A 144,179-nucleotide genomic window follows, 5' to 3' on the forward strand; every position below is an offset into this window, starting at 1 on the left:
GAAACAAAATAACAAAAGAAGAATCTTAAAATGGCTACCCATCCTCTCGCCCTGCCCTCAGGGGCGAGCAGTTCACTTACCCTCAGTCGCTCCCCGTGCGAGCCACCAGATGCCGCAGTCTGGCTGGGCACAATCAGAAGCCACTTGTCAAAAGAAACTAACTTTATTTTTAGAACACACACACACTGCACCACACAGCTCTTCAGGAAAACCCTCAGAGCCCAACTGCCACCATCGGCTTTTCACAAGCCTCTCTCTCCTCCCACAAGCTTCTCTCCACCTCTCACAATCCTCCTGCTCTTGAGGCCGATTGGCTGGGTCACGTGGGCAGAGCCAAAAAGTCCCCCAATGAGCAGCTCCGTGGTCTGAAAGGGCAGGGAAACAGTCCAATGAGCATCACCGCAGAGGAGCCAATCAGCTAGATGTTGCTGGGGCCCAGGAGCCAATCAGCTAGATGTTGCTGGGGCCGCTGTGAGCCAATCATCAGCCGGCAGCTGGATTGCTGGCAGCTGGAAGTTTGCTGGGGCCCCTTCGGCTGTGGCTCTCAACACCCCATGCTATAATACTGTGATTTCCAGTTTTTCCAGATCACTCTTTATTCACTTTCTTTTTATTCTTTTTTGTTTGTTTTTTATTTAATAAAATTTTATTTACAACTTTCCCTCAAACTACAAGTGCTCTTCAGATTAGCATTAAATTATATTGCACATACATAGTTACAACATTTAGATTTGCTCTGTAACATATAATCACATTAAAAATAAATAACTTGCCATGTAATTCATAGTTTAATTGGCTCTTAAATAGTTTCTCTGGGGGGGGAATAAAATTTTTGTGTTCTTTAAGAAACTGATAAATATAATGAACTGCTATGTATTCATTTAAATTCTAAGGAAACCCAAAGATGAAGATTTCTTGTTTTTTCTAAAAATGTAATACAAGAATGCACTGATCCACAACATATAGTGATAGAATGGAATAGTATAGACAGATGCAATCTTCTAAGTGTACAGTTGTAGGATATTCCAGGTGGGGGGAAAAAAACCTGATACTAGTAATTGTTTAAAGAAAAAAAACTGAAGTCAACAAAAATGTTGAAAAACAAAATTATACACTCTTAAGAAAAAACAACACAAAAAACAAAACCTATAGAACTGAAAAACATTTATTTTACTATCTTAAAAAGCAAACTAGAGAAGCTGATAGGCAGAGGGAACTAAATGGAATTAAATGCCTCTTAAATTGAGGCATCTCTACACAAAAACGGAGACAGTATAATGAACTGACCTCAGAAGGGAAATGAGTAAAACAAAATTTCACAAAAGTCTTAATGATACCTTACTGCACAGAGTATCAAAGTTACAGTCTGTATTTTTCTCGTTAGGTTCATAGTAAATGATCAAGCTTCTGTTTAATGCATGCTTTTTGTATGTCTTCTCTGTAGCAACATATGCTATATAGGCAATATACATACACACGCATTTTACCATGAGAATTACAGTTCTCATAGTGACTTGGTTTTTAACCTATATTTATATACATTTTATTTCCATTACAAAACAATTAACTTTCTAGTGATTCATTTTAATTAACATATTACATAAAACAATTGATTTAAATGATTCGTTTTAGTAATACAACATAATGGGTCAAACAGTTTAAGCATAATAGGGTAGCATGGCACTTTTAAAATTAATTTACCACAGTAGGAAAGTTTTTAATTTTTAAAATGTAAGCAAGATGAGACTACATAGTTATGAACAGTGAAATAAATAATTGAGGTAATTTTTCATCAGTGGCCATTCATTATTTTACTTTTAGGAACCTGGAAGAAATTGTCATCATTGAGTTTTACATATTCTGGTAAATCTAAATGCTTCTTAGCTTCTTCAATATCACCTTGAATTGTTGAAATAAGTGACTCTAAAGAATCAAAGTTCCTTTCTGGTCTGAGGTAGCCAACAATGGCCACATTGAGGACTCCCCCATAGAAGGCCCCTTGGAAGGTATGGATATTATTTCCATGGACTTTTTCATGGTCTTGTAGTATGGGTATCATTCTATTCCCACCACCATCTATCTGTCTTATGGACATCTCCACTTCCAGCACTGCCAACACTGCTTCAACCATTATAAATGCCAGCAGATATCTGTGTCACCTACCCTGGTAGGTATCTTCCAGACACCTGGAAGATTATCTACTACTTATTCCAGAAAATTAGCTGTGGGGAGGCCCAGATGCTTGGAGCCACAGCTGAAACCTCTCACCACCTGGCCCCAGCAGAAGTCTGGCAGGTTTCTCATGAGGTCATCATCTAGGGACACCAGGTGCATCCCAGTGTATGTGTCCCATGGAGCAGCTGTGGATGCTGTGCCTGGAGCCCTGGACCAGCAGATGGACAGGGCAGGAGCTCTGTGGGCTACATGGGCACACCATGCACTGTGGGGGTCCCTCACACAGCTGATCAACAGAAGCTACATGACAACTCAGGAAGTGTGTCTCCCCTTATTCACTTTCTTTTTTGAGTACTTTCTCTCTTTGAGTGTTTCCTCACCATTCGATCTGAACCCTCTACTCTCTCCTTTATAAAAGTCAGGTGGTCTAAAGGCTTCAACTACCACCTCAACATGGATAATCTTTGGATAAGCTCTCTCCTAAATTATTACACCAATTTCCATGTTTCCTTTAATGTGCATAAATTATCATATTATATAATCTATAAAGACTGAAAAATATATGTAATTTTAGTTAGTACCTTTGAGAGAATTCAACTATAGTCCCAAAGGATAACAGTACTCATAGGATCTTTTCAGAATAAATAGCCAAATTGAAAAGCAACTTTGTAGTTTTGGTCCTCTTGACATTTTTGACACTGTTGACCATTCCATCTAAAAATTTTCTTCTCCCTTGGCTCGCTTCAAACTTCTATCTCATGGATCTTTGTTACCTGTCAAGCTCTTTTGCTTCTCATTAAATACTACAGTTTGTCAAGATTTTATCATTGGTCCTCATCTCTACCCACTCTTCCTGGGAAACATTGTGCAATCCATGCTTTCTCTTTGCTAGTAACTTGCAAAACCAGCCATAGTTTCTCTCATGGATTCCAGACCCACACTGCCCATGGAATATCTACATCTGAATGTAGATGCCCCATCCCCAGGCTCCCCTATCCTGAAGTTATTCTTCTCTATAATACCTGTTTCTCCTTTTCATCCATCTATTAGTTAATGGAATTCCTCTAAGACCAAAACTAGAAATGTTTTGTCATCTTAGATTCCCCCACTATCAACCTGCAACCAGCCAACAGTCAAATGCCACCATTTCTATCTTCTATCTTTCTCTTCTTACCACACCACTCTGACATTCTGTTTCTTCCCCAACTCTCAGACACTTGCAAATCCTCCTATCTCATCTCCCTGACTCTAGGTCTCCTAAAATCCAAGTAGTACATGTCAGCAAAGTTAACTTTCTAAAAATTAAGGTCACTTTTATCTCCTATTTAGCAGCCTTCAATGGTCCACTTTATGAGTATAGGACCAAATTCCTTAGAATGGCACTAAAAGACCTTCCCACTGTAGCCCCAACTTATTTTCCAGTCTTATCTCTTGGCATCCATTCACATATGGTTTATGCCAAACCAAACTTCTCCCAGTTTTCAAATATATCATGTATGTTTTCATCTCCTTTATACATGCTGGTCTATCTAGTGTTTTTTCCCATGCAATAAATTCTCACTCATTCTTTAAGATACCATTCAAATGGCATCTCCTTGAGTCATCTAGAAACTAGTTTCTCCTTGCTGGCACTTCATAAGGTCTTTTCCTTATATAAATCTGCATTATCAAATTCTTCCACCTCTCTTATAATTATGTGTCTTGTCCCCTACACTCCACCCCATAAGATATGGCTTCATTAAGGGTAAGAACCATATCTTACTTATCTTTGCATCTATGGAGCACTTTACCAATAAAATGTGTTGCATATAATATGTTCTCAGTAAATGGCTATTGTACAAAAATGGAAAAATCGGAGCCAAGATACTGCCCCCTCCCTTTAGGAAACAATGGGGAAAGACTGGAGAAAACAAAGAGTCCTCTTTTCTTCTGTCTTGCTACAACATACCTTATAGGTTAGCTGTGTTCATCAAAATAGTACAAAATTTTCAGTGCCCCAAATTCCACTTAGATAAGAGGTGCATTTTTAATGTAAATAGCTTCAGTGAATACTTCTCCAGTCCTTCCCATCTTTGTCAGTAAGTCAAACCTTACAGTGAATTAGACTAACCAGATGGCAGTCTTATTACCTGTTCTCACAGCAGGCTAAAATTTTCAATAGGGAAGGAGGAGAAAATAGGGAAATGGAGACTGTCAAGGGAGGACAAACAATGTAGGATGTGGTTCTAGAGTACCAGAGAGCAACTTCAGAGCATAGAACTGCTTAGGGGAGATGGGAAGAGGTGCTGCAGGGAGGAAGAACAGTAAAAGAAATATTCAAATTCAATGATGGAAACTTTGGTAGGTGCCAATTCCTCTACTCCTCCCCAGAGATGGGGGAAACACCTTCTCTCACACTCAGCAGGAGCAGCCCCACCTCTACACATGGGTTGGCCCTTCAGGAGAAGAGCTCATCGTTCATTGTTACTTAACTCCTGTTAACTCATGTAACCTCATTAATTTTCCACCTACTCCTCCCATTATCTTTCTTTTCATCTGATGAGGTGAAGAGAGGGGTGAGCTGGTTTCTGTAGTCCTAAAATGTCAGGCTGCCATAGAGGATCTTATCTATTACCTGATCCCACCTAAGACATTCTCTCTACTCCTACCTTAACTGCAGCCATGAGCAGGCTCTCTGAGAAAAGGACTGTAAGGAAGACACCCAGAAGGTTTCCAAACAAAAATATAACATGCATCCAGGAGTGTTTCCTGCCTTGTGAAACCTGCACCAATTCACCTTAAAGAAACTGAAGCAAAAGGCTATCCCTGAGGAGGCCATACCACCAGCACTTCCAAGAATATAATTCAGCATCTGTACTTCTAAACCACTGTTCCTCCAGACTTTCTTATTCTGTCATGTAACATCCACAGCCCAGTTGTGCTTGAGCAGTGGAGTAGGTTGCTGAGAGACCAAAAAATAAAATACTGAAGATGAGACATAAAAAATAAGATTTATTGAGAAATACTTATGGAGATATCCAATGGCAACGGGCTGGCCAGGTGCTTCACCAGAAAGTCCAGTGACAACAGGATGGACAGGTGCATTTCACATGGTGCTCCCAATGCTTCATCAGAAAGTAGCACCTCCATTCCCCCATGATGCTTTGTCCAGAGGCAGCCACCTATACAGGCACTTCCCTCTCCACAGTGCTCTGATCCAAATGAGTTACCACAGGTAGGAGGGCTTTATAGGTTAGGTTAGAGAAGTAGCATAAGTTAGCTTGCTCTGTCCCATTATATGACGAGAACCAGAAATTTGACATTCATGCAAGAAAGCAAATCTCTAAAGATAACATTAACTTGCCCTAATTCCCAGCATACATAAGAGAAATCCAGTGTCCTTCAAGATAATATTTATCTGAATATTCTCGCCCAGACTTGTTCTCATTGTACTTGGCTAGGTTTGGGAGAATGGAAAGTGGCATTCAGAGACATGGTATTTTATTGTCCTCCTTTCCTTTAAGGACAAAACACCAATAGACCACTACTTCTTAGTTCTTGTGCACCTTAATATTCTATCAATAATTAAATAATAATCATTATTTTTCTTTTTTTCTATGTCTATAATGGTATATCTAGACACTGCAACATTCTCCTAACTAGTTTCCTTGCTCCCAGTCCCTTCCAAACCAGTTAGTACACTTCCATCTGGTAAATCTTCCTAAAGCAAAGCTTTTCTGAGACATGGCCCTACTAAAAAGCAACCAGAAGCTCCACATTGCCTATCAATGGTTCTTAATATATTTACTGACCACAAAGCAGCTCAAGTACACAAAATATTCCCAATGGTAACAATTTACCTGCAGTGATGCTTGGCAGGGCATAAGAACAGATTCTGAATCTCAGGGTGGGAGGGTTTTGTTATGTATAATTTGAGAAACTTCCCCTAGTAAATAAATGCAACATAAATATGAGATTAGCAGAATGACAGAGGCACATGCTGAGCACTGTGAATACAGGGCAAAGGTGATATACTCTCCCAAGCACTTTATCTCTTCCCATGATAGAAATCTCTATATTCTTTCCTGGGAAGGATCGGTCTCTTCTGAGGGTGTTGGTGTATTTCTGGCCTCGATTAGGTTAAAAGGAACTACAATACTTAGTTAAAGATCCACATATTTTATTAACTCCTCCACACCTCAGACACCGCCAACACCACCATAAGGACCACATCGAACAGAAAGAATAACACTACTGCGTTAAGATGTGGCTCTAGGCAAGTCATGTCCACTTTTGTGGTCTTCGTTTACTCCTCTTTAGAATGAGGGAATTGGAGAAAATGATCTCCATGATCCCTTCTAGTAGAGGCCAAGCAGGAAACATCTGGCACACTCAACTTACAGGAAGTCAAGGAGTTTAATAAAAGGACTATTTACAAAGGTCTGGATATGATAATAATCCCACCATGGGCAGCTATCATCACCCTTGTGCCCAAAAGGATAAAGGAAGGTAACTTCAAAAGGGAAAGTCCTATAAAAGGGGCCATTTTAAGACGAGCTATGGCTTTCAGTGAAAGGACACAGCTAAGTTATGCAGAAGGCCAGTGGAATAAAGGATTCAAACTTACTCTTCTCCCTTCTACAAATTTCTTATGGGGTCTCCACAGGGCAAACATAATAAAAGCCAGAGGGCAAAGTTGTCTTTCTGGGGCAGACAGCAGGATGGAGAAAGGTGAAAAAAAGGATCTGGAAGGGCAAACAGCGTTGTAAGGTCAGCACTCAATACACTTTGTTGATAGATTATTACTACATGTATGCAGACAATTTCTAGTTTCTCTTTTCTCGTTTTCTCAAGTTGCAATATTAATGTTTTTGTTGACAGATTTTCCTAATATATGTAAATTTAATTTTCAGTTTTTCTTCTCTATTACAGAAATACATACAGCAACAATAAAAAGACAATGTTCCTGAGTCTAACTTCCAATAATCAGTGCCTTCTCTTGGAGGAGCTAAGTGTAAGCTAAGCACCTCTGTCTTCCCATGCATTCCTTCATCCCCTCATCTTTTGAGGAATTCTTTAACACCATGTACAACTGCCACCTTCTCCATCCTGTGCACCAAAGTGCAAAATGATGGGCCCATTGGGACATTGCAGACTTATACAGAAAAAGCAGAAATTCCCTGGCTGTGGGAATGAGGGGCCGTGGATGCAGAGTTTGTGGCAAAGGATATGGAGCTTCCACTTGCAGGCACTGTGGATTCTCAGGATACTGGGAGAAAGAAAGGAAGGAAGGAAGGAAGGAAGGAAGGAAGGAAGGGAGGGAGGGAGGGAGGGAGGGGAAGGAAGGAAGGAAAGAAAGGAGGGGGAGGGAGGGGGGAAATTCTGAAGAGGAGGCAACTTCCTAAAATGCTGAGGAGACTACAGGAACAGAACTCTGAGCTGTGGATAGTGAAGCAGAAAGTATCTGACTATAGAGTAAAAAGAGGGTAAACGTGAGATACTTGTACCTTTTCTTCAGTGTACTCCACCACATGCATTATAAATAATAATAAAAAACTAAATTACATTTTTGTTTAAGGATGGCTTTTTAAGTGGGCCAAGTGTAATTTCAGCAGATTTATGCCCAAAATAATTTCTCTCCTTTTTCTTACCAAGAACTGAAATTCCTAACATAAGAAACAATCTCTCATTTCACAATTAAATGGAAAACTCAAAATGCAAATACCAAGGTTCTCGAAACAACATACGGTGGTTATGTTTCTATTAGTATGGATGAACAATATCATATATCCTCCCTAGACAGAGAAAAAAAAAGAAGTTAAAGACAAAAAGTCATAGCTCCAGGAAATGCAGACATATTTCAACCTAGAGAAGAGGAAGAAAAAATAGAGTTGGAGACACCAGTGACAAACTAACAGCTTTACCATCTTGTCCAAAAGCAACTCTATCCAGTTTCAAGTCTGCATAGATATCTAGGATCAATGCATGCTCGGATACTGCACCTAAAAGGACCTCTGATCATGAGGCATGCATGACATTTATTAAAACCAGGGCCAGTGAGAGTCCCATAAGATTGAAGGGCACATAAAAATAAGCTAAACAAAGAAAAACATTCTTTAAATTTTTACCTTAAAATTCCATTTAGTTCATTTATACATAGAAAATGTCAGCCTATACTAAAACAGACCTGCTATAATAACAGATTCCACCCATACCACTGTTATTTGCATTTCTGGACGGCCTTTAAAACCACAAATCCAAGTCTAATTAAATATCCATCAGTGAAAGATCATGGTAAAGAATGTAAGATCTAGAGACAGACAATCTGGTGTGAATTCTGGCTTGGCTACTAACTTATTAGTTGTATTACTCTGTGTATACCCTATAACCACTATTAAGTGTTAATTCCCTCCTCTGTATACAAGGGATAGTATCTGGTTTACAGAATAAAGTGGGTTACATGAGAAAATGTACATAAAGCCCTTAACACAATTTTTGGCACAACAAATGTTAAATAAACATTAGTAATGAAAGTTCTTGTTATTCATGCTATTCTTCTGCTTAGAGCACCTTGGTGGTATCAATGTGATAGAATGTAACAATCCATCCCAATATAGACTGTGGGGTCTTCATTCTTGAAAAAATTTTCAATTAACTAGCCAATTAATTAATTTAAAAAGTCTAACATCTTATAACTCTATAAATATTCACTTATTTATCTACGTTTTAAGACCAGAAAATTCTACTTAGCTCCACATTTAACCAAAATGATCAATATGGGAAATATTAATAATATTTGTGAAAGACACAAAAAAGTTTGATAGCTTTTGAATATGGAAGTTGGAGAATTCCAAAGCAATAGAACCTATTGAATTAATTCAGATATATATCATGAGTTCACCATTGTATTCCCTAGGACTTAGAGTAAAAACCTGATGAAAAGGGATTAATCTCCATAATTGGTATTACCAGCACCTGGAAAAGCCAGTTGCATAAAAGGATTAACAGAGCAGTTATGCATGGGGCTAATTGCTGTGATTTATTTTAATGACTATGCTGGGACTAAGGACAATCCTGACAAAGTTAGGAACCTCCAGAAATCCAAGCAAAAGGAACCCTCAGGAAGTTGGGGCAGAGTCTAGGCTGGGTACAGGCAAGACCTACATGCCTAACCACTTCAAGGGCAGGAAATCTAGTCTCATTAGTTCTTTTTCTTTTTATATTAGAGTATTTTTAATCACAAAACAATGATAATAAAGAAAGCTTGTCCACTCTGAAAAGGGAAATAAAATCCCTTATGTACTTAATAATTTTCTAAGTCACAATGCTGGAAAATACAATTTCAGGTTACTTCGAAAGAGTCATTGTACTAAAGCAAAGGCTCAGAAGATATACCTGTGTTCAAATCCCAGTGGAGCCCCTTTATAGAATAATTTGGGGCAAATCACTTACTTTAATAACTGTTTTAAAAAGCTACCTCATAAAGCTGATATCAGGATTTAATGAGAAAAATGCAGGTAAATGCTTAGCACAGGCCCTGGATCATAAAAAAGTCTGAATAGCTCTATAAACTCAATCTTAGAACTAACATTGCAATGTTATCTGCAAATTTGTGTAATCCAAAAAAATTAAATGGTCTTTGGGCATTATCAACCATCAGCCCTGAGGAGCCAAAAAGATTATGATAAATTTCCCCTTTACCATATGTTACATTTAAATAATTATTTAAATCTTTTCCTCTGCAATTCCAACCTCTCCCAAAGTGATTCAAAGAAGGAGTTTCATTTGTTATAAAGCATTTTTTAAAATCTCTAAACAATAAAATTAAGACATTAATTTAACTTCATAAGACTTTTCCCTTAAATGTATATATATATATATATCTCACATATATTCACTTAAAGTCATCAGAGTAGGGGATTATTACTTTCTCTATGAACTTTAACCTCAGTGTGCACCATTTCTAATCTAAAATTTTCTCCATTCTATTTAGATTGGCCCAAACTCCCTAGCTAAAAATAACAAGAAGTTATATCCAAACGTGCCAATGGTCCACACGCAGCCATCTGTGAAATTATTGATTTGGATGAAAAACACAACTGGACCTAAAGGAATTTTTTTTAATTTATGAGGGAGGAGAAATAGCCACTGAATTTTTGACAATGTTTAATTTCAATATTTAACACTGGGGTCCATAGAGTTTGATTGGTTGGTTGGTTTAGTACTTTCAGTTTTTACTATCTTATATGAAAACTAAAAAGAGTATTATATTTCTGCTTTCTATTCTATATCAATAACTTCTCCTAATGCAGGTTATTTGTATTGAGAAATTGTCTTTCACAGAATGAACTTAACCAAAAACAGAAACCTATGACAGGTCAACGAAATTTAAAAGTTAAGTCATGTTATATTTAATCCTTAAATTACATCATACTTATAGGCTAGCTAACCAGAAACCCAACCAGAACTTTCTATTCTCCTAATATATGAAAATCAAATTTTAGATTAGAACCACAGATTTTAATGGTTTACTAGCCTCAAGATCATCTCAGTAACTTCATGGCCAAAAAAATAACCATTAATGAAGAAGAAAAAGTGAAAGTCAAAATGTTTTCTTTATGAAACATTACATATATAAAGTACATTTATTCTAGGTATATATTTTATATTCTTTAAGATATCTCAAAATTCCTATGTAGAATCTTAGATTTCTTAGCATTTTTACACAATATCCTCAATTCTAAAAGCATCATTTCTTTCAAAGCAAAATTAAGTTAGTTGTCTCCAACCAGTCTTTGTTTAAATTTTTGGCAATAGCAAAATATATAGGACAAAAGTTGAGAGAACAAAATAAAGGTGAAGAAAAAAGTGGGAAAAGGCACAAAGTGATATGAAAATATTCAGAAAACACTGAGTACCCAGCAGTACAGGAAGACTATAAGGCACCCTCCCTTCTATGGAAGAAGTTAAGTACCATGTTGCATTAGGAACAATAATGAAGCCAGAGTATTATAACATATTATAAAATAATCAGATGTACAACACAGGAAATGGGAAGAAAGAGATGGCCATGAACTAGACTAATGGTGAGAAATCTCATGAAGGAGATGACATTTAAGCTTGAGTTTGAAGCTCAGGTAGAATGATTTGAATAAGCCAGCGAAAGGGAAAAAAGGCACTCCTCACCAAGAGCAACAAAGGTCCTAAATGGAACAAAGCATAATGTCTTGGTCCAGAGCGAAAAGAAAGGTCTGCTTATAATTAAAGGGTTTTTTTTAAGGAAATGCTAACATTTTCCCTTGGATCACAGATTATAATTATTTATTATCATCATATATATTTTAATATTTAATATTAGTATTATCCATATTTTATGGGACAATAAACTGAGACACAGAAAGGCTGAGTGTCTTGCTCAAGGCCAAGTAATCACCTCCTGAGGAGAATGCAGCACTCCTTCCACTCTGCCACCCTTACCGCAGGGGCATGAGGTTGGACGAGCGAGCAACATTATAGAAAAGACTTAATCCATCCACAGAGGCTTGAGAATGCTGGTGAAGTGATGACAATACTTTTTTAAGAACATTACTAATCATGCCACAGTGAACAGGATAGAACTTAATTGACATAGTGATGAGCCAAAAAAAAAAAAAAATACTTCAGAAGCTGGTGAAGTAATCCTGAGAGAAGTGGTGAAAGCCGGATTAGGGGTTTGCAGTGATATTAGAGAAAGAAAGAAATACATCAGATATGGCCAAAGCAACAAAAAATGGTGACTTGGTGGGTGCAGGAAAAAAAGAATGAAGTCAGAAATTAAAGTATCATCCAGTGAAAAACGGATGGTGTAGTTCATTACATAGCAGTCAGACTCAACAGCTTCCCCTGGCCCTTACTCTCCTGCAAAGCCATGTTTTCCTCCTCACTGGCCATTTTCCAACTTCCAACTCTATCCTTTCATTCATTCATATTTTGCAGGCTGACTGTGGATTGGACAGTGGTCAGACTCTAAGAAACAGAGATTACAGTAAAAGTAATAATGAGAACAAAACCATTTATTAAGCTCTTATTCTATGTATGACAACCACTGTTTTAAATGTTTTATATTAATTAACTCATTTGATCCCCAGTATAACTCTATAGGCTAAGCAAAAGTTATTATTCCTACTTTGGAGAGAAGGAGGACATAGAATCCATCAAGTGTACACCTCCTTTCCCTGCCTGTCTGCTTTCACCAGATTGATGGAATGCCATTCTGCATTCCCTCAGCCCCCTACCCATGCCTCAGATGTAGCCTAGATGACTCTGTATTATTATCCCTGATTCATATGTATGTTTGTTTGCCTCTCCAGGTTGACTATGAACTCCTCAAGGAGCAAGAACTATATCTTAGTCACCTATGTAAACCCAGGTCAAATTGCATGTGCTCAATAAAACCTGTTGAAGGAATGAATACATTAATGAATATGAACAATCTGTTCCAGCCAAACTGGTCCATTTGGAGTCTCTACCAGCTTGGCATATTCACAGTCCCCACTTCCCAGAACAGTTCTCTCAATTATGTTGCACACATTGAAAAACCCCACTTATCCTTCCCAACGCTCAGCTTAAATTCCACCTGCACCATGAAATTTTGTCAGGTGGCCCTATTCTAACATGCCTCCTTTCTCATTAGTCTTAGGGTGCCAGTTCAACATCATAAAAGCTACCATCTTTGTACCTCTACCACCTGATTCAAAACCAGGCTCTAACATAAACTAGCTGAGCTACTCTAGGCAAATTCCTGAAACTTTCTAAAACTTAGCTTTTTCCAGCTATAAAATGAGGTAAAAAAATAGATATCTTAGAGAATCTGGGGGAGGATTTAAGAAATGTAAACCATCTAAACACAGCAAATATTCAGAAAATAACTCCTTCTCTCCACACCTCCAAACCCTGAAGTCTTTTACCATTTACACAGCTCTTAAGTTGACATTATATTTCATTTCTCTTCAATTAGACTGTAATGACTGATAAGATAACCTTAAGATCAGGGGGCTGAATCTCACTAATTTTTCTTTCAAACATCTATCAATGTGATTACCATAGAGAAAAATAAAATTAAGAATTACAAAGTAACAGTTATAGTGGATTATGGGAATCAGTGCAAATTGTGCTAAAACTAGAATCATAAGTTTTCATCCAATTTAGCTGTAGAATTATCACATGGAACTTCAGTAATTTCATTCATGCCAAAGAATTCAACAAGTGACAGTGCAAATAAAGGCAAATAAATTTCTAAAGTATACAAGTTAATGAGTAATTTCTGGTTCATTAAAGGTAGTTTTAAACTAAATGTTACAGTATTAGAAGGCCCACCATACCTGTATTTGTTCACAGGTACTTTTATGAAAAGGTTTCATTTCACATATTCTTAGGCTTAATATGATTATAACCGAAACCCTTCATGCCACTTTTAACTGAAATATTCATTTTTTCCTACTGGGTGGGGAAAATTATATGCTAAACTAGGGCAAAACTGGCAAGAGCCAGAATTTTTAATAATTGCCAGTGAAATAATCAAAATCTATCTTTAACTAAACTTTTTCTTTCCAAATAGCTTTCATTAGTCTCAAGGCTTCATCATCCTCTGAACCTGCTGGAATCTTTTTTATCCCCTATCCTGATTTATCATAGCCTTCCTTTATTGTATATTATCTTGATCAAGAATCAAATTCCCATGGTAAGTTTTCTTTCTTTTTTTTTTTTCTTTTAACTGCTGCCCTAGTTGCATGTACCAACAAGTTGGAGGAGTTGCAATTTGTTGGGTAGTAATCTCCACTCTAACAATCAACTCTTCATTAATGCTCTCAACCACATTCCCTTTCCCTGCAGAAACTATTTCTTTAGATCATAAACTTGAAGATACAGCTATAAATTTAATTTAAAAAGGCAATTCTCAATATAATAATGAGTGCCAAATCCCTAATCTTTCAATATCTTCAAGCTTCTCAAGTTATTCCTGTTTTGTTTCCATGGGGAGAAGTTCATGGTAAGAATTAGAGACATTCAGTTCTATCAGACCAAATACACCACAACTGAGAATACATATACACATTGATATACTAAAAAAGTCAAAGTCAAGGAACCAAACTTATAATCAGTTCAACCATCTATTACATGCCTTTAGGAAAAAAATCATCACCTCTCTCAGCTTTAGCTTCCTGAGATACAAATTACAGATGATAACCACCATCTCTATCCTCAGCAGTTTGTTCCAGAGTATTTTACATTATAGTATCACAAAAAGCATTACAAAATTTCATATCATGCATTAATAAAGTTTCAATTAAATACTTCACTAGACAAACTGTTATACCAGATTCTGTAAACAGTACACCTAAGAAAATGTTTTGTTTATTAAGAAACATACAACTATAGTTCATAACTTTTTAAGCAAGTACTCTTTACCATGGATATATATTTTTGCAAGCAAATATTTACTTGTAAACTACCATATCTAAATTCTCTTTTTCTGGTCAATCAAAACTTATTGTAAGGTACTAGAAATTAGTATTGAGATTAGATTTTTTGGTTCTTGTGCTAAGAATTTCTGTATGCTAGTCTTCATTAAAAAAATTAATTATGAGGAATTTAGAAACAAAATAACCCAGGATTATGTCATATTTCAGATTTTTTTTGGCTATCATACTCGTGGTTATAGTTTATCATAAGGCAAGGACACGGAGGGTTCCAAATGTCTCAGGATATGGTACCTTCTCAGTGTTGATATATATGACTATATAGAGAGAGTATTGCCAACCAAGCAAGTTGACCCAAGTCTCCATGTGCAGAAATTTTATTAGGGCTGCATTAGATAAGCATGACTGATTGATTGCCTACCTAGTAGAAACTCAGCCCCAGGTTGGCAGATACATGATACAAATTTCCCACTCTAAAATCACTTGATTGGCATTTCTGGTGTGACCAGTTTCTACCCTACATATTTCAGATTTTTTAATGTTAAAAACAATGAAATCATTAAATTTTAAATTTCTCAATCAATATTTACTTCCAATTTTTTAGACAAAATATTAATATATGGGCTGGGGTTGTGGCTCAGTGGTAGAGTGCTCGCCTAGCACATGCAAGGCCCTGGGTTTGATTCTCAGCACCACATACAAATAAATAAATAAAGTAAAGGTATTGTATCCATGTACAATTAAAAAAATTTAAAAATATATATATTAATATATTTTCACTCTCCAAATAAAAGATTCCCTAACAAACACACATACATATAATTTCCTAAATTGTGCTTTTTAGGCTTTTACTTCTTATATGCAGCAGCTCTTGGATGCTAATTAAATTATTTCCATATGTTTTTATTTTCTTTTTGGTTGGTTAAAGGTTTTTACAAGATATTCTTACTATAGCATGATTCTGGTAGTCTTCATGCTACTTGTTGTTCCAATTAATTAAAACAGTTTAAAGCATAAATTATTTAAATCTTATTTTAACCATAATTTTGTAGCTAAATTTTTTCCCCAAAACTTTGCAAACATTCTGTGCAAACTTAATTAATGCTGAGGAAAAAGGATTTTAATAGTTGCCCAATGTTCTTCAAAAGACAAAAAGAATAATGAAACATGCTCATCTGAACTCCACCCATTTTTCAATTTCAACATAGTAAATCTCCTGTTTTTTCTTAGGGCATATTCAAAAGCATACATATTGGTATTGGTTATTACTGAAGATAATTTATGCAATCATAAGTCAAAGATGCTAAGTTGACAAAAAGAAAACCATGCAAGTAAGCAAACCCTAACATCTGAGAGGCACACCCTCTCAGTATATAAAGGCTTGCCACTGTCCTTGGTAGCAGGCACTCCCTGAGCTCAACAGCATCAACATGTCTGTTCGATACAGCTCAAGCAAGCAGTACTCTTCCTCCCGCAGTGGAGGAGGAGGAGGTGGAGGAGGATCATCCCTCAGAATTTCAAGCAGCAAAGGCTCCCTTGGTGGAGGATATAGCTCAGGGGGCTTCAGTGGTGGCTCTTTTAGCCGTGGGAGCTCTGGTGGAGGCTGTTTTGGGGGCTCTTCAGGTGGCTTTGGAGGAATAGGAGGAGGTTATGGTGGAGGTAGCTTTGGTGGAGGCTTCGGAAGCAGCAGCTTTGGTGGGGGCTATGGAAGTGGGGGCTATGGAGGAGGCAGCTTTGGAGGTGGCAGTTTCGGTGGGGGCAGCTTTGGTGGAGGTGGCTATGGAGGAGGCTTTGGTGGTGGATTTGGAGGAGATGGTGGCCTTCTCTCTGGAAATGAAAAAGTAACCATGCAGAATCTGAATGACCGGCTGGCTTCCTACCTTGACAAAGTTCGGGCTCTGGAAGAATCAAACTATGAGCTGGAAGGTAAAATCAAGGAGTGGTATGAAAAGCATGGCAACTCAAGCCAGCGGGAGCCTCGGGACTACAGCAAATACTACCAAACCATTGAAGAACTGAAAAATCAGGTAAGGAGCATTTTAAAATCCAACTTTAAATTTAATTCTATCCCTGTAATATGGGTAGATGAATCTTAAATTAAGTATAATATAGCTGTTCACTGTGATTTTCTTGCTTCCAAATAAATCCAGTCTCATCAAGGATAAATTGAGTGAAGGTATGGTCATGGCAATCTTCATCCAGCATGTGTTTTGTCTGTCTTACATGATGCAGATTAACAAGAAATTTTAGATTTTAATGAGCATATAATGAGCCCACAGTTAAATATGCCAGATCATTTAAAAATGTAAGAGCCGAAAAATATTAAATGAATAAGAACAAAATATTATTAAGACTGATAACAAATAAGCCATATTCAATAGCAACATTGCAAAATCCATGAAGTCTCCTTTATGGAATTGGGATATTGCTTAACTCCAGGGAATCTGTGAATTGTACCTACCAGTTCAGAGTATATCTATTTAGAAATATTTATAGCAAATGGAACAAATACAGGGGTGAGCCAGTCAAAAGTTTGTTGAAATACATAAAAATCACTAAGTATAAAAGAGGCTAATACATTAATAGGATTACATATAGTTAGTTTTCAGAAAGGGATGACACAGAAATAGAATAGTGTAGAAACTTCAAGATAGGTTTTTAAATTTAAGTTTGTGGGTAAGCTTAAAATATTTTATATTTAAAAATAATCCACACAAAAAGTTTTTGGAAGAGAACAACATAAAAATGCAGCTTATCTATGCCACTATAAAAGCCATATTTGCATCTGACCTTTTCTTAAATGACTGTACCTATTCCTCCAGATCCTCAACCTAACAACGGACAACGCCAACGTCCTGCTTCAGATTGACAATGCCAGGCTGGCAGCTGATGACTTCAGAATGAAGTAAGCTAATTGAATGTGCAATACTATCAATACAAATACATCAATTGTTTATAATAGTGACTTTAGATGCCATAGTAGCATTTACATTTTCCTGAATTCATTCAAAGTGACAGAACTGGAATTATCTGAGAAAGTTTCAATTTCAGAATTACCTTCCTGGTAAGCTTTAAAGAAAGAAAATGCATTTAAAGTAATTGCTAATCTTCCTATGTGAGTTAGTATATGGTAAACATTACCAGGACATGAAATCAACTCTAAATTTTTTAAAGTCTTTTTCCACATACAACTCCTTCTTAAGAATTGTATCCAATATATGTATCATGCTTGTTGCAGGTATGAGAATGAGGTAACCCTGCGACAAAGCGTGGAGGCCGACATCAACGGCCTGCGCAGGGTGCTGGACGAGCTGACCCTCACCAAGGCTGATCTGGAGATGCAGATCGAGAGCCTGACTGAAGAGCTGCAGTACCTGAAGAAGAACCATGAAGAGGTGATACAAAATTATATTTCCCCCAATTTTTCAAAAGGTTCATTGTGGTCATGGTGCAGTCATTAAATCTTTTTTTGTTCCTCAAACAGGAAATGAGAGACCTTCAGAACGTATCTACTGGTGACGTGAATGTGGAAATGAATGCTGCCCCAGGTGTTGATCTGACTGAACTTCTGAATAACATGAGAAGCCAATATGAGCAACTTGCTGAAAAGAACAGAAAGGATGCTGAAGCCTGGTTCAATGAAAAGGTAAGTCAACCACCCTTCACAGTGAAGCCCATGTAAGTTTTGTTGTCATGTCCGAGTTTTCTCATATTTTCCCATTTTTATAATTCCAGAGCAAGGAACTGACTACAGAAATCGATAACAACATTGAACAAATGTCCAGCCACAAATCCGAAATTACTGAATTGAGACGCACGGTTCAAGGTCTAGAGATTGAACTACAGTCCCAACTGGCCCTGGTATGTTAAGTCTTGAGACATGACTTCCATTTTATCATAGAAACACAGAGCTGAGGATAAGAAAGCAGAAATAAAACTGGAACTCTATGCTAATGGAGGAAAAGAACTATTAGTATCAGTATGAAGTGCTGAGATTGAAATGTTGCCATTACATAAAACACTAATTTTATTCATTTCCCTTTTTCTCCAGTAGTATCTTATTAAATAATTTGATAAGCTTCAGTATGCCAATTGAACAACGAGGTCATTAAGCAACAACAAAATCCTCTTTTCAGAAACAATCCCTGGAAGCCTCCTTGGCAGAAACGGAAGGTCGCTACTGTGTGCAGCTCTCACAGATTCAGGGCCAGATCACCTCCCTGGAGGAACAGCTGCAACAGATTAGAGCTGAAACCGAGTGCCAGAACGCTGAATACCAACAACTCCTGGATATTAAGATCCGACTGGAGAATGAAATTCAAACCTACCGCAGCCTGCTAGAAGGAGAGGGAAGGTAATTGGAAAACTGGGGAAATAAAAAAAAAATCCCAATTGTTTTCATTCAATATTATGAATAGCAAGGCTTATCCAAACTCCCAAGGAAATGCCAGAGGATGGGAAGAAGGGAGGTGTAAGGAGGAGGCAGGGTACCGAAAAAGGAGTGAATGAATCTCAGGGCTGTGTGTAGTTAAGTTTGTTTTAAACAGTGGGTTTTAAAACACGTGCTTGGCAGTACTGTATTCTCTCAAAACCTTGGCTTATCTACTAAAATAACAATCACCGGAGAGGGAGCCACCGTTTTCCAATGTTAGAAGATCACTGCTTACGACCCTCACCCCTCTTAGTTCCGGAGGCGGATCCTACGGCGGCGGACGCGGCGGCGGAAGTTCTGGCGGTGGCTACGGAGGAAGTTCCGGCGGCGGCAGCTACGGGGGCAGTTCCGGCGGCAGTCACGGAGGCAGTTCCGGCGGCGGCCACGGCGGTAGCTTCGGTGGCGGCAGCTCCGGTGGAGGTGGTCACGGCGGCAGTTCCGGCGGCGGCGGCGGCCACGGCGGCAGCTTTGGCGGTGGCAGCTCCGGCGGAGGCCAGAGCGGAAGCGGAGGCTTCAAATCCTCCTCTTCCGGGTCCGCTGGAGAGGCCTCATCTAAGGGACCAAGGTCAGCAGAAAATCTCTGGGGTAATCAGAATTAGTTTTAACTCTATGTGATGGTTTTAGTGCTTCTTAAGCTCTAGGGCTGTTTTTAAAAATGAAAATCTTAGGGTTTTCATTTGCATTTTTTAACAAAACGCACTTTTGACACCAATATTGAAGGAAAAGTGGCATGGTCTAAATGCCACCCACAGGGTAAACATTGGATTATTTTTAATGTGAAAATTTGAATTTTCCTTTCTTAAAAAGTGCAATATCGTTTTTCCTTTTGAATATTTGCATGTTAATTAGCAAGGATACCTACAAATTGCTTAACCTAAATTCTAATTTATTTATTATTATTCACAGATACTAACAAAACCAGAGTAATCAAGACAATTATTGAAGAAGTGACACCTGATGGTAGAGTTCTTTCATCTATGGTTGAATCAGAAACCAAGAAGCACTACTAATAAGTAGCATCAAGACGAAAGAGTCTCCCTTCACACAGGCCATTATATAACAGATGCATGGCAAAATGTTCAACACTTCTGTCTTAATGGTCTGTGGAAACAGGTTCACTCCTTGAAAATAAGGTGTCTAAAAGGTGTTTTGTGATTTCTGTATTTCTTCTTTTCACTTTGCCAGAAAGTGTTTTTTCATGGAAAAAGAAAAAAGAAAAACTTTCTGTTCTCATTTACTAATGAATTTCAATAAACTTTCTTACTGATGCAAACTATCTGAATTTGTCAGAGTTTTTCTTTACTTAATCTTGTGGGTATGCTCAGACCAATTTAAGCAATCTCACTGAATAAAAAGGTTCAGAAATCCCCAGTCTTATACTTTCTTAAAGATATGCAATATGTAGTAAGCTCCCATCTCTCTTGGCTTTAAACTATTTCAGTCCTGGAAGTTTAAAATATTTCAAATAAGACCCAAAAAAATAAAAATGGAAATTCCACATTTTCTGATTGTCTACTCACATTTGCCTGCCCTTATTCCTATATTACTTCATTCCAATTGCTATATTGCTTAAAAGATACTTTCCAAACTTAACCAGCCCAGTAAAATATCAAGGCCGGCAAAATTATTTGGTGTCTATCAGATGATGCCAGTGTGATCAAAGGGGCAACTCTAGGTCTCTGCTTTCCACAATCCTCCCCAGGGATCAGTACTAAAGACCTGGTATTTTCAGGGTTAGCCCAGTGCCATCCCTTAGCCAATAATAACCCAGCCGGCTTTACTTAGTACTCTGCTAGGTAATACTATGAGGGGAAAAAAAGAGGCTAGAGGGCTAGAGTTAATATGTCCCCCTAAAACTACTTGTGTTCCCTGGTGGTCTCCTGGATTACCCATGCCCACCAAATAGCAACCTTCCTCAATACCTTTGAGTTGAGCTCCAGTTTCTCCCAGGATTGGAACCCTGGTTAGCATGACATTTGGGATTCCCTCTACATTATACACTACCCTCAAATCAATTACAAGAGCCATATTTCAATATGAATGGACTTCTTTACAGTCCAGGCTCCATAACCAACTTGATACCAAGTGTTACCACATCTGAGAAGCTCTCCACTTTAGTTCACTACCTCTTTATATGTGGACATTTGTACCAGCTTCTCTTATTAGAAGATAGTCCCCCATTGAAGACCCAACATGCCTCATTGTGAAGCCCTGAAACAGGTATTGCTGGGTGAGGACTGAGTTCCTACTGTGTGTAATAGTGCTGGAGTGGCTGCTGTTCAGAAACACGATCTTTGAAATTATTGTCTAATAAAGTTAACCAAATCCCTGGGATGGATTGCATTGTTCATAATGTGAGATGAGCATTGTCCTTATCCTGCAGAAATAAAAGTTTTCATATCCAATAACATTGATTCAAGACAAGTTATCATGAGACAGTTGTCCTTGGTATTAAGCTTTGTCTCTGTCCATTCTTCCCTCCTTACTCCAGCCAGGATCTTGGCTGGTTAGAATTCTTTATCTAGTTGAGTGGCAATCCAAACCTTCATTCCTGAAAAGCCTCAATACATAGTGATCTTCATACCTTTTCAATCCTCCAATACCTCATTAAACATTTATATTAAATTATCTCAGATACAGTAAGTACCTGATAAAGAATTACTCTCTTGACTGATACTGTGGTACAATGGTTGAATAAATATAATCTGTCAAAAATAATTTTGACAAGAACATTGATATTTGTGAAAAATAAATTTTTTAATTATTAAATAGCACATAACACTATTTTTACCACATAGCTTTGTCTTGTAGCTATTTTTTTAAAGTCCTGTACATATTTTTACAGATACTAAAATTGTTGTAGAATCCTGCTAAGCAGTTCACAGTGAAACTGGCAGAGTCAACTTGTCACCCATGTGAAATTATACTGCATAGTAAAAAGCTTGTTTCTCCCAAATATTCTCTAATGCTGCTAAAGACCTTAACATTTTGCACACTGGCCTTGATATTTATGATGACTTGATATTTTGCTTGATAATGGAGAATATCTTTGTTAGTATCGCCTTTATCAGGGAGGTAGCTTGATTAAGATTAAATAAAGGTACATCCAGTATACCCCATCTGGAGTGCATCTTGACAGTAGAAATTGGGGAAAGTGCCTTCTCATGGTTATAAACACGAATTTTCAAGTCAGTGATCCCTGGGTGTCATATCCTGGCATTACATTTACATATTATGTTAACATAGAGAAGTTACTTCTGAACCTTAGTTTTTTTTTTTTTAATCTGTACAATAAAAACAAAACAATAGCCTCCTCCCCACACTTATCCAAGGGAAGTACATTGCAAGACTTTCAGTGAATGCCTGCTAGTACAGAACTCCATACTGTGTTTTTTTTCTATACACACATACCTATAATAAATTTTCACCTTTACAACTTCTCTTCAGTGTATCCAAATTTCCAGCATCACTAGTATTGCACTTTGGGGCCATTATTAAGTAACATAAGGATTTGAGGAACACAACCCCTGCAATACCACAACAGTCAATTTGATAAGTGAGCTTCTAAGTGACTAATGGATGGGTTGTGTATACAGCAATTCTCACCCCAGAAGGAATAGCACAAGATTTCATCACACTACTCAGAACATTACACAATTTAAAAGTTGTAAATTATTTATTTCTGACATTTACCATTTAATATTTTTGGACCTCACTTCACTGTGGGTAACTGAAACCATGCAAAGCAAAACCACATATGATGAGAAACTACTGTAAACCACAAGCTGAAAATTCAAAAGCATTAAGCTAAGTCAAAGGAGCCAGACTCAAAGGCTAATGTGCTGCATCTCGTTTATATGATATTCTTAAATAAGTCAAGCTGGAAAATTAGGAAACAGACCAGAGGTTGTTCACCACAAAGGGGTACAAGGGAACTTCTCAAAATTATGGAAATGTTCTCCACCTTGTTTCTGGTGGCTACAATACAACTGAATGTGTCGAAGTTAATTGAATTATACATTTGCTATAAAGTTCACAGGGGTTTTAAACCTCAATAACCTTTCCTTTTTAAAAAGTGAAAATAAACAAATTGTGACTGAACATTTCATTTTTCAGTGTGTTAAATGTTGTCGATTTCTACTCTATTTTTAGCTCCAAAAACAAAGCTTATACTCTAACAACTGGAAAGTATGGAATGTCCTTATAACAAGGAATATGGCACAAATAAATAATTTCCATTATAATACATTTTAATGACCATGCTTTGTGAGTCATACTCTTATTAATCTAAAGAGCCTAGGAATTAAGTAAAGCTGAACCATAGACTGTCTATAATCACATCAGCTTATACCTGCAAGGCTGGTATGAGAAAGAAAAGATAAAAGAGTCATAACATACATACAATCTTTAAAATTCTTCCCCCTGCTTCTTCTGGTATCTTGTTATCAAAGTCAGTTTGGGGGTGTGGATGAGTCATATTTGGATAACTAGGTTGTTTCTGTTGGGAAGAGATACAGGGAGCTGGTAGGTAATTGCTACTTGATAGGCAGCCAAGAGAAACAGGCTCACAGCAACGTCTCCTCTCTGATGTATCCTCGCCCTTCCAAGCTCCATGTCACCTCCCTCTTGAGGTCTTTTTTTTCTTCTATAAGAAGTTTATCTTCCAAATTGCCTTTTTAGAAAAGAATGAAATAACGTTCTCCCTGCTGCCCATCACTCATTCCTTTTCACCTCCTTCTCCCCAAACCTGTCCATTGTCTTTCTGCCTTCTTAAAATAACTCCAGTTATTGATCTAAAGGAACCTAATGTCTACCCCAGACTTTAGCTCACAGTGCACACCATTTATTGGTTGGTTGAGCATTCATTTAGCAGCATCAGGCACTGTGCCAGGTAATGGGGATAAAATAGTGACCTCAAAGAGCCCATAAATAGCAGAAATAGCCACTCAGAGGGCAGAACGCACTACACAGAATTAATCCCAGGTTGCTATGGTAGCTTTAAAATGCAATATTTCCTATACAATTGAGATCATCCCTAGCAACCTATGCCCTCTGAAATGTCCACAGGGGGTCTACATTCAGATTCAAACCAAACTTTCAATCTTCTCATTTCTGGTGGGAAGAGATTCAGGGAGCTAGTAGGTAATTGCTCTTTTTTTCTTTTCATCTACTGTCTTAGTAGAACTGATTATCTTCTCCAAAATTGGTGACAAAGACCAAGATGTCCCATCTTGGTAGGGACAACATGCATGACATTTATTTATTTGTGGAAACTATGTTGAGATGGAAGAAATGAAATAATCACAATGGAATTTCTACTTCATTCTAATTAAGGGAAAGGTATTCACATAGCTACAAGACTCTAATGATCATAAATACTGTTTAGAATCATTTATATGTATATAATTATTCTTTATGTGTAGGATACTGTATTATATGGTGAGGACACACCAAAGTAAGGAAGTCTTTGCTTCTGTTATCAAATGATACAGAGAACAATGACACTCTGTATGTACAGGTAGATGTTTACAATTATCAAAGTGTTTATCTCTGTATGTAGAAATCATCTTCAGCACCACCTTGGGACCTATGCAGAGCTCAGAAATACTAAATGACTTGCACAAAGCTTCACACACAGCAAATGGCAGACTTACATCCTGAACCCAGGATCTCTGATTTTTGAGCCTAGAGCTCCTTCTTATAGAGCACAGATTTCTAGACATTTTCTATTACAGACTCCTAGTCAATAAAAATATTCTGATGTGCACAATGAGTATATTACTTACCTTAAACGATACATAAATACATGCCTTCATATATGTGCTGTACTGTAGCTCGATGTACAACATATATTAGTGCAAACACAGTGAAAATTTTGGTCACAGCCATGCAGACAGAATTCCTTGCAATTTGGCATAAACTGGAACTAGTTTCCAGACAGATCATTATAAATAAGATTTTCACTTCAATGAATGTCCCATGGGAGATTCAAAAGTCATGTGGAACACAGGACAATTCCTTGTGTCAGACTGTATCGTGAATTTCTGGATAGCTGGCATTCTTGCCCCCTGCCCAACCACATGCCAGGAATGATCCTATCACTGTGATGACCACACACACACACACACACACACACACACAATGTTCCCTAGAGGACTGTCTCCCTTCACTGAGACTGAGAACTAAGCTTTCATTCCTTGCACATGAAGAGTACCTGTAGGAAAAAAACTTGTCAGCATATGTTCCCCAGGAACTCTTTGGGAAGTCCTTCTATAAACTAGACTGTAATCCCAGTGAAATGGGGACCATGTCTGCCTTATCCATCACTATAAACCCAAGCCCAGCACAGTTATCATCACACAAATAGCAAAGGCGCAATAAATATTGGTTAAGTGAGTAACAAAATGAGTGAGTTAATGCCTACACACCTCCCAAGGCAAATCCAGAAAGGCTGAGTTTAAAAAAGAAAAAGAGCAGCCATGTCATCCAGGGTCTCCCATGTGTTAGGAACTTTTCTAGCTCTCCACACTCACTACTTCTTTTATGGAAAATATCTAAACTCAGTTAATGGTGGTCCCAACCTTCTAGAAGAGTCCTCTCACCTCCAGTAATAGCAGCTCCCTCCCTCCCAGCAGGTGATTTTAGAACCTAAGACACTGGTTCAGAGCCAGTGAGGATACTTCTAAATGTGAATGCAGGCAGAGAGGGTCCCTCCAGTGCTTTCCAATTCATTCACTGTTTCCATGTTTCTCTGGGACTGAGGTAAGAGAAGGCAAGTACTGAAATGGAAGCTCATTAAAAGCTGCCAACACCAATGGTGTTTTGCACCAATGCAAAAAGAACCCTTCCTTCCATGAATAAAGCAGAAGAAAAGTGAAGCAGAAACAGCTGTGCCAGAGAAAGATCAAGCCTTCTGGACAATGTCAAGGGTGTGGTGCACTGTGGAACTCCAGCAGGGAAGCCTTTTCAGAACTCTGCCAGGAAGAGGGAAGGGTTTGGAGCCCCTGAAAGTTTAACCCAATGGATCAAGTTCACTCATTTATTCAGAAAACACAATTGAACACCAAATGTCAGGCCATGTGCTGGGTCCTGCAAATAAAAAGCTAAATGAGTCAAAACTGTCCCCCATGATACATGCCACAATAGAAGTATGTGTCAGGGGCTGGAGATCATGGGCAAGCCAATGTTGGAATACGAATTATAATGGCTTATCAGGGAAGATTCACTAAAAGATGTGGCTCTTGGACTGAACCATGGAGAGCAGCACAAATTGAACGATTAAAAGGTGGAAAGTAAACTCTAAAACAAATATGGGCATAGCTACCAGTACTGCACAGAGGTACCCAGCTTCACAACTGTGATTCATATAAAAAATCTCTATAGGGTACAGAATAGAGGACACAGAAACCAATCCACAAAACTACAACTATCTTATATTTGATAAAGGGGCTAAAAGCATGCAATGGAGGAAGGATAACATCTTCAACAAATGGTGCTGGGAAAACTGGAAATCCATATGCAACAAAATGAAACTGAATCCCTTTCTCTCGCCATGCACAAAAGTTAATTCAAAATGGATCAAGGAGCTTGATATCAAATCAGAGACACGCCGTCTGATAGAAGAAAAAGTTGGCTACGATCTACATACTGTGGGGTCGGGCTCCAAATTCCTCAATAGGACACCCATAGCACAAAAGTTAATAACTAGAATCAACAAATGGGACTTACTCAAACTAAAAATTTTTTTCTCAGCAAAAGAAACAATAAGAGAGGTAAATAGAGAGCCTACATCCTGGGAACAAATCTTTACTCCTCACACTTCAGATAGAGCCCTAATATCCAGAGTATACAAAGAACTCAAAAAATTAGACAATAAGAGAACAAACAACCCAATCAACAAATGGGCCAAGGACCTGAACAGACACTTCTCAGAGGAGGACATACAATCAGTCAACAAGTACATGAAAAAATGCTCACCATCTCTAGCAGTCAGAGAAATGCAAATCAAAACCACCCTAAGATACCATCTCACTCCAGTTAGATTGGCAGCCATTATGAAGTCAAACAACAACAAGTGCTGGCAAGGATGTGGGGAAAAGGGTACACTTGTACATTGCTGGTGGGACTGCAAATTGGTGCAGCCAATTTGGAAAGCAGTATGGAGATTTCTTGGAAAGCTGGGAATGGAGCCACCATTTGACCGAGCTACTCCCCTTCTTGGTCTATTCCCTAAAGACCTAAAAAGAGCATGCTACAGGGACACTGCTACATCGATGTTCATAGCAGCACAATTCACAAAAGCAAGACTGTGGAACCAACCTAGATGCCCTTCAATAGATGAATGGATAAAAAAAATGTGGCATTTATACACAATGGAGTATTACTCTGCATTAAAAAATGACAAAATCATAGAATTTGCAGGGAAATGGATGGCATTAGAGCAGATTATGCTAAGTGAAGCTAGCCAATCCCTAAAAAACAAATGCCAAATGTCTTCTTTGATATAAGGAGAGTAACTAAGAACAGAGTAGGGTCGAAGAGCATGAGAAAAAGATTAACATTAAACAGGGATGAGAGGTGGGAGGGAAAGGGAGAGAGAAGGGAAATTGCATGGAAATGGAAGGAGACCCTCAGGGTTATACAAAAGTACATACAAGAGGAAGTGAGGGGAAAGGGAAAAATAATACAAGGGGGACAAATGAATGTCAGTAGAGGGGGAAGAGAGAGAAGAGGGGAGGGGAGGGGAGGGGAGGGGGGATAGTAGAGGATAGGAAAGGCAGCAGAACACAACAGACACTAGTATGGCAATATATAAATCAATGGATGTGTAACTGATGTGATTCTGCAATCTGTATATGGGGTAAAAATGGGAGCTCATAACCCACTTGAATCAAAGTGTGAAATATGATATATCAAGAACTATGTAATATTTTGAACAACCAACAATAAAAAATTTTTTAAAAAAAACGAAACAAAAACCCAGCTTTCTAATTTTCAGAACTATCAGCTTCCCGGATTCACAATAAGATAATAATGTGAGCCACTGGCACAAATGATAAAGCAGAAGTTTAACTTCCTATCTGTCGAATTTCAACAGAAAAATGGCAAGAATTTACCATATTAACAAATATGAATTAAGAAACACATTGCAAGTGACACCAAAGCTTTGCCTAAGTGCCCTCTGTTGAAATATCTCCAGGTATTAGGAGGATAAGGACAATTAGAAATCACGGGAACTAATGTGCTGATGTGGAAAGATCTCTTGAACATGTTGCATAGAAAACAAGTATGAATCAGTGTTTTTTTCTTTTTTAAACTTCATCAGGGAAAATTATGCATAGAAGAGAAAGCAGAAAGAAAGGCACACACCAATATGTAACAGGGGTCATCTTATGGGTGGTAGGGCATGGACAACGGGTGAAAAAGGATAGAGGTATAGATTTTCACTTTGATCCAATATACTTCTGTTGACTTTTTTTTTTAATGTGAGAATGTATCTATGAATGACATGTTTAAAGAAGCTGTTAAATTATGTTCAGTTTCAACTCTGCAGATACCTTCAACTTTTTTTTTTTTAACTCTGTCCTTATCCCTTAGCAATAACTTTTCTGTTTATACATCTTTACATAGACTTTTTCTTGGCATTTGGGGTTGGAGGATAAGCCTGCTCATCTAGTGGACAAATGCCTAGTGGACATTTCCACTCAACCAGAAGCCTTCGGAGGGCTTTATGTTCCCCACTAAGAAATGGCTAAGACTGAACTCATTTCTCTCCAACTGGCTTTCCTTCCTGGTGTTGTTTTCCACCTGCTACATCACCAGCATTCTCATTTTTTATCCAGGACAAAACTCGTGGAGCCATATTTTATTTTTCTCTTTTCTATACACCTCATCCCCTAACTCTTTTAGTCAATCATTAAAGCATTTGTTATTCTTCTAAAGCTCCCAGGATTTTTTTCCTTTTAACAGACTAAAGTCAAACCTTAAAATGTTTTTAATATCTTACTTTTAAAACCTGGCATTTTTATTTGTTATCAAACAGAATAAATAATTTGATTTTTCTTGTTCTAACTTTTATTTGTCCTTTTTAGTTATGGCAGTAGAATGTATTTTGACATATCATATACACATGGAGTATAACTTCCCATTCTTGTGGTTGTACATGACGTGGAGATACACTAGTTGTGTATTCATATATGAACATAGGAATGTTATATCTGATTCATTCTATTGTTTTTCCCATTCCCATTCCCTCCTCCTTCCCCCACTCCCCCTTGCGCTCCCAGGATTTTCTTTCTACTCCCATCACAACCACTCTGATTAAGCTCCTTCTTGCTTTACTCATAGATTTTGCTAAAGTTTTCTAGGTGGCCCCATTGAATTAAGCTTTCTCTTCTAGATCACTCGAAAAATGGATTATAAAATTATCTTCCTGTTTTAATTATTTTTATCTCTTGCTTGAAAACTTTCAGTGGCTCTTCATTTCTCACTGTGTAACTTTCAAACACCTATAGTTGATATTTAAGATTTTTCATATTACCTTTCATTGATTCTAACCCAATACTTTGTAGGCCTACTAGTCTACCAAATCCTGGTCATTCTTGCAGCCATTCCTTTGTGTAGATATACTTCCTGTTTTTTTCTTTAACAATTATAGCCACTTTCAAGCACCAGGTAACATTTGAGCCTATCTGTACAGCTTTCCCAACATCCATACCTCAGTAATGAAAGATTCTGAAGAATTACAGCACCTGTGGTCTGCATCCTCTTTTAGTACTTAATTATATATCATCTCCATTTTTAGTCTTCTTCCCACCTATCATTTTTGTGTTCTGTAAACAATGTCATATTTCTGTGGCTCCCATAGTACTTAGCCCTCAGTTGGGCACAAAATGGATGTTATATGAAAGCCAAGGCTAAGATGAATTCTGGACATAACTGAGGGACTGAATGATAATATTAACAGCTAGTATTCATATATGATAGGCACCGACATGAGTATTACATGTACTCTCTCATCTAAATTTCACAACAATCCTATGAACTGGTAACTATCATAATCCCCATTTTCCAAATAAGGAAACTGAGACATAGAGCTTTTTTGCCCAAGGTCACAACGCTAATAAATGAAAGATCTGGGTTCAAAGTCAGGCAGTCTTATTCTAGAATCTACTCTTAACCACTTGGTTGTATCATCATTAATGAGTTGTAAAGCAGATGGAGCAAAATGGTAAAGCTTAAGCAATGATATGATAGGGCTAAATAAAAATGGGTAAGAAAATAAAGGATGATCACAAGTGAAAGATTGGAGAAAGGACACAAGAGTAAGAAGGAAAAAGAGGATATGGAGAAGTTGACAAGCAAAAACTAAAAGCAAAAAGTCAGTCAGTGTGGGTTGGGGAGATGAGAAAGGTCCCGGAGACCCTTGAGGAAAAGGGTAGGCAGAATTCAGAGCACAAATGAGGAAAGGTGATTCTTACAAGACTGTGAAGGTGCCATTGTAGCTGTAGGGCTCTAGCACAGGCACTCGGTGGAGTTTCTGCATTGGGGCGAGACCAACACACAACAGTGTCTCATCTTGGCAGGTACAGAGCTCACATATACTAGTGTTCTTGGTGACATTTTCTTCCTTTTCTGTGGCATAAATTTCGGGGAAATGAGTTGTGGTTTGGTCTGGCTCCACTTGTGCAACTGTGAATTCAGTCATATTTGTTTGCTGTGAAGTTGTTTCAGTTGTTGAAAGAGTTGTAGAACTTTCAGTTGCCACACTGGGTAGTGGAGTCAGGGTAATTGTCACGTCTGGAGGTTGAACTCCAACACTAGAGGACTCCGACACCGGAGTTGTACTTATTGTTGGAAGTGTAATCTCATAATATACAGGAGGTTTCGCTATAATCTCTGTATATGGCTCTGGAAGCTGAATTGGCTTCCCCGGCAAGGTTTGAGAAGACGCAACATCAATGTTGGGTTTTGAAGTTATGGTAATTTCCACTTCAAAAGATTGAGCTGTGACTGAAGTTTCCTTGTGGTTGATTTGAGGATTTGTAGTCTTTTGGTATGGACGTGGAAATGTCACATCAGGGGGCTCTGGAGGAAGATTTGTAGTTTCCAGATCTAGATGTGGAAATGTTGTCTCCGGGGGTTTTGGAGGAGGATTTGTAGTCCCCTGGGGAGGACGTAGAAGTGTTACCTCATGGGGCTTTGGAGGAAAAGCTGTAGGATGTTCAACCCCCACATTGGGCTCTGGAGTTATGGGGAGTTCCACTTCCACAGGTTTAAATGCGAAGCTGGGTACTGTTGAATAATGAACTTGATTCTCAGTTAGGACCTGTGGCTGAGTTGAAGTTTCTTGTGTTGGAATTATTCCTTCTTGATACTTTGGAAGCAAAGTTGAGGTTTTCTGCATGGTTGGAAAAACAAATACGGGGACCGTTGGAAGTGATATAGAGAACGTTCCAATAGCTATAGGGAACGATGAAAGAGCTACAGGCTTCTTCTTCGCTCTAGAACGTTTAGTGGGTTTTGGAGTTGAGGTGAGTTCCAGGTCCAAAGGTTGAAATGTAACACTGGGTGATGTTAAATCCTGAGCTTGATTCTGACTTAGGACCTCAGTTGAAGTTTCCATCTGAGTTGTGGTTGCTTGTTGGGCTGAAGAAAATCCAAAGTTTTCAGGGAATCCTGGAGACTGGGAAGGGGCATTAGACTGTGCTGGATAAAATGTAACTTGCTGGGTGGAAACTGGCTCAACTTCTTTAGTGGCTTCTGAAGGTACAGTAACTATCAGAGCCACATGTTGAACTGTGGTTTTAGGCAAATTTGAAGACCCACTTCTGAACATTACTTCTAGATCTTGAGGTGAAAATGACATGGAATCACTGAAGGAAGCAATAGTCGGGACAAATGTGGATTCTGGAGGTTTAGTTGGGAGTGTTTCCTGGACTGGTGGAAGTTCAACACTCACGGGGGGCGTTGAGGGCAGAGATGAGCTCTCCTGCTGACTTGATAAAGATTCCTCAGGCAGCTCTTCAAGCTGACTGGGGACCTCTTGATCAATTGGAGGTTGTTCCTCCTCTAGAGGGGGGCTTGGCTGAGGTTCCAACTGCTCAGGGGACACTGAGGACTCATCTAGGGTCTCCTGTTGCGCTGAAGTTTCAACCTCATTATTCAATTCTGGAGTAGGAGACTCAGCTTGATCAGAACCTAGAGAAGAACCTGTCACATCCTCACCTTCTGGAGATTGACCTACATCGTTAGGGAGCTCTGGAGGCACAGTTGGGGCTTCAGGCTGGGATGCAGAAGGTCCTGACTCATTAGTTGGAATTGATCACAGAAGTTCCCACCTCTGTAGTGGGTTCAGGTGTTATAGTCATTAGTACATCTGCAGGTTCACCGGTCACACTGGGCAAGTCTAGAGATTGCACCGGTACTTCCAGCTGGCTTTCAGAAGACTGGTCCTCCCCAGGAGACTCAGAAGGCTGAGTTGGGGTCTCTTGCTCACTGAGAGAAGGTTCAGTCTCCACAGGAGGGCCCGGAGGCTGAGCTGGGGTCTCTTGCTGGGTTAGAGAAGGTTCTACCTCCTCCGCATACTCTGGAGGCTGAACTGGGGCCTCCTGAACTGGGGCCTCCTGAACTGGAGCCTCTGGCTGAACTGGGGCCTCCTGAACTGGGGCCTCCTGAACTGGAGCCTCTGGCTGAACTGGAGCCTCCTGAACTGGGGCTTCCTGAACTGGAGCCTCCTGAACTGGGGCCTCCTGAACTGGAGCCTCCTGAACTGGGGCCTCCTGAACTGGGGCCTCCTGAACTGGAGCCTCCTGAACTGGAGCCTCCTGAACTGGGGTCTCTGGCTGAACTGGGGCCTCTGGCTGAACTGGGGCCTCCTGAACTGGAGCCTCCTGAACTGGAGCCTCCTGAACTGAGGCCTCCTGAACAGAGGCCTCTGGCTGAACTGGGGCCTCCTGCTGGGCTAGAGAAGATTCGGCCTCCTTGGTAGGTTCCGAGGTTATGGTAATTTCCACGTCTGCAGGCCTACCTGTAACACTGGGCAAGTTATAATAATGAACTTGATCCTGACCTAGAGATGGAACTACAGGTAGAGTTGGTAGAGTTTCAGCTATATTCTCCATAGGGGACTTGGGAGCTTGAACTGGAGTCTCTTGCTCAGCTAAAGAGGGTTCAGAGAGCTCTGAAGTCTGAGCTGGAGCCTCTTGTTGGGTTGATGAAGGTTCTACTACTTCAAGACCCTCTGAAGGCTGGGTTGGGGCCTGCTCCTGGCCTGAAGGAAGGTGAATCTCTTTATCTGCCTGCGGAGTTACGGTAACCAGATCTGCAGGTTTACTTGTGACAACCGGCTGAGTGTCACTTCTTAGAGATGAAAGCTTATGATGCATTGATGCTTCACCTCCTAGAGCCTCCTGGTCCTCAGGAACTTCTTGCTGGGACGAAGAGGACTGGAGCTCCTCAGGAGTCTCTTGGGCCTCCACAGAAGGTTCAACCTGGTCAGGAGTTTCTGGAGACTCCTCTGAGTTCTCCTGGGATTCCGGAGGTAGGTTGCCAGAAGAAGCTACATCTGTACTTGGATACACATAATCATCCTGCAAGTTGTTCTGAAGCTGAAGTTTTGCAAATTGCTTTGGAGTTCCACCAACAACTTTAGCAAATCTCGGATGCTGAGCTACATCCTTCTTCAGATTCAGTGGTGAAACAATAAACTTTGCTGCTTTTGCACTCTGACTATCTAGAGGTGGAACAAGTACTTCAAATGACTGGTGATCTGTAGACTGATCTAGATTGACAGTATGAATCTTACTTTTGAGTCGAGCATTGGAACCAATTCTGGGAGCCTCTCTTGCCGAATTAGTTTGTCTTGATGCAGATCCTGACGTGGAACAGCAAACTGATCCACCTCTGGGGGCGGCTCTCCAGGTGAAACCCTGCCCAAGAATGGAAGCAAACTGTCAGTTAACTTCCGTGGTGAGTCCAACATCTGGGAGCGAGCAGAGGACCCCAGGTCATCAAAGCCTCCCGGGTCTGCCGGGCGTGTAAGCGCATGGGGCGATAAGGGTGGGAGTTCAGAGGAGAGCAGAGACCAGGGCTTGATAGGCCCTGGGTGCTCAGCGGTCAGCTGGAGAGGGTCCTGGGGCGACTCCAGAGGCTGAGCTGCCTGGACCAGCAGCCACAATGGTTGCCACGTGAGGAGAAGCCCTGGTGCCCAGAGGCGCAGCAGGGACATGACGTGCGGAGGCTTCGGGGCACAGCGACCCAAGCCAATGGGGCGCGCCTGTGGTAGCCTAACCGCCTGTGGGAGCCTAACCCTTATGGCAGCCCCTTGAGGCGCGCGCCTGGGAAACCTCAGTGGCCCCGCCCCACCCTTTATTTATGACACCTTGATTATGACATCTTTGATTACGCAACCTTTATTAGGCTCAACCTTTATTAGGCTCGCGGGGAGCCTTTTCCCACAATCAACCAACCCAAGCTTCCCTTCCCCAAGCAGGGGCCACAATCGACTCCCACAGGCCCCCTCCCCTACATCCAATCAGGATCTGGGCCCTAGATGTGGGTGGCACCAGGACTCTAGCAGCCCATTGGGTGGGGGGCGGCAGAGATTCCCAAGGAACTCACAGGACTGAGCCTCTGGGGATATTCAGTAGTGCTAGTCCAGTTCTGGCAGCCTGAATTCTTCCTCTTCCAGGTTGAAATCCCAGAGATATTCTTCCTCCCCTTGGCTATACTGCTTCCAAGAGAAGCAAGTGACCTGTAAAACGAGGGCCAGTTAGGTTAACAGGCAGACTACACATTAAGGTTATTTATTCCAAAATGTTGCCATTTGCTCTAAATTCTCTATCCTATATCATGTTTGATAATTAATTCATCACTCTGTTAGGCTGGGGCTACCATTGAAATCAGTGATGACTCCGAAATTTCTATAGGAGGGGTTTTAGGCAGTGGGCAATTCAGTCTGAGAAAGGGGTGTGAATCCGTGTGGACAGCCCTTTACACTGGCATGGGAAAACATCTCCTTCCCACCTTGGCTCACATAGGCGTGACAACACCACTTTTTTAAAGGTGACTCTTGTGCACATATCTAGAGAAGGCAGGATGTTAAAGCCTGCAACTTAAATAGTTTTCTTGAAACACTACTAAGACTAGAACCCAAATGACTTTTTTTTCAGAGCCCTTATAGTAATCTGTTTTATTACTTATTACCTGACACAACCCTAGTGCATAAAGATGTGTCATCTTCTCATTCCCAGTGCCTTGCATATGGCTGAGCACATAGTAATGGTTTTCAAAGTCACCTCCTTAAGGGGTGGATCTGCTCTTATAATGGGATTTCTACAGTCAGTGTGGACTTACTTCCTTTCACATTTCACAGGAAGTGAGACTTCTTAAAGTTAAGTTTCCTTAACTGGTTTTATTTAAATTGAACTAAAACTTTTACATGGAAATAACTTAAAATACTGTTTCAGAATGCAACCCACTTCCTCTGCCTTTTCAAAATAAAACACCCCACATTTTTGAAGAGAGTCATATAATTGAAAATCTCCAAATTAATCCCCCCGCCCCCCACATAAAACATATTTTTGTGCCTCCCCCAAATATCTTATACATAGTAAATAATGCCTAATCTAGAAATTACTTTGGCAACTTACTCCCTAGTTAAGGGCTTTCATATAATTGATTTACAGAAAGGTTCTTCAGCAAAATATTCTACTTGAGTATAGGGAGATGTTGAGATTTAGATAACACACCACATTTTTGGAGGCATAATAGTTCTCAAAGCTACAACACAATCAAACCTAAGGCTGTAGTTACTCTGTTGCCAAATCTCTGTGATCCTACTTGAGGGAAAATCTAAAAAGACAAGCAGCCCACTTTCTCTAACTCTGGAAAGGGAGCCTAGCTCCTCTTTTGAGTCTGTAACTACAGTAGTCCCTTGAGAGGTCTCAATTCTACTCTCTAAACTTCAAACAATGGGTCAGGAAGTCCATAAATCCCCTATAATCAAAAGCAGTTTTAGTTTCATTTTTCTAAGAATGATACATGATGAAATGCTGAAGTCTTTCAATAACACTGGTTTATTTTCTTTTCTTTATGGTACCAAGGCGCTCAACCACTGAGACATATTCCCAGCCGTTTTTTTTTTTTTTTTTTTTTTTTAATATTTTTAGCTGTCAGTGAATCTTTATTTTATTTACTTATATGTGGTGCTGAGAAACAAACCCAGTGCCTCACACATGCTAGGAAAGTGGTCTACCACTGAGGTATAACACCAGGCCACCTAGCCCTTTTTTTTAAAAATTCTTTTCTTTTGAGACAGCGTCTTGCTGAGTTGCTTAAGGCCTTGCTAAGTTGCTGAGGCTGGTTTTGAAATCGTGATCCTCCTGCCTCAGCCTCCCAAGCTGCTGGGATTACAGGCATGAACCCTGCACCCAGCCCACTGGTTGTTTTCAATCATGGCTACACTGACTATGGAACCCCTGAGCTTTCATCTTCACATACTTGAATTATATCATGTAGTTCTTCTTCACTTCTGGCAACTCTGATCTCTTCACTGGGTCTGTACACCACAGCTATTTTACCACTCTCTGAAATAAAGTTAACAAGAATTAATTCAGAATTTTTCTTATTCTAAAACTTATTGCACACCATGGTAGCACCCTAATGAGACATGCCTTTGATTTCTGAAAGAAAATAAGAGCATTTCTTAGAAATGTCCTCACCTATGCATCAGTCTTAACATAACTATTTGTTTAAAAATACATAATGAAGTATCAACAATGTTTGGTTAAAAGAATGCTGTGATCTTAGAGATAGGAACTAAGAAATAATGACATAGGAAATATTCATAAACAAAAGTGTACAAATGGTTCAGTAGATCCGTGGCCTAGAACCCAAGTGTAGATCCGTGGCCTAGAAGACACTTCGTATTAGAAGAAGGAGCAATTTCCTACTCCCTGAGAACCAAAATTCCACCAGAAACAATGAGCAAATTTTTGGAGAAAGTACTAGCATCTTTTATTGGCAGAAACTGGTCTACTTACCTTATAGACAATACAGTTTTCCTTCAAAGCATAAAGCTTTTGATCTAAAGAGTTTTGAGTTCATATAAGCTTAGTTCCTTAGTTCTTCAAGATTGTTACTCAAGAGTTGACCGTTGGAAATTCTAGCTCATGAACCCGGAAGGGCTGCCCAGATTGGAAGGCTGAGACCAATCAGGGCTACCTCTTACAAGCAAATAAGGGTATCTGATAACTTAATTAGGATTTCTCAGTTTCTAAGCTTGTAAGCCCATGAACTAGGAGAGCAGTTGTGTTTGGAAATTCTGCTAATCATCACATTTTTTTTGAATGTGGCCTGTAACATTCACATCACAGGAGAACTCAAGTGGGAGCGTGATGTCATTCAAAACCTGCTTCTTTGAAGGCTCACATGAAAGCAGCTAATTATTATATAAGAGTCATATTTACCCAATATGTCAATGCCATAAGTAAAAACTGAACTGAATTCTTAATTCAGCAGAGTTTATTTATCTGTTTACTCAGAAAGAAAATGATAACAATGATAGTGAACATATTATGTTTGCTTATCATGTAAGCATAGTTCTGAACTTTTTACATTTATAATCTCATTTATTCTTACAATATCCCCTATAAGGTAGGCAGAATTACTAGCCCTATTTTACAATAATGAGATTGCAATTTAGAGATATTAAATACCTAAAATCTGTCTGACTATAAAACCTAAATTACTTTAAAAATCTAAGATACAAGCTAGGCACGGTGGTATACACCTGTAATCCCAGCAGCTAGGGAGGCTGAGGCAGGAGGATCTCAAGTCCAAAGCCAGCCTCAGCAACTTTGTAAGGCCCTAAGCAACTCAGTGAGATCCTGTCTCTAAATAAAATACAAAAAGGATTGGGGATGTGGCTCAGTGGCCGAGTGCCCTTGGGTTCAATCCCTGGTACCCCCCCACCAAATAAAACAAAACAAAACAAAAAAACCTAAGTTAGGACTCAAACCCAGGTGTCCAAAACTTATAATCACTATTCTGTATGACAGGCAAGCAATTGAGAAGGAAGACTTGGATCAAATACTTTCTGCATGAGCTTAGGCAAGTTGTTCTACATTCATAAACTGGGGACAATAATATTTGCAGCCATTTTTCTCACAAATATCACAGGACAAATTTGAGACCATTGCTATGAAAGAATTTAGTGAATGAAAGCATTATATGGGGGCCGCCGCCAGCGCCCGGAGCAGGCCCAGCGGCTCGCCAGCGTGGTGACCGCGTGACCCCAATTGGAGAGGGGGCGGAGCGGAGCCGCCACCCGCACCCGCAAGGTGGGCAGACCCGCGACCCAGTGGTACATGGGCGTGGTAGGAGGGGCAGGGCAGAGCCGCCGCCCGCGCTTGCAAGGTAAACAGACCTGTCACAGACTGGCGGGTCAGGCCCAGTGGCCTGCCAGTGTGGTACAAACGTCACCCCAACTGGAGTAGGGGCAGAGCAGATCCTTCTCCCACGCCCGGATCAGGCCCTGCCGGTGTGGTGGCCACGTCACCCCAATTGGAGTGGGGGCGGAGCGGAACCGCCACCCGTGCCCGCAGGGTGAGCAGACCTGTGACCAACCTGCAGATCAGGCCCAGGGGTCCGCAGGCGTGGTAGGAGGGGCAGGGCAGATCCGCCGCCCGCGCCTCCAAGGTAGGCAGACCTGCGACAGACCGGCGGATCAGGCCCAGGAGCCTGCCGGCGTGGTACACACACCACCCTAATTGGAGTAGGGGCAGAGCAGAGTCGCCGCCCGTGCCAGGAACAGGCCCAGCGACCTGCAGGCGGGGTAGTCACGACACCCCAATTGGAGTAGGGGCAGAGCAGAGCCGCCACCCGTGCCCAAAAGGTGGGCAGATCTGCGACCGACCAGCGGGACAGGCCCAGTGGCCTGCCGGTACGACAGACACGTCACCCCATTTGGAGGAGGGGCAGAGTAGAGCAGCCGCCCGCGCCTGCAGGGTAGGCAAACCTGCAACCGACCGGCGGATCAGGCCCGGTGGCCTGCCGGCGTGGTACACTCGTCACCCCAATTGGAGCAGGGGCAGAACAGAGCCGCCGCCAGCGCCCAGAACAGGCCCAGTGACCTGCCGGCGTGGTAGCCACGACACCCCAATTGGAATAAGGAGAGAGCAGAGCCGCCGCCCGCGCCTGCAGGAAAGATACGCAAGCAGTATGAAAAGACAAGGAAAGAAAGGACCACAAGCAATGCAGGTCAACACAACTTTAGAAGAGGTAACAGCTGTAGCAGATGGAATGTCAGATAAAGAATTCAGGATATACATGCTTCAGATGATCTGGAGTATCAAGGAAGACATTAGACAGCAAAATCAGACAATGAAAGATCACTTCGACAATGAATTACGCAAACAAATCCAGGAAGCAAAGGATCAACTATACAGGGAGATAGAGGTTATAAAAAACAAACAAACAGAAATCCTAGAAATGCAGGAAGCAATAAACCAACTTAAAAACTCAATGGAGAATACTACCAGCAGAGTAGAACACTTAGAAGATAGAACATCAGACAATGAAGACAAAGTATTTCAACTGGAAAAGAACATAGACAGCTCAGCAAGACTGTTAAGAAACCATGAGCAGAACATCCAAGAAATATGGGATAACATTAAGAGACCAAACTTAAGAGTCATTGGGATACAGGAAGGTACAGAGCTCCAAACCAAAGGAATGAGCAGTCTATTCAATGAAATAATACGAGAAAACTTCCCAGACTTGAAGAATGAGACAGAATCCCAAATCCTAGAAGCCTACAGGACGCCAAATGTGCAAAATCATAAGAGACCCACACCTAGACACATTATAATGAAGATGCCCAACATACAGAATAAGGAGAGAATTTTAAAAGCTACAAGAGAAAGGAAGCAGATTACATTTAGGGGTAAGCCAATCAGGATAACAGCTGATCTTTCAACACAGACTCTGAAAGCTAGAAGATCCTGGAATAACATATTTCAAACACTGAAAGAAAATGGGTTCCAACCAAGAATTGTGTTTCCAGCGAAATTAAGTTTCAGGATGGAAGATGAAATTAAAACCTTCCACGATAAACAAAAGTTAAAAGAATTTGCAGCTAGAAAACCATCTCTTCAAAACATCCTTGGCAAAACATTACAGGAAGAGGAAATGGAAAATAACAATGAAAAACAACAGTGGGAGGTAGGACAGTAAAGGGGGGAAAAATAATCAAAGAGGAAAACAAACCATGTTTAGTAACATAAATAAACAAATATGGCTGGAAGAACAACCCATATCTCAATAATAACCCTAAATGTTAATGGCTTAAACTCACCAATTAAGAGACACGGGCTAGTAGAATGGATCACAAAACAAGACGCGACAATATGCTGCCTACAGGAGACGCATTTGATAGGAAAAGACATACACAGGCTGAAGGTGAAAGGTTGGGAAAAATCATATCACTCATATGGACTTCGGAAACAAGCAGGTGTGTCCATACTCATATCAAATAAAATAGATTTCAAGCCCAAGTTAATCAAAAGGGATAAAGAGGGACACTACATACTGCTCAAGGGAACTATACACCAACAAGACATAACAATCATAAATATATATGCCCCTAACAATGGTGCAGCTATGTTCATCAAACAAACTCTTCTCAAGTTCAAGAGTCTAATAGACCACCATACAATAATCATGGGAGACTTCAACATACCTCTCTCACCAATGGACAGATCTTCCAAACAAAAGTTGAATAAGGAAACTATAGAACTCAATAATACAATTAATAACCTAGACTTAATTGACATATATAGAATATACTACCCAACAGCAAGCAGTTACACTTTTTTCTCAGCAGCACATGGATCCTTCTCAAAAATAGATCACATATTATGTCACAGGGCAACTCTTAGACAATATAAAGGAGTAGAGATAATCCCATGCATCTTATCTGATCATAATGGAATGAAACTGAAAATCAACAATAAAAGAAGGAAGGAAAAAGCATACATCACTTGGAGAATGAACAATAGGTTACTGAATGATCAATGGGTTATAGAAGACATCAAGGAGGAAATTAAAAAATTCTTAGAGATAAATGAAAACACAGACACAACATATCGGAATCTATGGGACACATTGAAACAGTTCTAAGAGGAAAATTCATTGCGTGGAGTTCATTCCTTAAAAAAAGAAAAAACCAACAAATAAATGATCTCAAACTTCATCTCAAAATCCTAGAAAAAGAAGAGCAAAACAACAGCAAAAGAAGTAGAAGGCAAGAAATAATGAAAATCAGAGCTGAAATTAATGAAATCGAAACAAAAGAAACAATTGAAAAAATTGACAAAACTAAAAGTTGGTTCTTTGAAAAAATAAACAAAATCGACAGACCCTTAGCCATGCTAGCAAAGAGAAGAAGAGAGAGAACTCAAATTACTAACATACGGGATGAAAAAGGCAATATCACAACAGACACTTCAGAAATACAGAAGATAATCAAAAATTATTTTGAATCCTCATACTCCAATACATTAGAAGATAGTGAAGGCATAGATAAATTTCTTAAGTCATATGATCTGCCCAGATTGAGTCAGGAGGATATAGACAACCTAAACAGACCAATATCAATTGAGGAAATAGAAGAAACCATCAAAAGACTACCAACTAAGAAAAGCCCAGGACCGGATTGGTATACAGCAGAGTTTTACAAAACCTTTAAAGAGGAACTAATACCAATACTTTTCAAGCTACTTCAGGAAATAGAAAAAGAGGGAGAACTTCCAAATTCATTCTACGAGGCCAACATCACCCTGATACCTAAACCAGACAAAGACACTTCAAAGAAAGAAAACTACAGACCAATATCTCTAATGAACCTAGATGCAAAAATCCTCAATAAAATTCTGGCGAATCGGATACAAAAACATATCAAAAAAATTGTGCACCATGATCAAGTAGGATACATCCCTGGGATGCAAGTCTGGTTCAATATACGGAAATCAATAAATGTTATTCACCACATCAATAGACTTAAAAATAAGAACCATATGATCATCTCGATAGATGCGGAAAAAGCATTCGACAAAGTACAGCATCCCTTTATGTTCAAAACTCTAGAAAAACTAGGGATAACAGGAACATACCTCAAGATTGTAAAAGCAATCTATGCTAAGCCTCCGGCTAGCATCATTCTGAATGGAGAAAAATTGAAGGCATTCCCTCTAGAATCTGGAACCAGACAGGGATGCCCTCTCTCACCACTGCTGTTCAACATAGTTCTCGAAACACTGGCCAGAGCAATTAGACGAAAGAAATTAAAGGCATAAAAATAGGAAAAGAAGAACTTAAATTATCACTATTTGCAGGTGACATGATTCTATACCTAGCAGACCCAAAAGGGTCTACAAAGAAACTATTAGAGCTAATAAATGAATTCAGCAAAGTGGCAGGATATAAAATCAACACGCATAAATCAAAGGCATTCCTGTATATCAGCGACAAATCCTCTGAAATGGAAATGAGGACAACCACTCCATTCACAATATCTTCAAAAAAAATAAAATACTTGGGAATCAACCTAACAAAAGAGGTGAAAGACTTATACAATAAAAACTACAGAACCCTAAAGAGAGAAATAGAAGAAGATCTTAGAAGATGGAAAAATATACCCTGTTCATGGATAGGCAGAACTAACATCATCAAAATGGCGATATTACCAAAAGTTCTCTATAGGTTTAATGCAATGCCAATCAAAATCCCAACGGCATTTCTTGTAGAAATAGAGAAAGCAATCATGAAATTCATATGGAAAAATAAACGACCCAGAATAGCAAAAACAATGCTAAGCAGGAAGTGTGAATCAGGCTGTATAGCGATACCAGACTTCAAACTATACTACAGAGCAATAGTAACAAAAACAGCATGGTACTGGTACCAAAACAGGGGGGTGGACCAATGGTACAGAATAGAGGACACAGAAACCAATCCAGAAAACTACAACTATCTTATATTTGATAAAGGGGCTAAAAGCATGCAATGGAGGAAGGATAGCATCTTCAACAAATGGTGCTGGGAAAACTGGAAATCCATATGCAACAAAATGAAACTGTATCCCTTTCTCTCGCCATGCACAAAAGTTAATTCAAAATGGATCAAGGAGCTTGATATCAAATCAGAGACACGCCGTCTGATAGAAGAAAAAGTTGGCTACGATCTACATACTGTGGGGTCGGGCTCCAAATTCCTCAATAGGACACCCATAGCACAAAAGTTAATAACTAGAATCAACAAATGGGACTTACTCAAACTAAAAATTTTTTTCTCAGCAAAAGAAACAATAAGAGAGGTAAATAGAGAGCCTACATCCTGGGAACAAATCTTTACACCTCACACTTATTTTTAGAGCCCTAATATCCAGAGTATACAAAGAACTCAAAAAATTAGACAATAAGAGAACAAACAACCCAATCAACAAATGGGCCAAGGACCTGAACAGACACTTCTCAGAGGAGGACATACAATCAGTCAACAAGTACATGAAAAAAATGCTCACCATCTCTAGCAGTCAGAGAAATGCAAATCAAAACCACCCTAAGATACCATCTCACTCCACTTAGATTGGCAGCCATTATGAAGTCAAACAACAACAAGTGCTGGCGAGGATGTGGGGAAAAGGTACACTTGTACATTGCTGGTGGGACTGCAAACTGGTGCGGCCAATTTGGAAAGCAGTGTGGAGATTCCTGGGAAGGCTGGGAATGGAACCACCATTTGACCCAGCTATTGCCCTTCTCGGACTATTCCCTGAAGACCTTAAAAGAGCGTACTACAGGGATACTGCCACATCGATGTTCATAGCAGCACAATTCACAATTGCTAGACTGTGGAACCAAACCAGATGCCCTTCAATAGATGAATGGATTAAAAAAATGTGGCGTTTATACACCATGGAGTATTATGCAGCACTAAAAAATGACAAAATCATGGAATTTGCAGGGAAATGGATGGCACTAGAGCAGATTATGCTTAGTGAAGCTAGCCAATCCCTAAAAAACAAATACCAAATGTCTTCTTTGATATAATGAGAGCAACTAAGAACAGAGCAGGGAGGAAGAGCAGGAAGAAAAGATTAACATTAAACAGAGACATGAGGTGGGAGGGAAAGGGAGAGAAAAGGGAAATTGCATGGTAATGGAGGGAGACCCTCATTGTTATACAAAATTACATATAAGAGGTTGTGAGGGGAATGGGAAAATAAACAGGGAGAGAAATGAATTACAGTAGATGGGGTAGAGAGAGAAGATGGGAGGGGAGGGGAGGGGGGATAGTAGAGGATAGGAAAGGTAGCAGAATACAACAGTTACTAATAGGGCATTATGTAAAAATGTGGATGTGTAACCGATGTGATTCTGCAATCTGTATTTGGGGTAAAATTGGGAGTTCATAACCAACTTGAATCTAATGTATGAAATATGATATGTCAAGAGCTTTGTAATGTTTTGAACAACCAATAAAAAAAAGAAAAAAAAGTATTGTGTCCATCTACAACTAAAAATATTTTAAGAAATGACAGGAGAAGAAGGAGGAGGGGGAAGAAAAAGAGGCAGCAACGTAAATCTTAGAGGTGAGGTGACAGAATTTAGAAAATAATTAGAAATAAAAGGGGAAAAATTCATTAAAGTGAGTAAGATATAATCATAGGAAATGAGAAATTTAGGGGAAGTGTGTCCCCAGAAGAAAAAAATCATATTCTGGAAATACACAATTTTAAATAAACTATCAGTAAATACTGTTTGATAGTATATTAGATACCATGTATTATCCCAAGGGAGTTATTTACAGCAAGTGGTAATTTACTTCCTTGCAAAGAGCTCCCACAAATTTTGGGTGTTTGTTAAAATATGGAATGGCAGATTGTGATTGCCACTTTAACAACTAACTACCCCGGCACAGTGGTTCAATTGCCTCTCTTTCACATGGAGATGGATTTCTTGGAATTCCTGCCAGTTCAGAAACCCACTGTAGCAAAAAGCAGCATGAAGCTTCAAGCACCAGAGAAAAATACAAAATCATTAGGGAATTCAGGGAGCCCTGGAATTCTGCAAAGCAAAATCATAGAACTGAAGGCCATGGTCAGTTCTCACACTCCTAGGAAGGAAGGGCAGATTTAAGACTACAGCTTGAGGACCAGATGTTTCCTTCCAACCTGTGAACCCAACAGGATTTAAAAGAAATTCATCTGAATTTAATTCTACATTCATTCCTTTGCTGAATAGATACACAGGGATTTCTGGCAAGAAATGTTGCACGGGAGTTGTTTTCCTTATAAGCCATTTCACATTGACAGCAACCTGACTACAAAGTGCAAAGGCCCCTTCCTGTGCTCTACTGGGCCCTGCTGTGGAAAACAGATCACCATGAAGACAGTGTCTTAAAAAATCAATGAGTTATGAGCATACACGATGAGCAGGGATGGCTTTGTGGATCTGAAGCTTGTGTAGTCGCACAGGATCTTATGTTCAGAAGACCCCCACACTTGGATTAATGTTCTTTGTGCCCATCTTGAAATTCTTAATAATTCTATTTTGGGACTTGTGTCTTGTAAGTGAATTCTGATGGGCCACATGAGGCATGTGAGTGAGTAGAGGAGTATGTGAGGTATGTTTATATGCAGTTGGCCTCTGTGGTGTGTAGCGCGTGCAATGCCAGTATGCGTTGCATTCTGGTGGACCTGCGATGCACAGGGGTCCAGCAATACACAAAGTGAGTATAAAATCAGTACGTTCCAACTCTGGCTAAGTGAGCCAGATCTCTGACAACCCCAAGATGCCAGGCTTTTCATGCAAACCAGCACTTACTTCAAATGCAGAAGGTGTTGGCGTTCCCAAGAACCATGAATGACCCAGGAACTCTACCATGGCACCTTTACTTTCTTGTACTGGCCAACCACGTATGCTGAAAATAATGATATGGCAACCCAGAGTTCCTTTTGCTTTCAGTCTTGTCTTACTCATCAGTAAATCAAGGGTAGAGCATGTTGGTAGAATGTGCATATATAAAGAAGTAGAATAGGGCTGTAGGTGTATCTCAAGGGTAGAATGCTTGCCTAGCGTGTGCAAGGCCCTGGTTCAATCCCTAGTATGGCAAAACAAAACAAAACAAAAATGGTTAAGTTTGTTTTGAGTAGTGTTCCCACTGTTTTGGGGAAAACAAAAATACATTTGCATATACGAGCAACAAGATAGGAATTGGGTAATTTCAGTGTTCTGTGTACAAGTTAAATGTTCTTAGGGTTGGATTTAAAATTGGCATTGATTGCATAATATAAAAATGAGTGGTAAAAGGTATGCAACAACTTAAATTTTTATTTTATTTTTACTTAGAATGACATTAAATAGTTTAAAAAGAAAAGATCCCAAAACAAAACAACAAAAACCCAGCACAAGTTGAGAATGCAGCTTCAGTGGAAGGGAAAAAGCATTCTATTTTAATACCTTTAATGACATTTTTTTTTAATCTGAGTTTTGAACAAGAGACCTCCCATTTTCATTTAACACCGAAGCCTGTAAATAAGTAGCTGGCCCTATGCATTGTACATTTGGAAAGTCATTTCCTCATGAATTTCTAGTTTTTGCATTCTTTGATGACTTTTGGTGGAAGAGTTTGTAATCCTGTGCTTTGCACCACTTCTAGGAACTTCCGTGTGACTGTTGGGTTGTTGGGTTGTTGAGAGCCACAGCCGAAGGGGCCCCAGCAAACTTCCAGCTGCCGGCTGATGATTGGCTCACAGCAGCCCCAGCAACATCTAGCTGATTGGCTCCTCGGCCCCAGCAACATCTAGCTGATTGGCTCCTCTGCGGTGATGCTCATTGGGCTGTTTCCCTGCCCTTTCAGACCAGGGAGCTGCTCATTGGGGGACTTTTTTGGCTCCGCCCACGTGACCCAGCCAATCGGCCTCAAGAGTAGGAGGATTGTGGGAGGTAGAGAGAAGCTTGTGTGGGAGAGAGAGGATTGTGGAAAGCCGGTGGTGGCAGTTGGGCTCTGAGGGTTTTTCCTGAGGAGCTGTGTGGTTTGGTGTGTGGTTCTAAAAATAAAGTTAGTTTCTTTTGACAAGTGGCTCCTGATTGTGCCCAGGTAGAATTCCTGCTCTCAGTGGAGCTTTGCATTGGAATCAGACCATATAGTAGAGAAATAAAAAAGCTGCTTTCCTAAGGTAGAAAGACACAATAGCCAGAAAGTTCATCAACCCTTTGAGACTTGGAACTCTAGAATGGGTGTTGGTGGGTTAAATCTGACCTGCCTTGTGATTTTATACAGCCCTTGGGTTAAACATGGTTTTTACATTCTTAAGTTTTTGAAAAAAAAAAAAATCAAAATTTACAATACTTCATGACACATAAAATTATTTGCAATTCATATTCCAGAGTTTTGTTGGAAGGCAGTCTTGTTCCTCTTTGTCTTGTCTGTGGCTGCTTCCTGTTACAATGACCAAGTTGAATATTGAACAGAGAAACTCTATGATTGCAAAATCTAAAAGATTTACTAGCTGGGCCTTCATAGAAAAAGCTTCCAATCTGCTTTAGGAAAAAAGTCATTAACATGAGGCTAATGACTGTGGATCTTTTTGAGACGTTCCTGTTTAAATGAGAAACCTGTCCTAGGTAGTATCCAGTGGCCCCAAAAGGGCTGGAGATAGGCGATTGGTAAAATGCCATGCATGCGCCATCTAGAGGTGGACTTTTCAGTTGCAGAATTCCTGAGTTTTCCCAGACTCTTTGCCTGTGTAGACACTTGGGCTTTCATGATTATGCCTAGTAAATGTTTAATACTTAATGTCAAGTGCTGGTACCGACTGTTATTAAAACTCAAGTGAAATTCAGTTAAAAATTGAGTCCATAAGTATCTCCCTAAGGAAAAAAATCACAACTAATTATTTATTAGTCTTCAAAAAACAGAAATGTGTGCACATCAACTTTTTTATTTATTTGAAACCAAACACCCAACAACCTGAAAAGGTTATTAAGAAAACAGGTATTTTTGCTAAGGAACTTTAAGAGTAGAAAGTGTTTTATATTTCTCTCTCATATTTAAAATAATTCAGTGGTGCCAGATCTTTTCTCAAAATATTATTTTTTTCTCTAAAATGAGAGCTAGAAGGGAACCCTTTGTTCTGTCTTGCCATTGACTATTTTAGATGTCTTTTCCTCAATGGAGTGAATTCTGGATGAAAGAACTTTACCACGTTGATCTATCTCTTCCACCACCGTCTTTACCAGCGTGGTTTTGGCTAAATCTAGAAATAAAACATATGTGAATTCATATATTCAGCTTAAAAGACTATATGACAAAGAATTCCATTGTTGGTTGTAATATAAAACATCAAGTACATTTTTATTTAGTGAGGAGTAAGTAAAGATTTATAATAATAATTTGAGATAGCTGGATAAAATTAAAACCAATACTTTCAATTCAGAGTACTTTTGTTAGAATTATTTAATTATAGACAGTTGCCATAGCATATGACATCTTTTTTGGGAGGCAGGTACCAGGGATTGAACTCAGGGACACTGAACCTCTGAGCCACATTCCCAGCCCTGTTTTGTATTTTATTTAGAGACAGGGTCTCACTGAGTTGCTTAGTGCCTTGCCATTGCTGAGGCTGGCTTTGAACTCATGATCCTCCTGCCTCAGCCTCCTGAGCTGCTGGGATTACAGGCGTGTGCCACCGTGGCCGGCCATGTATGACTATCTTTAATGCAAAAGTATTTACTGCAACAGAAACAGAATTAGATTTTATTACCTTTAGATGAATTTCCTGAATTTTCTGATCCAAAGCTTGTTGATTTGGAGCATGAACTGCCAAAAAAAGTTTATTCTTTTATATTTTTGTTTACTATTACATAAGAAATATTCACTGAATCAGTGAGCTCGAGTGAACTTTGTATGACAAAAACAGATCTTAATTTACTTATGGAGAAAATATTAAGCAGGAGCTGAAAGTAATTAAATATTATCTAAGGAGAGGCCAATTTTAAAAACCATTCCATTTTTTTTTTAAATCCAAGAGTTTAAGATAAATATATATACTCCCCTAGGATCCACATATTTACACATATATGGATCCTGGGAGTGCATTTATTTCAGGGCAGCAGTGATATTAGGAATGAACTTCATATCAGGAAGGATGAAGCCTGGGATTGGGGGTTGGGGAGAATCTTGAAACCTGCAATGATTAAAAGTACAATGATGGGAAGTTGTGTGGGACACGTGGAGTCCTCCAAGGCAGACGAGGAGGATGCTGTGATGTACAAGGTATGCAGAGGACCCCTGAGGCAAGAAATGGACATGCTTTTGTACAGTGGGAATAAAAAAAGGCTTGGATGTGTGGAAGGCTAAGGGGCAGTGCGGAACTTTCCAATGGTTTTACTTACTTCCCATCTCCGTCTATCAGGCGGCAGTAGGTCTCAATTTCCTTCTCCAGGTGGACCTTGATGTCCAGGAGCTGCTCATACTCCAGTTTCTGGCCCTCCGTCTCAGTCCTGACCTGGTGCAGCTGCTCCTCCAGGGCCCCAATCTGAGCCTGGATTTGCGCCAGCTGCGTGCAGTAGTTGCCTTCAGTCTCTGTCAAGGAGCACTCCAGGGAGCGTTTCTGAGGACATCAAAGATACAAAGCAAAGGATGAAACCACCCTGAGGACTATGTAGTACCATGTTTCTCAGCAACCAGCAGGACTGCTCCCTGGGCAAGTTTTGGAAATGTGTGGGGCTTGTCATAATCAAATGGGAGTTGGAGGCTGGGGTGGGGACAGGCCTGCTGGATGACCTGACAGGGAATAAGCAACCCTTTCCCCACTAGACTTCTGAATGACCCACTAGATATTCATGGTATTTAGGTAATACTTCCTATTAGGACCAATCTACATATGAAAATACTTTTGGGGGTAGTATAGTAAGAAATCAATATGGGGACATTTGTCTTTTTGAAGTTACATATTTATTTTTGGGTTGCCTGTTGTATTTCAATTTCACTCTGCTGTGTCCCTATCGTATTCCGAGGCCCACTGTGCTATTGTTTCCTTTTCTAATCCATCCTTGACTTTCTGTCATCCACCAAAGGATGGATACACTTGAGATGGAACAAACACCTTACTGAGTGGGTTTTCAAAGCCAGAAGTGCATTTCACAACACAGTACAGGTCATTATCTCGACACTACTCTTATGAATACTATACTTCCTCTCTTCTACTTCCATAGTCTGTAATTTGTCTTGGCATGTGATCTTTACTTCAGTGAAGGTAATTTCCCTCATTCCTTTATCATGTAGAAATATGACTGGGCAGTCATTACTTCTTTCTGATATTCATTATTATCAGAGTGTCTACCACCCCTCTTCTACTCTTTCATTTTTTTTTTCTTTTTTTCTTGTGTGGAGTGACTCCTGTTCTTATATTGCTAAAAATAAAACATTTATTAAAAGAAGATGCAAGACTCTGTCTGACATTTTCTGGGGTGATTGGGCCCAAGTTTAAAAATACTTTTCTTTTTTCCTTTTAATTGTGATGGTGGCACTAGTCTTAGAAATAATTTTGTGCATTGCTAAATATTATATATAATCAATATTATGTATTGATTTTGTTTTAGGATTGCAAAGAGGTAGATATAAAATATTCATCATGGTAGCAGACATATGCCCAATGTTGCTAACTTAGGAAACTGAGTTAGGCTGACCAGCTGGTCAGGTGGGGGGTCCCGGACTCTTCAGGAGTGTTTGGGTGGAAGCTGATCAGGATGGTACAGGGGAAATTCAGTTAACGGGTAGCAAGATTCTGGTGAAGCGAGGTAATTTCAAAGCTCAGCAGTTTAAAACCTTAATTTCCCCAAAGATGTGTCCTCATAAGGCACTCCTTTTAAGTTTGCTAATGCTCTCATAAGTCAGAGGAGACAACAACTCTACGTATGTCACAGCTTTCCACTGTAAAGGTTGGCCTGTCATGAGGAAAGTTGGCAGGATGAATTTGGGAGTCTGCATACTACAGGAAGCAATGTGAATGTCAATAGATTGAGACAGCTCCCAACTCACAATTGACTTACGTTGTCTAACTATAAGAAATTGAACTTAGATTTTTATCTTAGGTCAAAAAGCAGAGAAGTTAGGTTCTATGCCACCATTATTCTATAATTCAGTGGTGTTGGATATTAAATGGGCTTTCTGGGGAGGAATCTCTCATGACCCCAAGCCATAGTACTGTGGGTTGCACAGAATCTAACTGCTCTATAATATCATAGCTTCTTGTGTGCAGATGCTTTACATTCTGATCTAGGGGCTCAGGAATTTATTTCCCTCAATATTTCTCAAAACAGAAACTCATGAGCTACTGCAGCAGGAGCATGTTCCTCAGGGCTCTAGTTTGAGAGAAAGGGGAATGTGGAGAGGAAGGTTCTGGGAACCCAAAGTGGCAGGGAGAGGCTCAGGAACCAGCTAGCAGCAGTGGTAAGGTGGTGAGAAGTGGGACATGCTGGTTAAACTTAGGGTTAGATAGTGGTAAAAACAAGTCCCCCCTAAATATTATAAAGTAAGAGAGTACGGACATTTTTTTTAGAATGGCTAAATAAAAACTTCTCATTTTAATATTTACTTATTATCTATTTATTTTGGTGCTGGGCTACACCCAAGTCAAGACCCTTCCTATTGTTTTGAGTTCTCTTTTCCTTCTATCTCACTGAGCTCATCTCTATGGTAGCTGTTCTTGTCTTTATATTGCAACTTGGTGTCCTCAGGGAGCTGAAAACCTCTTGTGAAGATGGGGTTCATAGGCCACCCTGTGCAATAATTCTCAAAATCAAGGCTTTTGGGTGCTGCCAACTCACAATCCAGAAGTGGGCTTTAGTCCTAAATTGTCTCCATGGTAATCTCTGAAGCAATCCAGGTGTCCTAGTATGTGCTGAAGTGGTGACTGCCCAGTTCTACTAGGTGTGTGCTCTGGGATGGGACCTCTGCCCAGGAACTGTGGGAAGGATGGTTCTGAGAGTGCCCATGTGGAGTTGGGATACGAACCCTCTTTTCCTTTGCCTGGTGAAAACCACAACGTGTCTTTTAAATATGTCTTCATCTATATTAGGAAATGCTGATATGAACTAGCTATGCCCTATGTGACTGAGTGACTACAGACCTGTCACTTAATTTTCAGGTGGAGCCACAATGCTGCTACTTGCTCTGCGGGGCTGAGAAGAATTATGCTAAGGTGGGAACTATGCCACAAGTTGGTTATTTCCATGAAATGAGCTCTGAGCACGGCCCGGAGGGGAACCTCAATAAAGTCAGAGAGGAAGACAACGCACTTTTTCTCGGGGGGGGGGGGGGGGGGGGGGGGGTGCATTTTTCCTATTCTTTTCCACTCTATTAGCAGGTGGAGCTGTTGCAGGGTCGAAGGGACAGGCCACTCTTGGGGGCTTTTTGGAATCAGGTTGACCTGCGCTCGCACCTACCGTTGCCAGGAGGGACTGCAGCTCGATCTCCAGTGTTTGCAGGGTGCGCTTCATCTCTGTCAGCTCGGTCCTGGTGGAGGTGGCTGCGCCAGCGTCGTCGAAGATCTGCTGCTGCAGCGTGGCGCTCTGGAAGGCAGGGCGCGGAGGGTCACACGAAGTCCGAACTCCGACGTGGTGTGGGTGGGCGGGGGGCGCTGACCTCACCTTCTCCTGGAACCAGGCCTCGGCATCCCGGCGGTTCTGCTCAGCCAGGGCCTCGTACTCAGCTCGCATGTTGCCCAGCAGCCCCGTGAGGTCCACCCCGGGGGCGGCGTTCATCTCCACGTTCACGTTGCCTCCAGCCGCGCACTGCAGAGCCTGCATTTCCTAGAGGGGAACGCGGGTGTGCTCACATGCAGCCTGAGAAGAGTTCTGAGAGGCGTTACTTTAGATCCCCCAAATAGGAATTGGCTTATTCCACCCATGTTCGTGCCAGTCATCTATTTAATTAGTTATTTGTTCATTAAAACAACCATGACCACCACCTCCGCGCAAAGCGAAGGTTTTCATTCTTTTCCATGAGAAGGGACTACAAAGACCAGAGAGCTATTCACCACATAATAGTTGACTAAATGGTTGATGGAAATAAAGTGGGAAAAAAACAAATAAAAATCCGAGCCCTTGGAACTTTCATCTTAGGGACAGCAGTAATTATTTATTGAATGATTATTATATGCCAGGCACCGTTTTACGCACTGTCTTCATGTGTACTAATTCAAGACTTTCATCATCCCTCTAAGGTAGGTACTACTACTATTATTATTATCATTTTACAGATTAGGAAACTGAGGCACAAAGAGGTGAAATAACACGCCTGAGTCACTAGGATTTGAAAGAGGGCAGTTTGAAGATGGTACTCTGGCTCCTGAGTATCTGTTCTGAGCAGGACAGCCTCTCTGTTCCAGGATAAATCACCGGGCAGATCATTAATCTGCCTGATAAAGTCAGAGAAAGGGTTTCTGAACGGAGAAACAAACCAACGGCCTGAACTTAGTTCTTTGGGTGGCTGACCTTTTCATTTGGACTCATATCCCTGCTTCCTTAAGCCATTTTTTATGACCCTAAATCTATGACCTTCAGTGCATTGATCAAGGAAACCACTATTAATCTATTTTCATATTTTGAGTAAGATTCTGTGGTGAAGAAAAAAATTCTTGTTGCTCTAAAAATCTGAAAATTGAGTTGCTTGAAGTTCTACACTCAGTGCATTCAAAGGCACCCTTTTTCAGTAGGTGTATATTATCTTTAAGGGGCCAATGAATCCTGCTGTGAACCTTACCTTCCAGGGAATGTCTCCTGCTGGCTGCTTGGCTAAGGTTGTCATTTCTTCCCTTCCTTCCCCATGATTTTCTTTTCTTTCTTTTACCTTTATTTTCTTTAATTAGTTTTTTTTTTTTTAAATTGGTGCTGGGGATCAAACCCAATGCCTCACTCATGCTAGGCAAGTGCTCTACCACTGAGCGGTTACCCCAACCCAGGATTTTCAATTTTTTGAGGCCGCTACAGGGCATGATCTCTTGGCTGTCCTGCCCACACTCTCTGGTGGTCCAACTTTTCCCTGGCTCTTTAAAAAAAAAAGTTTTTTCTTGGGGCTGGGGTTGTGGCTCAGTGGCAGAGTGCTTGCCTAGCATGTGTGTGGCACTGGATTCGATCTTCAGCACCATATATAAATAAATAAAATAGAGGTACTGTGTCCAACTAGAACTAAAATAAATGAATAATTTTTTTTCTTTTAAAATTTTCCTTCTCTTTTCTCTTTTCCATAACGTTCCCATTTGGGACAGGTAGATTTGATGTTTTGGCTCTTTTAAACCATTAATGGAGTACCTCCTGTCAAGAGGGGTTTCTGAAAATTTGTCAACCATTTTTTTCAGAGATCTTTTCAATTATTTCTGGAACAATCTCTTTTTTGGGGGGTGGGGAGGGGATCGAAGTTGCGTGGTATTTCATGTTAAATAAGGGTTTATTATTGTGCAGTCCTCCATATTGAAGTAAATCCAGGCTCATTAAATACAAAAAGAAAAAATAGCTTGGTGCAGTGGCATATGCCTATAATCCCAGAGGCTCAGGAGGCTAAGGCAGGAGGTTCACAAGTTCAAAGCCAGCCTTAATAGCTTAGCAAGGCCCTAAGCAACTCAGCAAGACTTTCTCGAAAATAAAAAGGTCTGGAGATATGGCTCGGTGGTTAAGTGCTTCTGGGTTTAATTCCTGGTACAAGAAAAAAAAAAAAAAAAGGAAGGAAGGAAGAAAAACATCTTTTCCTAGTCAGAGAGGTCCTGTATGAGAAAACTGACCTCAAGGTAGGCTTAAGTAGATGAAATAAATAATCGAATATAAAGAAAGATTGTTATATTCATGCATAAGAAATGTGTTATTTTCAAGTGGATAGAATTGTATCAATCTGAAAAGTGGAAGGGTACAGATTAATTGTTAATATTTATAACCTCCAGGAATGGTGTTAGAACAGCAGATTAGGAGAAATGAAATCTTCCTTTATATGCTTTGGTGTGAATAAATGATTACAATGAGCATGAATCACTATTATCATTTTAACACCCCTCCCACCAAATGTTTTAAATGTACAGAATTCTGATTTGACCAGAAGCGAAGCTTCTCCTACCTCTTCGTGGTTCTTCTTGAGGTAGGTCATCTCTTCACTCAGGGACTCATACTGCAGCTCCTGGTCCGTCCTGCAAAGCGTCAGCTCGTCCAGAACCCACCTTAACCCATTGATGTCTGCCTCTACGTTTTGGTGAAGGGTGAGCTCGTTTTCATACCTTGGGGGGGCGGTGGTATTTATTTCAGTATAAGTTAGACTACTTCAAGAAATGGGAGAAGAAAACCTTAATTATTGAAATTGAAAATTAGAAGCTGAATTAGCGCTCTAAATATTATTAAAAAATATACAGAGAAAGAAGTCTCCTATCTTGCCTCCCAGTTCTGTACAGGATAACCAGCAGTTATTCAATCACACAAATTCCAATACCATATTCCAATTAGATAAAAATATATCATTTTGAAATTTTATTTTAGTTTACCCTTTTGCCTAGTTGGCAGATTGTTACTGGCTCTCTACTTTGTCCTTGGCACTATTCTAGGCAGGCAAAGTGATGCCTGGATATTTTGTTTGAAGAATGTAATAAATATATATAAATTGTGAGTATAGTTTATTGTCATGTAATGTAAATCATTTGCTTTCTTTAATCTTTTAGGTTATAGTTTATTCTACTTGGAGTGAAATCAAAAATTCTATTTGACAACTTAAATAGTTAGGAAACTTTTCCCAGAGCATGATTATTTTCTATCACTTACTTTAGCCGGAAGTCATCAGCAGCCAGTCTGGCATTATCTATCTGCAGAATGACATTAGCATTAGCAGCAGTGGAAGAGATAATCTAGAAGAAATCAAAAGGGAGACCACAGTAAGTAAGTGTGCTCTTATTAGTAATTATTTCAGGAAATAAAAATTACCCAAGTAACTTTTGCATAAAACTTCCTTCCTTATGTCATAACCAAAGCACTTAAAACTGAATTTTTAAACATTAAATGTTTTAATACTTTCTTATCTATGAATCTATTTCAAAATGAACAGAACTAAGAACATGATAGCTCTGTGGAAATTTAGGAATCAAAGTGTCTATTTTTGAGTAATGAGAGGAATTATATAGTTAAATAAGTTAAAAAAAATACAAGTACAGTCACGAAGCATTTCTTTCTTTCTTTTTTTAAACTGGGAATTGAACCCAGGAGCACTTAACTACTGACCCGCATCCCCAGTCCCTTCCTCCTTTCATATTTTTTTGAGACAGGGTCTCGCTAAGTTGCTTAGAGCCTCCCTAAATTGCTGAGGCTGGTCTCGAACTTGCAAACCTCCTGCCTCAGCCTCCGGAGTTGCTGGGATTACTGGCGAGCGCCACCGCGCCCAGGCATGAGCATTTCTTAACTACAACAAGATATTTCTTTTTGCTAGGTATTTCTTACTTTGAAATACTTTGACTAGTTCCAACTTCTGATTTCTCACCTTATTTTTCAGATCCTCGATCGTTAGGTGATATCTGCTGTAGTCATGATCAAGTCCACGGCAAGACCCAGGTCCGTATTTTTCATACCAACTCTTGATCTTTCTCTCCAGTTCAGCATTTGCCTCCTCCAGAGCCCGCACATTATCCAGGTAGGATGCCAGGCGGTCGTTGAGATTTTGCATGGTCACCTTTTCGTTCCCCGAGAGGAGTCCTCGTTCATTTCCAGCAGTATTTCCAAGGGCGCCTCCCGCATGGCCCCCAACATTGGGGATCCCCAGGGCACAGGAAAATCCACCGCTAGCCACCGAGCTGCCGCCTGCACTGCTGCCTGCCAAACCTCCGCTGGGTGGTCTGACAGACCCAGCTCCAGACTGCAAGCAAGAGCGCCTGGACCCGCCAGAAAACCGGAGCGACATGGTGGCGGGGAAACGTGGCCTCCGCTGTGGGCAACCGTCAAAGAACAGAATGTGGACCAGGCGCCCGATGGTTTCTTTGAGCTTTTATATACAGTCATGGGGGCTGTTTCCATGTGAGTTATGTCTGCCAAAAGAAAAAATGGCATCATTTAGATTAGCACGAAATTACGTATAATTGGATGATTAAAAAAAATAATTATTAATGTCTAACATCTCTGGGTGTTGCTTCAGGATATTTATCTCACCTGAAATAGGGTTTGTTCTATATTAACTTCATTATTTTAGCTTCTAATTTTGAGTGAGTCATCCTTTACTTTCATCTGGATCCTAGGAATATGCCATCATTATCTACTGCAGGGTGTGATCAAATGTTAAAAGGTAAGTAAGATCAGGAGAGGGCACCCTCAGCTGCAGTAGGGTCTCAATTACCACCAAGATGTATGAAGGATATTAACTACAGACAGATATTTCATCCCTCCCCCTCAAAGTGTGTTAATACACACACACACACACACACACACACACACACACACAACATCTATTTATTACCTTGGACAGTGACACAAACAAGGACCTGTTCCTTTATTTAACATATATGAGTACCTGCTTGGTGCTGTGTGTTAAACACAAAAACAAAAGACATGGTGCTAAGTAAGTGCAGAAAGGAAAAGGCTGCTATCGGAGTCAGAATCTGTTGTCAGGTCTAGACAGGGGCTGGATTGCATTTAGTCTTCTGTGTTCATCTAAAGAGATTGGAATGGAGACTAAGAAAAGCAGAGGATGATGTGACCAGGTTGAATTAAAAGAAGGCTTATGACAAGGTTAGAGCAATAGTCCAGGTGGGGAGGATGGAGGTAGTGGGGTTGGGGGGAAGATAGAGTTGGGAGAATATGGGCTTCCAATGACCTTGCAGAGTAAGGACAGAGGGAGATTGGGGGACTCCTTTTAGTAATTGATTTCAGATGCTGAGAACTCATAATATTAATTGAGTTAGTGATTCTGGGGTGAGGTGAAGACACCAAGTTTAGTCTTGGATCAACTGGGTTCAAGGGTTTGGTGGGATGTCCCAAAGATGACTGATAGGAAGAGAGAATGTTCCGAATAAATCCACTGATTTGGGAAAATACCTGATCAGTGGTGAGTGAGGGATTGTCATGGAGTATAGAGGGTCGAGGTCTCATTTGTGTTGACATCATATGTGGAAGTAATCTTGGTGAAGGAATAGAGACTGATGTGGGTTTGGCAATTTGAAGCGAGTTTAGAAGAAGAAAAAAGAGTGCCAGAGAAGTTTCTAATCCTGAGAAAATGGCTATGTGATCATATAGAAAGAAGAAAGTGACACCAGAGAGAGTCTGAGGGAAAAGACAGGTTAAGTGATTGGGCATCATTATGAGATCTTGTAGCAGGCAAGAATGTGAATAAGAGATTGATAAAGGTGAAGGAAGACAGGTTTCTGTATTAGTCCATTTTCTGTTGTTGTGTCAAAGTTGCTGAGGCTGGGTAGTTTAGAAAGAAAAGAGGTTTATTTAGCTCATAGTTTTGAAAGTTGAAAGTCTAGTGGGTATCCTCTAACAAGTATCCTCTTGGCTACCTCATAACATGGTGGGCAAAAGGGGAAGGGAGATAGCCACATGATGCAGGGGTAAGTGCTTGGGGTGGCTTTGCTTTCTGAGCTTCAGGCTCAGGTAGGGAAGAAAGGTATGTAGTTGTGTTATCACAAGGACAGTCAAGAGTATCTCTGGGAACAGTGTTGTCTAAGCAGCCTAAAGCTGGTCAGCTGGTGCCGTGGGCAGCATTGGGATAGCCTTTAAATGCATAGTCTAGGCAATGTTGTAGGATATTTTTAAAGTTGCAAAGAGCCTTAGACATCACTTAATTCAGCTCCTTATTTGCAGATGATAAATACTAAACAATTTATTCAGGGCCATGAGGCACATTCCCAGGTGAAAGCTGGTGATGTTCAAGGTGACCTTGAGATTCTGGCCACATGAGGAGCCTATTTTAGATATAAATAATTACCCTATCAGGCATATTAATATGAATATCTATTTTATTAATTGCCTTTCTTAGTCAACATATTATATGAATTATAAAATTTTTCTTTGAATTGTTGAAGTTGAAATATTAAAGAATCAGTGTATTAGCATATATAGAGAATCATATATCTTTGGTGTCTATTATGTAACTCATTTATTATTACTACTCTTTATTATTATCTATTGCTAATTATTTATAATTACTTATTAAATAATAACCAGACAACTAATTGGTTTAGCACATCTGAATTTTCATATGCAAATAAAGTGTTTCCAGAAGAACATTTCACAACAAAAAGAAAAGAACAATGTATTTTATACTTAAATATTGCAAAGAGAAAGAATAGATTTTAAGTGTCCTCACTATAAAAAAAAATGATGTGATGTTAATTGTTTGAGCCACTTCAAAATGTATACATATTTCAAGAAATTCTGTTGTATATTGTAAACACATACAATTTTTATTTGTCAATGTAAAATAAATAAAACAGCATAAAATAGAAAGAAAACAAGCTGTCGCTTTAAAAGGCATTCTAAATAGTCAATTCTTTACATTCGGCATCAGGACCCCTGGTAATTCCGGGCTGCGGAGTGTGTCTCTACCCTTTATTTCCACCAGGGGGCAACGTTCACCTTCAAATGAGTATTGCTGCTCAGGTGCTTGGGGTGGAACCTCCCTTGCATGCCCCCAGCTGGAAATGATTAAACCACTGACGCTCACTCAACAATGATCTTTTTCTGAGGTTCCAGAGTGCGGTGAATATAAAGATAAGATTGCTTTACATTAATAGTGTGCTTTACCACTTCCAAAGGGAATTCTTGTATATTATCTCATTTGACCCTTACAAGGAAGCTAGAAATTCAGGGGAGGGTCCCTCACCCTTTTTAAATGTGAATAAAACGAGGAAAAGAACTGTTAAAGGATAAATACCATAAAATGGGATGAATAAAGCCCAGAATGGGCCTGGTGACTCATTGTGCCGGACCTTTCAGTGCATATAATTATCCTAGAATCAGGTAGAAAAATGAAACTCAACCCCAAAATTCCTCTCCAAAAAAAAAGCATAAGCACAGTTCTTACAAAATTCTCTTCAGAATGTCAAGTTAGTAGCAAATTGAAGCTTTTGGCTACAGTTATGCTGCCTATTAAGTGACATTCATTTATTTATATAGAAATAGTTAAGGAGCATCCATTATGTGCCAAGCACTGTGTTAGTAGCAGGTGATTCAGAGGGGAAGGAAACAAATGCTTTATCAACTCTTATGGAACTTATTGTTTACTGGGGGAGATGGGCCTTAAGTAAATAATCATGAAATTAAAATTATATTAAAAATTTGGGAAGGAAAGAACATGGAACTATTGAGGGAGGACCTGATTTAGGTTGGGCCACCTTTTTGAAGAAATGACATTAAGAAAATACTAGAAAGATGAGAGAGTGATTTCCAGGCCAGAGAGTGGAGGGGCATTCTGGGAGGAAAAAATATAAATATAAACACAACATTTACACTTAGTATGAGAAGGTGTATTAGTCTGGTTTTCATGTCCGTAACAAAATACCTGAAGCTGAGTACTTTATAATGAAAGGAGGATTATGTAGTTCATAGTTCTGGAGGGTCCGAGAGTGTGGCATTGTCCTGTGCTTGGCTCTGGTGGGGACCTCATGCAGATGGCATTATGGTGGGAGTACCTGTGACCACACAGTGAGATCAGAAGCCAGAGCACAGGGAGGCACCAGACTCCCTCTTAGAACAATCCTTTGAAAGATCTAAGCAGGATCTCATCAATTCCTTCCAAAGGTAAAGCCTCCAGTGACCTAACCAACTCCTCCACCTCTCAACATGAACCCCTGGGGAACATACTCAGACCATCTCTAAACCATAGCAGGAAAGGAGAGTGTGGTACCTTCAAGAACTGAGGGGACCCTGCTGGTGATGAGCATGCAGGGGTGGGGGCGCTGAGAGCTGCCCAGGAAGAGATTTAGGGGCCAGATGAAAGATTCTGAATTGGGTCCTGTGTGTAAAGGGAGATCGTTGAGAGGTTTAAGCAGAGGAGTGATTTTAGAAAGGCCATTCTGGCTGCAGTGTGGAGAATGGATGGGGCGGGGGGCGGGAGAGTAGCTGTGGGAAACCATTAGGGAAGCCAGCTCAGTAATTTAGGTAAGGTGTTAAAGTGACCCCAGTCAGGGAAGTGGTAGTGAAATTAGAACTGGGTGGAATTGGGATGATTTTGGAGGAAGTCTCTCGCTAGCACCTGGTAATGACTGGTGTGGTAAGGATGTGGGGATTAGGGAGAGAATCCAGGGTGTCTCCTGGAGCGGGCAAAGTAATGGTCTACCAAAGAAGATCACACCCTAATCTTCAGAACCGTGAAATTTATTACCTCACCTGGCAAAAGGGACTTTGCAGAGGTGATTAAGTTAAGGATTAGACATAAAGATTCTATAGAGATTTTTTTTTAATTTTTTATTGTTGGTTGTTCAAAACATTACAAATTTCTTGACATATCATATTCCACACTTTGATTCAAGTGGGTTATGAACTCCCACCTTCACCCCATACACAGATTGCAGAATCACATCAGTTACACATCCATTGATTTACATATTGCCATACTAGTGTCTGTTGTGCTCCGCTGCCTTTCCCATCCTCCACCATCCCCCCTCCCCTCCTCTCCCCTCCCCTCCTCTCTCTCTACCCCCTCCACTGTATAACCCTGAGGGTCTCCTTCCATTTCCATGCAATTTCCCTTCTCTCTCCCTTTCCCTCCCACCTCTCATCCCAGTTTAATGTTAATCTTCTTCTCATGCTCTTCGTCCCTACTCTGTTCTTAGTTACTCTCCTTATATCAAAGAAGACATTTGGCATTTGTTTTTTAGGGATTGACTAGCTTCACTTAGCATAATCTGCTCTAATGCCATCCATTTCCCTGCAAATTCTATGATTTTGTCATTTTTTAATGCAGAGTAATATTCCATTGTGTATAAATGCCACATTTTTTTTTATTCCTTCGTCTATTGAAGGGCATCTAGGTTGGTTCCACAGTCTTGCTATTGTGAATTGTGCTGCTATGAACATCGATGTAGCAGTGTCCCTGTAGCATGCTCTTTTTAGGTCTTTAGGGAATAGACCAAGAAGGGGAGTAGCTCGGTCAAATGGTGGCTCCATTCCCAGCTTTCCAAGAAATCTCCATACTGCTTTCCAAATTGGCTGCACCAATGTGCAGTCCCACCAGCAATGTACAAGTGTACCCTTTTCCCCACATCCTCGCCAGCACTTGTTGTTGTTTGACTTCTTAATGGCTGCCAATCTAACTGCAGTGAGATGGTATCTTAGGGTGGTTTTGATTTGCATTTCTCTGACTGCTAGAGATGGTGAGCATTTTTTCATGTACTTGTATGTCCTCCTCTGAGAAGTGTCTGTTCAGGTCCTTGGCCCATTTGTTGACTGGGTTGTTTGTTCTCTTATTGTCTAATTTTTTGAGTTCTTTGTATACTCTGGATATTAGGGCTCTATCTGAAGTGTGAGGAGTAAAGATTTGTTCCCAGGGTGTAGGCTCCCTATTTACCTCTCTTATTGTTTCTTTTGCTGAGAAAAAACTTTTTAGTTTGAGTAAGTCCCATTTGTTGATTCTAGTTATTAACTTTTGTGCTATGGGTGTCCTATTGAGGAATTTGGAGCCCGACCCCACAGTATGTAGATCGTAGCCAACTTTTTCTTCTATCAGACGGCGTGTCTCTGATTTGATATCAAGCTCCTTGATCCATTTTGAATTAACTTTTGTGCATGGCGAGAGAAAGGGATTCAGTTTCATTTTGTTGCATATGGATTTCCAGTTTTCCCAGCACCATTTGTTGAAGATGTTATCCTTCCTCCATTGCATGCTTTTAGCCCCTTTATCAAATATAAGATAGCTGTAGTTTTGTGGATTGGTTTCTGTGTCCTCTATTCTGTACCATTGGTCCACCCCCCTGTTTTGGTACCAGTACCATGCTGTTTTTGTTACTATTGCTCTGTAGTATAGTTTGCTATACCGCCTGATTCACACTTCCTGCTTAGCATTGTTTTTTGCTATTCTGGGTCTTTTATTTTTCCATATGAATTTCATGATTGCTTTCTCTATTTCTACAAGAAATGCCGTTGGGATTTTGATTGGCATTGCATTAAACCTATAGAGAACTTTTGGTAATATCGCCATTTTGATGATGTTAGTTCTGCCTATCCATGAACAGGGTATATTTTTCCATCTTCTAAGATCTTCTTCTATTTCTCTCTTTAGGGTTCTGTAGTTTTTATTGTATAAGTCTTTCACCTCTTTTGTTAGGTTGATTCCCAAGTATTTTATTTTTTTTGAAGATATTGTGAATGGAGTGGTTGTCCTCATTTCCATTAAAAGCCTGAAGGCTGATAAACCAGTCATACGTTCCAAAAAGACTCACAGCTTTCATAAAACTTACCCTCTTGCAGCTCACAGAATACCCAAGGCCAAAGTGAGTCGAAAGTTCAGAAAGGATAATTTGCACAATAGACTGATGCTTGCAAAGAGGCCCCCATTCTCTGCAATAAGGAGCCTCATAAATTCCCCCCCACGAGGGGCCTTTTCATCTTTAGGAGACCTGAATTCTCAGGAGAATCCTTTCTCAGGATTATATGCTCTTTCAGAACCTATAGAAAGTGTTCCTGCAGAAAACAATACTGCAAAAATTCCTTCTGAAGGAACTATTTTTGAAGCAAACATTACTGTGTTGGATGAACCCACCTCTGAAAATGCAACCTATGAAAACGCTGCTGCAGAGGCTGTAGATTCTGCTGTGACTCCTTTCAACATAATGCCAACTGTTCAACAAACCAATGAGACACAATGGGAATACCTCAACTCGAACACTGACTCACAACCCAAGCCTGAAGACTTATCCTACCCATTGATGGCATCCCCAGGTGATCAGTTTGAAATTCAGCTAAACCAGCAACTTCGGTCCCTCATCCCCAACAATGACGTGAGAAGGCTCATTTCTCATGTTATTCGGACTTTGAAATTGGACTGCTCTGAACCCTATGTGCAACTGGCCTGTGCCAAGCTCATCTCCAGAACAGGCCTCCTGATGAAGCTTCTCAGTGAGCAGCAAGAAATCAAGGTGTCCAAGGCTGAATGGGACACGGACCAGTGGAAAACTGAGAACTATATCACAGAAGCCCAGGGTGATAACAAAGAGCATGAGGAGACAAGTGAGGTGAGGGAAACTATTGAGCAAGAAGCCCAGACTTTTTCATCATTTAGGGTATACAATTGAAGCATTCAAGCAGGAAGACCGGGGGCTTCTAGTCCACATCTTGTCTTGGCCACATAACTTTGCCTAAGACAGTGATCCCCATTTTGTTCCATTAGAGAATAAAGTGGACTTAACACACAAGATAAACAAATAATAGGAAGAAAAATGTGTGATAATAAGATGTAACATATTAAATTTGGTGTGTTCTTTAAGAAACTGCAAGCTATTCACCTGGAAGAATGGAAATTTTGAATAGTTAACTTTCATCCTTTCCAGTCTCTTTTTTACTTAATAAAAATCATTCTTTTTCTTTCTTTTAGCTCACAAAAGGAGTCCCGGGATATGGTTATAACAACAAACTCATCTTGGCAATATCTGTGACTGTAGTGGTGATGATTTTGATTATAATTTTCTGTGTGATTGAGGTAAGGACAACAATCAATTCAGGTTTCCAGAATACATCTTATCATTGTAATAGATTTAGAACGTATACCCTGAAAATCAAAGTTCCTTCCCCACCTACTACTTGACATTTCTCTTCAGTCACTAACACTGAGTTATGCTTTGTTCTTTTATTGAAAAATATATTCTAGGGATTTTTATTTATTTTTTTTATTTTACTTTTTGGTACCAGGGATTGAACCCAGGGGTGTTTGAACATTGAGCCACATCTCCAGCCCTTTTTTGTATTTTACTTAGAGACAGGGTCTCACTGAGTTGCTTAGTACCTCGATAAATTGATGAGGCTGGCTTTGAACTCACAATCCTTTTGCCTCAGCCTCCCAAGCAGCTGGGATTATAAGTGTGCTTCACAGTGCCCAGCCCCAGAGACTTTTAAAGGAACTTCATTTCCAGGGAATCTTTGAGAAATTGAAACCAAGAGAACAAGCTATAATTTCTTAAGAAATTAAGACTAATATGGCCAGAGATGTCATCGTAGCAAAATTTGTCCAACCCAAAACCATGTCCACAATTTGTTACTCTCATTTTTGTAAAGTTTTGATGTACTTTCATTCTACCACTGATTTCTTTCCTTGTTACTGAAATGACAAGAGATGACTTCACTCTCAAGCAGCAGTCATTACCCTGGGGTAAAAGGAGAGGGCTAAAAGATCAAAGTGCTATATGTAGACTCAGTGGATCCACACAGCTTCCTCCTCCTCCAGTGTGTGAGGTATTGTCTAAGTAGGTGTTCAGGTAAAGCACTGCAGCTAAATTCTCATCAGGCTACTCCAGAGCAGGTCCTAGTGATAATAGTATATTCCTGGCTCTGGCTTCTGTTTACCTTCTGTTTGCTTACATGATGGTTTATTACTTTTCTCAATAGGCAGGTTTAGAATATTAAGAGTCATTTAACGAGCTGACAATCTTGATTCTACCCTCCCAATTCAACCATCCAACTTAGCTAGTTTGCCTTTTCTACTGTAATAGCAGTCCTCCATTCCAGCCAGAGCAGCCTCTCCATATACCCGTCACACCATGCTCATTCCTTGCCTATCTAAAATTCCCTTACTTTGCCATGTCTGTGGAAGTTTTATGAATCTGTCAAAAACCAATTCAAGTTCATCTTTCTTTACAAAGCCTTCTCTGAATACCCCAGTTCTCCTGGACCTATGCCAACTATGAGATTTGTTTCCATTTCTTGAGGTGATGGTGAAGCTTTGTCCCTCCCCTCATAATTTAAATTTTTGGTAAACAATTTTTTAAAAGATGACTATAGGAGAGAGAAACACCAACATCTCTGTTCCATTAATGGAGTGGAACAGAGATATATAAGGATCAGATGGCTCAGACTTGAATAGAAACCTGACTGAGTATATTACATATCTACAGAAAAATAGGTCCAGGCCAGGAGTGATGGCACACACCTATACTGCCAGTGACTTAGGAGTCTGAAGCAGGGAGATGGCAAATTTGAGGCCAGTTTGGGCAACTTAGCAAGACCCTTTCTCAAAATAAAAAAAAATGAAAGGGCTGAGTAGCTAGAGTAGGCTGGGTTCAATCCCCAGTACCAAAAAAAGAAAAGAAAAATATATCTACAGGAGAGCTGGTCAGTAGTAAAAGCACAGAAAAGACAAGAAAGAAACTGGTTTGAGGGCTGGGGTTGTGGCTCAGTGGTAGCGTCCTCGCCTAGCATGCATGAGGCACTGGGTTTGAACCTCAGCACCACATAAAAATAAAGACAATAAAGTCCATCAACAATAAAAAATATTTAAAAAAAAAGAAACTGGTTTGAATAGTGCCCATCCTAACATTTTGCGAGAGTAGCAATGGATCTCTGGGCAGGTGTGGAGTCAGTTTCACTGGCCGGACAACCCCTGGCCAGGAGAGGAGATGAATGGATCTATCTACCTTAGCCCTTTTGTTCTAATTCTATTCTCACCAAGTAGCTTTCCAGTTGGGCTTAAGTATGCCTCAGAGGCCTCTCTACAGAGAAGCAATTCCCTTGTGGTGTAGACAGATGTTCTGTTTGTGGAGCAGAAGTATTTCTTACTATCAGGTCATTTTCTGGCAATCTGTGTTGGGGTCAGTCCTGTAGCATCTATAAGGTGAGACTTCTCGGAAGAAAAGAAGTAAGTTCTCTCTTAGTGAAGACAGAGTCAAATTTTGAGCCTAAGGGGGTGCTTACACATGGGGTCAGTTTGCAAAAAGCCTCTGGGAAGATTATCACTGGCCATTGCACAGATGGTATGATCTGCATCTCTGGGTGGCATGTGGCCTTTCTTGAAATTTCTGTAAAATTTTATACTGATTTAAATTTGTTTATACAGCTGGGTATCATGGTGCATGGCTATAATCCAGTGACTCAGGAGGCCAAGGCAGGAGGATCACAAGTTCAAAGCTTGCCTCAGTTAATTTAGTGAGGCCCTAAGCAACTTAGTGAGACTGTGTCTCAAAATAAAACATAAAAAGGGCTTGGAGTATGGCCAGTGATTAAATGCACCTGGGTTCTATCCCTGGCCCAAAACAAATTTGTATGTACAATTCAATCTTATATTCGTGTTTATTTATATTTTTATTATTTCCTCTCCCCAATTAGATGATGAGCTCTAGGAAGACAAGGGAGGATGTAGTAGTAGATACTACTATAGTGGACAATATGGTGTTCAAAAGAAAAGAGATGAGATATTATGTCAATTCCACAATGAGGAATCATGTAAATCCAGTATCTGAAGTAGCATACAGAGTCTAGCAATAGAGAGACTCAAGTGATCCTAAAACGTTTGCATATATTTATATGCATGCATGTTATGTGTTAAGAATCAAACCCAGGGCCTTGGATATGCTTTGCCACTAAGCTACACTCTCAACCCCTGAGACTTTTTATTTATTTATTTATTTTTAATTTTTTTTATTGTTGGTTGTTCAAAACATTACATAGTTCTTGATATATCATATTTCACACTTTGATTCAAGTGGGTTAGGAACTCCCATTTTTACCCCGTATACAGATTGCAGAATCACATCAGTTACACATCCATTGATTTTCATATTGCCATACTAGTGTCTGTTGTATTCTGCTGCCTTTCCTATCCTCTACTATCCCCCCTCCCCTCCCCTCCCCTCCCCTCTTCTCTCTCTACCCCCTCTACTGTCATTCATTTCTCCCCCTTGTATTATTTTCCCCTTTCCCCTCACTTCCTCTTGTATGAAATTTTGTATAACCCTGAGGGTCTCCTTCCATTTCCATGCAATTTCCCTTCTCTCTCCCTTTCCCTCCCACCTCTCATCCCAGTTTAATGTTAATCTTCTTCTCATGCTCTTCGTCCCTACTCTGTTCTTAGTTACTCTCCTTATATCAAAGAAGACATTTGGCATTTGTTTTTTAGGGATTGGCTAGCTTCACTTAGCATAATCTGCTCTAATGCCATCCATTTCCCTGCAAATTCTATGATTTTGTCATTTTTTAATGCAGAGTAATATTCCATTGTGTATAAATGCCACATTTTTTTTTATCCATTCGTCTATTGAAGGGCATCTAGGTTGGTTCCACAGTCTTGCTATTGTGAATTGTGCTGCTATGAACATCGATGTAGCAGTGTCCCTGTAGCATGCTCTTTTTAGGTCTTTAGGGAATAGACCGAGAAGGGGAATAGCTGGGTCAAATGGTGGTTCCATTCCCAGCTTTCCAAGAAATCTCCATACTGCTTTCCAAATTGGCTGCACCAATTTGCAGTCCCACCAGCAATGTACAAGTGTACCCTTTTCCCCACATCCTCGCCAGCACTTGTTGTTGTTTGACTTCCTAATGGCTGCCAATCTTACTGGAGTGAGATGGTATCTTAGGGTGGTTTTGATTTGCATTTCTCTGACTACTAGAGATGGTGAGCATTTTTTCATGTACTTGTTGATTGATTGTATGTCCTCCTCTGAGAAGTGTCTGTTCAGGTCCTTGGCCCATTTGTTGATTGGGTTATTTGTTATCTTATTGTCTAATTTTTTGAGTTCTTTGTATACTCTAGATATTAGGGCTCTATCTGAAGTGTGAGGAGTAAAGATTTGTTCCCAGGATGTAGGCTCCCTATTTACCTCTCTTATTGTTTCTTTTGCTGAGAAAAAAACTTTTTAGTTTGAGTAAGTCCCATTTGTTGATTCTAGTTATTAACTTTTGTGCTATGGGTGTCCTATTGAGGAATTTGGAGCCCGACCCCACAGTATGTAGATCGTAGCCAACTTTTTCTTCTATCAGACGGCGTGTCTCTGATTTGATATCAAGCTCCTTGATCCATTTTGAATTAACTTTTGTGCATGGCGAGAGAAAGGGATTCAGTTTCATTTTGTTGCGTATGGATTTCCAGTTTTCCCAGCACCATTTGTTGAAGATGCTATCCTTCCTCCATTGCATGCTTTTAGCCCCTTTATCAAATATAAGATAGCTGTAGTTTTGTGGATTGGTTTCTGTGTCCTCTATTCTGTACCATTGGTCCACCCCCCTGTTTTGGTACCAGTACCATGCTGTTTTTGTTACTATTGCTCTGTAGTATAGTTTGAAGTCTGGTATCGCTATACCGCCTGATTCACACTTCCTGCTTAGCATTGTTTTTGCTATTCTGGGTCTTTTATTTTTCCATATGAATTTCATGATTGCTTTCTCTATTTCTACAAGAAATGCCGTTGGGATTTTGATTGGCATTGCATTAAACCTATAGAGAACTTTTGGTAATATCGCCATTTTGATGATGTTAGTTCTGCCTATCCATGAACAGGGTATATTTTTCCATCTTCTAAGATCTTCTTCTATTTCTCTCTTTAGGGTTCTGTAGTTTTCATTGTATAAGTCTTTCACCTCTTTTGTTAGGTTGATTCCCAAGTATTTTATTTTTTTTGAGGATATTGTGAATGGAGTGGTTGTCCTCATTTCCATTTCAGAGGATTTGTCGCTGATATACAGGAATGCCTTTGATTTATGCGTGTTGATTTTATAGCCTGCCACTTTGCTGAATTCATTTATTAGCTCTAATAGTTTCTTTGTAGACCCTTTTGGGTCTGCTAGGTATAGAATCATGTCACTGCAAATAGTGATAATTTAAGTTCTTCTTTTCCTATTTTTGTGCCTTTAATTTCTTTCGTCTGTCTAATTGCTCTGGCCAGTGTTTCGAGAAATATGTTGAACAGAAGTGGTGAGAGAGGGCATCCCTGTCTTGTTCCAGATTTTAGAGGGAATGCCTTCAGTTTTTCTCCATTCAGAATGATGCTAGCCTGAGGCTTAGCATAGATTGCTTTTACAATCTTGAGGTATGTTCCTGTTATCCCTAGTTTTTCTAGAGTTTTGAACATAAAGGGATGCTGTACTTTGTCGAATGCTTTTTCCGCATCTATCGAGATGATCATATGGTTTTTTAAATGTAATCTTTTAAAATTTAAATCACTGGGGGGCTGGGATTGTGGCTCATCAGTAGAGTGCTAGCACGGGCTAGCACAGGCAGGACCGGTTTGATCCTCAGCACCACATAAAAATAAAGGCATTGTGTTTTGTTCATCTACACCTTAAAAATAAATATAAAAAAATATTCAAATCACTGGAGAAAAAATGAATTAATAGTAATAGAAGCCTAATGAAGGAGCAAGTAATAAAAGATGCCTACTTTTCACCTTAAACATATTTCAGTAAATGTTAAAAAAAAAAAAAAGAAAGAAATCATGATAGTAGTAGAAGAAAATAGAAGCAATATTTTTTTTTTATAACCTGAGGGAAAAGAGCTTTCTAAGTCTGATAGCACAGGCAGAAACCTTTAGCAGTCTTTAGCAGATGTGACCATCCTATCTCTGATGCCCATTAGCAAACAGTATGTATGGATGTGAAGCATATAGAACAAACAGTTTCCACATGTTATTTTATTTAATCCTCACAAAAATCCTGTAGGATAATATTATAAACCCTCTTTTACAAATGAAGGAGATCAACTGACCTGGGTGGCTAACCAAGAGCAAAATTCCAGTTCCTATTACAAAGCCTGTTCACCTCCTTAAGAGACAAAAATACTGGGAAATATTTGAAATGTTGAAATACAAAGAAAACCATTGCAAACCATTGTAAGGACTAACATGGATTTATAAAACTTTTTTTATACTAAATATGTTAGTCCTTAAGAAAATAAATCCATAAGAAAAAAGACAAGGGGGAGGGCTGTGAAGAGTAGGTGTGTTTCTAGTCAAGCCACCCACCTCTGTCACCAGCACTGCCTTGTGGCCATGGATGAGCTATTGTTATAACCAGTGGTCTCTATTACCTCATGGAATAAAGGTGATTTCAGATATTTTCTTCTAGTGCTTTTCTAACATTGCATTTTTATTTATATTTTTAATCCTTCTGGAATTTGTGTTTTGTTTTAGTATGGTTGGAGTAGGGAATCTTTTCCCCCCCTACATGATTACCCAGTTGTTTCAAAACTATTTTATTTTATTCTTAATATTTTTTTGGTTGTCAATGGACCTTTATTTATTTATTTATTTGTTTGTTTGTTTGTATGTGTTGCTGAGAATCTAACACAGTGCCTCACACATGCCAGGCAAGTGCTCTACCACTGAGCCACCACCCCAGCCCTTAAAACTATTTTAATTAATGGTTGATTCTTTCTTCACTGATGTAAAATACCATCTTTATCTGGACTCTTTTTTCCCATTGATCCAGGTGTCTTTTTCTATACCAGTACTAACATCACACCACTTAATTCCAGTTGCTTTATAACATATTTCAAGCTATATATTTGGTAGGGCAAGCTCCTGCTCTCCTGATCATTTCGTACATTTCATCACTATTCTTATATATTTTCTCTGCCAAAAGAAAAACAAAATAAAAACAAAAACAAACAAACAAACAAAAAAACTGTCTTTGAATTTGAATAGGACTAGATTGAATTTGAAAATGAATTTTCGAATTAACATCTTTACAACATTCTGGGAACATGTAATCTCATGCCATATATTCATTTCTTCTTAATGTGCATTTATTTATTTATTTATTGTGGTGCTAGGGATTGAACTCAGGGGCACTCCACCACCGAGCTGCACTCCCAGTCTTTTTTATTTTTATTTTTTAGAAGGAAGCATTTCCTTCCATATTTTATTTTTATGCGGTAAACCAAGTGCCTCACGCATGGTAGGCAAGTGCTCTACCACTGAGCTACAATAAAAAAAGTTAAAAAATATTTTTTATTTTAAGACAGGGTATTTCAAAGTTACCCAGGCTGGCCTTAAACTTGATCTTCTTGCCTTAATATCTCGGACTGCTGGGAATATAAGTTTGTGCCACCACATCCAGCTGAATTTTAGTATTTTCACTACATAGATTTTTTAAATTGGATCTTTTTAGTTATACATGACAGTAGAATCCATTTTGATATATAGTTTCAGTTCCTTTCCCCATTTATGCCCTCATTTATTTTTCATACTGCATTGATTAAGACCTCCTCAATGAGGTTGAACAGCAGCAATAACAGGCATCCTACTCTTATTCTTGACTTTAAAACGACACTGTTGTTTAAAGTTCTGGCAGACATGTTTATCAAGTTAAGTAGTTCTTTCTTTTTCTACTATTAAGTGTTTTTATTAGGAATTATCTGTTGGATTTTATCTAAAACAGTCAATAAAATATATTAAGTGCCAGCTGCATGCAAGACCCTAAGCTAGGTACTATGGAAGAGTCAGAGAACCATTAAAAGGATAGAATTCCTGCCCTCAGAAAAGTTATTATCTCACTGGGTAGATAAGACTTAAAATAAATATAAGGAATGAATAGAGACTTGGAGATTAGTGGTCATTGTGATACTTATGACTGTATTTTCTTCCAAAACAGATTTATTCCCATAAAACAGCACCACAAGATGATGAAGAAAAGTCCTTAAGGTAACTATGAGCCTGGCAGTATTTAAATGAGAATTTTATTTTATTTTTAATATTTATTTTTTAGTTGGACACAATATCTTTATTTATTTTTACGTGGTGCTGAGGATCGAACCCAGGATCGCACATGCTAGGCGAGCGCTCTACCGCTGAGCCACAACCCCAGCCCCTAAATGAGAATTTTAGAACTCATCTATTTCAATCTTAACAGTGAGGAAACTGCTAAAGGCAGGAAGAATACTTCCTCTCATGTCTCCCCTGGCTCCAGGAAAACTAGTTTCCCAGCCTGCTGAGGTCAAAGGCACTAGCAGGGATGCATCTGCTGTCTCCAGTCCTTAAGGAAAGAGAGTGGAGGGCAAGAGGTTTGTGCTGTGCCTGCTCCCACTGTTCACGTGCATCAGACTCAGCTGGAGCCCTTCTTTGAGGCTTTCAGGGACAGGGAAGACCTTGGGTCATTATCGTGCTGTGCTATTCCCCTTCCAGGCTGGCGGAAGTAGAAGTAGAATGTATGAGTCCTTCCTCCAGGTGGTAGGAAAACTTTACCTTCTTGCCTTACTGGTCACCTTCTCACCCCCACTCTCTATTCCTTTTACCTAGATTTCATAAAATTTTAACAGGGAGCTTAGAAATAGTAGTTTGTCTCTTCCTTTTATAATAAGAAACGGAGAATAAGAAAGGGAAAATATCTTACCCTGTGGTCACAGTTAGTGTCAGAAAATGGTTCCTTTCCAGCTAGGTACTTCTCCATTAATTATACCCACACTTGGGCTGTGAGCAACATTTGATATTGTGAATTAGTAGACACATTTCAATGTAAACATCAGCAATGTTTGAAACAATGCACAGGTTTTTTTTTTCCTATTGTTTTTTGTTATGTATATGTCTAAACTGATTTTACAACTCAATCATAAGTGACAGCCTGCAATATGGAAATCAGTGAGCTAGACAACTTTACTAATTGGACTTTGGTATTTACTTGATGTAATTCAACTTGTAGGATAAAGCAGCTAGGAAATAGAAACACCTTCTCCCTCAAGAGCCACCCTGCTCCCCACCCCAAAATGATGATACATGTTGAGATTTAAGTCCAAAGAGGACTGATGTGAAAGGCTCTGGAGAGAGTAAAACACTTCAGCCCAGTATGGTTGTGTACTGTACAAGGTACTTAGCCAAGAGGGTAAGCAGAGTTGCTAATCCTGCCTATGCTCATGTGGCTCTTTGGGAACATACATAGAGAGTTCTGGTAGCCCAGCATGCAGGGAATTGTTTTTAGGACCCCAGGTCTAGCATGATTTTGCTCATTGTGCTTATGAACTAAGGTATAGGCTTTGTCCTAAAAAGACCAAAGGTGCACATTACAAAAAGACATGAAAAATGGCATCCATCACTAATTGTCTTGTGCATGTGTTTCCCCCCAGGAGCTGTTTCGGGTTTCTGTGTAGGAGAAGCTCAACGGAAAGTGAAAATCAGGTAAATCTGAAGAGAACCCAGTGCTGTGGCCAGGGAAGGCAGCGGGAAGCAGAATTAATGTTCCACTTTCTGTTTTCTAGGAGGGCTTTTTCTGGTTAAGGCAGCCACTTTGGCTTAGAGATACGTACAGACCTCTCAATGCCACACGTAAGAAAAACATGGCACAGAAGCTACATGACAAGGACTCCTCTGATGAGGATGAGATTTTCAATAAGGATGCTGGGTAAGTGACTGGGGGTGATATAAAATTCTCAAGTGAAGAGGTAAGGAAAAGCTTAATTGCTCCTTTCAAGAGTAACAACCTTGGCTTTGTTCTTCTCCCAGGGATGAAGCCCCATCACAGACCTCTGCTCCTACTGAGGGCGGAGAGTAAATCTGTCTTGCCTCAAGCGACTGGCAAATTTTATTTTCTAATATTGGCTTCTCATCAGTGCTTGTAAAATACTTTTTTTTCTCATATTAAAAGGTACAAAATTCACAACCAATCCTAGCCATGTGGTAAAAAGTAACATGTAAATAGTTAAATATGTGTATATAAACAACAAGGGCATAGGCAAGTAGAGCTGGTCTAGAGCTAGAATCCTCTATGGCAGCCATGCTTCTGTAAGAGGCAGTGTGTGCAGAGTTGGAAAGAGCTTCTAGGCCTCATGCCCCAGTGTAAATAATCATCTTTCAGAGGGCCAGAAAACACATCATCTTCAAGGAGTGTGGATTTCTAAATAAAATACCAGTTGTTCTGGTGCGCTCTTTCTGGTTCAAGAACCAATCGTTTGAAACTTAGTTGACCTCATGCCCATGAAGATCTTCCACCTTCTGGCCCCTCTCATCAGGTATTGGGGTTGCCAGAATATTTGAATCATTGAACTTGCTGCACTGTGGGGCCAAGCTGTGCTTTTCTTCCCAAGCCTTCAAATCATGTGCAAACATATACCCTGTCTTCGTAGGGGATTCTCCACCCTTTAAAAGCTGGTAGAAAATTAATATTGGTTTATTGGTTTTTCATTTTTAAAATGTTGACCCAGTCGGCAGGGTCTGGGGACCCATCTGCGGAGTCAGTACTGCTCGGGAGGTGGAACTGAGGTCCAATCCTGCACTTCCCGGAGTTCCCCTTGGGAGCTCCCAGATAGAAAGGGGTTGGTCTGAGGAAGATGACGAAGTCGCCCACTCCCTGGGGCACCATTCCGTCTCTGGGTTGGGTAAAGCAAAACAACTCAGAAACAACTCAGAAAGTTTAAGTAAACTAGCCCAAAGTCATATAGCTGTTGAGTCCAGTGCTGACATCAAAATTAGGGCAGGCTTCACCACTGAAGGTCTCTCTAGTCCTCTCCCAGGAGTTAGAAACCCTGCATGTGCCTTAGCAATGTTATGGAACTCCTTCCTTGCAGATTTTTTTTTTTTGGGGGGGGGGGGGTGGTTGGTGGGGGAGGGAAGGGAGCACACTGGGGATCGACTCCAGAGGCACTTTACCAATGAGCTACATCCCCAGTTTTTAAATTTTTTTTTTTTTCCTATCCTTCTGCCTCAGCCTCCAGAGCCACTGGGATTACAGGTGTACATCACTACACACAGCACTCCCTTGCAGATTTAATTTACTGGTTATGGAGTGTTTAAGCCCAAATGATGGGGGCAAGAAGTCATCCTGTCAGGAATTATAAACAACTGCTAAAGATATTCCCTCTTTCCATGTAATACATGGAAAAGCTGATGTAATACATCAGCTAGAACACTTAGAAAAGAGACTCCTTTCTAATCTACTTCACATAGGTGTGCCATGAGGAAACAGCAAGACAAACATTCATACAAAGAATTAGACTTATACTATTTGCTTCGACTTTAAAGTTCTGAATGACCATGGCATCCAACAGAGCTGACCACCACTGACCTTAAGTAGCTTTGGATAATACATAAGAAGAGATCAAGTATATGAACAGCTAATGAAATCTTGGTTTGCAAGACTGATTATTTTAATTTTCTTTCACCACCTCCATTCCATGTTTCCTTGGCCACCGTGAAGGTTTAGATACACGTTCACCAACTGGTATAGACTTTACTGTTTACTACTCACTGCTGTTTAACCCCAATGCCTTAGTACTCATATCATTTTTCCCATATGGGACTTAACTCCCAAAATTGATAGTCCTTAAATAGGAATGAGGCTGGGAATCCTTTCTATTGCCCTCAAAGCCTGGTACATCACCATGGAATTGCTCTCCTTTCTCTGCCCTGACTCTAGGGAGCCTTTGTGGATTAAAAACCCACCTACCAACATTCCTTTCACTGGACTTAGAGATGAGATGGGCAGAGTATAAGCAATATTCTTCTCTTATTTTTAGGAATATTTAACTCATGCCTTTCCTAATGTTTTTAATAACTGATTTTCAAATCAAATAATTACATATCCACTACTACCCAAAGAAATAAAAGAAAGCAAAGCAGTCACTTCTGTTAGCTGATGGATTAAACTTACCTTTGCTTCAGGTGTTACTACTGGCTTTGGTGGGAACTGCACTTCAGTAGCTTTAAGAATAGTATTCTCCTGTAGAATGTCTTGCTGGGACTGGTTATGGCCAAAGGGCTGTCATATGAAAAACAACACAAACAAGCAAATAAGGGTAGGTCTCTGATTAAAATTAAAGAGAATACAATTCAGTACCACAGGGAAGAGAGAGGGGAAGACATTTCCCCTACCATGGCTGGAAGGGATTCTGGAGATGATTTTTTCCATTTTGCTCCTTTCACAGATAAGAGGAAAGGGCTCACAGCTTAAGGATTAGGTCAAACAAGGCAGAGCAGGAACCAGCAGCAGCATTTCCTATCTCAAGCTTTGTTCACAATAAAAAAGGGGAAGATACAGAGCAGGAACCAGCAACCTGTTGTACTCTGAATGACACCTGTGGGCCTAAGCACTACACACATGTGCCTACCACTGGCTAACCTAAGATGCAGAGAAAAAAGTATAAAATAGGAAGTAAAAGAGTAGAAGTGCTAAGGAGAGAGTGGGAACAAAAAAGGACTGGGGCCACTTAGTGCTGGTATCTGTCCCCAAATTGACATTTCCTGATAAACTCTTTAAATAAGTTCAAGCTTACTGTCATCTCTACCATCTTTCTACCAAAAGACCTTAAACGATTCTTTCTAGATGACCTATACCACTACCATCAACAGCCAATTCAACATTATCAGAGAGTATAAATAATAATTAAACCCTACTAGTTTCCCTGAATAGTCTCCATGATTCGGAGAGGTAAGAGAAAGACCAAGGAAAAGTTAAATGGGAAGGAGTCATCTGATTAAGAGCTTGGTATGGGGAGTCTAATCAAAATGTTAAGATTTTACAGGTATTTCAGGGCTCCCATCTGGCTTACACCCATAGCCTAATGGAATCACTGAGACACACAAAACTGAAGATTAAAATAGGAATATATATACATAACTGGATCCCTTTATAAGTTAAACTTACAAGGGAAAAACAAATGTGAAAATTCATTAGATGTAGTTTACTACCTGGGTTATTATTTGTTTAAATAACATTACCTCAATCAGAGACAAGAGGCAAGGGATACTTTCTGACACCACCTCCCTAGTATAAAATGTAAAGCACACTTTCATTAACATTAAAAATAAAGTCTAGGGATTTTCTGAATCTTAGTTCTTAGGCCCCTTGAGAATGATCTTGACTATTCACTATAAACTACTTCATGTTAAACCCCTTCACATATTATGAGAATCAAAACATGTTCTGGATCTAATCGAGAACAGCAAAACTGCATGTTTTCAATGGCCCAGCAGAATTCATTAGATACCCTGTACTTGAGAATTTGTGTTTATGCATAAAGCTTTTATTAGTAAGTCTGTATTTTCTTTGAACCGTTACTTTTGAGATTCCATTTAGTATAACCCAATGATTAACTCCAAGAGCAAATCCACACCAAGGTACAATGTATATATGCCACCCAGGAAGCAAGTCAAGCTGCTATCTCACCCTTCTTCCTTACCTTTCTTCCATATAGACACTGGTAGAAGATCACACCCACTGACCAGACATCAACTTTATTTGAAATCTTTGGTGGTTCCTTCCCAACCACAAAACACTCTGGCGGTAAATACCTGGGAGAAAAGAGAAATAAAAATTCTTAGAAAATAAATATATAAATCTAAGACAACTATAAAAAGGCAAAATAAAAGGTCTTATTGATAATTGCAATATCTGGATTTAAAATCAACTTAGAAAAGTATGAGAGTCAATGAAAAGATTTAGGAAGGTGGCAATGCCCATATAGGCATTAAAATACATTTCTCTTTTTACAGAAAGAGGAAAATATTCTCCCTAGTCTGCAGTCTCCTTTCCTGGAGCTATGCCTAATCCAAGTGTCATTCAACATGCTTTTTGTTGTTGTTGTTGTTGTTTTTGTGGTACTAGGGAGTGAACCCAGGGTCTTGCCCATGCTAGGCAAGCACTCCACCACTGGGCTACATAAACCTTTATTTAATCCTCACAGGTTTTTTTTTTTTTTTTTTAAGTTGTTGATAGACTTTTATTTTATTTATTTATATGTGGTGCTAAGAATCAAACCCACTGCCTCTCACATGCTAGACAAGCTCTACACCACTGAGCTTCAACCCCAGCCCCAACAGGTTTTTTAATGGGGTGGGGACAAAAGAAAAGACTTTCCTTTTACAATCACTTTATCAACAAACATTAAAATATAACTAGAAATGGTTTTCTTTCATTGACTAAAGATGTCTCTAACATCAATAAATGGTTTTTGCTTTTTTTTTTTAATACTGGGGATTAAAACCATGGCTTCCACTAAGATTACTGCCAGTCCTTAAAAATTAGTGCGGGTTTTTTGTTTTTTTGTACTGGGGACTGAACCCAGGGGTGCTTTACCACTGAGCTATATCCCCAGCTTATTTTTTAATTTTGAAATAGGGTCACACTTAGTTGATGAGGGTCTCACTCAGTTGTCCAGACTGGCCTTGAACTTATGGTCTTCCAGTTTCAGTTTCCCAAATTGCTGGGACTAAGTGTCCACATGGTGTGCCACCATGCCCTGAAAAATTAACAGATGGTTTTAAAAGTCAAGTTAATTCAGGTCTCATTATAGAGCTCTGTGGGGTATGGAGCGGGTCCTTTTTTTTTTTTTTTGGTGGAACCAGAGATTGAACCCTGGGGTGCTTAGCCACTAAGCCACATTTCCAGCCCTTTTTTACTTTTTGTTTAAAGACAGAGTCTCACTGATTTGTTTAGGGCCTCACTTAGTAGCTGAGGATGGCTTTGAACTTATGATCCTCCTGCCTCAGCCTCCGAAGTCACTGGGATTACAGGCATGTGGCACTGCACCTGGCTCTATTCTGCCTTCTTAAGGTAGCCTTTTTGTGAAATGTTGACTAGAATTAACTCTAACATAAAAAATCAAGGGTAAGTTGGTGTGAAGGCGCATGCCACCTCCTTGGGAGGTTGAGGCAGAAGAATCACAATTTCGAGGCCAGATGGGGCAACTTAGCAAGACCCTATCTCAAAATATAATAAAAAAGGGCTAGGACCACTGCTCCTATTTACAGCTCTTGCATTGTATGAATAAGGTCCTAGGTTCAATCCATTATACTACCAGCAAAAACAAAAACAAAAATAGAGCTGGGGTTGTAGCTCAGTGGTGGAGCACTTGCCTAGCATGTGTGAGGCACTGGATTTGATTCTCAGCACTGCAAATAAATAAATGTCCATTAACAACAAAATAAATAAATAAATCAAAAGATATTAAAGTTCAAATTATCAAAAGATTTTATATTTCCTACTTTAAGGAGGATTGGGGTTTACTGGCAAATAGTGCAGCAAAAGCCAAACAAACTTGTTAGCACAACCTGTTTCTCACCTAAATTCCTTCCCTCCCCACCAATGGTCTCTAAAGAAACAGAGGACAGCTGACTACACCAAATTGTAAGGTATGGAAAGTTAAGTGCTTCTGGGCATTCAGGAAACCAAACAAATACACCTGGAGTCTTAGCTTTGGCACAACTAGAAGGTAAAATTCTGAAGAAAACAGATCAATTTCTGTTGATTTTGTGCTGGCAAAACCCATTCTATGAAAAACTCTTATTTTGGACCCTCACTGTACACCTGGGATAAAAATCTAAACTTAGAGCTTAAGGGGACCATAAAAGGCAAGAGGCAGATGTTCCTTCTCCTATTTTCCATCTTTGTTTAGTTCAAATGAAAGGCTTTCTTTCTTTTCTTTTTTGTCTGTCTGTTCATTTGTTTTGTGAGGTAGTTCAACTTGTACTTGAACTACTGGTATCAAGCAATTCTCCTGCCTCAACCTCGTGAGCAGCTGGGAATATAGACTTGTGCTGCTGTACACAGCATTTTTTTTTCTTTAAAAGAAGTTTGTTCACTTATCTTATTTTTCTTAACAAAATATTTTTGAACAATTAGGGCCTTTGGCTAGATGATATTTCACAATGAAAACTTTTAGCCAAAATGTGCTGAGGCCTGGGGGTGTAGCCCAGTAATAGAATGCATGCTTAGCATACAGGAGGCCCTGGGGCACCACAAAAAACAAAACCAAATAAATAACCAGCTGGGCACAAAGAGGTGCTTCTGTAGTTCCAGGCTTTTTTTTTTTTGGGGGGGGGGGGTTGGGGAGCTGAGGCAGGAGGATGGTTTGAGCTTGGGAATTTGAGACCAGCCTGGGCAACACAGACATGCATCACAACAAAACAGAAACAGTTTCCAATTTATGGCATTAATAACATACCTATGAAGTAAAGTCCCCCCCCCCAAAAAAAAACCCACAAAAACCCACACTGAAAAATGAAATATTGATCCATCCAGAACTTAAAGAAGGAAAAAAAAAATCAAAGAAATAAAAAATACAGGGGAAAAAAATTTAAAAACCCAGCTCTTCCAACTGTCACAAAAAACTCCCCAGATCCAAGCTTTCACAGTCTTGATTCTTTAATATACAAAACTTAAATATGATCTTGGATAAAGGAAAAACATAAGCTTGATTCTAAAATGATCAATTTAATGTGTTTTTAACTTTTGGTAGAGGTGGTAGGGAAGATCAGGGGTTGGTAAGCTTATCCAAAGATAGCACAATAATTTGGCTAGATTTTCAGAATATAAATGACACTCGTACTTGACAGTACAAGTCTGGTAAATCACTTTTTAGGTCTCAGTTTCTCCATCTATAAATGAAGAAACAAACTAGTTCTTTACCCAACTAATACTGAAAATAAAGATTCTCATTTCCTGTCAAGGAGTTTGGGAGGAAAACTAAAGACCGTTCTATAATGCTACACTAAACTGTGTTAAAATACACACATACAGCTGTATTTCTATCACAATAAAAATTCTCTTACAGAGAAATGATGTTCACGGCATAGTCTATGATTCACTATTTTAAAGAAGTAGTCAATGTAGAAGAATTCTGGAACAACTAAAAACTGCAAATAGTCACTCAGAATATTATATCCTTCCAGTATATTTGTAGCTCTCTGGGTCATGTTAAGAGGATGACATGGAGGGATGGTGATTATGATAATATTTTCACTAACACAGAGACTCAAACCTTCAGAAAAATCTATAAAATTTAATTTTTTCAGAAGCCCCCTTTCTTATATGCATTATGAAAATCTTCAAACATAATCTAAAGTAAAAAGAACAGTAGGGCTGGGGTTGTGGCTCAATGATACAGTGCTCGCCTAACACGTGTGAGGCCCTGGGTTCGATCCTCAGCACCACATAAAAGTAAATAAATAAAACAGAAGTATTAAAAAAAAAAAAAAAGAACAGTAAAATAAACCTCAAAATAACCATTCTCCAGCTTTAATAAGCATCACCATGTGGCCAATCTTTGTTCATACACACCCTTTCCCATGAACCCCCATATAACAGATAACTTTGAAGCAAAACTTTTCTTTTTTTGGGGGGTGGTATTGGGGATTGAACCCAGGGCCTCATGCATGTGATGTTAAGCCCTCTGCCACTGAGCTACATCCCCTGGCCTTCATATGATATTTATTTAAATTCCAATTGCTAAATTTTTTTTATAACTAAGTAAATAGAGCATTATGTAGCAATAAGATCACTATTTTAAACACGAAAAAAAATGCACCTTTTAAAAAGAATGAGCTGTCAAACATAAAGCCCAAATCTAAGTTCTAGCAAATTTATATAGTTGAAGTATAAAACTCTTTCCGGAATTTCCAACAATAGATATTTTTGCATCCCCAGTTAGTGACAGGGACACTAACCCACAATAATTATCATATTGAATAAACATTGTAAGTGCAGCTTCTATTTTAAACCTCAAATTTCAGAGTTTTAATTTAGAGACTGACTCTTTACTATAAGCACCATTTCCACAAGCACAAGGAGCAATGGAGAGTACTGTGTGGTGCACTGGGTATTAACAGCCTCACTCTGTGCATAGTGAATGGCATGGCCCTCATCCCTGTCTGCTTCCTTGTCAAGCCTTTCATTCCTAGTCAGTATTCTGCTAAGGCCTACTGCCTCTAGTCCCAAATATAAGTGACCCCTGACGAAGGGATACAAGAGCATGTTACGCCTTCCTTAGTGCTAAGGAGCCCTTCCAGGTTCAAAATCACAGATGCCAATATATGGCTTTGTATAACCACCTTGAAGGGAAAGGAAAGCTTTGTTAACATACTTTTACAATTACAAAGTTAAATGCCTCGGCCACAGGTAATAGCAAGGGGAAAAAGTAATAGTAGGCAGGAATAGAAGAGGTTATAGCAAAACTAGCTGAAGTAGGGTAATTGGGGAAAGACAGGTGACAGTAAATGGTGAGAAGAAATGTGTCTCACAACTTTGTAGAACATGGTTAACAGATATGGATAAACTTCTGGTAAACTGCGTTCACTTGTTCCTGTATAGATTTCATGGGATGCTGTGGTTTTTTTCCATCCTGATCTTCACAACTCCTTAATTCTTGATAGTCCATCATCCTCAGGTAACTCTAGAAACAAATCCCTCATCCCATTAACCCATGAAGAGAGAGACCTCCATTTGTACCAAAAATAATTTGGACCCATTCTTTTTATATACCACATGAACAACCTCACTCTCTACTGACTTGTAAGGTCAGCCCTGTGGAGAAAACATACATCTCTAAGACCTGGCCACACATAAGCTCTCAAGGGTTTTCAAGAGAGGAAAGAAAAAGTAAGACAATTAATATAAAAGGTCAAACTGCTGAAAAGACAGTTACATTATTTCTGCCTTAGTACACAGTATATGAAAATTGTTAATTACCAAGGCTTCTGTATGGCAGAGACACATTTCCACCAGCCAACTTGCCAGGCCTCCTGAATACCTACCAATAAGTACCAGCACCTTGTGACGTTAGCTCCATGCCATCCACTGAATCTGTTTAATTCCTGAAACAGAAAATTTCTATTATGTCATTTATGACACATTGTTTAGCCCAGATAATTTTCTCAGTTTTTCACAATCTTTTGAATGGTAGAGTAAATACACTTACAATTGTGTCCTGGGGTGTTTCCGTAAGAACTGTCTCAGGCTGTCTATGAGATAAACTATGATTAGATACTAGTGTTGTACAAGAATTGGGCAGACAGTTGCTAAAGTTCTGTATAGATGTTAACTTAAATGTTTGGTCAGGATCTGGCTTTTCACCTGCAAAGACCAAAAAAAAAAAAAAAGAAAAGAAAAACAAAACAAACAAAAAAATAAATATATTTGCCTCTGAGGAATAATTTTTCTTTCAAGTTTTATAACTAAGTGGAAATAAGTCCTTATCTAGAGTTTTAAAAAATTCTTCTGTCCATTTCTGTTAATCAGATTGGCCTTCCAGAAGCCCATCCATTAACTTATCATAAAAGTTAACCCATAAGACAAAGATGTAAATGTAGTAAATATACTAAATTGAAAGGACACTAGTTTTTAAATATAATAAACCACAGAAAAATGTAGATTTGGATGTTTGTTTTACAGCAGAAAACAACTAGATGGCTTTTTTCTCAAGGTAGAAGGTGACATTAGAGAGGTGAAATGCAGGTGATATTACAGTAAAGACTGAAGTATTTCTGGGGATACAGACACCTGTTTTAAAATGATCCTTTACATAGCTTAGAGCATATATACTGAGACACTCTATATTGTCCAGGTGTCATTCAATTAATAGTTTTTGTTCCAGGACTCTATTAATTTCTTATCCAGAAAGCAATTTGGCTAGTGATAATATACACAATACAACTTATTCTAAAGGACTGAATATATTTAAGGTGAACTGGCTAAATAGAAAAGACTAGTGGATTTAATTTTTGAGGTAGCATAATGGAAGGTAACATCTGAATCATATGATTCTAATTCTCAATTTCAACAGTCCTTAGTTCGCAAAATATTTTTATTGTAGATAGATGATTTGTATGAATCTCCAAAAATTCAGGGGGGAAAAAAAAAGAAAACATGCAAACCCCCTTCCATCCCCATGGCCTCCACCAACCTACCTATTTCACATAATGATTCAAAGGGAGACCAGAGGAAAGGATTTAAACTAAGGCTCTTTTGGTAACATTCTGATCCTTTGGCAAGCCGATCTGTCTTGCTGTGGAAAGAAAAGAATAAAAAAGCTATAAAGCCCCAACATTTATGAAGATAAGAAAATCATATAAATCTTATATAAATTCTGACAACACTCCTCTTGATGTTTCCCTAAATTATCAACTTCTCCTTCTTCCCATTTTAACTCTATTATTTGGAAAAGTTCAAGTTAAAAGTCTGGTGAAACAAATACAACATGAACTGAAATATTAAAATAAACTTTTACTGCCTTCTTGAATACTACCATATAACATCCCAATGGCAATTCTAAATGTGAGTTACATTATTTTAAACATATTTAAAATTATTTGATTTTTAACAAAGTAGCAGTAGCCCTTAATAAAAAGGAAAATTCATAATTCTTTCCTAAAGGTTTACATTTGGAATCTTCACAATATCCCTGGTAATAAATACCTTGTAACAATCTGGGATTATGAGAATGGCATTGCTGACTCCCAAGATTTCTATTAGGAGGGCAGAAGGGGTTGGTGGGTATTGAGATTCACTGACGCTTTGAAGTAAAAATACTAATTACCTGGTGTGAGGTTTAAATGTTTTAATACCACATGAAAAAAGAAAATATATATATACAGCAAGTCTTCTAAAATTGTAAGGTTTTACAAAGGACCAGATGGCAATGCAACCAACATTTTCAAAGGAACCTCCTCTTCAAGTGAAACTATCAGATAAAATACACAATCTGTTTTAATATGCCAATTATCAGTATAATCTTAGGGAACTATAGAGAAGACTTCCTTGGGGAAACAGGCATTAGTTTGCCTGCCTTGTAAATTTCTACTTTAAAAAAGGAGAAAACAGGGGGCTGGGGATATAGCTCAGTTGGTAAAGTGCTTGCCTCACATGCACAAGGCAGTAGGTTCAATCCCCAGCACCACAGGAAAAAAAAAAAAGTAGAAAAAAGGGCAAAATGGATGTGGTGGTGTACACCTATAATTCCAGTGGGTTGGGAAGCCGAGACAGGTGTTCAAAGCTAGCCTCAGGAGCAGTGAGGTGCTCAAAGCTAGCCTCAGGAGCGGTGAGGTGCTAAGCAACTCAGTGAGACCCTGACAAAATATGGCTAAATTGCCAAGGCTGGCCTTGAACTTGTGATCTTGCCTCAGTTTCCTAAGGTGTGGGAATTACAGGCATGTATCACTTTTGCCTGGCTGAATATGGTGCTTTCAAGAATATTAAAATTTTGACTTCTTTCACAAATCCTGCATTCCCAGGTATATATTACTCCCCTCAAATAATTTATAGTCTTCAAACATCTACTTTCCTTTAAAAGTTCTATAGTTATATAGAAATGTTAGATTTTTACTTTTTCTATCAAGTTTTTCCTAGTTGACATCTTACTCTTCTGCTTAACCAAGCAGAACTGATTACTATTTTATTATACAAACAAAATATTGCTCAAATTTTATCACAGTATTTTATTTATTTTTTTGTTTTACAAAAAGAAATCATTTTTTATTTAACAAAATCATCTTTTTTTATTAGTTGCTCAAGACAATACAATGATCTTGACATATAATACATCTGATTCAAATAGGGTGTGAATTGCTGTATGTATACACATGGATGTATAACCAATGTGATCCTGCAATCTGTACACGTGGAAAAATGAGAATTCACAGTACTTTTATTATAATAATAAAAACTTACAAACTTTCTTAACTGTTTCTTTCCTTGTATTCTATTATAAACCTTTGAGGGTGGGGGCTGTGAGTTATTTACATTTATATTTTCAGTGTCAAGTACTGTGTCTAGCTATAATGTGGGATAGATCTCCAAGTATCTTGAATGAACAACAAGAAAGAACGTAATGCCAGTTGAGTGCAGGGCACAGTGGCATATTCCTGTAATCCCAGTGGCCCAGGAGGCTGAGAGTTCAAAGGAAGATTGAGAGTTCAAAGCCAGACTCAGGAACTTAGCAAGGCCCTAAGAAACTCAGTGAGACCCTGTCTCTAACTTAAATTCTATACAAAAAGTCATTTTCAAGTTTTTTATTTTCCTCTTTTTTTTGGTACCTGGGGATTGAACTCAGGGACACACACCCAGCTCTATTTTTGTATTTTATTTAGAAACAGGGTCTCACTGAGTTGGTTAGGGCCTCACTAAATTGCTAAGGCTGGTTTTGAACTTGTGATCCTCCTGCCTCAGCCTCCTGAGCCCCTGGGATTATAGGCAACACTTGGCTGGGCAAGTTTATTTTTCTTAATACAATATTCATTTGTCTTGGGGCTGGGGTTGTGACTCAGCGGTAGAGCGCTTGCCTCGCACATGCAAGACCCTGGGTTCGATCCTCAGCACCAAATAAAAATAAATAAAGGTGTGGTGTCCAAGAACAACTAAAAAGTAAATATTAAAAAAAAAAAAAAAAAACTCATTTGTCTTGATTTATCTTAAAACAGATGCTATTCTGGTTCTTTAAATAAGCAGTCCTCTATTACTTCTCATACAACAGATGACATTTAGATATACAAAGTGCTCCCTTGGGCAGTTGTGAGCAATTTCTACTATCCTAATTGTATCTCAACCCACTACTTCAGAAGTATTTCAGAATGAAAATGAGTAAGAACAATATTATTATTGTTCAATAATATTATTGAATAATATTATTATTGTAGTAACTTTGATTTCATACTCACTTTTCTTGAAACTTTAAATAGATTTAGGGGCTGGGGCTGGGGCTGAGCAGTACAGCACTCGCCTAACACATGCAAGGCCCTGGGTTTGATCCTCAGCCCCACATAAAAATAAATAAATAAAATAAAGGCATTGTGTCCAACTACAACTAAAAAAATATATATATTAAAAAAAAAAATAAGTAGATTTAAAGAACTATTTCTATAATCACTATTATTTCAACTGCCATTGTAAGAGATTTCTTTTGACATACTTCAAAATTGTTATGATATGGGGCTGGGGTTGTGGCTCCGAGGTAGAGCATTCACCTAGCACCAGTGAGGCACTTGGTTTGATTCTCACACAACATAAAGATAAATAAATAAAGGTATTATATCCATCAACAACTAAAAATATTTTTTAAAAATTGTTATGATATGCCAGATGATAACTGTCATTCTTTATTACTGAAATTTATATTCAAGCCTCTAAGGAATAGCAGTGTTATTTAACATCAGAGAAAAAAAAATAACATTGTATTTATTCAGTTGTTAAGCAGTACTGCTGTAGTTAATTATCATTAAAGCTAAAAAATGCGATCCACAACTTTACTATTTAACTGGTTTAACAAGGTCAAGGAATCAGAAGATTTTGTACTATTCAGCCATGTTATATTTGACAACACAGATCAACAGCTTTTTAAAAAAATATATTTTTAGTTGTTGATAGACCTTTATAATTTATATGCAGTGCTAAAATCGAACCCAGTGCCTCACATATGTCAGGAAAGCGTACTACCACTGAGCCACAGCCCCATCCCCTCAACACAGGTGTTTTAAACTACAAAGCATTCTCATACAGGAAACATTTCTGGTAGTTTGAATCATTCATTCTTACTTACCAATATACATGTCCCAACAATGAAAGAGTAAAGCAAGCTGAATCACCAAACTCAGTAACAATATCATCACGGTTTTTCTGCTTATTAAACACTCCACCAGACAAGATCTGTTCTCCCTCTGCAAGCCTTCAAAATATAAATTTATAGATTAAAAAACATCAAATATAAAAAGCACTTCATGAAGACACCATCATTACCAATATGTGTCTTAAATACGGAGACAGATAAAGTAAAAGTTTATGGGGGCTGGGGATGTGGCTCAAGCGGTAGCGCGCTCGCCTGGCATGCATGTGGCCCGGGTTCAATCCTCAGCACCACATACAAAGATGTTGTGCCCGCCGAAAACTAAAAAATAAATATTAAAATTCTCTTTCTCTTTAAAAAACAAAAAAATAGTTTATGGTACTTTTAGAATAGCAGTAAACATGTACTTCAAATTATTTGGGAAGAAGAAAATTATTGTCTTTACAATTTCAGTTTCTTCTGACATTTTTTAACTCATTAAATTTAATTTCTTTCTTTCTTTTTTTCTTTGTGATGCTGGGGATTGAACCCAGAACCTTCTGCATGCAAGACAAGCACTCTACCAACTGAGCTCTATCCCCAGACCTAAATTTGGTTTCTATGTAGACATCTAGTCTAAGCAATATAATCAATCATTACTCATGTCAGAAGAAATAGAAGATGATCATTTTACTGGGGAGAAATATGAATGGTTCTTTACTAACAAGTACGGTCATCCTTAGTTTTATAATTCCTTGAAATAGGAATGTACAAGCAAATTAAATAAGACTAATACTCATAGCTTTAATCATTTTAAGTTTTATGAATGAAATCTGAGTAGCACTTCATCTCTTTTTGTCAATTATGTTTTCTTGATTAAAAAAAAATTTTTTGCCAGGCCAGAGTTTTAAAGTTTTTGATTAATAATTAATTAAAATTACCATGTGGAAAACTCTCAAGTAGGTTAACAGCATATCCTGATTACATCCTTTCACTATTAATGGGACTTTTTTGTTTTCTCCTAGTAAGACTAAAACACACACACACAATATATATAAACATTTATAAATAGGATAAGAACATCAATTTAGGGGGCTGGGGTTGTGGCCCAGTGGTAGAGCGCGCGCCCAGCATGTGCAAGGCGCTGGGTTCGATCCTCAGCACCACATAACAATAAATAAAATAAAGGCATTGTGTCCAACTACAAGTAAAAAAAAAAAAAGAATGACAATTTAGAAATTGGTTTGAGACTAATTGGCAAATTAAGAAAGTCAGTTTTTAAGACTTAAGCATTAAAATTTTTGGAATTTAAAATAATCTAATAACAAACGTTCCAGAAATTTTATAGTTACTTTAGCTATCCCTAATTAACAAGTCATCAGTCACTGGACAAATAATATGGTATAGTTATAATTTATAAATATATGGTGACTTTATGAGACTTATTTACATCCTCCAATGAACAAAATATACACACAGGCTTTTACAAATATCTCTTTAGCCACTTTTATCATTATCCTACCTTCTACAGCACAGGAAAGAGTTTAATTGAACTTGATGGTTTATCTATTTCTCGAGCTGCCACCAGATTTGGAATAGGAACTTGACTAAACTGTAAATAAGGAAAAAAGTAAGTGCCCTTGCTTCAAAAGGGTATACAGTAGTAGTTCCCCCACCAAAAAAAAAAAAAGATTTTGAAAGAAAACTACACAACCATCAAGATACATCATCCTTATTCAAAGTGGCCTAACACTGAAAACAAAGGAAAGGAAATAATATTTGTGATAATTTTTGAAATTGATAAGAATAATTATAACTTACACTTCTCCAAAAGTTAAATTCTGATATCACCATAACAATGAAATCTCTCTATAACAAAAACAATGTGATAAGCAACAATGTAAACATTTAAAATGTTACTGAACAGCTTTCTACTATTAAAAAAGGAGAAAAGAGGATTAATCACAGTTTAATTTGTCAGAAGAATTTTATCCAAAATTTTATAGTATAAAAAGAACAAAATTAGAAAAGATTTTAAAACTTACTTGCTGAGATCAACACAACATTTTGCAAGCAGGTATTTACACTGTGGTGTAGTACAACTGTGTCCTTTCAAGAGTCTATATGCTTTGTATGCCTTTCCTGAGCGGTAATAACAGGTTGCCAGTAAAAACAAGGCTTCTTCTGAGTGTACTAAAAACAGACATAAAAAAGAAAAAGAATATTGGCCATTGTTCAGAACATTGAATGGTACCCAATTTATCTGGCAATAAACAAGTTTAGGACAAAAAAATTAGGCATCTTCTTTAACCCAAAATAATCATTATTAATTTACTTTTGAATTATGGAGAAATATATTGCTGATAGAAAAGTTCATTCTCCAGTTCTTGATTATCTTCTCTCTATAAGAAACTGAGGAAAGAATACAGTGAAGACAATCATAGTATTACTGAAAATCTTTAAGAAAGTAAACACATATATATCACCCTCTCCCTTTGAGAAGACTACAGTAAAGCATTTAGTCTTTAAATAATATTTCTCTAATAACTTTTTCGAGAACAAGTCAAGTTTCACTAGAGAGGGAAACTGAGGGTAAATAAAATTTATTAGTAATCTGAAATAATTTCTACATTAGAAGACAAGATTTTACAAATACATTTTTCACATAGGGTGTAGGCGTATGTTTGTAATTAAAGCAATTTGGAGCGCTGAGACGAGAAGATTGCAAGTTTGAGGTCTACTTTAGCCACTCAGCAAGACCCCGTTCCAAAAAAAAAAGGACTGGGGATGTAGCTCAGTGGTAAAATGTCCCTGGGTTAAATTCCCTTTAAGTGCCCCTCACAAAAAAAAGTAAAAAAAAAAACACATTGTTTTTAACACCAAATTATATTTAAGATAGCTTAAAGGAAAAATTCTAAGTTGGTGGACTTTAGAGTAACACTATTATTGCTCTCCAATGGAAGGAGCTGAGTTACTCAACAATTGGAGTCCTATTTCTTTGTATAAGGAAGTGCCCCATGGTTCTTCATGAAATGTGGCATTTCCTTCTCTTATTCTGTATCTCTCCTAAACCAACCTTCACAGATGTGAATCTACAGAAGCAACAAAAAAAGGATTTGAAAGAAAACACACAAACTTGTGTTTTTATGTAATAATCCCAGTGGGTTGAAAGATCTTATAAACCAGTGGTTGAAGAGTAGTCCCTGTACCAGCTTCAATATGACTTGGAAATGGAAATGTGAACTCTTGTGCTCTCAGACCAACTAAATCAATAATTTGGGGAGTGGAACCAGTAATACATGTTAACAAACTCCTCAGGTGATTCTGTGGCATGTTGAAGTTTGAGAACCACTGTTTTAAAGCATGAGACAAACTTGTCACATTTTCCTGAAAAGTTAATTTCATTCTAAGATTTGGGATTAAAAAGTAAGAGATTTTATTCTTTTAAGTATTTTGTCATATACATATGCAAGAATCCCCCACAATACCTCTCTGGTCTATCTCATGATTTTCCATGAAACAATAGTATAAAAATAATATGTAGTTTGGGCTGGGGATGTGGCTCAAGCGGTAGCGCGCTCACCTGGCATGCGTGCGACCCGGGTTCGATCCTCAGCACCACATACAAACAAAGATGTTGTGTCCACCGAAAACTAAAAAATAAAATATTAAAATTCTCTATCTAAAAAATAAATAAATAAAAATAATATGTAGTATAGGCTGGGGTTATAGCTCAGTTGGTAGAGTGTTTGCCTTGCATGCACAAGGCCCCAGGGTTCAATCCCCAGCACCCCCCCCCCCACCAAATGTAGTAAATAAAATTTGCACATATGGCATATCACTTGATGCAGGATCAAAAAACAATTGAGGAGCTCTGCTGCAACAGGAACAAATTATTAATTTCACTGAGCTACAAGTATTAATTTATAGGAGTTAGTGTAATTCCTTTCAGATTTTGCAAAGACTTGGTTTCTTTCTTTTTTTGGTATTGGAGTTTGAACCTGGGGTGTGTAAAGCACTGAGTTATGACCCCATCCCTTTTCATTTTTATTTTTTTGAGACATGGTCTCATTAAGTTGCTTAGGTCTTCACTAAGTTGCTGAGGCTGGCCTTGAATTTGCGATCCTCCTGTATCAGCTTCCCAAGTCACTAGGATTAGAGGCATGTGCCATTGAGCCCAGCCAAAGACTTAGTTTCTTGTTGCTATCTTAAAATTATTGACCATACCAATAAACAATGGCTCCCATAGTTTAACTTCCACCACAGTAATGCTTTATCAAATATTTTGTTTATAGATACTTGATTACATGTGGGTCCATTTTCACTAGAGTAAAATTCCCTAACAACATAAAGATATCAACTATTTTTTGTGTGTGTGTGATTTTGGTGTTTGCAATTACTTTCTAAAGTGTAATAACTTAAAAACTACATATTCATATTGTGTAACCGATGTGATTCTGCAATCTGTAATGGGGGTAAAAATGGGAGTTCATAACCCACTTGAATTAATGTATGAAATATGATATGTCAAGAGCTCTGTAATGTTTTGAACAACCAATAAAACAAACAAACAAACAAAAAAAAAAAACTACAAAGCTAGCCAATCCCTAAAAAACAAATACCAAATGTCTTCTTTGATATAATGAGAGCAACTAAGAACAGAGCAGGGAGGAAGAGCAGGAAGAAAAGATTAACATTAAACAGAGACATGAGGTGGGAGGGAAAGGGAGAGAAAAGGGAAATTGCATGGTAATGGAGGGAGACCCTCATTGTTATACAAAATTACATATAAGAGGTTGTGAGGGGAATGGGAAAATAAACAAGGAGAGAAATGAATTACAGTAGATGGGGTAGAGAGAGAAGATGGGAGGGGAGAGGAGGGGGGATAGTAGAGGATAGGAAAGGTAGCAGAATACAGCAGTTACTAATAGGGCATTATGTGAAAATGTGGATGTGTAAGCGATGTGATTCTGCAATCTGTATTTGGGGTAAAATTGGGAGTTCATAACCAACTTGAATCTAATGTATGAAATATGATATGTCAAGAGCTTTGTAATGTTTTGAACAACCAATAAAAAAAAAAAAGATGAAAACTCAAAAAAAAAAAAAACCTACATATTCAACTGGGATTATGGATTGGTAGTTTAGGCAAAACTTAAAAAGTAAAATAATGACATTTAAGATAATGAAATGAATTCAGAAAAACCTGACTTATTGTAAGAAACATGGTGGTTTCTAAGGGCTCCCTATAATTAATGGAAAAAGATAACAGTACCCAAAAATATTACTAGTGAACCAGCAGTAAGCACCTAAAGAAAGCAGATGTATGTTTACTGAATAGGATTGACAAATAAATACCATCTAGAACAATAAACTAACTGATAGTCGCTTCCTATAATGCCAAGGTCAGAAAAATTCTAAGGCTGATTATGGTAAAGCCAGTCAATGTACAGACACCAAAATAAGATCTGGAAACAAGGTCTGGGATTGTGAAATATAATGTCCATAATATATTTCATAATTATGAATAAAGTGAGCAATGACTGGGTAGTCACTCCTAAAGTAATACTGAGAAGTCAATCATGTGCTTGTTAAACTACAGTACATCCATATGATGAAATAGTCTACTCTAAAAAACAGTCACACAGAAACACTTTGAGAATGCACGGTTGAAGCTGTAGAACACTACTGAAGCTCCTCTTCTTTTTATTAATATGTATTAACTGCATATTAATGGGATTCAGTGTGATATTTCCATACAGATGCACTGATCAAATTTAATCTCTCCTTTTTCACTCTCCTGCCAATGAAGCTCCCCTTCTTACAAATAGGTTAGGCTTCAAAAATGGAAAGGTATTTTGAACAGAAGTCCAAAATAGTTAACAGGGACATTATCTTAAATCCTTCAGATACATTTCCATCAAATAGAAAGAAGAATTACTTTTTCAGTGCTTTCAAACTGAAAAAATAAGTGCTTCATGATGATTAACAATATAAATAATGCAGGGGTTGTGGCTCAGTGGTAGAGCGCTCGCCTTGCATGTCTGAGACCCTGGGTTCGATCCTCATCACCACATAAAATAAATAAATGGACAAAACAAGGATATTGTGTCCATGTATAACTAATATATATATATATATATATATATATATATATATATATATATATATATATATGCACCTATTCTGTCAAGACCTAAAATTAGTTGAGGTGTCTTCGATGTAGCCTTGATAAAATAAAATAAAATATTACAGAAAACTTCTTAAAGGTTAGAGCACTCTCCTGACTGCTCTATTATGCACTTGGATGTTGTATGTATTTAAGGGCATAATATTATGGAGCTATCTATGATTTGTTATACATGTTTTATCTTGATTATCTATTTTAAGTTCTTAAATCAATTACAGTAGTATCCTCCTCTGACCTGAGGAGGATACATTTCAAGACCCTTTGTGGTTACATGAAACCATAAATACTGCTAGGCTCTATGTATACAGGTTGAACACATCTTGTTCAAAATGCTTGGGATCAGAAGCATTTCAGATTTGAGTCTTGGATTTTGAAGAATTTGCATAGACTTCACTGAGTGAGCATCCCTAATCTGAAAATCTGAAACTTTCCAAAATCTGAATCTTTTTTACTATGAATGCTCAAAATTTCAGGGTAGCAGAATGAAGTGGTGCATGCCTGTAATCTCAGTCATTCAGAAGACTGAGGAAGAAGGATTGCAAATTCGAGACCAGCCCAAGGCTGGGGATGTGGCTCAGAGGCAGAGTGCTTGCCTAGCACATGTGAGGCCCTGGGTTCAACCCTCAGCACCAATAAAAATAAACAAATATATATATATATATATATATATATATATATATATATATATATATATATATATAGACCAGCCTGGACAACTCAGCAAGATCCTGTTTCAAAGCAAAAATAAAAAGGGCTGGGGATATAGCTCAGTATGGAGGTTGGGAGCGAGAGGGTATGTGGATCTCAGGGGCTGGGGTTGCAGCTCAGTGGCAGAGCTCTCGCCTAGCATGGGGGAGACACTGGTTCGATTCTCAGCACCGCATATAAATAAATAAACTAAAGGTCCATTGACGACTAAAGAAATAAGCCAATGGGGGATGCCAATGTGCATCATATATAATAGGGATGAAAAAAGATCTGGAAACTCACTGTATTAGAATATGCTAGGAAAGAGAAGGAACTTGTAAAGGACTTCCTATATACCAGAACTATAGTAAATTCTTTATATACGTGGGTCTTCGAAATTACTTGTTCACTAGATATTTTTCCTTCTCAAAGATGTGGAAAACTAGACTCAGAATAACTTCTTCTTGTCTAAGATCAAATGGTTAATGAATATGAGTTCAGATTCTTACACCATTCTGCTGTTCTTCCTCTCTTACACTATAGTCTACACCAGGCTATGAAACTCCTTAGGAGAAAGAAAAATGGGTAACAAGGAACTACTGAAATTCAGAAAATATTTCAAAAATTTAACTAACAAAAGATTCAACCCATCAAGTTCTTTGGCCTCATGCCTTGTGGAATGTTTTTTCCAAAACATTAGAAAATACATGTTTTTCCAAAACATTAGAAGCATAGGAGGTCACTAAGCAAAGAGGTTACATGTAGTCTATCAGCTACGTGCCAACCAAGAACACTGTGCTAACAAGAATTCTGAGGTTGATTCAGTGGAATGAGTACTGTGATGAACTAGTGATGTCTACTATGACTGCAAATCAGAGAAGTGGCAAGGATTTGCTACCCTTGATAAAGTGGAATCAGAAAGAATAAACCAGTTACTGCCTATGGACAATGGTCAAGTTTCTTCACCTCAAAAAGGCAATTGCAATATCCACTATATAGGATTATTGAAGGTTATTTAACAAAATAATATTAACCACTTAGGTCACCCAGATATAGTAAGAAGTCAATAAATGACAGAATTATTGTTTTTAATTGAGTGATGATATCTGCACTCAATGCACTAAAATTCTAAAATTTTCCCTCATAAAAATAAAGTTAAGGGCTGGGGTTGTGGCTCAGTGGTAGAGTGCCCGCCTCTCATGTGTGAAGCGCTGGGTTCGATCCTCTGCACCACATAAAAATAAAGATATTGTGTTCATCTACAACTAAAAAAATATTTAATAAGTTAAATGAAGCGGTTAGGTCCTATATTGAGAAATACACACACACACACACAAACACATGCACACCAAGCAACTTCCCAAATGTCAAGCATTTTATTATGCACACATAACATGTGGATTACAGCTTTGTGTGGACTAATCTGGGAATTCCACTACTAATTCAGTGGGAAAATTCAATTATCTGATTTTTAAAAAAATTTTAAATATTTATATTTTTTGTTGTAGTTGGATATAATAGCTTCATTTTATTTATTTATTTATTTTTATGTGGTGCTGAGGATCAAACCCAGTGCCTTGCATGTGCTAGGCAAGCACTCTACCAGGGAACCACAACCCCAGCCCCTCAATTATCTGAATTCTAAATGAGTACAACCTTTAGGAGCCTAATTGCAATGAAAAATAAACTGCATAGTTTTGTTTTCTTTTTGTGGTGATGGGGTTCAAACCCAGGGCCTTTCACATTCTATGCCAGTAGTGTTTCACTGAACTACACCTCCAGCTGTTATGATCAACAAATTGAAAAAAGAAAGATTAGAAATATAACACAGAAAAACTGGTGCTGCCTAGGTATTGATGAAAATAAAAACAGATTCTGATAAACCTTGCTCTTGCATAACGAAGTAGAAGAGGGTAATCTATTCTATCTTCTTTCTAAACCAGTCTTTCCTTCTTACCCTTGTCAATCTTTTCATTGGGACCTCAAACTCCTGCTGCACGGATCTTCCCCACTTTTCTCACTTAGCTCCTGTTCTCTCCCAGAAGCTTCACTGAACTTTCAAAGGAAAGTTAAATTCCTCATATGTCAGTTACCTCGGAGTAAGATAAGGAGGTTTCACCTTCCTTCTCAAGACTATTCCCAAGCTTTACTCCTGTCCTTTTGAGAAATCCCTGATCCTGAGGTTCATATCTTCTTCTTAGAAGTCTCAGCTACTGAACTCATGACTCTTTGCTTCATTAATGAAAGAATTCTGGGTGTGGATTATGATCTTCCTCTCCAACATTATTCTCATACATCTCTCAATTAGACCTCATATGAACTTTGGTGCCCTGACCTCTCTGTTCTTTCTTAATTATCAACCACCTCTGACTTAACTTTACCTGACCCACATCTTGTCTATATGTGTGTGTGTATGTGTGTGTGTATATGTATGTATGTATGTATGTGTGTGTATATATATGTATTTATTCTTTTTTTTTTGGTGAGGGAAGGGGTATCAGGGATTGAACTCAGGGGCCCTCAACCACTGGGCCACATCCCCAGCCCTATTTTTTGTATTTTATTTGGAGACAGGGTCTTACCTAAGTTGCTTAGTGCCTCGCTTTTGCTGAAGCTGGCTTTGAACTTGAAATCCTCCTGTCTCAGCCTCCCAAATCACTGGGATTATAGGCATGTGCCACTGGCCTGGATATATATATATATGTATATATATTTTAAATACCTTTATTTTATTTATTTTTATGTGGTGCTGAGGATTGAACCCAGTGCCTCACAAGTGCTAGGCAAACATTCTACCACTGAGCTACAACCCCAGTCTCCCGGCTATATATTTTTAATATTCTTAATCTCTTCTCCTTTTGTGACAAATGCCTGGCAAACCTCTGATATCCACCTTCTTTATGCTTACAGTAAAGTTACTAAGCACTTACTACTAGAGAAAAATCCTAATACAGAAAGGTTGGATTATCAATTCATTCGGGAATACACAAAACACACAAAAATAAAGCTCACCTGCAAACATTACAAATTGAAAACTCTTGGCAAGTAATCCAATGGAAACAATACAAAAAATAAAAAAAACTAAAACAAATTAATAAAAAGAACACACTACTGTTTCTGGTCTATACATGTACATAAAAGCATTTATATACCCAATTTGCCACATACATGTATATGTATTCATAGTAGAGATGTCAGTAGCTCTTAATTTATAGACCTACATGGTACAGGGTCAGCATTGATCAAATCTCTGTGTAATTTCAGCCATACATTATTTTTCTTTTTTTCCCCCAGTGATGAGATTTGATCCCAAAGGCCCTTGTGCATGCTAGGAAAGCATACTTCCATTGAGCCACATCCCTAGGAGTCTTTGTGTAATTTCAAAGCAGTAAGAAAATGCACTTGGAAAAATAAAATTACAAAAAGTTAAAGACTTCTCAGTAAAGCATAAATTTGATAGAAAAAAAGCAATAATGGGAGATATGCCTTATTAAATATGGAAAGAATATAAAGTGTTAATTATAAAATAATATGATATTGACTTAAAAATAGAAAATTAAGATGGATACAGTAGTACATCTGAATCTCAACTACTCAAAAGGCCAAGACAGGAGGATCACAAGTTCAAGGCCAGACTGGGCAATTTAATTTAGCAAGACCCTATCTCAAAATAAAATAAAAAGGATTAGAAATGTAACTTAGAGGTAGAATGCTCCTGGACTCAATCCCCAGTAACTGACCCCTCTCCTGCCAAAATACAAAAAGAAAGAAAATTAACTAGTGGAAAAGAGGAGATTCTGGTGGCAAAGCCAGATATTTTAAAAAATTTAATATAAAACCAAGTAAGAGCCAGGTGCAGTGATGCATGCCTGTAATCCCAGCAACTTGAGAGACTATGGCAGGAGGATGTAAAGTTTGAGGTCAGCTTCAGCAACTTAGGAAGGAACTAAGTAACTTAGTGGAACCCTACCTCAACATAAAAAATAAAAAGGGCTGGGGATGTAGCTCAGTGATAAAGTGCCCCTGGGTTCAATATCCAGTAACCCCCCAATCCCCCACCCTCCGCAAACTAAACAACGCTCCCCCAAATAAGTAAAATACCATGTGGGACTTATTTTAAGTAATAATGTAAAATAACAGAATTTTTGGCTCTTATCTTACTCAATATACTACTATAAATTCTTTGAAAAAAAATTTAATGTACCAAGAACCATGTACTTAGTATAGCTGTAAGATGACAATTTTCCAGCTACTAAAGCAATGAGAAAATGACAAAGCTGATTTAAGTTCAAATAAATGAAAATGTCAAATAGCAGAACTGAAAAGTCATAATTATCAGGGCTAGAGTTGTAGTTCAGTGGTTGAGCGCTTGGTTAGCACGTGTGAGGCACTGTGTTTGATCCTCAGCATCACATAAAAATAAATAAAAACATCCTGTCCATATAGAATTTAAAAAAAATATTTAAAAAAATTAAAAAGTCACAATTATCTACACCAGCATCTTAGCAAAATAATTATAAAAATTTAATGATAGAAACAAAACACATTACAAAATGTTTATTTTTTTATTTTTTTATTTTTTTTTTTGATCCATGCATCCTTTATTCCATTACCAACCACTGTGCTGCATCCAAGCAACAGTACACAAACTGGCAATCAACCGCAATCCAGTTGTACAACAATCTGAGGCTTACAGTACATTTAAGGCTTTTAAATTTGAAAAGAAAATAAAAATAAAACAAAGGACCCCCAAACCCAAACCCCCAACCAATACAAGTAGTGTAGCAATTTTAAGCATCTTCTATTTCTGATGCTCATTTGGCGCAAATCCAGTGTCAAAACCCAAATAACTCCTAAACTAAAAAGATTATTAGTTTAGTGAAATTTTAATTACATAAATTCTTTTTTTTTTTTTTTTTTTTTTAAATATTTATTTTTTTTTTAGTTATCGGCGGACACAACATTTTTGTATGTGGTGCTGAGGATCGAACCCGGGCCGCACGCATGCCAGGCGAGTGAACTACTGCTTGAGCCACATCCCCAGCCCATTACATAAATTCTTCAAAGCATAAACTTGGAATTTTTGTCTTGGAAATGTCATAAAAATTTTTAATAGCAAAACATAGGAATAAAAACATACTAACAAAATGTATTCAATCATTTACATTACAAACAAGGAATTTGCAGTTTGTTGTTGTAGCCTGACAAAAGAAAACTACCCATTAAGAATCTATGCACAATGTAATTGCAAATATGTACAGTACTTTAAAAAAGCCTATTAGGAGGACTTTACAGAAGGAAAGTCAGCTAGGCTCTTTGATAGACCAAACAGACAATCAAAATATTAAAACTCTGTTGGCTAGTAATAAATTTACACTTAAAAAAAACCCCAGTTTCCTTTTGCTTAAGAATTTTCCAGTTATATTTATATTGTTACAGTTGATGAAGCTGCCCGTGATAGTTCCAGTAAATCACCCTTCAACTCATGTGTTTGGGAAAAGATCAGCACATTAACAAAAATTAATAAAAGGATTGCCACCACAGTGGTTTTCCAGTTACACCATCACAGCTTCACAAATGGGTAAATCCAGTGGCTGAGAAAGATCCACATATCAAATGTTGAGCACATTGGGGAAGAGAGGGCCAAGTCCTGCATCAATGAATGAGAAATGATGGGCAAGGGCATGAAACAGATGAGAGCACACTTTATACAGCACTAGAAAAGGTTCCCCACACTCAGCTCTCATTCCCATTCCTGTAGGTAACGAAGCTGGGAATCACAGCTGCGCAGTTTAACGTGTTGTGGGAATTGAGTAGAACAACCTCTTAATATAAAAGACTGAGGTCTGTTCACCTCTTTGATCAGAGTACCCTAAAGGTGGGCACTTCTTTGTGGTTATGGGCCAGTTAGCTATCCAGTTAAAGCATGTGCAAAACAGACGACTCTTCTGTTCACAGTAAATGAGGTAAGATCGCGTTGTTGTCTTCAGGAATTAGGAAGTTCGTGAGATATAAACTGTTTTAGTCTTTCCAGGTATTGTGCATAAAGCTCTATGTCATTATGCCCAGCTCCCTCTACCCAGAGAGGCTCCACGGCTCGGGGGCAGCGCTCATACATCGCCAGGCCGTGGGAGAAGTCGATGACCTCATCTTCTGTACCATGAATGACCAACACAGGAGATGTGACTTTAGATATCTTGTCAATGCTGGGGAACGCATCAAAGCAGTAGGTTTTCCTGGTATCCGGAAAAGCCACACGCAGACCAGACATCAGAGGGGAGTGGAGAATGACAGCAGCACACTCATACCGTGAGGCCAAGTCTACAGTGGGGACAGTCCCAATGCTCTGACCGTAGAGGATAATGTTCTCTGGACTTACGCCATACCGGGTGCGCAGCGCCTGCCACGCGGCATCGATGTCGGCGTAGAGGTTCTTCTCGGAGGGTTAGCCCGAGTAGTCGTAGGAGAAAATGTTGCAGTTGATGCGCGAGCCGAGGCCGATGTAGAAGCTGCACATCTGGCCCAGGTCCACGGCGTTGCCGTGAGAGAAGAGCAGAGAGAAGAGCAGCGTGTAGAGGCTGGAGGGCGCGCAGCGCACGAACATGCAGCCGAGAAGACCTCGACGGCGTCCAGCTCGCGCTGCGAGTACTGCCAGTCGGCGCGCTCGCTCAGGTGCAGGCTGCACGCGCCGGGCCCCGCGCCCGCGCCCTCCTCAGGCTGCTGCGGCGCCGGCTGGGCCGCAGCTGCCCGGGCCGGAGCAGGGGCCGTGGAGGGCGCGCCGGGGCCGCGCTGCTGGGGCGCCAGGACAGTGTAGGTGGGCTCGGGCGGCAGGAAGGCCAGCTTGGCGGTGATGCGGCTCGGGCAGGGCGGGCAGCAGAAGAGCCAGCACAGCTCTCCCAGCGAGAAGCCGTTCATCCTGGGGCCTGGCTCAGGCATCCGGGCGGCCTGGCGCCCGCCGGCTACCCGACTGGCTGGTGGCTGACGGGGAGGAGGGAGCGCGCGGGCGCGACAAGGAGGGCGGCTGCGGCCCGCCCGCGGCGGGAGGGAGGAGCGGGAGAGCGGGTCAGCGGCTGCCCCCGCGGCCCGGGCGACGCGCGGGCGGCCGGGGCCCGCGCGCGGCACTCAAAGCCGGCGGCGGCCAGGGCCGGCTGTGCGCGCCGCCCGCGCTCCCACACCACAAAATGTTTATTAAGCATTTATTACCATGTTAAATGTCTGTGCCAAGTGCTTTAAATATATTATCCTGCTTACTTTTTCAATTCCATAATTCCATATTTATTAATGAAAAATAAATTCATATAAATAAATTCATATATATTCAATTCTATACTTATTAATATTTATAAATGAAAAATCTGAAAAGCTCAGACATTATATAACTTGCCTGGGGTCATAAAAATGTATATTTGAGTGACAGGATTAGGATTTGTGCCATAGTTATGGATTCTAAATCCATGTTGTTAGCTACAGAACATAGACTCTATTCTAATTAAAAAACAAACCTAGAGCCGGGCACCGTGGCACACTCTTGTAATCCCAGCAGCCTGGGAGGCTGAGGCAGGAGGATCACGAGTTCAAAGCCAGCCTCAGAAAACAGCGAGGTACTAAGCAACTCAGTGAGACCCTCTCTCTAAATACATTACAAATAGGGCTAAAGATGTGGCTCAGTGGTTGAGTGTCCCTGAGTTTAATCCCCAGTACCAAAAAAACAAAAAACAAAACAAAACAAAAAAACAACCTAGGGAAAGAAACCCTAAAGAATGGGAAATGATTAAATACATCAGAGTCTATAAACCTGAATCAACTCTATGGTTATTAAAATAAACAAAAGGAGCCACATAGATAAAAGGTAAAGTTTTTATGAACTAGTGGTTAATTATAAAGAAAATACAAGAGGGTGATACTAAGAATCTTGTTAGTCATAAAAGTGATGGAATTTCATGCATTTTATTTATAGTTCTATATAAATGAAAATTTACAAACCTTCTGCATACAGTCGCTCTGCAAGGAAAACTGCATCTCGGTAAGCATAATGGTTTAGCGCTTGCCATATAGCAGCCTGCAAGTGGAAGAAAAAGAAAATAAATACAGATACACAGAGTTTCAAAGTTACTCCTAGCACAAAGCTTTGAATATAAATATCTTTAAGTGAAAAAACCTCAATGCCCATAGAGCAAACTCCACAGTGTGTATGACTCCTGACATATCTGCATTTACTCACTCAACCTGCATTACTTTTAGTCTTCTGTGCCTTTGTATATCCTTTTTCTTCATCAGGGAATGCTGGCTCCCTTACCAACCTTCCCTAATAAATTTCTAATTCTTTCTAAAGTCCTAGCTTAAATAACGCCACCGTGCCTGGCTAACAAACACTATTGTATTCACTTCTTAAAGTACATGTTTAAGAAGTTCTCCAAATTAAGATATATACTTAGAAATAAAATTACTGAGTTATTGAATATGTTCATCTTTACTAGATAATGTCAAATCATTTTAAAAAATTATTAATTTATATACCAAATAATAATATCAGTTTCTATTTCTATTTCCTGGCTAACCTCTAGCCATTACTTTTTTCATTTACTTCTTCATTAGAATAGTCATATTATATTACAGTTATCTGTTTACAAGTCTGCCTATCCTACTAAAATTACATGCTCTTACCAGCAGTGGTTTTCAACCATTTTTCATGATACACATGAAGGAAATGTTCAAATGTATATCATCCTCCCACAAAAACTTCCTCACCTATTAGTTTAAATGCCACCTATTTCTCAACCACTCAAGAAAGCACACTGGAATACAAATGAGTAAAATTATAGGACTAATCTTTAATTCACTTGAATCATGCTTTTTTTTTAGAGTCAAGAATCATAAAGTATATATAAGATAGGACATTTTAAGTTAAAAATAATAAAAAATATCTACATCCATGCACTAACCACTCAGGTCCAGAAATAAAATATTAGCAACTATCTTTGAAGTTTTTTTTTTTTTAATATTTATTTTTTAGTTCTCGGCAGACACAACATCTTTGTTTGTATGTGGTGCTGAGGATCGAACCCGGGCCGCACGCATGCCAGGCGACCGCGCTACCGCTTGAGCCACATCCTCAGCCCTTGAGCCACATCCCCAGCCCTGAAGTTCTATAGTCTCCTCCAGCATGTCAATAATATAACTTCTTCTAGCCTTAAATAGGAAACTACCACCCTGAATTCTGCTGACCTTTCTTCTGGCTTTCTTCATAATTTGATACATTTGTGCCTATCATCTCTAAGCAGCAGCATATTTAATTTTCCAACTTTAAATTCATGCTTGATGATATCTGAGGCTGGAGTTTGTTCACTTTCATTGAACAAATAATATTTCCACTGTTTAAAGATATCAAAATACGTTTTATATGGGCATTTGGGTTATTTCTAGAGTTTCTGTTTGTTTGTTTTAATAATGCTACAACAAACACTATTTTTTTTGGTTACCAAGGATTGAACCTGGGGGCATCAGACCACTGAGCCACATCCCCAGCCCTATTTTGTATTTTCTTTATAGACAGGGTCTTACAGGTCTGTGCTTCCATGCCTGGCTAACAAACATTATTGTACTCACTTCTTGGAGTACATGTTTAAGAAGTTCTCTAAATTAGGATACTTAGGAATAAAATTACTGAGTTATTGAATATGTCCATCTTTACTAGATAATGTCAAATCATTTTTAAAAATCATTAATTTATAAACCAAACAATAATATGAGTTTCTTGGGGCTGGGGATGTGGCTCAATCGGTAGCGCTCTCGCCTGGCATGTGTGCGGCCCGGGTTCGATCCTCAGCACCACATACAAACAGAGATGTTGTGTCCACCGAAAACTAAAAAATAAATATTAAAAAATTCTCTCTCTCTCTCTCTCTCAAAAAAAAAAAAAAAAGAGAGTTTCTATTTACTCCATAGCCTTGTATACACTACGATTGTCAAACTTTAAAAGCCTCCAATCAATTACAAAAAAATAGATTATCAGGCTGGAGCTCAGTGGTAGAGTGCTTGCATGTATGAGGTTCAGGGTTCAATCTCCAGCAACACACACACACACACAGTGATAATAATTAAAAAACAAATAAAGGTTTAAACTATTCAAGATTAAAAACCTCTTGTTTGTACTGTCTTAACTTTTTAAACTGGAGGGCTTTAGTACTTATTCAATAAATATATTCTGAGCGTCTACCATGTGACCACTTTCTGGACTCTAGATATTTAGCTATGAGCAAATAACTTCTGCTCTCATTAAGTCTCATTCAAATGTTACTCTTATCTAGACCAAAGCCTTTCAACCCCACTTAGATGATGTTCTATCCCAAATTCACTGAATCACAATTTCTACACCTGGGATTGTGCTTAGATTATCATTACTTTTAAAGTTTTCTACAGGTGATAAATGAGCATTCAGGGTTCAGAATCATTCCACGTGTCCAGATAAGCAATCTCCCTTTTTATAGTAAAAACTTGTGAAAATTTATGAAAGCTATTAACCTCCTCCCCAGATAAAAGCATATACTCTGGAAGTCTGCATATATTGAAAATCCACATTATCTTGGAAGTATAGTATAAATTTGGAAGTATACTATAAAGCTGAAAATCTAGTCCATGTGATAGGAGCTGAATGTCACCTACTAGAAATAATAGGTACTTGATAAGTATTTGTGGAATTAAATTTAAATATTTAAAAGAAAGGAGCCAGGTGTGGTGGTGCACATCTGTAATCCTGGTGATACAGGAAGCTGAGGCAAGAGAATCATAAGTTCTGGGCTGGCTTCAGCAACTTCGCAAGACCCTGTCTCAAAAATAAAAAAATAATAAGGACTGAGGATGTTGGCTCAGTGGTAAAGTGCTATAGGGTTTTAATCTCCAATACCAAAAGAGAAAGAAAGGAAAAAAAAAAGGAGAAATGGTCAAGTTACTACTTTTAAAAAGGTCCTTACTCTTTTGTATTTTAGCAACTACTACAGAGTTAGTGTCTGAAGAAGCACTACTGCTGCCAAGACTAGGAGAGGCCAATTCGGAGGACACAAGATCACAAGTTTGAAGTCAGTCTCACCAAGGTAGAAAGACCCGGTTTCAAAATAAAATTTGTAAAAAGGCTGGGGATGTAGCTCAATGGTTTAAAAAAAAAAAAAGTACTGAGATAAACTAAAAGTGTTCTAAGAGAATTTCAACATTTGGATTGCATAACAACTTCAAAAAATATCACTCAGAAAATACTAGGCTAAAGGGTTTTCAATCTAATTTGACTCAGCAATTATCTCTTTTCTTTTTTTTTTTTAATTTAATGAAGAGGATTCCTGATTCTTGTTAATCACATTGATCAAGTTGTTTATGAGCTTTAACCACCTACAAAATAAAGACTAAAACACTTCAAAGACAGGCATATACATGAAAGTCTAGCTAAGTAATTGATAATTATAATTCTGCCCCCCAAAACATATCTGGTCTTCTAGTACTGGTGTGGCCTAGGGTTCTGGAACCACACACACATATAAGTACCTTTCAAAATTACACTAACTTAAAGCAACTGCAGTAATAATGAAAGACACACACAAAAAAACATTTGCATCTATAAGGCAGACCATATTTTGCCTGGATTTCTTTAGTAGTATCTTAATTGGCCTCTCTGAATTCTCCCCCCGTGACTTTTTCACAAATCAGATCTGATCATGTAACACCTTCACTCAAAATCCTTCAGTAGCTTCTCATTGTTCTTACTGTAAAAATTGTAATCATCAAACTTGGCAACATAGTAGAGTTTGTGCTTACTTCTCTTTTCTTTTCTTTCTTTTTTTCGCAGAGCTGGAACCCAGGGCCTCCTTGCTTACTCCTAGGCGAATGTTCCTTTCTTCCTATAGCCCTAGTCCTTTTTATTTTATTTTTCAAACATGGTCTTGCTAAATTGCCCAGACTGACCTTAAACTTATGGCCTTCCTGCCTCAGCTGGCATTATAGGTGTGTGCTACTGTGCTTATATTTTCTTGTGCTCTGTGCTTAGCACAATAGTGTTTTTTCAGCTCTTCAAATTTACCATATTACTCCCATCTTACAGACCTTCTATTACATGCAGTTTCACCTAGCACATGCCTCCTTTCCTCCAAACTAAGCAGATTCCAGTTATCCTTCAGATTTTTCTCTGAGAGAGGGTTTCTTTGAAACCCCAAGATGAAATTTGGTATCCTTATTAAACACTTAATAGCACCAAGAATCTTTCTTTTGTAATACTTCTTGTCGTAGTTTTACGTTGATTTTGGAAGAAATTTTAGTGTCTTCCTTGCTATTATAAATTCCAGGAAGGCAGGGACTACATACACATCTTTGTTATTATTCTTCAAGATCTATTATGTGTTTTAAAGCAGGTGCTAAGTAGACACATGTTGAATGAACAAACAAATGATTCTGAACTTTTGGCAGTCTTCCCATTATTAGCATTCTTGTATTTTAGTCTTAGTTTTAATTTTCTCTGTATTTCTTGATATCCAATAATTAAGGATCTCTGGGAGTCTGTATTGAAACTCAGTGATAAACAGAATTATTTTGCAATGCAAATAATTAACCACCTAATTACTCATTTATGAAATCTGAAGATTTTTCAAGAACCTACTTGTTTAATTTTGTTCTATGTTAAAGAAAATGATGAGTAGAGGATTAAATGTTGGAGATCTATGCTCAAATTTGTGTGCCACCACTTTTAGTATGATTTTGAGGGAAATATTAAACTCTTCTCAGCCTTAGTTTCCTCATCTGAAAAATGGGGCTCTATTTCTAGGAGCTGTTGTGTGGTATATGGGATGATACATATTATGGGCACATATATAATAAAGCTATAAAGTTCTAGAACTCTAATTTTTTTTGCACTGGGAATTGAACCCAGGGGCACTTAATCACTGAGTCACATTCTCAGCCCTTTTTTATTTTTTATTTTGAGACAGGTTCTTGGGCTGGGTATATAGCTTAGTGATAGAGTATTTACCTATGATGTGCAAGGCTTTGGGTTCAATCCTCATGTACCACCAAAAGGAAAACAAAACAAAACAACCCTTTAGAGAAGGTCTCATTAAGTTGCTGAAGCTGGCTTTGAACTTGAGATCCTCCTGCCTCAGCCTTCTCAGCCACCAGGATTATAGGTATGTGCCACTTTTTTTTTTTTTTTTTGACTTTTCAAAGTTAAAGAAATGAAAGAGAATAAAGTATCATATTCATTCCTTTAATACCAATTTTGGTGGGAGTGGTAGGGTATGCTAGTGTGGACTGAACTCGGGGGCAGTCTACCACAGAGCCACATCTTCAGCCCTTTTTATTTGAGGTAGGGTCTCATTAAATTGTTGAGGCTGGCCTCAAACTTGTGATCCTCCTTCTTAAGTCTCCCAAGCTGCTGTGATTAAAAGCCTGCACTATACCCAGTCCTTTATTACCACTTTTAGCATCAGAAAGATAATAATGCCAGCCAACACAAACTTTTATAAATCCAGAAGTTAATCTCGCCACTTACAGAAACCTACCTATAGCTTCCATCCATACTCTGAGAAATCACCTCTAAATTCCTAAGTGATGGTGTCTCTCTGGGGTTGGTGGTGGGGGGAGCAGATTACTCTGAGGCACTACAAATTAGTAGCTGATGATGAGCAGAGCTAAAATAAGCTCCTGGTTATTCATCTACCTTTATCCAACTGATGGTGTAGGCTTCCACCAAAAGAAAAGCACTTAGTACATCAACCTCTAGAGTTCTAAAAATTAATGCCAGATGTAGTTAATGCTGCTAAAAACAGTTATGAAGCCAAACAGAGCAACATTCCTTCCCTCCCCACATCCCCACAAAATGTTTAAGAGAAATGTCACTGATTAAATTAATGGCTTGGTCCTTGGTTCCATTAATTTAAAAGTAAACAAACAGCATAAAGTTGCAAAATTCCTTATTTGTTATTCTTAAACCTGAAATACTATTTTAAATGTAAACAAATATCTGTACGTACTCAGACTTAAATGTGACTACTATAAATTGTTTTGTTCTTGTTTTTGTAAAAAAAGAAAACAGCTGCTTTTCAAATAACCATAACAGCAATGAATAATAAAAACTTCAGCTGATAAAAGAAGTGATAAGGAAAACAAAAAAAAAAATCCAAAACATCATTGTGGACTTTTACATTATATATTAATGTATAGAACTCTAATTTAGTGGGGCTGGGGTGTGGCTCAGTGGTAGCGCACTTGCCTGGCATGTATGAGGCCCTGGGTTCAATTCTCAGCAGTGCATACAAATAAATAAAATAAAGGTCTATTAAAAAAAAAAAGAACTCTAATTTATTTTTGGATTATATCATTGGGCAAATCCTTCCTCCCCATTTAGCAATGTCAGTGGTGGGGGAAATAAAGAAAAATCTGGTAGGTAAAGGCCAGGAATATTGCCAAATGCTCTACGATGCACTCCCTCTTATACCCTCCTCCCCACCAACAAATATCAGCTGGCTCAAAATTTTGTACCAAAATTAAGTAACTTGTATATCTAAATTCTTACCTCTTTCTTTCTTGCCAATAGCAGCAGATTAATATTCCCAAAGCAGTGTTTTCATTATGTAATTCTTCTACTCAAAAACTCTTTTGCTCATACAATGGTTATTCACTATCACATCAAATCTAAACCTCTCAGCCTGGAGGTTTATAACTTGCTTCTACCCAGCTACTAAAACTTTCTTCTTCCTGTTCTCAATTCCTACTCAAGCCAAGGGTTACAATACTTTGCTGTTCTCCCTAAACAATATTATAATCTTTGGGCTTTTGCTCATGCCATTCCATGCCACAAATATTCTTTTTCTTCTCTATCAATTCCAAACTCTTCAAAAATTTTAGGCTTTAAGTTTTGCTCCTTTAAGAAGCCTTTCCCATTATTCTGGCCTGAAAAGATATCTTTTTCCCAAATTCCTTTTTTTTTTTTTAAATATTTATTTTTTAGTTTTAGGTGGACACAATATCTTTATTTTACATTTATGTGGTGCTGAGGATCAAACCCAGTGCCTCATGCATGTTAGGCGAGCACTCCACCACTGAGCTACAAATCCCAGCCCCCCAAATTCCTTTATTATTATTTGTGCTATCAAATACATACTGACTTGTAACATTACTCAATTTTTCCTGTTAAGCATTCTTATCTTCCTCTTAAAATTAGGAGTTATACCTCAATACTTGATAGTCTCACAAATACCTGCAATTTAATTTGTTTAAAAAAGAATGTTTAATTGCCCTCCCTCACATCTACCCCCATCCCCAAAGGATTCTCCATTTCTTAAAATAGCACCAACAAAATGAAATCCAGACAGTCATTCTTTTTTCTTTTTCTTTTCTTGGGTACTGAGGATTGAACCTAGGGTCACTTTATCTGTCAACTATATTACAGTTCTTTTTATTTTGAAGTGGGGTCTTGCTGAATTGCTAAGGCTGGTCTCAAACTTGCAATCCTACTGCCTCAGCCTTCTGGGTCACTGGGATTACAGGTGTGCACCACCACACATAGTCATTCTTGATATCTACCCCACCTTCACATCAAATCAATTTCCATGTCTCAATGGTTCTACCTCTCATTATTTCTTGAGCCATAAAGTACTTTTTTACTGTCTAAGAACTCTAAAACAATACTGTGTATATGGTACCCAATTACTATATTGCTTATTAAAGTGATTTTCAAAAGGCTTGGTTTACAATTTCATCTAACACTTCTAATTGTGAATCTTACTCCTGGGAATAATTGATAAATTAAAAGTGATAAATAAAATGGCTGCTCATTTTATCTGTCAACTTTTTCCTATGCCTAGTAATACCGTAAGCCTTAGGCATTCCAAGAAAGAAAACTATTTTCCAAATTTATTCTCATTCCTTTTCAAATATATGGAATCAGTCATCATTTTTTTAAGACTCTCTTACTCTTTTCCTTACTAATTCATTCCCATTTTCAATACTATGCCTCATCAGTTGATCTTCATAACTGTGGTCAAAGTTGCTTGCTCCTCCCACTGTTAAAGATCCCTTCTTAATTAGCTGCTTCTTATACCATAAATTACAACCAAAATTCTAACCTAGTCATATCCTCCCACTTTTTTGGGGGGGTGGTGGTGGTACTGGGATTGAATCTAGGGTTGCTTTACTACTGAGCTAAGTCCCTGGTATTTATCATTTAAAAATTCGAGACAGGGTCTTGCAAAGTTGCTGATGCTAGCCTTTAACTTGTAATTCTCCTGCCTCAGCCTCCCGAGCTACTGGGATTACAGGCTTGCACACCTCACTGAATTCACCTAGTTATATCCTAAACTTACCATCCCAAAATCTAATGGACAAGCTAGAATCAGGGAGGGTGGAAAAAGATGAATTTGACTTTTAAGCCTTAAAAATATCTAAGTGTATTAATCCTGAGAGTACTTTAAGAAAAAAATAGAAAACCTGATGGGTACTATCTAGAATAGGCTACATATTTCTATTCCACTCCATGCTTTTATACAGGTTGAAATTATTATTAAGTTGTCATTATATGCTATAAATGCAACTGCTTTATCACTTCAGAAGTCTTTTAGGGCCAGAAATACAAAATTACAAAAATATGAAACAGAAATTAATTTAAGCAATCTACTAATCCATTTAATTTCATGTTGGGTCTCAAAAAAACCGTAAAAGGAACTCTACACCACAAGAGAAATTTGGATTGAAAGAAACAGCTTTGGAAAAACTGATACAACTTAGGAACAGGTAAATTTCTTAAGATAAAATCATGCATTATGTTAATTAAAATACTAATGGTTGTTATACATAAAGAGCTGGAGATGAAGCCAAAGTAGGAAAAATGAGCATTTCATGTTGTGAAGAAAAATTAAGGAAATACAGAAGTAGTGATATATTAAAGTATTTGTTATTTGACACCACAGGTCTCTTAAGGGCAATATGAAGAAATTTCTAAAACTGGTTTGCTTTATAGCTTCAAAGTAAAGTCCAGGACTCAATGACAGCAGCTGATAAGAGGTCAACTCCTCTGGCCAAGTCAAAGATCACATGGTGGGATGAAGGTCTTCCAGACCTGGTCCATCACCAAGGGACAAAAGATTCAATTTCTCCAGATGGCAGGGGGGAAAACGACTTGGCACTCCATCACACACTTAAAACCCAATAGGGTTTCCTCCCTGGTAACAGCAACTGTGCGTCAAAGCATACCTTGATGTGGTAAGGATAGTGAAATGGACGGAAAAAACATTATTTATCTTTCATTTCCTGAATGTCTTTTAAACATGTACAATGAAATATTTTTGATCCTCATCACAGGTAATGGAAAAACCCAGATTCGTCCTTTCTACTCCCTTCCCTTCTATAGGTGCTTGCACCGGGCGCGCCCGGGCCTTTGAGTTCTCTTCTCAGATCAACACTGTCCAGTGGGGAATCCATTGAGCGAGAAAGACAACATGGGTTACAATGTCTGGCATCAAAATAGAAATTACTATTAAAAATGCCGATCCTATCCTCTCACACATAACAAAAACAAAAACAAAAACAAGAAAAACCCCGCAAACTTGCCCCACCTTTTCGAAGATCATACCAGCGCCGTTCAAATGTGATTCTCAATCATCCTTTAGACAAGAGAGCACCTGGGGCGCGTTTTCGGCCCCCTCATATCACCCCCACCACCACCCCGTGCCAGGCCAGGCCCCTGGACTCGCAGGAGAGGTTGGCGGACGCGGACTCCGACAGAAAAACAGGCATTACCGCCAAACGCCGCTCACACTAGGGGTAGAAGTAAGGTAGGGCTAGAGGTAACACGGCTTAGGCCGCGAACAAGGCCTCCAAACGATGGAAGAACGGCACGACCCGCAGGGGGAGAGGCGGGAGAAGCAGCCTGGCCTAGGCCGCACCAGGCCGCAAGTGGCCATACGCGGTTTCCTGACTGAGGCTGCGAGCCAAGTCTCAGAGAAGAGGGTTATCATTACCTGGACGGGTTCCTGCAGGACCGTCATCCTTGAGGCTCAGGCCCACTTTCTGCAGTGCCTCAGGCCCCCCGTAGCGGCTCCGGCCCGGCCAGCCCCGGCTCATTTAAACTCACCAGCGACCGTTACCGGGGGATGGGGGAGGCCGAGCTATTGCCGAGTATCTCCGAGCGGAATACGAAAATATCCGAAGTAATAGAGATGCAGGCGAAAGTAAGACGGAAATGCCCGAAATGGGCCGGAAATGCCCGAAGTGAGTCGGCCGAGAAGGCGACCGTTGCCGGAAATTGTCGAAGATCACCGGAAACTACCGAGTTTGACCCAACGCGTAGTTTCCTGTTCTCAGCCACGCCTTCACCCACGCACGCCACGCCCAATCGTCCACGCTATACGCTTCCCTGCCCAATCGGCAACCAGCAGGCTGGGAGTGGCCTGACGGATCGGGCGGGGATCGTTACGTGGCAGAGTTGGAGTCTGGATTCGCTACACTCCCCCCTTCTGGATTAATTGGTGCAGAGTAGATAGAGCAAAGGGTAAAACACCAGAATTTGGGCCCGACTTGAATTAACCAAAAAGTATTTGTCTTTTGAGTTTAGATCATTATCCATTCCAGAAATACCTATTTACAGCTCCGGGGTAAATTTTAGAGGTTTGACTCTCTCCAAACATATAGGATGGCGGGTCCTCAAGGCCTATCTAAGGGTTACGCAAAGAGTGCTACATTATGTGGTGCCCATTATAAACGGTGTAAGAATTCAGAGGAGGGATAAATTAATTGGGATTAACAAAAAGAAAAGAAAAAGATTTAAACTAGAGTTTGAAGGATAGGTATAATTAGAAGAAAAAACAAGATATTGTAAATGAAAGCAGGAAAGATGAGGTCACCTGGTAAAAAGTTAAGGCACTTGCTGAAAATAGTTACTGAGGTGACGAGATGACGGAAAAATCTCAAAAGCCAGTTTGAAATTTTTATTCTTGATAGAAGATGCCATTTGGTGTACTACAGAGTGTAGTATTAGAAGTCCAGTGGCCTGGTATTGAATTTTGTCTCTTGCGCCAACTACTTAACAGATTCTTGGGCACCTCTCTGAGCTTCTATTTGCATAATCTGAAAAAATGATCAAGGAAATTAAGTCCATTAGTAGATGTGGCAGCGTCTAGTACCACTGTAGACACTTTCAAATTTCCTTTCTGCTTCCTTACTCCCCCCACCTCAAAAGCAAGAACTAGAAACTATTAAAATTGTGACTTTCAGCAGACAAGACAGTTTTTGAAGGTTAATTTTCTGTCAGAGCTGGGAGTGGTGGCTTATGCTTGTATTGCTAGCTGCTTGGGAGACTGAGGCAAGAGGATCTCAAGTTTAAAGTCACCCTCAGCAATTAGCAACCCTAAACAACTTAGATACTTGCCTGTAAATAAATAAATAAATAAATAAGGGCTGGGAATATGGCTCAGTGGTTAAATACCCCTGGGTTCAATCCCTAGTATCAGGCGGAAAAAAAAAAAAAAAAAAAATCTGTCCAGGACTTCTCTAGGCTAGACCTGGGACTACATTCTGTTGTCTGGACATGTGAAATTAAGTTAGAGCTGTTTTTTACTTTGGGTGATGTTGGAGTGAAGTTGTTTTTTTTTTTTTTTTTTTAACAACAACTGACAGATCTATATCCTTCTCCACTACCTGTCTCAAAATACTGATTATGTATTTGTCGTCCCACACGGGGCAAGTGCTAAGGTGATTTTTGACTGCCCTGTGCCCTCTTCTTTTAGCAGGATTATTCTGAGTAAGTTAGGTTAAATAGCTAATAAGTTAGGTTAAATAGTTAATTAGCTATTTAGAGTTCAGTTAGTTAAAATCAAATGAAATTAAAAATGTTCTTCAGATGCCCTAGTCACATTCCAAAGACTCAATAACCTTTAGGGCTAGTGACTACCATATTGAACAAAGATACAGAACATTACTGTTATTGGCTTGACTTAGGTCTAGAAGATAGCTTCACTCATGTGTCTAGCTAGGGCCTTGATGCAAGCTGTTGGTAGCTGTTGGGTGTGCCCCTCAATTCTCCAATAACCTCTGTCTTCACATTGACCTCTCATTATTCATAGTCTAGCCACAGCCTCTTGACTTGGTAGCTGGCAACCAAATGGGTGAAAATGGAATCTGTGGGGCCCCTGAAGCTCTACCTCTGTAAGTCAAACCCATCGCTTCTTGTTGGTCAAATTAAGACACAGGGTCAGCCTGGATTCACCAGGAGGAAAAAACAGACTCCACCTCTTAATGGAAAGAGTTGTAAAGCAACGCTACAAGAGGCATATGCAATGGAAGAGATAGTTGGACATCTTTGGAAATGATCTATCATGCCAGATATGAGATGAGAGAATCTGTTAGTGGAAATGAAAAGAAAAGGTATGGGTAATAGACATTACTCTTAAAATTTGACCCTTTTAACTGAACACAATATTCCAGATTTATCCTGATAATTCAGAATGCAGTAGAACAAAATTTTGTAATCTAGATATCTCTATTAAAGTAAACTAAAGTTGTGTTTACATTCTCTAGCAGCAACACAATATTACTCATGCCAAATTAGTTTATTTTATAACCTGAGCTCTTTTTTTCATATAACATGCTGCCGACTCAGTTTTTGTGCTGTATTTTTTTTTGTAAACTCGAATGTAGAGCTTTATCAAGAGAATACATTAAAATGATACTTCATGTGAACGTGTGTATGTATTTAGAGTCAGCGTTTTAAAACTCTGTGATGGTTGGTGCTCTGACTTACAAGCTTAGAATTTGCCTAAAGCTTTCCACCTGTTCTCTCCTCAAAAAAAAAAAAAAAGAATGTTTTTTTTTCCTCTGACTGTTGAGATATTTTAGTCTTTTTATTTTATTTTATTTTTTTAGTTGTATATGGACAAAAACCTTTATTTTGCTTATTTATTTTTATGTGGTGCTGAGGATCAAACCCAGGGCCACATACATGCTCGGTGAGTGCTCTACCACTGAGATCTACCAGCCCCGAGATCTTTTAGTCTTTTAGGGCATTTTTATTTCCTGCCTGTTCCTGTTTGACATACTTAACTATGGCATCTAGTAACCACTTGGGCATCCTGCTGTCATCCGTTATCCACTATGTTAAGCTGGTGAGTAGAGATGAATTACAATAAGCATTATCCCTCAAATGGCAAATATTTCTTTTCCTTGGCCTGCTTCTTGATCTATTTCATGTTCAATCAGATTTGGAGGCATTTGGGAAGCTATTCAAAAAGCTAGAATTGGTATTATTGGCAAGATACAGACCTCATTGAAACATTGTTTAAAGTAAGTATACTCATTTTCTGAATTCCTTTAGTCCTCTTTGCACCCCTCATTTTGTCTTAGTGTATGTGGCCTGATATCCTCCTTACCTGACATTGAGGCTTCCTCTACCCTTCCTCTGGGTCACTTCATCCTCTTTTTTTGGATTTGATGACACAGTATTCTGGTTTTTGCTCCTCTGCCCCGTACCTTAGTATCTCCTTTGCAGCCCCTCTGCCAGTTCCCCTACATTAGAGTGCTTCAAGGGACTGTTCTAGACTGTCTTCTCACCCTACACATTCTTCCTAGGCAAGTTTTGTGGCCTCTGTTTCCTATTTACAAATCATTCCAAAAAAGTCCTTTCTCTAGGTGGACCACTTCTTAGAGCTCCAGACCCAGATGCTTAACTGCTGACTGGACATCTGTATCCGGATGCCTCACAGGGCTTGTTCACAATTGACCCTTCATTCTCCAGGCTTGAAATTCCTATTCCAGTTTGAGACATCATTAACTTTTCCATTGCCCAAGCCAGAAACCAGTCATTTTCTTTAACCCTGGAGAGGAGGTAGAGTTTCTCGTTGAGCTTAAGTTGACATAGGCAGGTTACCAGGAGAAAAGCATACAAATTTTATTTAGTAATTTTTACACGTACAGGGGACGTGTCACAAGAAAAATGATGACCCAAGGAAACAGAGTCCATCACTTACATACTAGGTTGGACAAAGAAGAGTAAATTGTGAAAATGTGGCAAGACAAAAATGGATGTGCTAGGTCAGTTAATTGTGGAAGAGTGTTTGGAAAATAAATATTAACAAGGCTTGTACAGACTTCTCTCAGCCTCAAATCTGCCTCTGGTGTATATCTTTCTCCTATAGGGAGAGCGCCTTTCATGTGGGAATTTTACCTCCTACTTTCAAGAATAAAAAGGAAGGTCAGGCCCTGGATGTGTAGCTCAGTGGTAGATTCCTTACCTAGCATGTGAGAGGCCCTGAGTTGTTCCCCAGTGTCACATATGTTCTCCCCACCCCTGGGGGGGAACAAGGACAATAAAAAAGAAGGTCAGAGTGTCCTTCTTACATCTGCTCTTTTTCAAGTGTGTTTAACTCTGAATAATTAATGCACCAAAGTAGCGTATCTTTGGGTGGCATATTGATTCTCTATAACCTCAATATCTAGTCACAAAGATCTACCAATATATACGTATATGTTTCTTTCTTTACCTCCCCTCCCCCAAACTTCTTTGTGTGTGTGTGTGTGTGTGTGTGTGTACTGGTGATTAAACCCAGGAGTTTTACCACTGAGCTACATCCCCAGCCTTTTTTTTTTTTTAATTTTTTTTTAGTTGTTGATGGACTTTATTGACTTTACTTTTATGTGTTGCTGAGGATCAAACTCAATGCCTCCTGCATGCTAGGCAAGCACACTACCACTGAGCCACAACCCCAATCCCGCCCCCCCCAACCTTTTTAATTTTTTTTTTTTTTTGAGACAGAGTCTCACTAAATTGTTTAGGGCATGGCTTAGTTGCTAAGGCTGGCCTAGAACTTGTGATCCTCTTGCCTCAGCCTCCTGAGTCATTGGTATTACTAGCATGTGCCACCCTGCCTGGTGCTGCGTGGGACTTCTTGACCCACTCTTGCCTCAGAGGCTTTGCACATACTGTTCTCTCTTCCAGAATACTTCTTTTTTTTTTTTCCTTTTTTTTTTAATGCAGTCCTGGGGATCAAACCCAAGGTCTTCTTCATAGTAGGCAGGTTCTTTACCACAGAATTACATCTCCAGAAATTTTTTTCTTAAAAAAGAAAACAAACAAAAAACAATTAACTGCTACATGAAAATAAAAGTTGTGCATATTTGTGGGATAATGTGAATGTTTTTATACATGTATATATTGTGTAGGGTTTATTTTATTTTTTTTTTAATTTTTTATTGTTGGCTGTTCAAAACATTACATAGTTCTTGATATATCATATTTCACAATTTGATTCAAGTGGGTTATGAGCTCCCATTTTTACCCCATATACAGATTGCAGAATCACATCAGTTGCACATCCATTGATTTACATATTGCCATACTAGTGTCTGTTGTATTCTGCTGCCTTTCCTATCCTCTACTATCCCCCCTCCCCTCCCCTCCCCTCCCCTCTTCTCTCTCTGCCCCCTCTACTGACATTCGTTTGTCCCCCTTGTATTATTTTTCCCCTTACCCTCACTTCCTCTTGTATGTACTTTTGTATAACTCTGAGGGTCTCCTTCCATTTCCATGCATTTTCCCTTCTCTCTCCCTTTCCCTCCCACCTCTCATCCCTGTTTAATGTTAATCTTCTTCTCATGCTCTTCGACCCTACTCTGTTCTTAGTTACTCTCCTTATATCAAAGAAGACATTTGGCATTTGTTTTTTAGGGATTGGCTAGCTTCACTTAGCATAATCTGCTCTAATGCCATCCATTTCCCTGTAAATTCTATGATTTTGTCATTTTTTAATGCAGAGTAATACTCCATTGTGTATAAATGCCACATTTTTTTTATCCATTCATCCATTGAAGGGCATCTAGGTTGGTTCCACAGTCTAGCTATTGTGAATTGTGCTGCTATGAACATCGATGTAGCAGTGTCCCTGTAGCATGCTCTTTTTAGGTCTTTAGGGAATAGACCGAGAAGGGGAATAGCTGGGTCAAATGGTGGCTCCATTCCCAGCTTTCCAAGAAATCTCCATACTGCTTTCCAAATTGGCTGCACCAATTTGCAGTCCCACCAGCAATGTACAAGTGTACCCTTTTCCCCACATCCTCGCCAGCACTTGTTGTTGTTTGACTTCTTAATGGCTGCCAATCTTACTGGAGTGAGATGGTATCTTAGGGTGGTTTTGATTTGCATTTCTCTGACTGCTAGAGACGGTGAGCATTTTTTCATGTACTTGTTGATTGATTGTATGTCCTCCTCTGAGAAGTGTCTGTTCAGGTCCTTGGCCCATTTGTTGATTGGGTTGTTTGTTCTCTTATTGTCTAATTTTTTGAGTTCTTTGTATACTCTGGATATTAGGGCTCTATCTGAAGTGTGAGGAGTAAAGATTTGTTCCCAGGATGTAGGCTCTCTATTTACCTCTCTTATTGTATCTTTTGCTGAGAAAAAACTTTTTAGTTTGAGTAAGTCCCATTTGTTGATTCTAGTTATTAACTTTTGTGCTATGGGTGTCCTATTGAGGAATTTGGAGCCCGACCCCACAGTATGTAGATCGTAGCCAACTTTTTCTTCTATCAGACGGCGTGTCTCTGATTTGATATCAAGCTCCTTGATCCATTTTGAATTAACTTTTGTGCATGGCGAGAGAAAGGGATTCAGTTTCATTTTGTTGCATATGGATTTCCAGTTTTCCCAGCACCATTTGTTGAAGATGCTATCCTTCCTCCATTGCATGCTTTTAGCCCCTTTATCAAATATAAGGTAGTTGTAGTTTTGTGGATTGGTTTGAAGGCATTCCCTCTAAAATCTGGAACAAGACAGGGATGCCCTCTCTCACCACTTCTGTTCAACATAGTTCTCGAAACACTGGCCAGAGCAATTAGACAGACGAAAGAAATTAAAGGCATCAAAATAGGAAAAGAAGAACTTAAATTATCACTATTTGCAGATGACATGATTCTATACCTAGCAGACCCAAAAGGCTCTACAAAGAAACTATTAGAGCTAATAAATGAATTCAGCAAAGTGGCAGGATATAAAATCAACACGCATAAATCAAAAGCATTCCTGTATATCAGCGACAAATCCTCTGAAATGGAAATGAGGACAACCACTCCATTCACAATATCTTCAAAAAAAATAAAATACTTGGGAATCAACCTAACAAAAGAGGTGAAAGACTTATACAATGAAAACTACAGAACCCTAAAGAGAGAAATAGAAGAAGATCTTAGAAGATGGAAAAATATACCCTGTTCATGGATAGGCAGAACTAACATCATCAAAATGGCGATATTACCAAAAGTTCTCTATAGGTTTAATGCAATGCCAATCAAAATCCCAACGGCATTTCTTGTAGAAATAGAGAAAGCAATCATGAAATTCATATGGAAAAATAAAAGACCCAGAATAGCAAAAACAATGCTAAGCAGGAAGTGTGAATCAGGCGGTATAGCGATACCAGACTTCAAACTATACTACAGAGCAATAGTAACAAAAACAGCATGGTACTGGTACCAAAACAGGCGGGTGGACCAATGGTACAGAATACTTCTTATTAAGAATACATGCATGGAATTTAATTTCTTCCATTTCAGTCCTTGGTGCCATGCCTTTCTCTGTCCTGCTCCCTCTCCCTATTACCCTTTATCTACTCTACTGATATTCCTTTCACTCATCTATTTGAATATTTTTGTTTTATATATTTATTTATAGTGGAATTCACTGTGGTTTATTTACACATGTGTGTAGTATAATTTTGTCAAATTTATTCCACATTTTCTCCCCTTTTCCGTCCCTCCTCCCTCCCTCTTCCTTCTATTTCATTGATCTTCCCTGTATCTTTATGATATTTGATACCCCCTTCCATATTTTTTTAATATTTATTTTTTAGTTATAGGTTGGCACTATATCTTTATTTTATTATTTTATTTTTATATGGTGCTGAGGATCGAACCCAGAGCCTCACGCATGCAAGGTGAGCGCTCTACCACTGACCCCCATTCCAGCCCCAGCCCACCCCCTTCCATCTTTTTCCCCCATCTTTTTGCTCTAGATTCCACATATGAAAGAAATATTAGAACTTGATTTTCTGAATCTGGCTTATTTCACTTAAAACAATGTTCTCCAGTTCTATCTATTTACAGGCAAATACCATAATTTCACCTTTCTTTATGTCTCAGCCCAAGACACTCTTAATTCTACTTTTCATCTAGCTGTCTCTGCATCTGTCCCAAATATACTTCTTCTAAGCCTTTCCTGACCCACTGGAAAGTTGACTGTCCCTGCAATTGCCCAGTGCTACAGACATGCCATTTGACTCTCATCACTCTTTACTGTGTTCACTTCTCATTTGCCTATAAGCTCCACAGGGCAGAGGCCCTATCTGCTTTGTAAGCCACACCTGATACACACATGGTACTTATTATTCTTTCTTTGAATTAATAGAATATAGTAATTCCCCCTTATTCATGGGGAATAGCCTCCAAAAACCCCAGTGGATGCTTAAAACTGTGTATAGTATCAAACCTATAAAACACTTTTTTCCTCCACCTACACATATTAATTTAATGCTTATTTCTAAGCACTTATTATCCATTGTGGTTGCAACTTGCAGTTTGAGGTATAAGAAAGCTAGTATGGATTTCTTTTTCCTTCTCCACAACTTCACAGACAGAATACTTATTATTGATGTAGATCTTAGCAACCTCAGTGTACAATTTATTTCTTTCCTTAGAACATTAAGAAATTTAACTTTTTCAGTTATAGGAAGGACTTTGTGGCTTCTCTTTGGTATATCAGAATTGCCAGTATCACTCCTCTTGAGTTTTGGGGCCACCGTTAAGTAAAATAAGGTCCTCATGAACACAGGAACTATGGTACTGCAACCAAGTTGGCCACTAAGTGTCTTCTGGGTAGGTAGCATATATAGTATGTATACACTGGACAAAAGGATGATTCATGTCCTGAGCAGGATGTATCAGATTTCATCATGCTTCTCAGAAGATCATGTAATTTAAAACTTATGAATTATTTATTCTTGGAATTTCTATTTGATATTTTCAGACCACAGTTGATTGTGGGTAACTGAAACCTTGGAAAGTAAAACAGCAGATACAGAGGACTGTTGCAAACTAATTTTGTTTATATTATTATTATTATTATTTATTGATGGGTTTTGGGGACTAGATTTTTTAGTATGTATGTGTGGTACTAAGGATGGACCCCATGAGTGCTCTACCACTGAGCTACATCCCCAATCCTTTTTATTTTATTGTTTTACTTTAAGAGAAGGTCTGAGTTGCCAAGGCAGGCCTCTGACTTTCTATCTTCCTGCCTCAGCTTCCTGAATTGCTGGGATTATAGGTGTGCATCACCACACTCAGATGGACTGGATGTTTGTGGTCCCCTGCATTGTTACGTTGAAGCCCTACCCCTAGTGTGAGTATATTTAGACATGGGATCTTGTGGAAATAATTAATGTTAAATGAGGTTATAAAGGTGAGGCTCTGATCTCATAGGATTAGTGTTCTTATGAAAAGAGGCACCAGGCAGCTTAATCTCTCTCTGTGCATGTGCATCAAGGAAAGGTCACATGAGGATATGGCAAGGAGGCCACCATCTACAAAGCAAGAAGAAAGCTCTCACCAGAAACTAATTTACTGGTACCTTGATCATGGATACTGTGAGAAAATAAGTTTCTCTTGTTCAAGCCATTTCATCTATGGTATTTCATTATAACAACTTGACCACATTAATACTTTGATTATTCTATTTATGTCTTATCCCACATGGGAAGCACCAAATCACATATTTCCTTTATTGTTCTTTAAAAAGTATCAAATATATAGAAGATGATTTAAAAATATCAACTAAGTGGAATTAAAGTGGAAACCTTGGGCTGGGGTTGTAGCTCAGTGGTAGAGTGCTTGCCTAGCATGTGTGGGGCACTGGGTTCGATTCTCAGCATCATATATAAATAAAATAAAGGTACCCTGACAACTTAAAAAAAAAAGTGGAAACCTTAATAAATTAGTTTTCTTCCTGAAATACTTTCCCCATATTTTTTAAATATTTATTTTTTAGTTGTAGTCGGACACAATATCTTTATTTATTTTTTAAAATTTGGTGCTGAAGATCAAACCCCGGGCCCTGCATGTGCTAGGCGAGTGCTCTACTGCTGAGCCACCATTCCAGCCTCTCCCCATATTTTTTGCCAGATAAATGCTATTCATCCTTCAAGCCCAGCCTCAATATCATGTCCTCAGAATATTCCCTAACTAATCTAGATTTTTAGTTTTACCCTATTATTATGTCTCCCAGTATCTATCTATCTATCTATCTATCTATCTATCTATCTTTATTTATTTATTTATTTCATAGTATGTATGGTAATTTGAATTGTATTTCTTTACACAACAGGGTCCTTATGTCCCCATTACAGATAGGTTATAGTACCAAACCTATAATACATTTTTTCCTTGTATATGCACATACTAATTCAATGCCTCTTCCTTTTTACCTGAGCACTTATTCTCCATTGTAGCTGTAACTTGCAGTTTGAGGTGTAAGATGTCAGGGACTAGAAGGAAATTCTCCTTCAAAGATTAGCCTGACAGCCCCCTGGGAGACATCCTGCCTGGGAGGCATCCTGCAGCTACTTATCTCACCTGAGACATCCTGCGGCCACCTATCTTCCTGAAACCTATCTTCCTGAAACATCCTGCGGTTATCTCACCTTGTGCAGACATCCAGCAACTGCCGATAAGAGAGCTTCCCCATTCCCACCATATAAATACCCCTGTGTGAACAATAAAAGTTTGCAGCTTGATCAGAACTTTTGTCTTGCTGTCACCTTTCGTGTCTCTTGTCCCTTCATTCCTCCCCATCTAGGTTCGCTGCCCACGTTGATGTGTCCTGCCGGACGGGACATTTGGCGCCCAGTGTGGGGCTCGAGCCTTTGACTGAGGGGGAACGCCGTCCTCCGGGAAGACTTGGCCAAGCGGGAGCGCAAGATCGCCTCGGCAGACACGACCGAGAGACAGATCCAGGAGGAGAGTGAGGACGACGCAAGGTGAGTGACCCACCATGGGACAAGCAGTTTCTTCACATGAGTTGTTTTTGTCAGGCCTCAAGGAGGCCCTCAAGACACGGGGGGCGTGTGTTAAGAAAAAGGACTTAAGATTATTCTTTTCATACATAGGAGAATTGTGTCCGCGGTTTCCCCTTGAAGGGACCATTGATGGTAAAAGATGGCTTAGAGTAGGAGACTGTTTAAAAGATTATTATGAATCCTTTGGCCCAGAAAATGTGCCTGTTCCCACCTTTTCTTACTAGAACCTAATTAATTAAAAAAAAAAAAAAAAAGCTTAAAAAAAAAAGAGAGAGATATTTTTTGGCCTTTATGTTCTAAAAGTTTGTGCTAGGAGAGTGAGAAAAAGGGAGAGAAAATGTGATGTTTACCTGGAGAGAAATAAGTTTCAATTTTCTACTGTTTTTGTCAATACTCAGAAAGTATGTACAGACCTTTTTACTACATGATTGTCCTATGAATCAAAATGGCTGTAACTCAGCCGCTGGGGACAAGAGACTTTAGCCGCTGCTGCTTGCTGCTCGCTATGAGGTCCTAGCCCCTGCTGCCAGCAGTGCTTTTAACCCTTGAATTACTTGACCTAAATGCCAAAAACAGACTAACTTAAGATCTGATGGTAATGCTAGCGTTTGCTGCTAAAAAACCTTTGGAGCACCCACGTGCCACAGAAAAAAATGCAGGATGTACACGAGCTGCAACCGCAGGTCGCAGAGACAGAACAAGCTGCTACCGCAGTAAGATCTTGGCCAGGCGGGGGAAAATGCAGACAAAATCAATCAAAATGCAATCAGCTAGGAAAACTTTTGCCCCAAAAATGGGCAGCGGACTCCATGTTGTTTGCATCACCATGGTAACCATGGGGTGCCTGGCCAGAAGAGCAGGCTTCCTGGTCCCACCTCCCACACTTTCGTGGGCTTCCGATTGGTTCTTCCACAGTCACTCAGACAGGACTTCTAGTCCCGCCTTCCAGCCACTAATCTGTACTACTGTGTTTCAGATTTCTAGCGGAGCTGTTCAGAGCCTGTATTTTTAAGAATGCCTACCTGTAAATGCTAACGAAAGATATCTTTTTCAGACAAAATTTAATTCCACAGCTTTCTATGTTGCAGCCCTAAATTTAAGTTAGTTCTGAGTTAAATAACCTGACTTTTCTCTATAGTTGTGTTACTAAATAATGTTCTATTGATGAGAGATCAAACATGCTTCTTTATATTTTACTTTTAATTTTGGAGGTTATGAGGATGCATTTGCTCGCCACAGGAACAAAGCCGGCAATGTTCCTGTGATGACCAAAAAATCCTTATTCTCATTCCTAACTATAAAAAATAAATATGTATACTCAACAAGGATTTTATTTCAGTTACATCAAGTGACGTCACATAGAAGAGTGCACTCCTAGTTAAAAATAAATTAAAATGGATCCAAATATTTTAAGACCACGTGGTTACATAAAATTAATACAATTATAAGTTATGTTCTTATTCTTAATATATATATTTTTAAGATATTTAGATAATCTATATTTGTTAATCTATAAAATAATTAGCACATGCCTAATTGATTAGTTAATATATATTTGCCTAATTGTTTTTCTTCAACAGAAAACCCATAATTTATGTTTTATATTTACATTTATCAGATACTCTGCCTTTTCAGTTACAGATATTTGAGATAAATGTGTTTACTATAAATTTGCTTTTAAGTGAAAATACAATCTTCAAGTAGTTTCTAATTCTCAAAGTTACTGTTCAAACTCATAAGATGATAAATAATTATAATTATGTCTACAAAATATCTAAGGATTTTAACTATATTTTCATTGATATCTCTCAAAGCTCTCCAAAATTGTTCTGCAACTTGTACGCATACCCAGGCTATGCATGTCTCTTGTTATGCGTCAGCCTCAATTTGTGTTAACAAGCAGGGAGAACAATTTTTTGAAGCCACCCTAACTAAAACTCATGCAGCAGAGGGGACCACTATTCATTATACCCTCCTCCTCTTTGACCGGGGAGGAGAAGGCATATATACCAAGTTACAGTCAGCTGGATGCCAAGGCACTGTTGGTAAACCATCCTGCTGGCCCATTAAGGCCCCTACAGGGGTCTCTGATGGTGGAGGACCCACTGATGCTGTCAAGCATCTTCAGATAATCAAACTTTTGAAACCCCAAATCCCTGAGCTCACATATCATCCCTTAATGCTGCCTAAATCCCAGCTTCCAGATTTAGATACCAATACATTAGATATTTTGGAAACTACCTTCTCCTTGCTTAATAATTCCAACCCCACCCTTGCTGGTGATTGCTGGCTTTGCATGACAACAGGGGCAATCATGCCTATGGCAGTTCCTATTAATTCTATCATAGACAATGATAATACATGCCAACCTGGATTTCCTTTTAAAGTGCAGCCTATAGGCACTTTTACATCATGTCTTTTAGGCGCGATGCAGAATAATACCTATGATATTGATGTTGGAGTTACTTCCTTTGGAAATTGCTCAACAGTAAAAAATTATTCCTCACCCACCCCATCTCTTTGTCCCCCCAATGGCACAGTTTTTATGTGTGGAGGAAACTCAGCCTTCCCCAGGCTTCCAGCGAATTGGACCGGTGGCTGTGTTCTTGCCTTATTACTCCCTGATATAACTATTGTCCCAGGAGATGAACCTCTACCCATTCCTAGCCTAGACACCTTAGTCAAAAGACACAGGCGGGCAATACAGGCCTTACCACTCCTTGCCAGCCTTGGAATAACAGCTGCTGTGGGCACAGGTACAGCTGGCTTAGGCATGGCTATACACTCTTACCGTCGCCTATCTCAACAACTTATAGATGATGTACAAACTCTATCAGGAACTATTAAAGATTTACAGGACCAAATAGACTCCCTGGCAGAAGTGGTCCTTCAAAACAGACAAGGCTTAGATTTGCTGACAGCTAACCAGGGAGGTATTTGCTTGGCCTTAGGGGAAAGATGCTGCTTTTATGCCAATAAATCAGGCATAGTACGCACTAAAATTAAGCAGCTTCAAGAAGATCTAGAAAAGAGAAAAAGGGAACTATTTGAAAATCCCCTCTGGACTGGGCTTAATGGATTTTTACCCTACCTTCTTCCCTTATTAGGCCCTTTGTTGGGTTTGCTTTTAATGGTGCCCATAGGACCCTGCATTATAAACAGGCTGGTACAATTTATTAAAGAACAGATTAATATTTTGGCCTCTAAGCCCATACAGGTCCACTATCACCGTTTGGAGATGGAAGACCGCGCTGCCAACATTTAAAAGGATGTTCTACCCTTCTTTCAGGCTTATTTCTTAAGTTTACAACCCCACAGATCTCTCTTTCTTATATAAAAGTATAAGTAACAGCTCTGACCAACCATCTTCTGCCCTTGCCATAAGGGTTCGCTCCTCCATGGGCCCCTCCGCTTGGGGGAGGACTCACCCATGGAGTGAGGACATTAGGCCATAATGACAGAGGGTGCAGGAAGGACTGCAGGAGGATGGATCCACGGATCCCAAAACCCAAGACCTCTGAGTGACACGCTCTGGTGCATGGCGGTTGGCATGCTCCCCACTCAAAGCCGTCTCCTCCAAAAACATGCCAAGGCCACCACGAAATCTCCTAGTGAAGATGCTCGCTCAGATCAGGAGATATTCTAAGGCCTTCTAGAGGAACAGAGCCTCTATCACCCCCTAAAAACATGGCCGGTAAGGTATGGTCAAATATTTTATATAAGAAAGTGGGAGATGTCAGGGACTAGAAGGAAATTCTCCTTCAAAGATTAGCCTGACAGCCCCCTGGGAGACATCCTGCCTGGGAGGCATCCTGCAGCTACTTATCTCACCTGAGACATCCTGCGGCCACCTATCTTCCTGAAACCTATCTTCCTGAAACATCCTGCGGTTATCTCACCTTGTGCAGACATCCAGCAACTGCCGATAAGAGAGCTTCCCCATTCCCACCATATAAATACCCCTGTGTGAACAATAAAAGTTTGCAGCTTGATCAGAACTTTTGTCTTGCTGTCACCTTTCGTGTCTCTTGTCCCTTCATTCCTCCCCATCTAGGTTCGCTGCCCACGTTGATGTGTCCTGCCGGACGGGACACATACTAATTCAATGCCTCTTCCTTTTTACCTGAGCACTTATTCTCCATTGTAGCTGTAACTTGCAGTTTGAGGTGTAACAACAACCTGGGAAAATACTATATATCTATTAAAATGTTATAAATACTTTTAGAATATCTGGTGATTGAATGAATTGACCACTTAATTTCATCTCTTACTTGATGCTTTATTGACTCCTTCTTTCTGAACCCAGGGAGCATGCTGTCTGGCAAATAAAACCTTAATCAATTTAAAGTCAAGATATCTTTTCCTCCCTGGCTGCCTGAGGGTTTGGTGCTATCATGAACAACAACCATCTGGACCAGGAAGTTCATAGCCAATTACTTTGGAAAAACAAGATATTAGGGGTTCCCAAAAAGCTCATGTGAGAGACAATGCAAGAAAATTTAGAGGTGAAATGATTGGTTTATGGAAGCTTTAACCTAATCAGTGCATTGATCCTCTGATAGGGACTGACTGTGTGGTAACTCTAGGCAGGTAGGATATAGCTGGAGTAGGTGGGTCGTTGTGGGATGTGCCTTTAGGGTATATATTTTGTCTTTGGTGGGGCGAGTCTCTCCCCCTCTTATTCCTGGTGCCATGTCCCAAGTTGCTGTCCTTTGTCATACAGTTCCATCATGATGTTCTGCCTTCCTCAGGCCTTGATGAATGGAGTTGGCCATCTGTGGACTAAGACCTCTGAAATCGTGAGCACCAGATAACTAATCCTCCTCTAACGTTATTATTATAGTTATTCTTTTTTTAAAAAAATTTAGTTGTCAATTTATTTTATTTATTTATATGTGGTGTTAAAAATCAAACTGAGTGCCTCACACATGCTAGGCAAGCGCTCTACCACTGAGCCACAGCTCCAGTCCTTTATAGTTATTCTTATAGACCAAAATCTTTTGGTCATAGCAATGAAAAAGTTAACTGAAACACAAATGGTCATCAATGTCCTTCACCCTGGGAAGGCAACAGCATCTAAAACAGAAATTGGGGGAAAACTTGCCAGAATGTCCATAACTACAGTGGATATCATCTTTGTATTTGGATTCAGAACTTATTTGGTGATGGCAAGACAGATGGCTTTGGCATGATTTGTAATTCCTTAGATTATGCAAGGAAAATGAATCCAAACATAGACTTGCAAGAGACATGGCCTGTATGAGAAGAAAAAATCTCAAGAAAGCAGCAAAAGGAATGGAGAGGAGAATGAGGGAAGTCAGGGGACTGAGATCATGAATGGTGGTACTCACAAAAAACAGGAATAAAGTTTTTTTTCAAATATTTTTTTAGTTGTTGATGGATTTTTATTTTATTTATTTATATGCAGTGCTGAGAATCAAATCCAGTGCCTCACACATGCTAGACAAGTGCTCTACCACTGAGCCACAACCCCAGCCCCAGGAATAAAGATTCTGTAATGACTTTATTTGTGGTGATTTTGTGACTTTTTTTCTTGAGGATTAATAAACTTCACTTAGAAAATGTATCTTGAGGTTGGGAGTGTGTGTACCTTAAGTCCTAGGTTCAATCCCCAGTACCACACACACCCCAAAAGAAAACAAAAAAATAAAATGCATCTTGGTTCAGGTGAGTTCTGAGATGTTCTAACTGGTCCAAAGCTAGAAGGTTAATACATGCTAGAAGATGCAGGGAGAGAAATAAACAAGAATGGCAGGATACTGAAAGGAAGTAAATATGCATGACTGAGGTAGAGGCTGTACAGGCTTGGTTGAAATGGTGGTGTTGGGGACAGTTGATAAAAAGCTTTGAGTTCCAGGCTGGTGACTTTAGACTTGATAAAAATAGACCTAGGGAGCAGCTGGTAGTGATTGAGCTGGAGAGTGACCTCATGAGAAGGGAATTTGAGAAAGATTATGCTAACAGCTGAGGATTATGTGAACTGGAGAAGAGACTGAGCTTTGAGGGTCTGTGAATGTGGCTGCTAGAGAGTCCAGACAGTCCTGTTTCCCTTATCCTTGAATCTGAAAAAAAAAAAAAAAGATGGAACATTAAAACAGTTCTGAGTTACTAATTTAAAGTGAGAAACATTTTTATCCAGTTCTTTGTCCTAAAGGCATTTAGAATCTAACCAGAGTCGCAGCTTGCTATACACAGACTTAAAAGCAAAGGAGTAAAGTGAATGATTGTGCCGGCTATTGTCTCTTTCTCCTTAGAAGGACATATATGCTTGATTTCTAGATGAAAATAACCACATCATCTAGAGAGGATGCCCACCAAATGATAGGTTCTTTGTTTCTTCCTTTTCTAGCTAGGTTCTAGTCAGACTCATTGTAGAGCAATAAACAGACTTGATTATATTCCAATCTTGAGTATACACCATAGTTGCTTTGAATAGGCTTTGTTGTTTTGCCACAAATATATAATTTGAGAAAGAGGGATTTAAAATATAAAGTCGTCCCTCAGTATCCATATGGTTGGTTCCAGGGTACTGGGTAGATACCAAAATCTGTGGAGCTCAAGTTCTTTATATGAAATGGTGTAGTATTTATATACCCTCTCTTATACTTTAAAATCATCTGTAGATTACTATTAATACCTAGTATAGTGGAAATACGTAAATAGTTTTCATACTGAATTGTTTAGGGAATAATGACAGGAAGAAAAGTCTGTAGTTGAGTTAGTTGTTCAGTACAGATGCAGTTTTTCCCCTGAATGTTTTCAATCTGCACTTGTTTGAATCCATGGATGAAGATCTCATGGATACAGAGAACCAATTGAACTGAATTTGGAGTGCTTCAGTGAGAAATGTCCAAAAAATTGAAAATGTGAAACTTTAAAAATTTGAAAATGAATTTGGGACTTGGAGATATAGATTTTTTGGGCAGAACTAAATGCATTATTTTTTATGTAATGTAAAATCTTTACAAGTGTATTCATCATCATTATTAAAACTGTGTACTTATACGTCTACATCCTCCACACAAGATGGTGAGCTTCTTGGGGCCAGGATGACTCTTATTCATCTTAGTAAAGTACTCAGCATCCTATAGGTGCTCAGTGTTAGTTGAGCAAATGAATGAGAGTAATGTGGGTAAAAGAGATAAAGAAGGAGGAGATCAGTGGCAGAGAAGCCCCAACACAAGATCACTAACTCTGGCCATGGGGAAGTCACTTGGGTGTGCTAGGGAGGAAGTCAGAATTCAGGAAGCCAAAGAGGAAGTTGGTAGAGAGGGAAGCCATGAAAGAGAATTCCCTTTAGCATTAAAAGCACATCCCAGCTAGGATTGTGGCTCAGTGGTAGAGCACTCACCTAGCACATGTGAGTCACTGGGTTCAATCCTCAGCACTACATAAAAATAAAGGTATTGTGTCCATCTAAAACTAAAAAAAAAAAAAGCGCACCTCCACAAAATGCTAGAAAAAGTGCCTTCTAAAGGTTTGTATCTTTTTTCCTTATCGAGAGCCACCTGTGCTGTGAACACCAGGGCCATCACTTTTATTGATGCTTCCTAGGTTTTTTGCCCCCAAGAGGCCAGCCTTCATCCTGAGTGAACCCTTTTTTGCTCTGCCAGCTTCCCGTGTTGACTTAGTATGGTGTCCTGGGTTCTGTTCTCAGGTATGCTGTGCGATGATCCACACAGTGTGTCCTTAAGCAAGTCACCCCCTCTGGGCTTCTATAGTCCCCTGTGGCTGGCAGCACGTCTGGGAGTATGCAGTTGACTGGCGATGATCTGACTTGCTCTTTGCTGCTTTGCAACAATAAATCACTTCACCAAACATCAGCTGTCTTGCCTTCTGCCCTCTGCTTTGTGTCCTACGGCTGACTCTCACCCTCCTATTGTTGGGCCTTCTAGTGTCCTCCATAGGATTCAGTTCACAAATACATCTTTAGGCAGCACACCCTTGATTGCAGCACAGAAATGCGCTTCAGACATTTAAAGGGAGTGTTGAGTGAGTAGGCCAAACCTAGGGCACTTTCTCCACCTCTGCCCAGGCAGCCAAGGAAATGAACTTTGAAGGGATGATTTAAAGTGCTCTGACTGGGCTGGTGTTGTGGCTCAGGGGTAGAGCGCTTGCCTACGATGCGTGAGGCACTGGGTTCTGTCCTCAGCACCACATAAAAATAAAATAAAGATATTGTGTCCATCTGTAACTAAAAAATAAATATTATTAAAAAAAGCGGTCAAATGTTATAAAAAAAAAAAAAAAGAGCTCTGGCAGCCAGTGATACCGTGGTCCTTGAAATTTAATTTGAGACATTTTTGCCCTCTCCTTTGAATTTTGGGGTCTAAAGGCTGACTGAGCCTCCAGGTTATCCTTTGCTTCTTTTCTTCCTTGGTGGGAAGGAATCTTATACACAGAGGATTGAGTTAATCATTCTCCTGACTTATGGTCTTTCCATGTAAGGCTTTTTTTTTTTTTTTGTCAGTACTGGGAGTTGAACCCAGGGCCTGGTACATACTAGGCAAGTGCTCTACCACTGAGCTATACTCCCAGCCCTATTTAAGGCCTCTCTTATATAAGAACTTTATTCCCTTTTATCTTATTGAGCCATCCATCCAAATCACGCCCACCATAGACAATCATCAGATATTTTTAATATGTATTTATTTATTTGTTTGGTATAGGGGATTGAACCAAGGGGTACTAAACCAGTGAGCCACATCTCCAGCCCTTTTTATTTTTATTTTGAGACAGGGTCTCACTAAGTTGCTGAGCCTGGCCTTGAACTTCCTCCTGCTTCAGCCTTTTTTTTAAAATATTTATTTTTTAGTTGTATGTGGACACATACCTTTATTTTATTTTTATGTGGTGCTGAGGATCAAAGCCAGTGCCTCACACATGTTAGGGGAGCACTCTACTTCTGAGCCCCAGCCCCAGCCGTGCTTCAGCCTTTTGAGTAGCTGGAATTACAGAAGTGTGCTGCCTCACCCAGCATCCAATGTACCCCAAATGTCATCATTTTAACATGTAATCAATGTAAAAATTACTAATGAAATTGATTAAATTCCTTGTTGTACTAAATCTTCAAAATCCAGCGAGCACTTTACTCTTAGTATAATATCTCAATTTGGATTCTAAATTTTCATCAGAAGTACTTAATCTGTAGTTAGATTTTATAAAATTCACTGTTGAAAAACTAGATTCACATACCTAAGTTTTCTCAAGCATACTTAAAAGTTTTCCAGTAACTGAATCAAGTACCAAAATAATTATTTTCCTTTCATATTTACATACAAATTGACAAACCAGCTTCATATATTTTAGAAAAATTGATTTGACTTTGAAGCAAAAGCATATCAGTTTCAAAATGCATCTGTCCAATTAAAGTCACTAACTCTTATGATATTTTCCTTGTTTTCCTATGTTTACTAGATAGCTAGTAATATACAGTCTGTAATTAAGGAAGTTGTATCTTTGAGTTAGTTGTGCTTCTCACCTGTCTTGTTGTGCTGTCCTTGGGCATATAGGTTGCTTTGGCCAACAGTGTGTACCTGTGTCATTGAGCTCAGGGGGTCCTGGTAAGGGGATAAGGATGGTAATTTAATCCTAAAACCGAGAGCCCTAAGCACAGAGACTCCTAAATAATCAGATCCAACCCTACAAAATAACTCTTTGTGTTAGGAATTCACCTCCACCCTCCCCAGGGAGAAGTAGCCTGAAGAGGAAGACCTTCTTGAATTCTCCTGCCCTGGAAGTTTAGAGCGGCTGAGGAGGGGAAATATCTGTCCAAGGTTAGGCTGCCTCCCTCCTACCTGTTTCTATCAATTCCTTGCAAGTGCAGTGCATTTTCATGCCTTGATGTTATTACCTTATTGACACCTGGACCACAGTTTTGAGTCATACTGGTAAGCAGGTGGCACTGTTTGTTCCAAGATGGTAGTAGAGGAAAAGAAGGACCAGAGTCCCAATAATTCCTTTTTTTTTTTTAATCTTTGCAAAGCTACTCCTGGCCACTTCCTACCCCAAACTGAAGATACTCCTCTATCACATACACCCTGGTTTAGAGGCCCTCCCTTTTACCCAAGAGGTTCTTCACTATTTTCCTAATTTCTTGGCATTTTCTCTTTGTAATTTTTCTGTTTGATCTTGGGAGAGGGAGTGGCAGGCATGTTAATCACTTGTTTAATCCTCGGGACCACTCTATGAAGTTATATTAGCAGTCTCATTTCACAGATGAGAATACAGGCTTGAAGAAGTTAACTAGCTTGCCTGTGTTACTGAGTCAGGACTTCGATCCAGGCAGTCTGGCTCCCGAGTGGGCCCTCTTAACCTCTGCCTCACAGGAAAACCCAAATTATCCAGTGTCCTGTGTGGGGATGCATTAATGGAGAGTTGATCAAGGCATTGTCTGGCAATGTGCAGGCTTAAGAGAACTGAGGAGAAGAGAGGGAAAATGACAAGGGCAAGGCATTAGCAGCCAGGCCTGCTGTCAGCAGCATTTGATCCTGGGCAGGAGACTGACGGATGGCTCTCAGGGCAGGACAGGCCCTGTGTGGCTAGAAGTGAAGGGAGGAGGGGTGAGCATCTGCGAGCCCAGCCCACGCAAGGACTGATGTCAGTGCTCTGTGCGTTGGTCTCCAAATTTGACATCTGATATAAACTTGTTGGTGTGAAATTCTATCCTGCATTTTCAGTCCACTGGATTTGAAGTTCTTCCAGGGCAGCAGTTGGGCCGGAATGACTGGCCCAGGCACCACTAGATGCTTCCCAGAGGTGGCTGTCAGGCTGCCAGTGTGCACTGCTATACTTGTCTCTTCACACTTCTGCATCTCCTTCTTTCCTTTTCTCTGATTGGCCAACATGCACTGGGGGTAAGTCTCGGTTGTAGACACTGTGAAGGAGACTCTAGAAGGATGAGACTTGAAGGTCAAAGTCAGCAACCAGGAAATAGATGAGGAGCACAGGAAGGTAAAACCTCTGACTCCAGTTACTGGACTCTAATGAGTTTCAGTAAAAACAAGGCCAGTGTCTGTCTGGTGTATGCTCTAGATGTACAGCTCTTGCCTTAAAACCACTGTTTCCTAGTTGCTTCTGAAATGCCAGGCACTTTTTTTTTTTTTTTCCTTCTGGGGTTGCTAAAATAGAATCAGAAACGGATTTGAAGAGCCTCTCCTTCTCCGTTGTGGTGCCTGTGGTCCGAGGTTTCAGGCAGACAGGCTCCTCCTTTGAGTGTCCACTGACAAGGCAGGCTGCCTGGCCCTAGGGACATGCCACATGCTTTCTGGGCCACAAATATTTCACACCCTGGGTTCCTAGCTGCCTCCCAGCCCCCTCTCCCTTTCCTTTCTACCCTTCCCTCAATCCTAAATCCACACTTTACAATCCTTTGGCCACTGTCACCTTACTTTGTCTCTCCTTCATGTGGACCCCTCTCCTGGAGTTCCTTCAGGGAAATCTAAGCTGCCTGTTCGCATATGGCTTTAAATGCCTGGGAAAGCAAAGAAAAATGAACTTGTATGCTTGTTTTCTTGTGCTAGGGGTTGTTTGAAGAGCCTCATGTTATTTCTCATAAATCTCATAACTTGAGAAGGAGATGTTTACTTAAAAGTTATGAGGATTCTTAGCCCGAGATTAGGAAGTAGTAAATCCAGGCTTCAGGGAAACTGTCTGCCTCCAAAGTCCACACTCTCTGTCTTGGGGTGCCCCTGGAGCCCCGTTCAGTATTCCCACCTCATAGTGCTATTTCCATGGAGACTTAATATTTTGCTTCTATCTATAATTTTTTTTAAAGGAAAGAAAAGGTAAGAACCACCTCCCAGCCCTCTTTTGAGGGATCATACTTCTTTCTAGAATTACTAGGATGACTCGTTTTTTAAATTGGTTTTTAAACTGGGGTCATATGAGAGCATTTCATTTAGTGGTTATTTAAAAAATTTAAAACCTTGAAACTATTTCTTTGAAAATGATCCTGGGAATCCCCATGTATAAAACACACAAGGGGGAGCTGCTTGAAGTGGCAGTGGCAGAGGGAGCTCCTAGACCCATGTCCTTTGCAATTAGAAGCATGTCTGTGGAATTTTAGGATTGCTTCTGTTGAATGTTCTTTGAAAGTTTCTGATTATCTCTTCACTTTAGAGATAGACTGAGGCCAAAAGAGGCAAAGTGGCTGGAGCAGTTTGGACTAGTGACTGGTCTCCAGCTTCCAGGGGTTCTGCCAATCTTACAGGTGAGAAACTGTCCTGGAAAGTCCAAGTATCTTTTCTGTTTCTCTCAGCTTTATTCCTCTTTTTCCTCTGAATTTTACAGAAATTAAAGATTCTGTTCAAAGCAGTTCTGTGTGGTAGATAATTTTTTTTCTAAAATATTTTATTGGCATTCAAAGTTTTTTAAAAAAACAAAAAAATAGTATGAGCTCATTATAAAAATTTCCATTAATATAGGAAGTGAAAAATTTTAAAAAGCTGCAAATTGGCATCATCCTCTCATTCTCAACCACTAAGTCCCCAGGGGTGTCTCCTGTTGACAGTTGATGGCGTATCCATCCTGATCATTCTGATGAACACACAAACATGTATGCTTCTCTCCCCACATAAGTGGGACTATAATAATTCATTTCTCTCCCTGTTTATTTTCCCATTCCCCTCACAACCTCTTATATGTAATTTTGTATAACAATGAGGGTCTCCCTCCATTACCATGCAATTTCCCTTTTCTCTCCCTTTCCCTCCCACCTCATGTCTCTGTTTAATGTTAATCTTTTCTTCCTGCTCTTCCTCCCTGCTCTGTTCTTAGTTGCTCTCATTATATCAAAGAAGACATTTGGTATTTGTTTTTTAGGGATTGGCTAGCTTCACTAAGCATAATCTGCTCTAGTGCCATCCATTTCCCTGCAAATTCCATGATTTTGTCATTTTTTAGTGCTGCATAATACTCCATGGTGTATAAATGCCACATTTTTTTTATCCATTCATCTATTGAAGGGCATCTGGGTTGGTTCCACAGTCTAGCAATTGTGAATTGTGCTGCTATGAACATCGATGTGGCAGTATCCCTGTAGTACGCTCTTTTAAGGTCTTCAGGGAATAGTCCGAGAAGGGCAATAGCTGGGTCAAATGGTGGTTCCATTCCCAGGTTTCCCAGGAATCTCCATACTGCTTTCCAAATTGGCCGCACCAGTTTGCAGTCCCACCAGCAATGTACAAGTGTACACTTTTCCCCACATCCTCGCCAGCACTTGTTGTTGTTTGACTTCATAATGGCTGCCAATCTAACTGGAGTGAGATGGTATCTTAGGGTGGTTTTGATTTGCATTTCTCTGACTGCTAGAGATGGTGAGCATTTTTTCATGTACTTATTGATTGATTGTATGTCCTCCTCTGAGAAGTGTCTGTTCAGGTCTTGGCCCATTTGTTGATTGGGTTATTTGTTATCTTATTGTCTAATTTTTTTGAGTTCTTTGTATACTCTGGATATTAGGGCTCTATCTGAAGTGTGAGGAGTAAAAATTTGTTCCCAGGATGTAGGCTCCCTATTTACCTCTCTTATTGTTTCTCTTGCTGAGAAAAAACTTTTCAGTTTAAGTAAGTCCCATTTGTTGATTCTTGTTATTAACTCTTGTGCTATGGGTGACCTATTAAGGAATTTGGAGCCCGACCCCACAATATGTAGATCGGAGCCAACTTTTTCTTCTATCAGACACAGAGTCTCTGATTTGATATCTAGCTCCTTGATCCACTTTGAGTTAACTTTTGTGCATGGCAAGAGGAGGGTATTCAGTTTCATTTTGTTGCATATGAATTTCCAGTTTTCCCAACACCATTTGTTGAAGACGCTATCCTTCCTCCATTGCATGCTTTTAGCTCCTTTATCAAATATAAGATATTTGTAGCTTTGTGGATAAGTCTCTGTGTCCTCTATTCTGTACCATTGGTCCACCCGCCTGTTTTGGTACCAGTACCATGCTGTTTTTATTACTATTGCTCTGTAATATAGTTTGAAATCTGGTATCGCTATACCGCCTGATTCACACTTCCTGCTTAGAATTGCTTTTGCTATTCTGGGTCTTTTATTTTTCCATATGAATTTCATGATTGCTTTATCTATTTCTATAAGAAATGCCATTGGGATTTTGATTGGCATTGCATTAAACCTATAAAGAACTTTTGGTAATATCGCCATTTTGATGATGTTAGTTCTGCCTATCCATGAACAGGGTATATTTTTCATCTTCTAAGATCTTCTTCTACTTCTCTTTTTAGGGTTCTGTAGTTTTCATTGTATAAATCTTTCACCTCTTTTGTTAGGTTGATTCCCAAGTATTTTATTTTTTTTGAGGATATTGTGAATGGAGTGTTTTTCCTCATTTCCGTTTCAGAAGTTTTGTCGCTGATATACAGAAATGCCTTTGATTTATGCATGTTGATTTTATATCCTGCCACTTTGCTGAATTCATTTATTAGTTCTAGTAGTTTTTTTGTAGAGCCTTTTGGGTCTTCTAGGTATAGAATCATGTCAACCGCAAATAGTGATAATTTAAGTTCTTCTTTTCCTATTTTTATGCCTTTAATTTCTTTCGTCTGTCTAATTGCTCTGGCCAGTGTTTCGAGAACTCTATTGAATAGAAGTGGTGATAGAGGGCATCCCTGTCTTGTTCCAGATTTTAGAGGGAATGCCTTCAATTTTTCTCCATTCAGAATGATGCTAGCCTGAGGCTTAGCATAGATAGCTTTTACTATGTCGAGGTAAGTTCCTGTTATCCGTAGTTTTTCTAATGTTTTGAACATAAAGGGATGCTGTACTTTGTCGAATGCTTTTTCTGCGTCTATCGAGATGATCATTTGGTTCTTATCTTTAAGTCTATTGATGTGGTGAATAACATTTATTGATTTCCGTATATTGAACCATCCTTGCATCCCAGGTATGAATCCTACTTGATCATGGTGCACAATTTTTTTGATGTGCCTTTGTATCCGATTCGCCAGTATTTTATTGAGGATTTTTGCATCTAGGTTCATCAGAGATATTGGTCTGTAGTTTTCTTTCTTTGAGGTGTCTTTGTCTGGTTTCGGAATCAGGGTGATGTTGGCCTCATAGAATGAATTTGGCAGAGCTCCCTCTTTTTCTATTTCCTGAAATAACTTGAAAAGTATTGGTATTAATTCTTCTTTAAAGGTTTTGTAAAACTCCGCTGTATACCCATCCGGTCCTGGGCTTTTCTTGGTTGGTAGTCTTTTGATTGCTTCTTCTATTTCATCCATTGATATAGGTCTGTTTAAGTTGTGAGTATCCTCCTAACTCAGTGTGGGCAAATCATATGACTTAAGAAATTTATTGATGTCTTCACTATCTTCTATTTTATTGGAATATAGGTTTTCAAAATAATTTCTAATTGTCTTCTGTATTTCTGTAGCATCTGTTGTGATATTGCCTTTTTCATCCCGTATGTTAGTAATTTGAGTTCTCTCTCTTCTTCTCTTCGTTAGCATGGCTAAGGGTCTGTCGATCTTATTTATTTTTTCGAAGAACCAACTTTTAGTTTTGTTAATTTTCTCAATAGTTTCTTTTGTTTCAATTTCGTTGATTTCCGCTCTGATTTTAATTATTTCTTGCCTTCTGCTACATTTGCTGTTGTTTTGCTCTTCCTTTTCTAGGGCTTTGAGATGAAGTGTGAGCTCATTTATTTGTTGGTTTTTCCTTTTTTTGAGGAATGACCTCCAGGCGATGAATTTCCCTCTTAAAACTGCTTTCATTGTGTCCCATAGATTCCAATATGTTGTGTCTATATTTTCATTTATCTCTAAGAATTTTTTGATTTCCTCCTTTATGTCTTCTGTAACCCATTGATCATTCAGTAACATATTGTTCATTTTCCATGTGATGTAGGATTTTTCCTTCCTTCTTTTATCATTGATTTCCAGTTTCATTCCATTATGATCAGATAAAATGCATGATATTATCTCCACCCCTTTATATTTACTGAGGGTTGCCTATGGCATAATATATGGTCTATTTTTGTGAAGGATCCATGTGCTGCTGAGAAAAAAAGTATATCCACTTGATGATGGTTGATATATTCTATATATGTCAGTTAAGTCTAGGTTATTGATTGTGATATTGAGTTCTATAATTTCTTTATTCAACTTTTGTTTGGAGGATCTGTCCAATGGTGAGAGAGGTGTGTTGAAGTCACCCATAATTATTGTGTTGTGGTCTATTTGATTCTTGAACTTGAGGAGAATTTGTTTTATGAACGTCGCAGCACCATTATTTGGTGCATAAATATTGATAATTGTTATGTCTTGTTGGTGAATGGTTCCTTTTAACAGTATATAATGTCCTTCCTTATCCCTTTTGATTAACTTAGTCTTGAAGTAGATTTTATTCGATATGAGGATGGCCACCCCTGCTTGCTTACGAGGACCGTGTGCGTGGTATATTTTTTCCCAACCTTTCACCTTCAGCCTGTGTATGTCTTTTCCAATCAGATGTGTCTCCTGGAGGCAGCATATTGTTGGATTTGTTTTTTTAATCCATGTTACCAGCCTATGTTGCTTTATTGGAGAGTTTAAGCCATTAACGTTTAGAGTTACTATTGATATATGGTTTGTACTTCCAGCCATGTTTGATTATTTATCTTCTTTTTTTTTTTAATTTAGTTTGTTTCTCCATGATTAGCTTTCCCCCCGACCTCTGTCTTTACAGAGGCACTTCCCACTGATGGTTTTGGTTATTGTTTTTCATTTCTTCCTCGTGTAGTGTTTTGCTCAAGATGCTTTGCAATGCTGGTTTTCTGGCTGCAAATTCTTTTAGCTTTTGTTTATCATGAAAGATTTTTATTTCGTTGTCGTACCTGAAGCTTAATTTTGCTGGATACAGAATTCTTGGTTGGCATCCATTGTCTTTCAGTGTTTGAAATACGTTGTTCCAGGATCTTCTCGCTTTCAGTGTCTGTGATGAAAAATCCGTTGTTAACCTTATTGGTTTACCCCTGAATGTAATCTGCCTCCTTTCTCTTGTAGCTTTTAATATTTTCTCTTTGTTCTGTATATTGGATATCTTCATAACAATGTGTCTTGGCGTTGGTCTACTGTGATTTTGTGTGCTCGGTGTCCTGTATGCATCTACAATTTTTATATCCGTTTCCTTTTTTATTTCTGGAAAGTTTTCTGTAATTATTTCATTCAGCAGGTTACTCATTCCCTTGGTTTGAATCTCTGTACCTTCCTCTATCCTGATGACTCGTAAGTTTGGTTTTTTTATGTTATCCCATATCTCTTGGATGTTTTTCCTCGTGATTTTTTACCAGCCTTTCTGAGTTGGCTAGACTCTTTTCAAGATGATATATTTTGTCTTCATTATCTGACGTTCTGGCTTCTACTTGCTCCACTCTGTTAGTGATACTCTCAATTGAGTTTTTAATTTGGTTTATTGTTTCCTTCATTTCTAGAATTATTGTTTGATTTTTTTTTTATAATCTCTATCTCCTGATAAAGATGCTTAACTTCTTCTTTTATCTGTTTATGTAATTCATTTTCAATGTGTTCTTTCACTGTTTGGATTTGCTGTCTCGTATCCTCTTTAAGGTTCCATTCCATCTGTCTAAGGTATTCCTTGAGTTCTTTATATGACCATTTTTCTGATGACTCTAGATCCTCCTGAATATTTAGGCTGTCCTTCATTGTTTGTACTCCTTTTCTTCCTTGCTTTTTTATGCTGCTCATGTTACTTCTTGTTCTGTTTGACTGCTGAGTTACTGTTTACTCTTATAAATTTATTTGTTGCTTGGGAGGAAAGATATTAGAAAGGAAGGGAAGAAGTCACTAAAGAGAATGAGAGTAGGCAGGTAGAATTCAAGGAAGGGGGAATAAGAAAATTGAAAAGAAATGAAAAGACAAAAGAAAAAAATAGAAAATAAAGAAAGAAAAAAAAATTTTTAAATAATAATAATAAAAAAATGAAAATTAAAATTTAAAAATAATAATAATAATAATAAAATTTTAAAATTTAAAAAAAAATTTATAACATTAAAAAAAGTTAAAGAACAACAACACCAACAAAAAAATGAAAATGAAAGAAAAAGAAAAAATAATAATAATAATAAATGCAGTCATAGAGTTCGATTAACTTCTCTTCCAGTAGGTGGAGCTGTGCCCACTGGGCCAAGCTTCTCCTCTCAATAGGTGGGAACCATTCACTGTGCAGCAGCTCTTCGTCCCAGACTGGGCGGGTCTCCAATCCTAAGTGCCTAGGGCCTTCTCTTGTGTTTCCTCAAGCCAGGCCCCGCTCACCTGTGACGCTCACCACAATACTGGCTACACGCCAGGTCTGCTGCTCCTGGGAGCCCTGTTTTCATGAACGCCTGGGCACACTCTCCCTGTTTGCCTCCCTCAGACCCTACGTTTGTAGAGCTTGGGGCTGAGAACCCCCAGCGAATTTGCTTGCCCTCCGGTAGCCACGCCCCCGGTAGCTGGTGCAAGAGACCTCAGTTGTCAGCACTGGTGGGAGCGGTAGCTGGGAGTTCCACGCCGCGAGTCCCGCGCCACTCCTGATTCCCTCAGTCTGGCTATCGCGCTCACAGGAGAGCTGGGAGGGGCCCTTAAGGTTTCCCCGCTGTGTGGAGAGAGATGGCTAGGGGATTACACACCTGTGTAATGGTTTCAATGAAGTTATCTCCTCCGCCCGTGAAGTCAGTTCTCTGCCATGGTGGTATCCCATGCAAATGGTGACTGTTCGTTCCCTTTGCCGGGTGACCAATGCAACAGGTGGGTCCTGACTGTCTCTCCCAAGCCCCGTTTCAATCCTGTGGCCACTGCCTATGAAGGCTGGGTTGGCTTTTACCTCTGTAAGTTCAGAAGGGCCGACCAGTTATTTCAGCGGGATCGTTAGTGCTGAGTCACGAGAAGCAGGCGAACCAGAGCTTGAATGCAGCCGATCCGGGCTCGGTGTGTGTGTTCTGAGGGGCCCAGACTGTTCGCCCCAGATCCACGTCAGCTCAGCATTGCCTAGTGGTCCTGAGCAAACAGCATTTAGACAATTTATGACTCCCTATGCCCGCACAGCTGGAGAGGTCAGAGACTTGATCTCTCCACGCCCGCTGCCATGTTGGATCCTGACACAACATCTTTGTTTGTATGTGGTGCTGAGCGACACAATACTTTTATTTATTTTTATGTGGTCTGAGGAATGAACCCAGTGCCTCACACATGCAAGGCAAGTGCTCTCCCACTGAGCTACAGTCTCAGCCCTCCTTTGTTCATTTTTATAGGCAATTCATGTTCCTTAACTTCTAAAGTGAGTCACAATTCCAAATAGATCTTCTAACCTTCTAACTCCCAAAGCTCCCATTTCTTTTTGTTTTTAAATTTTTTAGTTTTTTTAGTTTTCGGCGGGCACAACATCTTTGTTTGTATGTGGTGCTGAGGATCGAACCCGGGCTGCACGCATGCCAGGCGAGCACGCTACCACTTGAGCCACATCCCCAGCCCCTCCCATTTCTTATTTAAACCTAGAATTCAAAACCACATTGGCTTGATTTCTGAAACTTCCTGTCTCATCTCCCCCCCCCCCCCCATCTGTACCTGGAGCCTCTGTCTCCTCCCTCTATTGATCAGTGGAATCCCTCTTCCAGCATTTTCTCCTTATCATGGACTATTCCTCTGGAATGAAGCCGTGACTGATCGCTTTTGAGAACTCACCGAGCCTAGACTGCTTCACTCTCTTCTGACCTCCTGGAAGAATCTTTTCACTCACCAGGAGTGAGCAGAACTCTCCCTGCAACCTCAGCTCTTCTCAAATTCACCTACTATAATTTTTAGTTGTCTTTTTGGGATTCTCCCATAATCAGATTCTTCAGATGCCTCTGGATTCCTTCTGGGTCCCCCAGAAATGCCTATAATATGCAGGTCTTGTGGTTGATGGTAGTTCGTTCTACCAGCTTACACGTT

The 144,179-nt window shown here is 39.1% G+C and overlaps 6 protein-coding genes and 2 pseudogenes across 12 annotated transcripts; 2 read left to right on the forward strand and 6 right to left on the reverse strand.

Moving 5' to 3' along the window:
- Positions 1-1,158: 1,158 nt before the first annotated feature.
- On the reverse strand, positions 1,159-4,387 carry LOC139702314 (riboflavin kinase-like; annotated as a pseudogene).
- A 759-nt stretch (positions 4,388-5,146) lies between these two features.
- Positions 5,147-32,338, reverse strand: LOC139702547 (leucine-rich repeat-containing protein 37A2-like). Its single transcript, XM_071604018.1, has 4 exons — positions 30,525-32,338; positions 6,782-6,899; positions 6,015-6,100; positions 5,147-5,398 (listed from the first exon to the last, which is right to left on the reverse strand). Exons 1-4 carry the CDS (start codon positions 31,910-31,912, stop codon positions 5,167-5,169), a joined length of 1,824 nt encoding a protein of 607 aa, XP_071460119.1. The 5' UTR covers positions 31,913-32,338; the 3' UTR covers positions 5,147-5,166.
- On the forward strand, positions 16,043-20,320 carry Krt10 (keratin 10). The gene is made up of 8 exons (XM_071604029.1): positions 16,043-16,639; positions 17,435-17,517; positions 17,851-18,007; positions 18,097-18,258; positions 18,348-18,473; positions 18,749-18,966; positions 19,298-19,629; positions 19,951-20,320. The coding sequence occupies exons 1-8, from the start codon at positions 16,043-16,045 to the stop codon at positions 20,052-20,054; spliced, it is 1,779 nt and encodes a 592-aa protein (XP_071460130.1). The 3' UTR covers positions 20,055-20,320.
- LOC139702549 (leucine-rich repeat-containing protein 37A3-like) lies at positions 32,023-33,431 on the reverse strand. The gene has a single exon (XM_071604028.1). The coding sequence runs from the start codon at positions 33,429-33,431 to the stop codon at positions 32,355-32,357; it is 1,077 nt and encodes a 358-aa protein (XP_071460129.1). The 3' UTR covers positions 32,023-32,354.
- Positions 33,432-33,884: 453 nt separating this feature from the next.
- LOC114082409 (keratin, type I cytoskeletal 28) lies at positions 33,885-76,726 on the reverse strand. 7 transcript variants are annotated; one of them, XM_071604020.1, is made up of 12 exons: positions 76,620-76,726; positions 57,282-57,387; positions 56,620-57,160; positions 55,911-55,993; positions 55,219-55,417; positions 52,764-52,925; positions 52,560-52,685; positions 49,506-49,723; positions 48,875-48,930; positions 36,547-36,632; positions 34,666-34,798; positions 33,885-33,974 (listed from the first exon to the last, which is right to left on the reverse strand). In XM_071604020.1, exons 3-11 carry the CDS (start codon positions 57,034-57,036, stop codon positions 34,697-34,699), a joined length of 1,449 nt encoding a protein of 482 aa, XP_071460121.1. In that variant the 5' UTR covers positions 57,037-57,160; positions 57,282-57,387; positions 76,620-76,726; the 3' UTR covers positions 33,885-33,974; positions 34,666-34,696. The 7 variants fall into 7 exon arrangements, with proteins under 7 accessions (XP_071460121.1, XP_071460126.1, XP_071460123.1 ...); XM_071604025.1 differs by lacking the exon at positions 57,282-57,387 and having other exon boundaries at positions 55,219-55,288; XM_071604022.1 differs by lacking the exon at positions 57,282-57,387 and having other exon boundaries at positions 55,219-55,375.
- On the forward strand, positions 63,465-74,642 carry LOC139702548 (leucine-rich repeat-containing protein 37A-like). The gene is made up of 6 exons (XM_071604027.1): positions 63,465-64,300; positions 64,660-64,764; positions 72,636-72,685; positions 74,101-74,152; positions 74,233-74,375; positions 74,477-74,642. Exons 1-6 carry the CDS (start codon positions 63,602-63,604, stop codon positions 74,523-74,525), a joined length of 1,098 nt encoding a protein of 365 aa, XP_071460128.1. The 5' UTR covers positions 63,465-63,601; the 3' UTR covers positions 74,526-74,642.
- On the reverse strand, positions 75,205-103,211 carry LOC139702514 (uncharacterized). The gene is made up of 7 exons (XM_071603860.1): positions 103,136-103,211; positions 91,859-91,928; positions 90,321-90,468; positions 88,273-88,398; positions 84,609-84,747; positions 76,620-76,727; positions 75,205-75,339 (listed from the first exon to the last, which is right to left on the reverse strand). The coding sequence occupies exons 1-7, from the start codon at positions 103,181-103,183 to the stop codon at positions 75,205-75,207; spliced, it is 774 nt and encodes a 257-aa protein (XP_071459961.1). The 5' UTR covers positions 103,184-103,211.
- LOC114082211 (alpha/beta hydrolase domain-containing protein 17C pseudogene) lies at positions 99,709-102,231 on the reverse strand (annotated as a pseudogene).
- Positions 103,212-144,179: the final 40,968 nt, after the last annotated feature.

Source organism: Marmota flaviventris, chromosome 17, assembly GCF_047511675.1.
Source record: "Marmota flaviventris isolate mMarFla1 chromosome 17, mMarFla1.hap1, whole genome shotgun sequence".
Lineage (NCBI taxonomy): Eukaryota > Metazoa > Chordata > Mammalia > Rodentia > Sciuridae > Marmota > Marmota flaviventris.

What these genes read in the sequence shown, in the direction of transcription:
- Krt10 (XM_071604029.1), top strand. Translation starts at nt 16,043, where the DNA reads ATGTCTGTTCGATACAGCTCAAGCAAGCAGTACTCTTCCTCCCGCAGT. An exon ending in TTGAAGAACTGAAAAATCAG is followed by an intron (nt 16,640 to 17,434) that starts GTAAGGAGCATT and finishes CTATTCCTCCAG; the next exon opens with ATCCTCAACCTAACAACGGA. An exon ending in GCTGATGACTTCAGAATGAA is followed by an intron (nt 17,518 to 17,850) that starts GTAAGCTAATTG and finishes TGCTTGTTGCAG; the next exon opens with GTATGAGAATGAGGTAACCC.
- LOC139702547 (XM_071604018.1), bottom strand. Translation starts at nt 31,912, where the DNA reads ATGTCATTTTCACCTCAAGATCTAGAAGTAATGTTCAGAAGTGGGTCT. An exon ending in AATGGCACCTTCACAGTCTT is followed by an intron (nt 6,900 to 30,524) that starts GTAAGAATCACC and finishes TTGCCCTTCCAG; the next exon opens with ATCCTTTTTTTCACCTTTCT. An exon ending in CCTGCCAAGCATCACTGCAG is followed by an intron (nt 5,399 to 6,014) that starts GTAAATTGTTAC and finishes TAACCTATAAAG; the next exon opens with CCCTCCTACCTGTGGTAACT.
- LOC139702549 (XM_071604028.1), bottom strand. Translation starts at nt 33,431, where the DNA reads ATGCATCATAAGCTTTCATCTCTAAGAAGTGACACTCAGCCGGTTGTC.
- LOC114082409 (XM_071604019.1), bottom strand. Translation starts at nt 57,036, where the DNA reads ATGTCGCTCCGGTTTTCTGGCGGGTCCAGGCGCTCTTGCTTGCAGTCT. An exon ending in TCAAGAAGAACCACGAAGAG is followed by an intron (nt 52,926 to 55,218) that starts GTAGGAGAAGCT and finishes GTTCCCCTCTAG; the next exon opens with GAAATGCAGGCTCTGCAGTG. An exon ending in TGCAGTCCCTCCTGGCAACG is followed by an intron (nt 49,724 to 52,559) that starts GTAGGTGCGAGC and finishes TGATGTCCTCAG; the next exon opens with AAACGCTCCCTGGAGTGCTC.
- LOC139702548 (XM_071604027.1), top strand. Translation starts at nt 63,602, where the DNA reads ATGCTTGCAAAGAGGCCCCCATTCTCTGCAATAAGGAGCCTCATAAAT. An exon ending in AGCATGAGGAGACAAGTGAG is followed by an intron (nt 64,301 to 64,659) that starts GTGAGGGAAACT and finishes TCTTTCTTTTAG; the next exon opens with CTCACAAAAGGAGTCCCGGG. An exon ending in ATTTTCAATAAGGATGCTGG is followed by an intron (nt 74,376 to 74,476) that starts GTAAGTGACTGG and finishes TTCTTCTCCCAG; the next exon opens with GGATGAAGCCCCATCACAGA.
- LOC139702514 (XM_071603860.1), bottom strand. Translation starts at nt 103,183, where the DNA reads ATGCTTACCGAGATGCAGTTTTCCTTGCAGAGCGACTGTATGCAGAAG. An exon ending in GGATGGAAGGGGGTTTGCAT is followed by an intron (nt 76,728 to 84,608) that starts GTTTTCTTTTTT and finishes TTCATATGACAG; the next exon opens with CCCTTTGGCCATAACCAGTC. An exon ending in TAGTAACACCTGAAGCAAAG is followed by an intron (nt 75,340 to 76,619) that starts GTAAGTTTAATC and finishes TACCCAACCCAG; the next exon opens with AGACGGAATGGTGCCCCAGG.